This window comes from Pieris brassicae, chromosome 12, assembly GCF_905147105.1.
Source record: "Pieris brassicae chromosome 12, ilPieBrab1.1, whole genome shotgun sequence".
Taxonomy (NCBI): domain Eukaryota; kingdom Metazoa; phylum Arthropoda; class Insecta; order Lepidoptera; family Pieridae; genus Pieris; species Pieris brassicae.
The window spans coordinates 160,601-293,894 of record NC_059676.1 but is presented as its reverse complement, the minus strand read 5'-3'; the positions used below and the strand labels follow the sequence as shown (position 1 = coordinate 293,894).

Here is a 133,294-nt window from a genome sequence, read left to right as displayed (position 1 = left end):
CAAGGCGGATCCTCAACGGCGATTGCTTGTGTTTTTAATAGTAAAAACTACGGCAATACAGTATTAGAGAGGCTCGAGTGCACTGTAAAGGCAGAAGACCGTACTAAAAAACATTCGCGTAGTTATTGTTACACCCTCCCTCGCGAGGGGGGTGTTTTGTCTTGTTCGGGGCGTATGCCCCCTTCAAGTGGTGTTTCTGTTCGCGCCCTGCTGATACAGGGCGGTACGGGGGCGGGCATATAGCCCTTGGTGGGGGCTGCAGGCGCGCGGGGAGACTCAGTCTCTACCCGCTGCGCGCAGCCGATGGGGTCGTGTCCGGAGTGTCAAGTCCGGGTGATGAGGAGGGGGCCAAGGAGTAGTCTCGACTTGGCCCTGGTGTCATGATCGGTGGTATCGGGCAGCTAGCGCGGCTCGCGGTCAAGCACCGCCGGGTGAGACCCCCGGTTGACCCGGGGGAGGCCCAGCGAGGCGACCAGCGGTCGAAGCCGCGTTTGTTGCCCTGGTGTCGTCGGAGCCCGCGGAGAAGAGCTCACGCGGGTACTTGTATTGGTCGGGCGGCCTGGAGTGCCACGGCGCGATGTTGTGGAGGTGAGGATGTTGAGAGGCGTCTGCTCGATCAAACATCCTCATCGCGAGCCGTGCGACGAACTCGTCGATCGACTCCATCCGCAAGTCTCGCGCTATGGTGGCGTTCCTCACGTAGCGTGGTGCATGTACAGCGCACCGTAAGACGGTGTTTTGTACGGTGCGCAGTCTTCGGCGGTTGGTCTCCTTGGCATAGGAGAACCACGCCGGTGCCGCGTACGTGAGGTGAGGGCGCACATACAATTTATGTAGCGCGAGCTTGGTGCGGAGAGGTAGGTTGCCTGTGATCAGTGGGCGGAGCGTATGCGCCGCCCACTTGGCTCTCCCTACAGCCCTGGAGATGTGGGGCGTCATGGTCAGACCCCGGTCTATGGTGACCCCTAGATAGGTGACCGGCGTCTTCCACGGCACGTCTCGATCCAGGAAGCGTAGGGGTGGTGGCAACCTACCCCGGCCGAAGACAATGGCCTGAGTCTTGTCCGGGTTGGCGGCGAGTCTCCACTTGTCCAGCCACTCTGGCAGGAGGTCCAGAGCGCGTTGGAGTTTTTGGGCAGCGTGCGAGGCCCTCAGCGATGACGCCACGTACGCCGTGTCGTCGGCGTAGAGGGCGAGTGTGCACCCCTCGGGGCACGGAACGTCGTCGGTGTACGTGGTGTAGAGCAAGGGCGATAACACGCTACCTTGCGGGACGCCCGCCGTGATGGGTCGCGGTCTCGACGCGGCCTCTCCCGTCGCAACGAAGAACGTGCGCTCGGTGAGAAAGGCGCGGAGCACGGCGACCATTCGGCGGGGCAGTGGAGACTCGATGAGCTTCAGCACGAGGCCGTCGTGCCAGACACGGTCAAAGGCCTTCGCCATGTCCAGCATAACGGCGGCGGCCCCCTCCTTTTTGTTGAGGGCCGAGGCTGCAGTGAAGAGCACCCTCGTCAGCTGCAGCGTCGTGCTGTGCTCGCCGCGGAAGCCGAACTGTTCGGGCCTCGGCTGCAGGTATTGTTCGATCCTCTGCAGCAACAGCCACTCGAACAGTTTCGACTGCGTCGAGAGCAGGGTGATGGGTCGATAGCTCTCGGGTCGGGAAGAGTCCTTCCCGGGCTTCGATATTAGGATCACCTTGCCCTCTTTCCAAGATCTAGGGAAGTGCGTGTACCGGAGGATACCCGTGAAGAGGCGCGACAGCGCAACTATCCACCTCATGGGCAGATGGCGCAGCGCCTCGTGGGTGATGCCATCCGGTCCCGGCGCCTTCCTGGGTCGCAGTCTTGAGATCCTCTTCCGCACTTGCGACGGCGAGAAGAAGATCTGGGCTTCGTCGGTAGAGATCGGGCACGTCAACCACGCCTCGACAGCGTTCACCACCTCTGCCACGCGCGTAGGGGACGTCGCGGGGTTCGGCGAGAACTGACGCTGGAGGTGTTCGGCGAATATTTCGGCCCGATCTGTGTCATCGTAAGTGATGGCGCCGTTGCTGTCGCGAAGGGGACGCTTCGGCTCTGGAGTCCTGTAGAGACGGCGGCAAAGTTGGTAGAGGCGGGTAGGCTCTGTGGTGGCCTCTCCCAGTGTGCGCTCCCATGTGCGCCGTTCGTGTGAGACCAGCTCGGCCTTGACACGTTCGGCGAGGCGATTCAGCTGCGTTTTGAGCGCGGGGCAGCGGTTGCGCTGCCATTGCCTCCTGAGCGCGCGCTTGCGCTGAATCAGCCTTTTCACATAGGGTGCAAGGTCCTGGCAGGTGATCTCCGGCGTGCGCGTTGAGGTCGCTGCCGCCAGAGCTGCCTGGAGTTGCCGCGTCATGGACTCCGCCATGTCGTCAACGGCGCCTGTCGAATCCGGTGGGCCGGGCGCAGGGGTGTCTTCCATGATGGACTCAAAGGTGTTCCAGTCGGTGACCTTCCGGGTGCGTGCGGGCGGGGATGGAGCCCCCGCGATGAGGCACAGCACCGGCTGGTGGTCCGACTGGTATTCGTCCATCAGGACCTCCTGCGCTAGGTGGAGGTCAGGCCGGTTGTGCACCACCAGATCGATGGTGTCCGGCCTGTGGGCGGCTATCCTAGGAAAGTGGGTGGCGGAGTCAGGTCCGCACACCAGGTAGCCGCGCTCTTCGGCGTGGTGCAAGAGGCGACGACCTCGCGCGTTCGTGACTTGGGAATGCCAGTTGATGTGTTTGGCATTCCAGTCACCCGCGATGATCGTCGGCTTCGCGCTGAGAGCTGCCTCCAGCTCGGCTTCAATGAAATTTGCGCCGGGGGGAGCGTAGGCGGCCAACACGTCTGTGGGCTGACCGCCCAGTTCCAGCTCTACCCCCAGCGTCAGGATGCCAGTCAGGTTGACGGCCTGGATAGCGCGGTGAGGAATGCTCCTTCTAACCAGCACTGCCAGGCCGCGCATGGGCGCCCCGTTGATCGCCTGATGCTCTTCGCGGTAAACGAAGTAGCCCGCAGCACTCAGGCGGTCGGTGGGGCGCAGGTGTGTCTCTGAAATGAGCGCAACATCTACGTTGTGTGTACGTAGGATGTTGCGCAGGTAGGGACCTTTCCCCCTAAGGCCCTCGGCGTTCCAGTGTAGGAGGCGTAAGATCATTGTTGTTGGTACTAAAAAACATTTTTCGTCACTTCAGTATACTTCACTTTGAAAGTGTTCTTGCAACCGGTCCGGAGTTACATGGTATACGATTCGCGGCGGCCAATCGATCGCGTCGTTACCGTTAGAACGCCGCGTGATGGGACACGAGAGGGGGGGGGTTGGTGGGGGGGGGGGTGTGAACGGCGACGGCGAAGGGGGCGGGGCGTTATATTATATGTGTATCTGTCTCTATCTCCGTCTCCCTCTCCCTCTGACACGATTTATTTATGGTTATTTAAAGTAAAATTTACAACAACAACAAAAAAAAAATGTACATAACATAGTATGCATGTATTGTCTATTAAGTATTACTGATTGGATGATTGCGTAAGCGAGGAATTTCGAGCGTGTTATTATTATTAAGTATTGGTTATTGTCTATATTATATTGTAGTATAGGTAATTTAATACTAATTTGATAGAAACAAATAATCATCTACTAATATTACATTTAGTCTGATTACCGTTTTTATATATCACAGTAGTAGTAGTAGTAGTAGTAGTAGTATTAGTAGTATACTTATAATAGATAATAATATGTAGGTAGGTATAATCTCGGTGAGATCGAAGTACGTATTATGTCGTTGAAACATTTATCTAACAAAAAAATGGTGGTGGTACGGTTGCCACACCACCACCACCACCACCATCATTGCGTTTTAATGAATCATATTGCGGCCCTGAAAAGGGCCTTTTAGGTCGTTGCAATGACAACGATACGATTGTATTGTAATGTAATTTATGTCTTCTTCTCGGTCTTCTTGGGGAGAAGGACCGCCTGAATGTTAGGCAGTACACCGCCCTGTGCGATGGTCACGCCGGAGAGTAGCTTGTTGAGCTCCTCGTCGTTGCGTATGGCCAACTGGAGGTGACGCGGTATGATCCTGGTCTTTTTGTTGTCACGGGCCGCGTTACCGGCCAACTCGAGCACTTCGGCCGCCAGGTACTCCATAACGGCCGCAAGGTAGACCGGCGCACCGGCACCCACCCTCTCGGCGTAGTTGCCCTTCCTGAGCAGCCTGTGGATACGACCGACCGGGAACTGGAGACCTGCGCGGTTGGAACGCGACTTTGCCTTCCCCTTGACCTTGCCGCCCTTGCCACGTCCGGACATTTTGTATGATTGTTTGTTTGTACGTACACAACACGACACTACTCTACACAACTACTCGACAGCGAAACGGTAAGACTGGTGAGTGAGGTTTTTTTTTTCCATAGCGACGAATTTGTTAAATATAAATTCCAACGGTATTTAACCAACCGGCCGGGTATGACAAACGACGAGGTCTACTTCTCTACGCTACTAAACGCGATTGGATGCCGGCCGAGCGAGCGAGCGATATTCAGAGAGATAGAGAGCGAGCGAGATGGGGAGGGCTGACTGACGTCCAGTACCGTATCTACGTATACATAATATTATGTAAAGAAAAAAAGTAGTATGTTTCTTTATTGTATACTAGATGGCGGTAGCATCCATCCATCGCGGTTGGAAAAAGTAGTCGAATCTTGAGATTGAATTGAGTTTTAATGACGTTTCTCTATTTTTTTTAAGTTTAATGAAATTAAGCAACACAACACAACACAAATTGTTTATTTGAATTATCAATTCCAAATAAAATAACATATATAATCTTATACGTTGTATTCTTATATTCTTATACTGTTACGTTTAACCGTCCCTCCGCGACTTATTTATATAAAAAAAAAATAATAATAATAATAATTAATAAATAATAATGTGAAGTAGACACTACTAATGGGTAGAAGATAGATGATAACTTCTAATGAACCTATTGTCGATTTTTATATTTCAAGTTAGGGTTTCACAGACAGACAGACAGACAGACAGACAGACAGACAGACAGACAGCCCGGTATGTTTGCCTAATTACGTAATATATATACGTAGGTGTATAAAATATAAATCTCATATTTTTAGCACATTATTTTTTAAAGATATTGTAAAATGATGGCAATGATGTATAGTAGAAATATGAAATATGCGGGGGGGCGGGGGCGGGGGTAGTGCAATAGGTCTCTCTATTGTTTGCAACTTTTATTGCACCAACACACATCTGGCAAAGGTAATATTAATTTTAGAATATTGTTTTGTCGGGAGTCGGGCAGTCGGGCGGCGGAGGCGGAGGCGACGCTCCAGGCGGGCCCGTGCGATTAACACGTATTAATTATTGTTATAGCGATTGGTAGACGACGACGACGACGACGACGACGACGAAGAAGAAGTGATCGCGACGGTGGTGGTGGTTATGGTGGTGTCGTACGGTACGGTGATTGTGGCGAAGAACGGCGGTGCTATACAGGTGTGATATGAATATATATATTTATTTATTTATTTATTTATCGATTTATCTATTTGTCTATTTTTTGTATCTCTCGTGTGAAGTGCGCGCGTTCAACGAACTGATTGAGATGAGATGTGACGTGATGTGATGTGATGTGATGTACGATCAAGATGATCAGAGAGAATGTCTATCTATCTATATATCTCTAAGACTGAACTGTGAAGTGTTGTTTTCTAGGATCGCATTAATTAAGTGTCGCGACGGCTGTCGAGTTGCTAGCAAATAGGTAAGTTAATAATATGTATATCACTACTTTTTTTTTTTATATCTTTAACAACGTGCATTGCATACATACAGGCATTATACCAACACATGATACTAACAAAATGCACGTAAATACTATATATATATATATATACAATATATATATATATATATACAAATAGTTCAAAAACGTTTCCTTGGAAAGCTTTGCAATCGTCTACGCTTGCCTGGCGTGCCGCCGTGCCGCCGTGCCTACTATTGCACGTGTACAAACGTGTGCTTATAGCAAGCTTATTTCAAGTTTATTTATATAAAATATTTAACTTTTATAATATACATACATCTTTGCGTATATACCCCTAGCGTTGCTGTCTCGCTCTTACAACTTAATTACAAATATCTATTGATGTGTGGTTTAAGTTTTTATTTTGTTTATTACTGTTCTGTACTGTTTTTGATATTTTTAATATATAATCATATTTTTTAGGCATACACGTTGATTTAGAATATGTATATGTTTCGACAAAATAGGTAATCTCTTATTATTTATTTATTTATTTAATTATATATAAGTAATTTTATTATTACTACCTTTTCACGTTTATTTATCGATTGAAACTCTCAACTTCGGTTTCGCGAAACATATGTTAGCCCTGAAAAGGGCTTTTTGTGTGGCGTGTTTGTGCGTGTTGTTGTGTGTGTGTGTATACATACAACATCGACACAACCGACCAACTTGTGATGCGTTCGTCGCTCTTCCGTCCGGTGGCCGACCCTCCTCCTCCTCCTCCTCCTTCTTCTTCTTACCGGTGATCAGCGCACGCGAACACAGTGCGGCGGCTCGTGCGTATTGAACGTGGATTGTCGCGTTCACTTCTTGGAAGCGGCCGATGCCTTTTTAGCGGTGGCGGCCTTCGATTTGGGCGCGGCGGCTGCTGCCTTCTTCGGTTTGGGTGCTTTAGGTTTTTTGGTCGGTGGTTTCGCGCTCCTCTTCGCCTTGGAAGCGGCGGCGGTGGTCGACGCGCCCTTGCCGGACGCTGCGGCGGAGGGGGCCGCGGAGCCGCGACCTTTCTTCGGAGCGGCCGACGCGGCCGGCTTCCTCTTGGCCGCAGCGGCTGCCTTCTTGTCTTTGGCGGTGCCACCCCTTCCGCCCGCCTTGGCGGGGGACGCGGTCTCGGCGGCCGCGGCGGCGGCCTTCTTGCTCCTGGCGCCCGCACTCGCGGCGGTCTTCTTGGCGGCTTGTGCGGTCGGCTTCTTCACCGATTTGGCCGCGGAGGACGCCGCCGCGGCGGAGCCCCTGCCGCCGGAGGAAGCGGAGGCGGCCGTCGCCTTCTTCGCCGCGCCGCCGCCGGTTCCCGACTTGCTGTCTATCTTGAACGAGCCCGATGCGCCCTTGCCCTTCGTCTGAATCAGGGTGCCGGAGGCGACCGCGCGCTTGAGATACTTTCTTATGAACGGCGCCAACCTCTCGGCGTCTAGGCTATAATTCGAGGCGATGTATTTCTTGATCGCCTGCAGGGACGATCCGCTCCTCTCCTTGAGCTCTTTGATCGCGCTGTTGACCATGTCGGAAGTCTTGGGGTGCGTTGGTCTCGCCTTGGGTTTCTTCGCGGCCGCTGCCGCTTTTGGTGCCTTCTTGGCGGGCGTCGCCGGCGCGGGTGTCTCCGATGCTACTGCTGTGTCGGCCATTTTTTTTTTTATTAACAATTAATTAGACACTTAACGTTTACACGTAAATTAACGAGTTTTTAATATATTGTAAAATTGTAGTCAATGTACAACAATGCTAAGAGTGCGCGGCGCTAGTGAGCGCCTGCCAGACGAATCAGTATACCGCGACGAGAGCTTCGCCAACTATATGCGTTTTCTCGTATTCGGCGTGGAAACTTTTCACTAACACGTCTCAGTTTGATCGGATTTTTTCCAATATATAATCGAGAAATTGCACAAAATCTCTATTCTAATTAGACTTTATGATATCCGCGACCGGTCACGACTTCGAGTCGCCCTGCAGGCGTTGGCGTGCGTTAGGTATCGACTTTTAAAGTTTGTTATTGTCGACTCGCGCGCGTACCGTTAACTTTAAATTGACAATTAAACAATTAAATCAAACGGTATTCGCACGTGCGATGTCTCCCGTTGAACGTCAAGATTCCAAGGTTCAACGGGATCCGTTCGTTTAGACAATATATTAAGATTACGATTGATTTTATCGCATCGAATGCGGCATGTTGTAGAACAGCACCACTCTCCGAGACGAGGCCGTAGAGGCGCGCGTTCTCTTCGCTCCGTAACACACACTACACAAATGAAATGTATATATTATTTATTAATAAAATATATATATTGGTAAAAGGTTGATGATAATATAACAAAAGATGTAAATAAGAAAATTTCATTAGCCCAGGAGCGATTCGGTCGCGACCTGCGGCCGTTTAGGTTAGACGTATATCTATATTGTTAATTTTCATAATATATCATATGTATATTATTATCAAAATCTCTCAATTACGCTATATTACGACGTGATTGTTAAAGCCGTACCGTGTACCTACTTTACATACTAAGTACATACGAAGACTTTATATTATTATCATGCTACACGTAACGTGTATTTAGGTATGTAGATAGTTAGCTTTAGATATCTATAGGGAAATGTAGCGGTTTTGCATTCGATATTAATTTTCCATCTATTAAATATAAACATATATTGGTATATTAATTAATTTTAGGTGACGTTTAGTCGTTGTGATAACGTTTTATTTTTATTATCGAAACATATGCGGCCCTGAAAAGGGCCTTTTTATTGTTGTTGAAAAATACATATAGTTAGGTAGGTATAGGTATATATCAGTGGATATACGACCGAACCCAACTTAACCTCCGAAACCGTAGAGGGTGCGGCCCTGGCGCTTCAGAGCGTACACGACGTCCATTGCGGTGACGGTCTTCCTCTTGGCGTGCTCCGTGTAGGTTACCGCGTCGCGGATGACGTTCTCGAGGAAAACCTTGAGAACACCGCGGGTCTCCTCGTATATGAGACCGGAGATACGTTTCACGCCACCCCTGCGCGCCAGACGTCGAATCGCCGGCTTGGTGATACCCTGGATGTTATCACGGAGCACCTTCCTGTGCCGCTTCGCGCCACCTTTTCCCAATCCCTTTCCTCCCTTACCGCGACCGGTCATTGTGAACCAGCGAGTTTCGAATTGAAAACTGAGTGAATGTAAGAATCAACCAACACTGCGTACGTGCCTCACGTACTACGTTCACTGTTCGAATGCGCTTCGCGCCGATTAACACGCGGTTTATATAGAGAAAAATGCCCGAACCTCGAATATATATATAAGGCGGCAGTTGTCCGAGGGGCGCGGGGGGGGGAATCGGTCGGTCGGTTTGTAGAGATATTCGTCCTTTAATGTTATTTTCGTTGTCGGTTACGTATGTATAATATATAATAACTACATAAATAAGCAAAATGAACCCTCCAAATATGTCTATTATATTATGACAAACTACAAACGGTAAAGACGTAATACGCAAACAAAAAAATCAATAAAAACAATTAACAAAATTATTAAACTGAGTTGACAAGAGTCAACGCAACGCAACCTTAAGTGGTGCCATAAATATGTACTTAAATAATAAAAAAAATATTTATTATTGTGGGCGTGAGGTACTTATTGTTTTCTAAGAAACAATGTAACAATAGTGTAAAATATAGACGCATAATAGAAAATAATATATATATTTATTTTTTATTCTATTTCTTTTAAAACCTGTTTGTTACCGGACAGACGGTGCGATTGGTCTGTTTAGTCAAAATTTTGTAAATCAAGTGTAGTAAAACAAGTTGATTAATAATTTTCTATCAGTTCATTACTTTTTTTTTATTTTATTTTAAAAGTTTTACGTTTTAATCGTTCGACACGTGATGTCTGTCTGACTGTGGCACTACTGTTGAGTGTGCACAATTAGATGCATCATTTGAATCATATGCGGCCCTGAAAAGGGCCTTTTGTTGTAGTAATAATAATAATAATAATATGTTATGTTATGTATACATATTACGCAAAATTAAGCACGCTCGCCGCGAATGCGTCTCGCCAGTTGGATGTCCTTGGGCATGATCGTCACTCGCTTGGCGTGAATGGCGCACAGGTTGGTGTCCTCGAAGAGACCCACCAGATACGCCTCGCTCGCCTCCTGAAGCGCCATCACGGCGGAGCTCTGGAACCTGAGGTCGGTCTTGAAGTCCTGCGCAATCTCCCTCACCAGACGTTGGAACGGCAACTTGCGGATCAACAGCTCGGTACTCTTCTGGTAGCGACGGATCTCTCTCAGCGCGACGGTGCCGGGCCTGTAACGGTGAGGCTTCTTCACGCCGCCGGTGGCGGGAGCGCTCTTGCGGGCCGCCTTGGTGGCGAGCTGCTTTCGCGGCGCCTTACCGCCGGTGGACTTACGGGCTGTCTGCTTTGTACGTGCCATTACGACGACTGCTCGAACTCGCTCACTAACTAACTCAACTCTAAAATTATACGATCACGATCGACACGTCCGTCGCGTATCAACTGTGGTGATGATATAAACCGCGTTCACGCGCGGAGAGCGCCTTTATATATAAAATCGAAAAGAGCTCGGGGGTAAGGACGGGTTTGCCGTGCGTGAAAAAAAAAGGGAAGCGTACCTATGTGAATGAAATTGTTTATAACATAATAATAAATATATATTATTACTGGTCGGTCGGTCGGTCAGCGGATAACAGTTATGCATAATATATAATTATACTTGTATACATACAATGTATGTGTTTGTTTTGATTTTTCTTTATGTAGGTTAACTACTAAAGCAGACATATTATTTAATAATACATTTTCATGGTAGATTTTATGTCAAATGTTTACTAGATATGTGGTGTATTTAGAGAGTATTTATTTATAGTTTTTTACGCTTGTCGTTGATACTATGTGGTCTCTACGGACTCTTCGGATATATATTGTGGCCCTGAAAAGGGCCGTTTGGTTGGTTGGTTGGTACTTGATGGTACTATGATGATGATGATGATTATTATTGTCAATCGCTCTCATTATGATATAATATAATAAGAGAAATCGCCGGCGCTGAGACGACGCGGCGTCTGGATGACGTGTTCGTCTCCTACGTTGCGTACGTCACCGCCGTTGTCCCACCCCGCCGCGACGCTCACTTGGAGCTGGTGTACTTGGTGACGGCCTTGGTGCCCTCGCTGACGGCGTGCTTGGCGAGCTCGCCGGGCAGCAGGAGCCTCACGGAGGTCTGCACCTCGCGGGACGTGATCGTCGAACGCTTGTTGTAGTGAGCGAGACGAGACGCCTCAGCCGCGATCCTCTCGAAGATGTCGTTCACGAACGAGTTCATGATTGACATCGCCTTCGAAGAGATACCGGTGTCGGGATGCACCTGCTTGAGCACCTTGTAGATGTAAATGGCGTAGCTCTCCTTCCTCTTGTGCTTCTTTTTCTTTTTGTCCGATTTGGATATGTTCTTCTGTGCCTTGCCGGACTTCTTGGCCGCCTTGCCGCTGGTCTTTGGTGGCATAGTGAACGCGAGATGCGAGATGCGAGATGCGAGATGCGAGAGTTGAGAGAATGTATCGACTACTGCACACACCACACGAGAATAGCTTTTTTAAAAAACACATCGCGTAGTTATTGTTACACCCTCCCTCGCGAGGGGGGTGTTTTGTCTTGTTCGGGGCGTATGCCCCCTTCAAGTGGTGTTTCTGTTCGCGCCCTGCTGATACAGGGCGGTACGGGGGCGGGCATATAGCCCTTGGTGGGGGCTGCAGGCGCGCGGGGAGACTCAGTCTCTACCCGCTGCGCGCAGCCGATGGGGTCGTGTCCGGAGTGTCAAGTCCGGGTGATGAGGAGGGGGCCAAGGAGTAGTCTCGACTTGGCCCTGGTGTCATGATCGGTGGTATCGGGCAGCTAGCGCGGCTCGCGGTCAAGCACCGCCGGGTGAGACCCCCGGTTGACCCGGGGGAGGCCCAGCGAGGCGACCAGCGGTCGAAGCCGCGTTTGTTGCCCTGGTGTCGTCGGAACCCGCGGAGAAGAGCTCACGCGGGTACTTGTATTGGTCGGGCGGCCTGGAGTGCCACGGCGCGATGTTGTGGAGGTGAGGATGTTGAGAGGCGTCTGCTCGATCAAACATCCTCATCGCGAGCCGTGCGACGAACTCGTCGATCGACTCCATCCGCAAGTCTCGCGCTATGGTGGCGTTCCTCACGTAGCGTGGTGCATGTACAGCGCACCGTAAGACGGTGTTTTGTACGGTGCGCAGTCTTCGGCGGTTGGTCTCCTTGGCATAGGAGAACCACGCCGGTGCCGCGTACGTGAGGTGAGGGCGCACATACAATTTATGTAGCGCGAGCTTGGTGCGGAGAGGTAGGTTGCCTGTGATCAGTGGGCGAAGCGTATGCGCCGCCCACTTGGCTCTCCCTACAGCCCTGGAGATGTGGGGCGTCATGGTCAGACCCCGGTCTATGGTGACCCCTAGATAGGTGACCGGCGTCTTCCACGGCACGTCTCGATCCAGGAAGCGTAGGGGTGGTGGCAACCTACCCCGGCCGAAGACAATGGCCTGAGTCTTGTCCGGGTTGGCGGCGAGTCTCCACTTGTCCAGCCACTCTGGCAGGAGGTCCAGAGCGCGTTGGAGTTTTTGGGCAGCGTGCGAGGCCCTCAGCGATGACGCCACGTACGCCGTGTCGTCGGCGTAGAGGGCGAGTGTGCACCCCTCGGGGCACGGAACGTCGTCGGTGTACGTGGTGTAGAGCAAGGGCGATAACACGCTACCTTGCGGGACGCCCGCCGTGATGGGTCGCGGTCTCGACGCGGCCTCTCCCGTCGCAACGAAGAACGTGCGCTCGGTGAGAAAGGCGCGGAGCACGGCGACCATTCGGCGGGGCAGTGGAGACTCGATGAGCTTCAGCACGAGGCCGTCGTGCCAGACACGGTCAAAGGCCTTCGCCATGTCCAGCATAACGGCGGCGGCCCCCTCCTTTTTGTTGAGGGCCGAGGCTGCAGTGAAGAGCACCCTCGTCAGCTGCAGCGTCGTGCTGTGCTCGCCGCGGAAGCCGAACTGTTCGGGCCTCGGCTGCAGGTATTGTTCGATCCTCTGCAGCAACAGCCACTCGAACAGTTTCGACTGCGTCGAGAGCAGGGTGATGGGTCGATAGCTCTCGGGTCGGGAAGAGTCCTTCCCGGGCTTCGATATTAGGATCACCTTGCCCTCTTTCCAAGATCTAGGGAAGTGCGTGTACCGGAGGATACCCGTGAAGAGGCGCGACAGCGCAACTATCCACCTCATGGGCAGATGGCGCAGCGCCTCGTGGGTGATGCCATCCGGTCCCGGCGCCTTCCTGGGTCGCAGTCTTGAGATCCTCTTCCGCACTTGCGACGGCGAGAAGAAGATCTGGGCTTCGTCGGTAGAGATCGGGCACGTCAACCACGCCTCGACAGCGTTCACCACCTCTGCCACGCGCGTAGGGGACGTCGCGGGGTTCGGCGAGAACTGACGCTGGAGGTGTTCGGCGAATATTTCGGCCCGATCTGTGTCATCGTAAGTGATGGCGCCGTTGCTGTCGCGAAGGGGACGCTTCGGCTCTGGAGTCCTGTAGAGACGGCGGCAAAGTTGGTAGAGGCGGGTAGGCTCTGTGGTGGCCTCTCCCAGTGTGCGCTCCCATGTGCGCCGTTCGTGTGAGACCAGCTCGGCCTTGACACGTTCGGCGAGGCGATTCAGCTGCATTTTGAGCGCGGGGCAGCGGTTGCGCTGCCATTGCCTCCTGAGCGCGCGCTTGCGCTGAATCAGCCTTTGCACATAGGGTGCAAGGTCCTGGCAGGTGATCTCCGGCGTGCGCGTTGAGGTCGCTGCCGCCAGAGCTGCCTGGAGTTGCCGCGTCATGGACTCCGCCATGTCGTCAACGGCGCCTGTCGAATCCGGTGGGCCGGGCGCAGGGGTGTCTTCCATGATGGACTCAAAGGTGTTCCAGTCGGTGACCTTCCGGGTGCGTGCGGGCGGGGATGGAGCCCCCGCGATGAGGCACAGCACCGGCTGGTGGTCCGACTGGTATTCGTCCATCAGGACCTCCTGCGCTAGGTGGAGGTCAGGCCGGTTGTGCACCACCAGATCGATGGTGTCCGGCCTGTGGGCGGCTATCCTAGGAAAGTGGGTGGCGGAGTCAGGTCCGCACACCAGGTAGCCGCGCTCTTCGGCGTGGTGCAAGAGGCGACGACCTCGCGCGTTCGTGACTTGGGAATGCCAGTTGATGTGTTTGGCATTCCAGTCACCCGCGATGATCGTCGGCTTCGCGCTGAGAGCTGCCTCCAGCTCGGCTTCAATGAAATTTGCGCCGGGGGGAGCGTAGGCGGCCAACACGTCTGTGGGCTGACCGCCCAGTTCCAGCTCTACCCCCAGCGTCAGGATGCCAGTCAGGTTGACGGCCTGGATAGCGCGGTGAGGAATGCTCCTTCTAACCAGCACTGCCAGGCCGCGCATGGGCGCCCCGTTGATCGCCTGATGCTCTTCGCGGTAAACGAAGTAGCCCGCAGCACTCAGGCGGTCGGTGGGGCGCAGGTGTGTCTCTGAAATGAGCGCAACATCTACGTTATGTGTACGTAGGATGTTGCGCAGGTAGGGACCTTTCCCCCTAAGGCCCTCGGCGTTCCAATGTAAGAGGCGTAAGATCATTGTTGTTGTTGTTGGTGTGTGTGTCTTACGCCTCGACTGCGCGGCCGGCGACCTCCATGGGTCGGGGCAGGCGGAGTCGGGTAGAGGGCGCTCAACAATGAGTTGACCGCCCTGTCGACCGCCTCAGCAATCGCCGCCTCGCTGAGGAACATCTGGCCCCTCAGAGGGCCCCCGCTGCGGGGGCGTGCGGCGCGCTGTCCGGCGGTCCTGGAGGCTCCAGCGGCTGGAGCGGAGTCAGGAGCGGCCCTACTGGGGCCCTCCGCGAAGTGCGCGGAATTTTCCGCGCGCGGGGGGGCGGGGGGTTGTAACCCCCCCCGGCCTCTTCTACCTCGGGGGCGCCTGCGTTGACCTCTGGGAGGCTCCGCAGGGTACGAAATTAATTCCGCATCCTGCGGGTGTGCGGCGCGCTGCTCATGGGCGCGCCGTTCAGCCTGCGCATGCATGCGCGGCTCTCCTCCCTTTGAACGCGGCGCCGCGGGTCCCGCAGCGCGAGCGCCACGCGTACCGCGCGCACCGCGCGCATCATGCGCACCGCGCGCGTCCGCGGCACCCTTGCCCCCTGTGGTGTGCGCCACCGTGCCTGCGCGCTTATTGCGCGCCTCCTCCTTCAGCACCGGACACGTGCTGTGGTTAGCCGTATGCGCCCCCTTGCAGTTGGCGCATTTCGGCGTGGCCCCCTTTGGTAGGGGGCAGTCGGCGGAGTGGTGTTCCTCCCCGCACCGCACACAGGCTAAGGCCCGGTGGCATTGGTGCGAGGAGTGCCTAAATCCTTGGCAGCGGTGGCACTGAGCGGGGCCCCTTTTGCCCCGCCAAGATTCAATGGTGACCCCCGGTATACACAACAGCTCCTTTATGTTGTATATAGCGGGGGTGAGGTCGGGGGTGCGGCGCAGGATAATTAAAAATATGCACCCCGGCCTGCCCCTTCTGGCACGTATGGGCTGAGCGTGCTCCGGCTCGAACCCTAGGTCGCGCAGCTCCGACAAGATGGCCTCGGGCTCCGTGTCCGCCGGAATGCCTCGTAGCGCCACCTTCAGCTGCCGCTCCGCTGGTAGGGAGTATGAGAAGTAGACGACTTTTACGCCGCTACTCTCTAACTCCCCTAGGTACCGCTGCACCAAACGGTACTCCTCCTCGTCTTGAGGCAGGATTTTTAACCCCTGCCCGAATGCGCGCGCATTAATTGTGCGCCCAAGCCGCCGCTTCATCTCCCTGACGTGCGTTGTCCAGTCAGGGAGAGACTCAATGACAAACGGCGGATACTTGGGCTTTGGAGGCGCGGGGGGCAGGGGTGCAAGGGGGGGCCGGCGGGCTACTGCCGGCGAGGCGGTCGTTGCGGCGTAAGAGGCCGCTGTATTGTCCGTATTATTGCTCGCCGCATCTTGCGGCGTCGGAAGAGCCGTCGCAAGGGCCGCGCGGGGCGCGGGGGGGTGCGGGGGGCGCCGCGGGAGGCGCCGTGTCCGTGGGCATGTCCGTTAGGCGTCGGCGGCGCGGGTCTCGCTGCGAGAGCGGCGCCGGTTGCACTTGTGTAATTAGTGTAGCTGGTGTCATGAATTTGACACCAGGTGGCGTGGTCTGCGCACAGACACGCTTGGGTGCCGACCCGGCGGCGTCCTCATCGGCGTCGCGCGGCGGCGGGCGGCGTAATTGTACGCGTCTTGCCTCGGCAAGCGCGTCATGTTCGTCACTTGAAAGTGGCGAAGTCATTAGGCCTTCACTTAGAAGGCGCCTGCGGGTCTGCGCTAGGTACTCGCACATAGCGCGTGCGAGCCCGTCTGTGGCGAACCGGCCTATGATTGTTTGCGCAACAAAAAGCGCATCCAACTCATAGCCGGCGCGAGGTGAGACGGGCTGCAATGGCCGCAGGTCGCCTTCTAGGTAGGCCAACAGCTCTTCAGGGTCGTGCCCGTGAGCGTGGCTATGATCCTCGCCGTGATGAAAAACAACACCGGTACTCACATTTGTTGTTAGGTGCATTCCTGAGTCCGGTGGCGCCATCGATGTCGAGGGGTGAGGTCGGTGCGGGGTAGCCGTATAGGTACTCTCGTCGTCCGTATACCGCGACGAGAGCTGCGACTGTTCAACTGCACTTTTAATTAGAACACAAGCACTTTCACTGTCACTTTCACTGTGTACCGCGAGGGGGGCTCGAGCGCCAGCCGGGCGCGAGTCACCTGTGACCTCGGGGTCTGCGTGAGTTAGTGTGGAACTGTCTAAAAGGCCCGCTGTAGTAAACACTGCGGGGGAGGGGTTGTGGGGGGCCGGTTCGACAGGGTGTCGAACGGCAGTATACCGCGACGAGAGCTGTTCACTAAGAACGACTTTTTCGCCCGGTTTTTCGTCTCCGGGTCCCGGGGCTCGATCGCTACGCGAGCGAGAGCCACTCAAGGACCGGTTGCGCGACGAACTTGATTTCGGCGGCGACGACGACGGCGGCGGCGGTAACGCGGCTCGACCGCGAGAGCGGGAGCGTACGTTGGCACGCGGGCCGGACGCATCGCGACGCGGTTTTCGCTCCATAGCTGGAGCCGGAGTCTGCCAGGCACAGCCTGAACACCTCAGCTCGGTCCGCACATGCGCATCCTCCGGTGAGACCCGCTGGTGGGAGGCCGGACTAGGCGCAGCGCTTTCTTTGCTTCGGCGTCGGCGTAAGTGGGTGCAAGGCGGATCCTCAACGGCGATTGCTTGTGTTTTTAATAGTAAAAACTACGGCAATACAGTATTAGAGAGGCTCGAGTGCACTGTAAAGGCAGAAGACCGTACTCTTTAAAAAACATTTTTCGTCACTTCAGTATACTTCACTTTGAAAGTGTTCTTGCAACCGGTCCGGAGTTACATGGTATACGATTCGCGGCGGCCAATCGATCGCGTCGTTACCGTTAGAACGCCGCGTGATGGGACACGAGAGGGGGGGGGGTTGGTGGGGGGGGGGTGTGAACGGCGACGGCGAAGGGGGCGGGGCGTTATATTATATGTGTATCTGTCTCTATCTCCGTCTCCCTCTCCCTCTGACACGATTTATTTATGGTTATTTAAAGTAAAATTTACAACAACAACAAAAAAAAAATGTACATAACATAGTATGCATGTATTGTCTATTAAGTATTACTGATTGGATGATTGCGTAAGCGAGGAATTTCGAGCGTGTTATTATTATTAAGTATTGGTTATTGTCTATATTATATTGTAGTATAGGTAATTTAATACTAATTTGATAGAAACAAATAATCATCTACTAATATTACATTTAGTCTGATTACCGTTTTTATATATCACAGTAGTAGTAGTAGTAGTAGTAGTAGTATTAGTAGTATACTTATAATAGATAATAATATGTAGGTAGGTATAATCTCGGTGAGATCGAAGTACGTATTATGTCGTTGAAACATTTATCTAACAAAAAAATGGTGGTGGTACGGTTGCCACACCACCACCACCACCATCATTGCGTTTTAATGAATCATATTGCGGCCCTGAAAAGGGCCTTTTAGGTCGTTGCAATGACAACGATACGATTGTATTGTAATGTAATTTATGTCTTCTTCTCGGTCTTCTTGGGGAGAAGGACCGCCTGAATGTTAGGCAGTACACCGCCCTGTGCGATGGTCACGCCGGAGAGTAGCTTGTTGAGCTCCTCGTCGTTGCGTATGGCCAACTGGAGGTGACGCGGTATGATCCTGGTCTTTTTGTTGTCACGGGCCGCGTTACCGGCCAACTCGAGCACTTCGGCCGCCAGGTACTCCATAACGGCCGCAAGGTAGACCGGCGCACCGGCACCCACCCTCTCGGCGTAGTTGCCCTTCCTGAGCAGCCTGTGGATACGACCGACCGGGAACTGGAGACCTGCGCGGTTGGAACGCGACTTTGCCTTCCCCTTGACCTTGCCGCCCTTGCCACGTCCGGACATTTTGTATGATTGTTTGTTTGTACGTACACAACACGACACTACTCTACACAACTACTCGACAGCGAAACGGTAAGACTGGTGAGTGAGGTTTTTTTTTCCATAGCGACGAATTTGTTAAATATAAATTCCAACGGTATTTAACCAACCGGCCGGGTATGACAAACGACGAGGTCTACTTCTCTACGCTACTAAACGCGATTGGATGCCGGCCGAGCGAGCGAGCGATATTCAGAGAGATAGAGAGCGAGCGAGATGGGGAGGGCTGACTGACGTCCAGTACCGTATCTACGTATACATAATATTATGTAAAGAAAAAAAGTAGTATGTTTCTTTATTGTATACTAGATGGCGGTAGCATCCATCCATCGCGGTTGGAAAAAGTAGTCGAATCTTGAGATTGAATTGAGTTTTAATGACGTTTCTCTATTTTTTTTAAGTTTAATGAAATTAAGCAACACAACACAACACAAATTGTTTATTTGAATTATCAATTCCAAATAAAATAACATATATAATCTTATACGTTGTATTCTTATATTCTTATACTGTTACGTTTAACCGTCCCTCCGCGACTTATTTATATAAAAAAAAAATAATAATAATAATAATTAATAAATAATAATGTGAAGTAGACACTACTAATGGGTAGAAGATAGATGATAACTTCTAATGAACCTATTGTCGATTTTTATATTTCAAGTTAGGGTTTCACAGACAGACAGACAGACAGACAGACAGACAGACAGACAGACAGCCCGGTATGTTTGCCTAATTACGTAATATATATACGTAGGTGTATAAAATATAAATCTCATATTTTTAGCACATTATTTTTTAAAGATATTGTAAAATGATGGCAATGATGTATAGTAGAAATATGAAATATGCGGGGGGCGGGGGCGGGGGTAGTGCAATAGGTCTCTCTATTGTTTGCAACTTTTATTGCACCAACACACATCTGGCAAAGGTAATATTAATTTTAGAATATTGTTTTGTCGGGAGTCGGGCAGTCGGGCGGCGGAGGCGGAGGCGACGCTCCAGGCGGGCCCGTGCGATTAACACGTATTAATTATTGTTATAGCGATTGGTAGACGACGACGACGACGACGACGACGACGAAGAAGAAGTGATCGCGACGGTGGTGGTGGTTATGGTGGTGTCGTACGGTACGGTGATTGTGGCGAAGAACGGCGGTGCTATACAGGTGTGATATGAATATATATATTTATTTATTTATTTATTTATCGATTTATCTATTTGTCTATTTTTTGTATCTCTCGTGTGAAGTGCGCGCGTTCAACGAACTGATTGAGATGAGATGTGACGTGATGTGATGTGATGTGATGTACGATCAAGATGATCAGAGAGAATGTCTATCTATCTATATATCTCTAAGACTGAACTGTGAAGTGTTGTTTTCTAGGATCGCATTAATTAAGTGTCGCGACGGCTGTCGAGTTGCTAGCAAATAGGTAAGTTAATAATATGTATATCACTACTTTTTTTTTTTATATCTTTAACAACGTGCATTGCATACATACAGGCATTATACCAACACATGATACTAACAAAATGCACGTAAATACTATATATATATATATATACAATATATATATATATATATACAAATAGTTCAAAAACGTTTCCTTGGAAAGCTTTGCAATCGTCTACGCTTGCCTGGCGTGCCGCCGTGCCGCCGTGCCTACTATTGCACGTGTACAAACGTGTGCTTATAGCAAGCTTATTTCAAGTTTATTTATATAAAATATTTAACTTTTATAATATACATACATCTTTGCGTATATACCCCTAGCGTTGCTGTCTCGCTCTTACAACTTAATTACAAATATCTATTGATGTGTGGTTTAAGTTTTTATTTTGTTTATTACTGTTCTGTACTGTTTTTGATATTTTTAATATATAATCATATTTTTTAGGCATACACGTTGATTTAGAATATGTATATGTTTCGACAAAATAGGTAATCTCTTATTATTTATTTATTTATTTAATTATATATAAGTAATTTTATTATTACTACCTTTTCACGTTTATTTATCGATTGAAACTCTCAACTTCGGTTTCGCGAAACATATGTTAGCCCTGAAAAGGGCTTTTTGTGTGGCGTGTTTGTGCGTGTTGTTGTGTGTGTGTGTATACATACAACATCGACACAACCGACCAACTTGTGATGCGTTCGTCGCTCTTCCGTCCGGTGGCCGACCCTCCTCCTCCTCCTCCTCCTTCTTCTTCTTACCGGTGATCAGCGCACGCGAACACAGTGCGGCGGCTCGTGCGTATTGAACGTGGATTGTCGCGTTCACTTCTTGGAAGCGGCCGATGCCTTTTTAGCGGTGGCGGCCTTCGATTTGGGCGCGGCGGCTGCTGCCTTCTTCGGTTTGGGTGCTTTAGGTTTTTTGGTCGGTGGTTTCGCGCTCCTCTTCGCCTTTTTTTTTTTTTTTTTTTTTTTTTTGAATGGAATCTCGCTGTTGGCCTTAAGGGCCTTTACAGCTCAGCTCGGGCTGTTTTGGCGAGCGTAGCTCGACCAGAATGGCGTTTTATCCCGCGGCTAGCGCAAGGGCGTCTCCTGTGAGACTCGAACCTCGGCTTGGGCCGTCGCGGGGCGGTCAATCGCCTGAAGGGCAGGACGGAAGCTCACTGTAGTGAGCGAAGTGCGAAGTAAAGGTCCTCGCCTTCCCCGGTGAAGGCGGTTTTTTACCCTAATCTGAGATTGGCTATTTTTATTATTGGCCGCGCGGGCGGCATTTAATTTATTGTTTGCTACAGTAATTGGATCGTCCGGATCCGTTAGTATGTGTCGAGGCCTCCTGCGAGCCTTTTTTGTCGGGAAGGGGTAATAGTTGATGCTATTACGCACCAGCGGATTGGGATGGTGTTTAGCCTTGTCAAAGTGGCGTGTGGACGCCAACTTCATCCATTGGGCTATGGTAGGGAGCTCCAGGTCATGGTGGAGATCGACGTTTCTCACATAGAAGGGCGCACCGGTCGCGATTCTCATGAATCGCGACTGAAGCACCTGTAGTCGGTGTATATAGGAGGGGGCACAATGCGCAAAGACTACGCTAGCGTATGTCATGCACGGTCGGATGCAGGCCTTGTACAGGGTGACCTTGTGTCTTAGAGACATTTGACTCCTTTTATTTAGGAGGAAATGAAGGCGAGAGAGGACAAAATGTGCCTTCTTGCGAACGGCGGCTATGTGCTTTCGGAAAGACATGCCGCTATCGAGCGTGACTCCTAGATATTTAACGGACTTTTGCCATGGAATGGCTTGCCCGTATAGGGTTACCTCTGTCTTGAGGTGAAATTTATCCCTAGCGATAGCACCGGGGTTGCCCCTGGCAAAGAGAACTGCTACGCTTTTCTCGGGATTTATTTGGAAACCCCATTTCCGAAACCATTCGCCTAACGACGTGGTAGCGGTCTGGAGTCTGTCCACAATGACACCTCTATCTTTATGGGTGGTATAGAGAGCGGTGTCATCGGCATAGAGGGCTAGTTCCACATTGGGAGCCCTAGGGATGTCGCCGGTATACAGCGTGAACAGAAGGGGCGAGAGGACCGAGCCCTGAGGGACTCCGGCCATGATGGGGCGAGGAGACGATAACGTTCCTTCTACGCGATAGCGCATTGAGCGGTCGGACAAGAAGTCGTGTACGATACGCACGAGTCTTAGTGGCACATTAAGGTGGTAGAGCTTGTAAACCAAGCCGTTGTGCCAGACCTTGTCGAAAGCTTTCGCTATGTCGAAGAAGAGCGCACCCGTGGCTCTCGGTTTCAGGGAGCTATTCATCCCGGAGAGGATGTGCTCCGTGATTCGATGGACTTGATGAACGCACGAGTGGGCCGGCCTGAAGCCAAACTGCTCATCGGGAATGAGCCCCTTATCTAGGGCAAAGTCTAGGAGGCGCTTTTTAAGTACCTTCTCGTAAAGCTTGCTAAGCGTATTGAGAAGGCTGATAGGGCGGTAACTGGTGGGGTTGTTACGGGGTTTGCCTGGTTTGTGAATACCAATGACAATGGCCTCTTTCCACTGCGCCGGGAAGGTGCAGTTTTCAAGGAGGCAATTGAAAATGGACACTAGTAGGCATATCAGATGGGGCGGGAGGCACCGGAGGACCTTGTTCGAGATGGCGTCGAGACCTGGAGATTTACGAGGCAGTGAACTCTTTATTAGAGTTTTGACCTCGGCGATCGACGTAGGAGGGAGCGGCTCGGGAGGGAGGGGCAGTGCTACGATGCGTTCGACCTCGCGGTTCACGTGTTCGACGTGCGCCGGGTCGCTATGATCGAGATACGGGGTGCACTGCTCCACTAGGTTGACGGCTAAGCACTCGGCTTTTTCGTCGTCGTCGAATGCGTCAGGCAGATTTGGACGCTTGAGAGGGGGCATGGACGCCACCGTGTCGGTTTTTAGGGAACGCGCGAGAGACCAATAGGCCGTGTGCGAAGGTGACAATTCGCTGGTAAGACGGTCCCAGCGTTCGTTTCTAATTTCCCGCATGCGCTCTTTGACTCGGCGCTGCGAGGCGCGGAGTGCTCTGCGGTTTTCGTCGGTCGGTGCTCTGGCGAAGGCGCGAGTCGCCGCGTTCTTCTCGGTCAATAGACGCCTCGCGTCCGGGGGAAGCTCCCAGCGTTGAGCGAACTCATCTGGGACCTTCCGGGACGACTCGGCGACCTTGGTCTGAATGTGATTAGTGACCGAGGAGATCGCGTCTAACGCGTGAGCGGACGAGACTAAATTGTCGGGGACATTTGGGAGGGCAGAGGTGTCGGCGGGCTTGAGGGCCTCGTCTAACTTCTGCCAGTCGACAATGGACTTGAACCTCTTCTCTCGAGTGTTAGGAGGGCCGAATTCAAAGTGAACCGGGAAGTGATCCGAGTCTAACTCGTGTAACGTCTCTACGCTTCGCGGCTGTAGTGCCACGTTACGTAAAACCGCTACGTCTATGACGTCCGTTGAGAGAAGGCCGTTGCCTGTTATGCCACGGCGAGTCGGTTGTATGGGGGCAATGACGTTGAAATTGAGCACGTCTATAAGCCTATTGAGGGCTAACCCATTAGGGTTTTGTTTTGAACTATTCCAGTCCCCGTGTTTGCTATTGAGATCCCCGACTAATAAGACCGAGGGGCCCATCGCAAACAGGGTTCTGAGATCGCTCTCTAGTATGACCTTGGCGGGAGGGAGGTACACCGACGCGATAATAATCGGCTGATGGCCGGTCATGGCTACGCGCAACACAGAGCACTCTATGTTGGTAAGGGAGGGCGGGTCTAACGGCGAGCAGTGAAGCGCTCGTCTATAATAAATGAGCGTACCGCCTTTCGCCGTAGGTCGGTCGTTTCGCACTACGTTGTAATTTGCGAATCTGGGAGCGCGAACGCTGGGCTTGAGGAAAGATTCCTGTACTAGGAAAATATCTATTTGGTGGCGAACGAGGAAATCTCGAACCAAATCTGCCTGCGGCTTGAAACCGTTTGCATTGAAAGTCACCACGGACAGTGATCGGGCCTTGATCCTAGACGTGGTCGTAGCTATTGCGGTGTGGTGGAGTCTGCAAATTGTCGCACGGACTTAAGGAGCTGGACGTGCTCGATTACGAGTTGCTTCTTGTCTTCCGCGTTCTTGGCAGATTTGAAAGCCTCGGAGAAGGCGACAAGAGCGTCGATGTCTAGCGCGTCTACGATACTAAACGCGAGATTTAAGGCGTCGCGGACCTTTTCTGATTCCGCGGCGGCCTCAGCCGTGTGGCTGAGGGCTTTAGCCGGAGGGCTCACCTTGCGTGTGGGCCTCTCCGTTATGACGGGGGTCGGCGCCGGCGCCTGGGAAGGCTTTACGGCTGCCGATTTTGTTGGCAGAGGCGGGAAGGCCTCTGACGTGAGCTGGGGAGGGCCCTCCGTAACGGGGGGCTTGGTCCAGGCACTATTCCTAGGAGGTGGGGCCGGCACGTAAGTGGGCTTTGCTCCCGCGCCACGACGGACCGCATCGCGCCCCGCCGTGCGCCCAGACGCCGGCTTATGCGCCTTGGGGGCACGAGGGCACCCGCGATAATTCGCTGGGTGGCCCTGTTGCCCGCAAAGCACGCACGCCGGCGGCTCAGCGCACGGAAGCGTTCTTTTGCAGTCCGCCGTGCCGTGGTCGCCTAGGCACTTTACGCACCGTGCCCTAGCGAAACAGTTACGGGCCGCATGCCCGTAGAGTTGACAGCGGTACCTCTTCGCCTTGGAAGCGGCGGCGGTGGTCGACGCGCCCTTGCCGGACGCTGCGGCGGAGGGGGCCGCGGAGCCGCGACCTTTCTTCGGAGCGGCCGACGCGGCCGGCTTCCTCTTGGCCGCAGCGGCTGCCTTCTTGTCTTTGGCGGTGCCACCCCTTCCGCCCGCCTTGGCGGGGGACGCGGTCTCGGCGGCCGCGGCGGCGGCCTTCTTGCTCCTGGCGCCCGCACTCGCGGCGGTCTTCTTGGCGGCTTGTGCGGTCGGCTTCTTCACCGATTTGGCCGCGGAGGACGCCGCCGCGGCGGAGCCCCTGCCGCCGGAGGAAGCGGAGGCGGCCGTCGCCTTCTTCGCCGCGCCGCCGCCGGTTCCCGACTTGCTGTCTATCTTGAACGAGCCCGATGCGCCCTTGCCCTTCGTCTGAATCAGGGTGCCGGAGGCGACCGCGCGCTTGAGATACTTTCTTATGAACGGCGCCAACCTCTCGGCGTCTAGGCTATAATTCGAGGCGATGTATTTCTTGATCGCCTGCAGGGACGATCCGCTCCTCTCCTTGAGCTCTTTGATCGCGCTGTTGACCATGTCGGAAGTCTTGGGGTGCGTTGGTCTCGCCTTGGGTTTCTTCGCGGCCGCTGCCGCTTTTGGTGCCTTCTTGGCGGGCGTCGCCGGCGCGGGTGTCTCCGATGCTACTGCTGTGTCGGCCATTTTTTTTTTTATTAACAATTAATTAGACACTTAACGTTTACACGTAAATTAACGAGTTTTTAATATATTGTAAAATTGTAGTCAATGTACAACAATGCTAAGAGTGCGCGGCGCTAGTGAGCGCCTGCCAGACGAATCAGTATACCGCGACGAGAGCTTCGCCAACTATATGCGTTTTCTCGTATTCGGCGTGGAAACTTTTCACTAACACGTCTCAGTTTGATCGGATTTTTTCCAATATATAATCGAGAAATTGCACAAAATCTCTATTCTAATTAGACTTTATGATATCCGCGACCGGTCACGACTTCGAGTCGCCCTGCAGGCGTTGGCGTGCGTTAGGTATCGACTTTTAAAGTTTGTTATTGTCGACTCGCGCGCGTACCGTTAACTTTAAATTGACAATTAAACAATTAAATCAAACGGTATTCGCACGTGCGATGTCTCCCGTTGAACGTCAAGATTCCAAGGTTCAACGGGATCCGTTCGTTTAGACAATATATTAAGATTACGATTGATTTTATCGCATCGAATGCGGCATGTTGTAGAACAGCACCACTCTCCGAGACGAGGCCGTAGAGGCGCGCGTTCTCTTCGCTCCGTAACACACACTACACAAATGAAATGTATATATTATTTATTAATAAAATATATATATTGGTAAAAGGTTGATGATAATATAACAAAAGATGTAAATAAGAAAATTTCATTAGCCCAGGAGCGATTCGGTCGCGACCTGCGGCCGTTTAGGTTAGACGTATATCTATATTGTTAATTTTCATAATATATCATATGTATATTATTATCAAAATCTCTCAATTACGCTATATTACGACGTGATTGTTAAAGCCGTACCGTGTACCTACTTTACATACTAAGTACATACGAAGACTTTATATTATTATCATGCTACACGTAACGTGTATTTAGGTATGTAGATAGTTAGCTTTAGATATCTATAGGGAAATGTAGCGGTTTTGCATTCGATATTAATTTTCCATCTATTAAATATAAACATATATTGGTATATTAATTAATTTTAGGTGACGTTTAGTCGTTGTGATAACGTTTTATTTTTATTATCGAAACATATGCGGCCCTGAAAAGGGCCTTTTTATTGTTGTTGAAAAATACATATAGTTAGGTAGGTATAGGTATATATCAGTGGATATACGACCGAACCCAACTTAACCTCCGAAACCGTAGAGGGTGCGGCCCTGGCGCTTCAGAGCGTACACGACGTCCATTGCGGTGACGGTCTTCCTCTTGGCGTGCTCCGTGTAGGTTACCGCGTCGCGGATGACGTTCTCGAGGAAAACCTTGAGAACACCGCGGGTCTCCTCGTATATGAGACCGGAGATACGTTTCACGCCACCCCTGCGCGCCAGACGTCGAATCGCCGGCTTGGTGATACCCTGGATGTTATCACGGAGCACCTTCCTGTGCCGCTTCGCGCCACCTTTTCCCAATCCCTTTCCTCCCTTACCGCGACCGGTCATTGTGAACCAGCGAGTTTCGAATTGAAAACTGAGTGAATGTAAGAATCAACCAACACTGCGTACGTGCCTCACGTACTACGTTCACTGTTCGAATGCGCTTCGCGCCGATTAACACGCGGTTTATATAGAGAAAAATGCCCGAACCTCGAATATATATATAAGGCGGCAGTTGTCCGAGGGGCGCGGGGGGGGGAATCGGTCGGTCGGTTTGTAGAGATATTCGTCCTTTAATGTTATTTTCGTTGTCGGTTACGTATGTATAATATATAATAACTACATAAATAAGCAAAATGAACCCTCCAAATATGTCTATTATATTATGACAAACTACAAACGGTAAAGACGTAATACGCAAACAAAAAAATCAATAAAAACAATTAACAAAATTATTAAACTGAGTTGACAAGAGTCAACGCAACGCAACCTTAAGTGGTGCCATAAATATGTACTTAAATAATAAAAAAAATATTTATTATTGTGGGCGTGAGGTACTTATTGTTTTCTAAGAAACAATGTAACAATAGTGTAAAATATAGACGCATAATAGAAAATAATATATATATTTATTTTTTATTCTATTTCTTTTAAAACCTGTTTGTTACCGGACAGACGGTGCGATTGGTCTGTTTAGTCAAAATTTTGTAAATCAAGTGTAGTAAAACAAGTTGATTAATAATTTTCTATCAGTTCATTACTTTTTTTTTATTTTATTTTAAAAGTTTTACGTTTTAATCGTTCGACACGTGATGTCTGTCTGACTGTGGCACTACTGTTGAGTGTGCACAATTAGATGCATCATTTGAATCATATGCGGCCCTGAAAAGGGCCTTTTGTTGTAGTAATAATAATAATAATAATATGTTATGTTATGTATACATATTACGCAAAATTAAGCACGCTCGCCGCGAATGCGTCTCGCCAGTTGGATGTCCTTGGGCATGATCGTCACTCGCTTGGCGTGAATGGCGCACAGGTTGGTGTCCTCGAAGAGACCCACCAGATACGCCTCGCTCGCCTCCTGAAGCGCCATCACGGCGGAGCTCTGGAACCTGAGGTCGGTCTTGAAGTCCTGCGCAATCTCCCTCACCAGACGTTGGAACGGCAACTTGCGGATCAACAGCTCGGTACTCTTCTGGTAGCGACGGATCTCTCTCAGCGCGACGGTGCCGGGCCTGTAACGGTGAGGCTTCTTCACGCCGCCGGTGGCGGGAGCGCTCTTGCGGGCCGCCTTGGTGGCGAGCTGCTTTCGCGGCGCCTTACCGCCGGTGGACTTACGGGCTGTCTGCTTTGTACGTGCCATTACGACGACTGCTCGAACTCGCTCACTAACTAACTCAACTCTAAAATTATACGATCACGATCGACACGTCCGTCGCGTATCAACTGTGGTGATGATATAAACCGCGTTCACGCGCGGAGAGCGCCTTTATATATAAAATCGAAAAGAGCTCGGGGGTAAGGACGGGTTTGCCGTGCGTGAAAAAAAAAGGGAAGCGTACCTATGTGAATGAAATTGTTTATAACATAATAATAAATATATATTATTACTGGTCGGTCGGTCGGTCAGCGGATAACAGTTATGCATAATATATAATTATACTTGTATACATACAATGTATGTGTTTGTTTTGATTTTTCTTTATGTAGGTTAACTACTAAAGCAGACATATTATTTAATAATACATTTTCATGGTAGATTTTATGTCAAATGTTTACTAGATATGTGGTGTATTTAGAGAGTATTTATTTATAGTTTTTTACGCTTGTCGTTGATACTATGTGGTCTCTACGGACTCTTCGGATATATATTGTGGCCCTGAAAAGGGCCGTTTGGTTGGTTGGTTGGTACTTGATGGTACTATGATGATGATGATGATTATTATTGTCAATCGCTCTCATTATGATATAATATAATGAGAGAAATCGCCGGCGCTGAGACGACGCGGCGTCTGGATGACGTGTTCGTCTCCTACGTTGCGTACGTCACCGCCGTTGTCCCACCCCGCCGCGACGCTCACTTGGAGCTGGTGTACTTGGTGACGGCCTTGGTGCCCTCGCTGACGGCGTGCTTGGCGAGCTCGCCGGGCAGCAGGAGCCTCACGGAGGTCTGCACCTCGCGGGACGTGATCGTCGAACGCTTGTTGTAGTGAGCGAGACGAGACGCCTCAGCCGCGATCCTCTCGAAGATGTCGTTCACGAACGAGTTCATGATTGACATCGCCTTCGAAGAGATACCGGTGTCGGGGTGCACCTGCTTGAGCACCTTGTAGATGTAAATGGCGTAGCTCTCCTTCCTCTTGTGCTTCTTTTTCTTTTTGTCCGATTTGGATATGTTCTTCTGTGCCTTGCCGGACTTCTTGGCCGCCTTGCCGCTGGTCTTTGGTGGCATAGTGAACGCGAGATGCGAGATGCGAGATGCGAGATGCGAGAGTTGAGAGAATGTATCGACTACTGCACACACCACACGAGAATAGCTTTTTTAAAAAACACATCGCGTAGTTATTGTTACACCCTCCCTCGCGAGGGGGGTGTTTTGTCTTGTTCGGGGCGTATGCCCCCTTCAAGTGGTGTTTCTGTTCGCGCCCTGCTGATACAGGGCGGTACGGGGGCGGGCATATAGCCCTTGGTGGGGGCTGCAGGCGCGCGGGGAGACTCAGTCTCTACCCGCTGCGCGCAGCCGATGGGGTCGTGTCCGGAGTGTCAAGTCCGGGTGATGAGGAGGGGGCCAAGGAGTAGTCTCGACTTGGCCCTGGTGTCATGATCGGTGGTATCGGGCAGCTAGCGCGGCTCGCGGTCAAGCACCGCCGGGTGAGACCCCCGGTTGACCCGGGGGAGGCCCAGCGAGGCGACCAGCGGTCGAAGCCGCGTTTGTTGCCCTGGTGTCGTCGGAACCCGCGGAGAAGAGCTCACGCGGGTACTTGTATTGGTCGGGCGGCCTGGAGTGCCACGGCGCGATGTTGTGGAGGTGAGGATGTTGAGAGGCGTCTGCTCGATCAAACATCCTCATCGCGAGCCGTGCGACGAACTCGTCGATCGACTCCATCCGCAAGTCTCGCGCTATGGTGGCGTTCCTCACGTAGCGTGGTGCATGTACAGCGCACCGTAAGACGGTGTTTTGTACGGTGCGCAGTCTTCGGCGGTTGGTCTCCTTGGCATAGGAGAACCACGCCGGTGCCGCGTACGTGAGGTGAGGGCGCACATACAATTTATGTAGCGCGAGCTTGGTGCGGAGAGGTAGGTTGCCTGTGATCAGTGGGCGAAGCGTATGCGCCGCCCACTTGGCTCTCCCTACAGCCCTGGAGATGTGGGGCGTCATGGTCAGACCCCGGTCTATGGTGACCCCTAGATAGGTGACCGGCGTCTTCCACGGCACGTCTCGATCCAGGAAGCGTAGGGGTGGTGGCAACCTACCCCGGCCGAAGACAATGGCCTGAGTCTTGTCCGGGTTGGCGGCGAGTCTCCACTTGTCCAGCCACTCTGGCAGGAGGTCCAGAGCGCGTTGGAGTTTTTGGGCAGCGTGCGAGGCCCTCAGCGATGACGCCACGTACGCCGTGTCGTCGGCGTAGAGGGCGAGTGTGCACCCCTCGGGGCACGGAACGTCGTCGGTGTACGTGGTGTAGAGCAAGGGCGATAACACGCTACCTTGCGGGACGCCCGCCGTGATGGGTCGCGGTCTCGACGCGGCCTCTCCCGTCGCAACGAAGAACGTGCGCTCGGTGAGAAAGGCGCGGAGCACGGCGACCATTCGGCGGGGCAGTGGAGACTCGATGAGCTTCAGCACGAGGCCGTCGTGCCAGACACGGTCAAAGGCCTTCGCCATGTCCAGCATAACGGCGGCGGCCCCCTCCTTTTTGTTGAGGGCCGAGGCTGCAGTGAAGAGCACCCTCGTCAGCTGCAGCGTCGTGCTGTGCTCGCCGCGGAAGCCGAACTGTTCGGGCCTCGGCTGCAGGTATTGTTCGATCCTCTGCAGCAACAGCCACTCGAACAGTTTCGACTGCGTCGAGAGCAGGGTGATGGGTCGATAGCTCTCGGGTCGGGAAGAGTCCTTCCCGGGCTTCGATATTAGGATCACCTTGCCCTCTTTCCAAGATCTAGGGAAGTGCGTGTACCGGAGGATACCCGTGAAGAGGCGCGACAGCGCAACTATCCACCTCATGGGCAGATGGCGCAGCGCCTCGTGGGTGATGCCATCCGGTCCCGGCGCCTTCCTGGGTCGCAGTCTTGAGATCCTCTTCCGCACTTGCGACGGCGAGAAGAAGATCTGGGCTTCGTCGGTAGAGATCGGGCACGTCAACCACGCCTCGACAGCGTTCACCACCTCTGCCACGCGCGTAGGGGACGTCGCGGGGTTCGGCGAGAACTGACGCTGGAGGTGTTCGGCGAATATTTCGGCCCGATCTGTGTCATCGTAAGTGATGGCGCCGTTGCTGTCGCGAAGGGGACGCTTCGGCTCTGGAGTCCTGTAGAGACGGCGGCAAAGTTGGTAGAGGCGGGTAGGCTCTGTGGTGGCCTCTCCCAGTGTGCGCTCCCATGTGCGCCGTTCGTGTGAGACCAGCTCGGCCTTGACACGTTCGGCGAGGCGATTCAGCTGCGTTTTGAGCGCGGGGCAGCGGTTGCGCTGCCATTGCCTCCTGAGCGCGCGCTTGCGCTGAATCAGCCTTTGCACATAGGGTGCAAGGTCCTGGCAGGTGATCTCCGGCGTGCGCGTTGAGGTCGCTGCCGCCAGAGCTGCCTGGAGTTGCCGCGTCATGGACTCCGCCATGTCGTCAACGGCGCCTGTCGAATCCGGTGGGCCGGGCGCAGGGGTGTCTTCCATGATGGACTCAAAGGTGTTCCAGTCGGTGACCTTCCGGGTGCGTGCGGGCGGGGATGGAGCCCCCGCGATGAGGCACAGCACCGGCTGGTGGTCCGACTGGTATTCGTCCATCAGGACCTCCTGCGCTAGGTGGAGGTCAGGCCGGTTGTGCACCACCAGATCGATGGTGTCCGGCCTGTGGGCGGCTATCCTAGGAAAGTGGGTGGCGGAGTCAGGTCCGCACACCAGGTAGCCGCGCTCTTCGGCGTGGTGCAAGAGGCGACGACCTCGCGCGTTCGTGACTTGGGAATGCCAGTTGATGTGTTTGGCATTCCAGTCACCCGCGATGATCGTCGGCTTCGCGCTGAGAGCTGCCTCCAGCTCGGCTTCAATGAAATTTGCGCCGGGGGGAGCGTAGGCGGCCAACACGTCTGTGGGCTGACCGCCCAGTTCCAGCTCTACCCCCAGCGTCAGGATGCCAGTCAGGTTGACGGCCTGGATAGCGCGGTGAGGAATGCTCCTTCTAACCAGCACTGCCAGGCCGCGCATGGGCGCCCCGTTGATCGCCTGATGCTCTTCGCGGTAAACGAAGTAGCCCGCAGCACTCAGGCGGTCGGTGGGGCGCAGGTGTGTCTCTGAAATGAGCGCAACATCTACGTTGTGTGTACGTAGGATGTTGCGCAGGTAGGGACCTTTCCCCCTAAGGCCCTCGGCGTTCCAGTGTAGGAGGCGTAAGATCATTGTTGTTGGTGTGTGTGTCTTACGCCTCGACTGCGCGGCCGGCGTCCTCCATGGGTCGGGGCAGGCGGAGTCGGGTAGAGGGCGCTCAACAATGAGTTGACCGCCCTGTCGACCGCCTCAGCAATCGCCGCCTCGCTGAGGAACATCTGGCCCCTCAGAGGGCCCCCGCTGCGGGGGCGTGCGGCGCGCTGTCCGGCGGTCCTGGAGGCTCCAGCGGCTGGAGCGGAGTCAGGAGCGGCCCTACTGGGGCCCTCCGCGAAGTGCGCGGAATTTTCCGCGCGCGGGGGGGCGGGGGGTTGTACCCCCCCCCGGCCTCTTCTACCTCGGGGGCGCCTGCGTTGACCTCTGGGAGGCTCCGCAGGGTACGAAATTAATTCCGCATCCTGCGGGTGTGCGGCGCGCTGCTCATGGGCGCGTCGTTCAGCCTGCGCATGCGTGCGCGGCTCTCCTCCCTTTGAACGCGGCGCCGCGGGTCCCGCAGCGCGAGCGCCACGCGTACCGCGCGCACCGCGCGCATCATGCGCACCGCGCGCGTCCGCGGCACCCTTGCCCCCTGTGGTGTGCGCCACCGTGCCTGCGCGCTTATTGCGCGCCTCCTCCTTCAGCACCGGACACGTGCTGTGGTTAGCCGTATGCGCCCCCTTGCAGTTGGCGCATTTCGGCGTGGCCCCCTTTGGTAGGGGGCAGTCGGCGGAGTGGTGTTCCTCCCCGCACCGCACACAGGCTAAGGCCCGGTGGCATTGGTGCGAGGAGTGCCTAAATCCTTGGCAGCGGTGGCACTGAGCGGGGCCCCTTTTGCCCCGCCAAGATTCAATGGTGACCCCCGGTATACACAACAGCTCCTTTATGTTGTATATAGCGGGGGTGAGGTCGGGGGTGCGGCGCAGGATAATTAAAAATATGCACCCCGGCCTGCCCCTTCTGGCACGTATGGGCTGAGCGTGCTCCGGCTCGAACCCTAAGTCGCGCAGCTCCGACAAGATGGCCTCGGGCTCCGTGTCCGCCGGAATGCCTCGTAGCGCCACCTTCAGCTGCCGCTCCGCTGGTAGGGAGTATGAGAAGTAGACGACTTTTACGCCGCTATTCTCTAACTCCCCTAGGTACCGCTGCACCAAACGGTACTCCTCCTCGTCTTGGGGCAGGATTTTTAACCCCTGCCCGAATGCGCGCGCATTAATTGTGCGCCCAAGCCGCCGCTTCATCTCCCTGACGTGCGTTGTCCAGTCAGGGAGAGACTCGATGACAAACGGCGGATACTTGGGCTTTGGAGGCGCGGGGGGCAGGGGTGCAAGGGGGGGCCGGCGGGCTACTGCCGGCGAGGCGGTCGTTGCGGCGTAAGAGGCCGCTGCGTTATCGTTATTGTTCGCCGCATCTTGCGGCGTCGGAAGAGCCGTCGCAAGGGCCGCGCGGGGCGCGGGGGGTGCGGGGGGCGCCGCGGTAGGCGCCGTGTCCGTGGGCATGTCCGTTAGGCGTCGGCGGCGCGGGTCTCGCTGCGAGAGCGGCGCCGGTTGCACTTGTGTAATTAGTGTAGCTGGTGTCATGAATTTGACACCAGGTGGCGTGGTCTGCGCACAGACACGCTTGGGTGCCGACCCGGCGGCGTCCTCATCGGAGTCGCGCGGCGGCGGGCGGCGTAGTTGTACGCGTCTTGCCTCGGCAAGCGCGTCATGTTCGTCACTTGAGAGTGGCGAAGTCATTAGGCCTTCACTTAGAAGGCGCCTGCGGGTCTGCGCTAGGTACTCGCACATAGCGCGTGCGAGCCCGTCTGTAGCGAACCGGCCTATGATTGTTTGCGCAACAAAAAGCGCATCCAACTCATAGCCGGCGCGAGGTGAGACGGGCTGCGATGGCCGCAGGTCGCCTTCCAAATAGGCCAACAGCTCTTCAGGGTCATGCCCATGAGCGTGGCTATCGCCCTCGGCACGATGAAAATCAACACCGGTACTCACATTTGTTGTTAGGTGCATTCCTGAGTCCGGTGGCGCCATCGATGTCGAGGGGTGAGGTCGGTGCGGGGTAGCCGTATAGGTACTCTCGTCGTCCGTATACCGCGACGAGAGCTGCGACTGTTCACCACCACTTTGTTCGATGAAAACTGCACTTTCACTACCACTTTCACTATGTACCGCGAGGGGGGCTCGAGCGCCAGCCGGGCGCGAGTCACCTGTGACCTCGGGGTCTGCGTGAATCTGTGTGGAACTGTCTGAAAGGCCCGCTGTAGTAAACACTGCGGGGGCGGGGTTGTGGGGGGCCGGTTCGACAGGGTGTCGAACGGCAGTATACCGCGACGAGAGCTGTTTGCCAAAAACAGCTTTTTCGCCCGGTTTTTCGTCTCCGGGTCCCGGGGCTCGATCGCTACGCGAGCGAGAGCCACTCAAGGACCGGTTGCGCGACGAACTTGATTTCGGCGGCGACGACGACGGCGGCGGCGGTAACGCGGCTCGACCGCGAGAGCGGGAGCGTACGTTGGCACGCGGGCCGGACGCATCGCGACGCGGTTTTCGCTCCATAGCTGGAGCCGGAGTCTGCCAGGCACAGCCTGAACACCTCAGCTCGGTCCGCACATGCGCATCCTCCGGTGAGACCCGCTGGTGGGAGGCCGGACTAGGCGCAGCGCTTTCTTTGCTTCGGCGTCGGCGTAAGTGGGTGCAAGGCGGATCCTCAACGGCGATTGCTTGTGTTTTTAATAGTAAAAACCACGGCAATACAGTACTAAGAGAGGCTCGTGTGCACTGTAAAGGCAGAAGACCGTACTTTAAAAAACATTTTTCGTCACTTCAGTATACTTCACTTTGAAAGTGTTCTTGCAACCGGTCCGGAGTTACATGGTATACGATTCGCGGCGGCCAATCGATCGCGTCGTTACCGTTAGAACGCCGCGTGATGGGACACGAGAGGGGGGGGGGGGGGGGGGGGGGGGGGGGGGGGAACGGCGACGGCGAAGGGGGCGGGGCGTTATATTATATGTGTATCTGTCTCTATCTCCGTCTCCCTCTCCCTCTGACACGATTTATTTATGGTTATTTAAAGTAAAATTTACAACAACAACAAAAAAAAAATGTACATAACATAGTATGCATGTATTGTCTATTAAGTATTACTGATTGGATGATTGCGTAAGCGAGGAATTTCGAGCGTGTTATTATTATTAAGTATTGGTTATTGTCTATATTATATTGTAGTATAGGTAATTTAATACTAATTTGATAGAAACAAATAATCATCTACTAATATTACATTTAGTCTGATTACCGTTTTTATATATCACAGTAGTAGTAGTAGTAGTAGTAGTAGTATTAGTAGTATACTTATAATAGATAATAATATGTAGGTAGGTATAATCTCGGTGAGATCGAAGTACGTATTATGTCGTTGAAACATTTATCTAACAAAAAAATGGTGGTGGTACGGTTGCCACACCACCACCACCACCATCATTGCGTTTTAATGAATCATATTGCGGCCCTGAAAAGGGCCTTTTAGGTCGTTGCAATGACAACGATACGATTGTATTGTAATGTAATTTATGTCTTCTTCTCGGTCTTCTTGGGGAGAAGGACCGCCTGAATGTTAGGCAGTACACCGCCCTGTGCGATGGTCACGCCGGAGAGTAGCTTGTTGAGCTCCTCGTCGTTGCGTATGGCCAACTGGAGGTGACGCGGTATGATCCTGGTCTTTTTGTTGTCACGGGCCGCGTTACCGGCCAACTCGAGCACTTCGGCCGCCAGGTACTCCATAACGGCCGCAAGGTAGACCGGCGCACCGGCACCCACCCTCTCGGCGTAGTTGCCCTTCCTGAGCAGCCTGTGGATACGACCGACCGGGAACTGGAGACCTGCGCGGTTGGAACGCGACTTTGCCTTCCCCTTGACCTTGCCGCCCTTGCCACGTCCGGACATTTTGTATGATTGTTTGTTTGTACGTACACAACACGACACTACTCTACACAACTACTCGACAGCGAAACGGTAAGACTGGTGAGTGAGGTTTTTTTTTCCATAGCGACGAATTTGTTAAATATAAATTCCAACGGTATTTAACCAACCGGCCGGGTATGACAAACGACGAGGTCTACTTCTCTACGCTACTAAACGCGATTGGATGCCGGCCGAGCGAGCGAGCGATATTCAGAGAGATAGAGAGCGAGCGAGATGGGGAGGGCTGACTGACGTCCAGTACCGTATCTACGTATACATAATATTATGTAAAGAAAAAAAGTAGTATGTTTCTTTATTGTATACTAGATGGCGGTAGCATCCATCCATCGCGGTTGGAAAAAGTAGTCGAATCTTGAGATTGAATTGAGTTTTAATGACGTTTCTCTATTTTTTTTAAGTTTAATGAAATTAAGCAACACAACACAACACAAATTGTTTATTTGAATTATCAATTCCAAATAAAATAACATATATAATCTTATACGTTGTATTCTTATATTCTTATACTGTTACGTTTAACCGTCCCTCCGCGACTTATTTATATAAAAAAAAAAAAATAATAATAATAATTAATAAATAATAATGTGAAGTAGACACTACTAATGGGTAGAAGATAGATGATAACTTCTAATGAACCTATTGTCGATTTTTATATTTCAAGTTAGGGTTTCACAGACAGACAGACAGACAGACAGACAGACAGACAGACAGACAGCCCGGTATGTTTGCCTAATTACGTAATATATATACGTAGGTGTATAAAATATAAATCTCATATTTTTAGCACATTATTTTTTAAAGATATTGTAAAATGATGGCAATGATGTATAGTAGAAATATGAAATATGCGGGGGGGCGGGGGCGGGGGTAGTGCAATAGGTCTCTCTATTGTTTGCAACTTTTATTGCACCAACACACATCTGGCAAAGGTAATATTAATTTTAGAATATTGTTTTGTCGGGAGTCGGGCAGTCGGGCGGCGGAGGCGGAGGCGACGCTCCAGGCGGGCCCGTGCGATTAACACGTATTAATTATTGTTATAGCGATTGGTAGACGACGACGACGACGACGACGACGACGAAGAAGAAGTGATCGCGACGGTGGTGGTGGTTATGGTGGTGTCGTACGGTACGGTGATTGTGGCGAAGAACGGCGGTGCTATACAGGTGTGATATGAATATATATATTTATTTATTTATTTATTTATCGATTTATCTATTTGTCTATTTTTTGTATCTCTCGTGTGAAGTGCGCGCGTTCAACGAACTGATTGAGATGAGATGTGACGTGATGTGATGTGATGTGATGTACGATCAAGATGATCAGAGAGAATGTCTATCTATCTATATATCTCTAAGACTGAACTGTGAAGTGTTGTTTTCTAGGATCGCATTAATTAAGTGTCGCGACGGCTGTCGAGTTGCTAGCAAATAGGTAAGTTAATAATATGTATATCACTACTTTTTTTTTTTATATCTTTAACAACGTGCATTGCATACATACAGGCATTATACCAACACATGATACTAACAAAATGCACGTAAATACTATATATATATATATATACAATATATATATATATATATACAAATAGTTCAAAAACGTTTCCTTGGAAAGCTTTGCAATCGTCTACGCTTGCCTGGCGTGCCGCCGTGCCGCCGTGCCTACTATTGCACGTGTACAAACGTGTGCTTATAGCAAGCTTATTTCAAGTTTATTTATATAAAATATTTAACTTTTATAATATACATACATCTTTGCGTATATACCCCTAGCGTTGCTGTCTCGCTCTTACAACTTAATTACAAATATCTATTGATGTGTGGTTTAAGTTTTTATTTTGTTTATTACTGTTCTGTACTGTTTTTGATATTTTTAATATATAATCATATTTTTTAGGCATACACGTTGATTTAGAATATGTATATGTTTCGACAAAATAGGTAATCTCTTATTATTTATTTATTTATTTAATTATATATAAGTAATTTTATTATTACTACCTTTTCACGTTTATTTATCGATTGAAACTCTCAACTTCGGTTTCGCGAAACATATGTTAGCCCTGAAAAGGGCTTTTTGTGTGGCGTGTTTGTGCGTGTTGTTGTGTGTGTGTGTATACATACAACATCGACACAACCGACCAACTTGTGATGCGTTCGTCGCTCTTCCGTCCGGTGGCCGACCCTCCTCCTCCTCCTCCTCCTTCTTCTTCTTACCGGTGATCAGCGCACGCGAACACAGTGCGGCGGCTCGTGCGTATTGAACGTGGATTGTCGCGTTCACTTCTTGGAAGCGGCCGATGCCTTTTTAGCGGTGGCGGCCTTCGATTTGGGCGCGGCGGCTGCTGCCTTCTTCGGTTTGGGTGCTTTAGGTTTTTTGGTCGGTGGTTTCGCGCTCCTCTTCGCCTTGGAAGCGGCGGCGGTGGTCGACGCGCCCTTGCCGGACGCTGCGGCGGAGGGGGCCGCGGAGCCGCGACCTTTCTTCGGAGCGGCCGACGCGGCCGGCTTCCTCTTGGCCGCAGCGGCTGCCTTCTTGTCTTTGGCGGTGCCACCCCTTCCGCCCGCCTTGGCGGGGGACGCGGTCTCGGCGGCCGCGGCGGCGGCCTTCTTGCTCCTGGCGCCCGCACTCGCGGCGGTCTTCTTGGCGGCTTGTGCGGTCGGCTTCTTCACCGATTTGGCCGCGGAGGACGCCGCCGCGGCGGAGCCCCTGCCGCCGGAGGAAGCGGAGGCGGCCGTCGCCTTCTTCGCCGCGCCGCCGCCGGTTCCCGACTTGCTGTCTATCTTGAACGAGCCCGATGCGCCCTTGCCCTTCGTCTGAATCAGGGTGCCGGAGGCGACCGCGCGCTTGAGATACTTTCTTATGAACGGCGCCAACCTCTCGGCGTCTAGGCTATAATTCGAGGCGATGTATTTCTTGATCGCCTGCAGGGACGATCCGCTCCTCTCCTTGAGCTCTTTGATCGCGCTGTTGACCATGTCGGAAGTCTTGGGGTGCGTTGGTCTCGCCTTGGGTTTCTTCGCGGCCGCTGCCGCTTTTGGTGCCTTCTTGGCGGGCGTCGCCGGCGCGGGTGTCTCCGATGCTACTGCTGTGTCGGCCATTTTTTTTTTTATTAACAATTAATTAGACACTTAACGTTTACACGTAAATTAACGAGTTTTTAATATATTGTAAAATTGTAGTCAATGTACAACAATGCTAAGAGTGCGCGGCGCTAGTGAGCGCCTGCCAGACGAATCAGTATACCGCGACGAGAGCTTCGCCAACTATATGCGTTTTCTCGTATTCGGCGTGGAAACTTTTCACTAACACGTCTCAGTTTGATCGGATTTTTTCCAATATATAATCGAGAAATTGCACAAAATCTCTATTCTAATTAGACTTTATGATATCCGCGACCGGTCACGACTTCGAGTCGCCCTGCAGGCGTTGGCGTGCGTTAGGTATCGACTTTTAAAGTTTGTTATTGTCGACTCGCGCGCGTACCGTTAACTTTAAATTGACAATTAAACAATTAAATCAAACGGTATTCGCACGTGCGATGTCTCCCGTTGAACGTCAAGATTCCAAGGTTCAACGGGATCCGTTCGTTTAGACAATATATTAAGATTACGATTGATTTTATCGCATCGAATGCGGCATGTTGTAGAACAGCACCACTCTCCGAGACGAGGCCGTAGAGGCGCGCGTTCTCTTCGCTCCGTAACACACACTACACAAATGAAATGTATATATTATTTATTAATAAAATATATATATTGGTAAAAGGTTGATGATAATATAACAAAAGATGTAAATAAGAAAATTTCATTAGCCCAGGAGCGATTCGGTCGCGACCTGCGGCCGTTTAGGTTAGACGTATATCTATATTGTTAATTTTCATAATATATCATATGTATATTATTATCAAAATCTCTCAATTACGCTATATTACGACGTGATTGTTAAAGCCGTACCGTGTACCTACTTTACATACTAAGTACATACGAAGACTTTATATTATTATCATGCTACACGTAACGTGTATTTAGGTATGTAGATAGTTAGCTTTAGATATCTATAGGGAAATGTAGCGGTTTTGCATTCGATATTAATTTTCCATCTATTAAATATAAACATATATTGGTATATTAATTAATTTTAGGTGACGTTTAGTCGTTGTGATAACGTTTTATTTTTATTATCGAAACATATGCGGCCCTGAAAAGGGCCTTTTTATTGTTGTTGAAAAATACATATAGTTAGGTAGGTATAGGTATATATCAGTGGATATACGACCGAACCCAACTTAACCTCCGAAACCGTAGAGGGTGCGGCCCTGGCGCTTCAGAGCGTACACGACGTCCATTGCGGTGACGGTCTTCCTCTTGGCGTGCTCCGTGTAGGTTACCGCGTCGCGGATGACGTTCTCGAGGAAAACCTTGAGAACACCGCGGGTCTCCTCGTATATGAGACCGGAGATACGTTTCACGCCACCCCTGCGCGCCAGACGTCGAATCGCCGGCTTGGTGATACCCTGGATGTTATCACGGAGCACCTTCCTGTGCCGCTTCGCGCCACCTTTTCCCAATCCCTTTCCTCCCTTACCGCGACCGGTCATTGTGAACCAGCGAGTTTCGAATTGAAAACTGAGTGAATGTAAGAATCAACCAACACTGCGTACGTGCCTCACGTACTACGTTCACTGTTCGAATGCGCTTCGCGCCGATTAACACGCGGTTTATATAGAGAAAAATGCCCGAACCTCGAATATATATATAAGGCGGCAGTTGTCCGAGGGGCGCGGGGGGGGGAATCGGTCGGTCGGTTTGTAGAGATATTCGTCCTTTAATGTTATTTTCGTTGTCGGTTACGTATGTATAATATATAATAACTACATAAATAAGCAAAATGAACCCTCCAAATATGTCTATTATATTATGACAAACTACAAACGGTAAAGACGTAATACGCAAACAAAAAAATCAATAAAAACAATTAACAAAATTATTAAACTGAGTTGACAAGAGTCAACGCAACGCAACCTTAAGTGGTGCCATAAATATGTACTTAAATAATAAAAAAAATATTTATTATTGTGGGCGTGAGGTACTTATTGTTTTCTAAGAAACAATGTAACAATAGTGTAAAATATAGACGCATAATAGAAAATAATATATATATTTATTTTTTATTCTATTTCTTTTAAAACCTGTTTGTTACCGGACAGACGGTGCGATTGGTCTGTTTAGTCAAAATTTTGTAAATCAAGTGTAGTAAAACAAGTTGATTAATAATTTTCTATCAGTTCATTACTTTTTTTTTATTTTATTTTAAAAGTTTTACGTTTTAATCGTTCGACACGTGATGTCTGTCTGACTGTGGCACTACTGTTGAGTGTGCACAATTAGATGCATCATTTGAATCATATGCGGCCCTGAAAAGGGCCTTTTGTTGTAGTAATAATAATAATAATAATATGTTATGTTATGTATACATATTACGCAAAATTAAGCACGCTCGCCGCGAATGCGTCTCGCCAGTTGGATGTCCTTGGGCATGATCGTCACTCGCTTGGCGTGAATGGCGCACAGGTTGGTGTCCTCGAAGAGACCCACCAGATACGCCTCGCTCGCCTCCTGAAGCGCCATCACGGCGGAGCTCTGGAACCTGAGGTCGGTCTTGAAGTCCTGCGCAATCTCCCTCACCAGACGTTGGAACGGCAACTTGCGGATCAACAGCTCGGTACTCTTCTGGTAGCGACGGATCTCTCTCAGCGCGACGGTGCCGGGCCTGTAACGGTGAGGCTTCTTCACGCCGCCGGTGGCGGGAGCGCTCTTGCGGGCCGCCTTGGTGGCGAGCTGCTTTCGCGGCGCCTTACCGCCGGTGGACTTACGGGCTGTCTGCTTTGTACGTGCCATTACGACGACTGCTCGAACTCGCTCACTAACTAACTCAACTCTAAAATTATACGATCACGATCGACACGTCCGTCGCGTATCAACTGTGGTGATGATATAAACCGCGTTCACGCGCGGAGAGCGCCTTTATATATAAAATCGAAAAGAGCTCGGGGGTAAGGACGGGTTTGCCGTGCGTGAAAAAAAAAAGGGAAGCGTACCTATGTGAATGAAATTGTTTATAACATAATAATAAATATATATTATTACTGGTCGGTCGGTCGGTCAGCGGATAACAGTTATGCATAATATATAATTATACTTGTATACATACAATGTATGTGTTTGTTTTGATTTTTCTTTATGTAGGTTAACTACTAAAGCAGACATATTATTTAATAATACATTTTCATGGTAGATTTTATGTCAAATGTTTACTAGATATGTGGTGTATTTAGAGAGTATTTATTTATAGTTTTTTACGCTTGTCGTTGATACTATGTGGTCTCTACGGACTCTTCGGATATATATTGTGGCCCTGAAAAGGGCCGTTTGGTTGGTTGGTTGGTACTTGATGGTACTATGATGATGATGATGATTATTATTGTCAATCGCTCTCATTATGATATAATATAATAAGAGAAATCGCCGGCGCTGAGACGACGCGGCGTCTGGATGACGTGTTCGTCTCCTACGTTGCGTACGTCACCGCCGTTGTCCCACCCCGCCGCGACGCTCACTTGGAGCTGGTGTACTTGGTGACGGCCTTGGTGCCCTCGCTGACGGCGTGCTTGGCGAGCTCGCCGGGCAGCAGGAGCCTCACGGAGGTCTGCACCTCGCGGGACGTGATCGTCGAACGCTTGTTGTAGTGAGCGAGACGAGACGCCTCAGCCGCGATCCTCTCGAAGATGTCGTTCACGAACGAGTTCATGATTGACATCGCCTTCGAAGAGATACCGGTGTCGGGATGCACCTGCTTGAGCACCTTGTAGATGTAAATGGCGTAGCTCTCCTTCCTCTTGTGCTTCTTTTTCTTTTTGTCCGATTTGGATATGTTCTTCTGTGCCTTGCCGGACTTCTTGGCCGCCTTGCCGCTGGTCTTTGGTGGCATAGTGAACGCGAGATGCGAGATGCGAGATGCGAGAGTTGAGAGAATGTATCGACTACTGCACACACCACACGAGAATAGCTTTTTTAAAAAACACATCGCGTAGTTATTGTTACACCCTCCCTCGCGAGGGGGGTGTTTTGTCTTGTTCGGGGCGTATGCCCCCTTCAAGTGGTGTTTCTGTTCGCGCCCTGCTGATACAGGGCGGTACGGGGGCGGGCATATAGCCCTTGGTGGGGGCTGCAGGCGCGCGGGGAGACTCAGTCTCTACCCGCTGCGCGCAGCCGATGGGGTCGTGTCCGGAGTGTCAAGTCCGGGTGATGAGGAGGGGGCCAAGGAGTAGTCTCGACTTGGCCCTGGTGTCATGATCGGTGGTATCGGGCAGCTAGCGCGGCTCGCGGTCAAGCACCGCCGGGTGAGACCCCCGGTTGACCCGGGGGAGGCCCAGCGAGGCGACCAGCGGTCGAAGCCGCGTTTGTTGCCCTGGTGTCGTCGGAACCCGCGGAGAAGAGCTCACGCGGGTACTTGTATTGGTCGGGCGGCCTGGAGTGCCACGGCGCGATGTTGTGGAGGTGAGGATGTTGAGAGGCGTCTGCTCGATCAAACATCCTCATCGCGAGCCGTGCGACGAACTCGTCGATCGACTCCATCCGCAAGTCTCGCGCTATGGTGGCGTTCCTCACGTAGCGTGGTGCATGTACAGCGCACCGTAAGACGGTGTTTTGTACGGTGCGCAGTCTTCGGCGGTTGGTCTCCTTGGCATAGGAGAACCACGCCGGTGCCGCGTACGTGAGGTGAGGGCGCACATACAATTTATGTAGCGCGAGCTTGGTGCGGAGAGGTAGGTTGCCTGTGATCAGTGGGCGAAGCGTATGCGCCGCCCACTTGGCTCTCCCTACAGCCCTGGAGATGTGGGGCGTCATGGTCAGACCCCGGTCTATGGTGACCCCTAGATAGGTGACCGGCGTCTTCCACGGCACGTCTCGATCCAGGAAGCGTAGGGGTGGTGGCAACCTACCCCGGCCGAAGACAATGGCCTGAGTCTTGTCCGGGTTGGCGGCGAGTCTCCACTTGTCCAGCCACTCTGGCAGGAGGTCCAGAGCGCGTTGGAGTTTTTGGGCAGCGTGCGAGGCCCTCAGCGATGACGCCACGTACGCCGTGTCGTCGGCGTAGAGGGCGAGTGTGCACCCCTCGGGGCACGGAACGTCGTCGGTGTACGTGGTGTAGAGCAAGGGCGATAACACGCTACCTTGCGGGACGCCCGCCGTGATGGGTCGCGGTCTCGACGCGGCCTCTCCCGTCGCAACGAAGAACGTGCGCTCGGTGAGAAAGGCGCGGAGCACGGCGACCATTCGGCGGGGCAGTGGAGACTCGATGAGCTTCAGCACGAGGCCGTCGTGCCAGACACGGTCAAAGGCCTTCGCCATGTCCAGCATAACGGCGGCGGCCCCCTCCTTTTTGTTGAGGGCCGAGGCTGCAGTGAAGAGCACCCTCGTCAGCTGCAGCGTCGTGCTGTGCTCGCCGCGGAAGCCGAACTGTTCGGGCCTCGGCTGCAGGTATTGTTCGATCCTCTGCAGCAACAGCCACTCGAACAGTTTCGACTGCGTCGAGAGCAGGGTGATGGGTCGATAGCTCTCGGGTCGGGAAGAGTCCTTCCCGGGCTTCGATATTAGGATCACCTTGCCCTCTTTCCAAGATCTAGGGAAGTGCGTGTACCGGAGGATACCCGTGAAGAGGCGCGACAGCGCAACTATCCACCTCATGGGCAGATGGCGCAGCGCCTCGTGGGTGATGCCATCCGGTCCCGGCGCCTTCCTGGGTCGCAGTCTTGAGATCCTCTTCCGCACTTGCGACGGCGAGAAGAAGATCTGGGCTTCGTCGGTAGAGATCGGGCACGTCAACCACGCCTCGACAGCGTTCACCACCTCTGCCACGCGCGTAGGGGACGTCGCGGGGTTCGGCGAGAACTGACGCTGGAGGTGTTCGGCGAATATTTCGGCCCGATCTGTGTCATCGTAAGTGATGGCGCCGTTGCTGTCGCGAAGGGGACGCTTCGGCTCTGGAGTCCTGTAGAGACGGCGGCAAAGTTGGTAGAGGCGGGTAGGCTCTGTGGTGGCCTCTCCCAGTGTGCGCTCCCATGTGCGCCGTTCGTGTGAGACCAGCTCGGCCTTGACACGTTCGGCGAGGCGATTCAGCTGCATTTTGAGCGCGGGGCAGCGGTTGCGCTGCCATTGCCTCCTGAGCGCGCGCTTGCGCTGAATCAGCCTTTGCACATAGGGTGCAAGGTCCTGGCAGGTGATCTCCGGCGTGCGCGTTGAGGTCGCTGCCGCCAGAGCTGCCTGGAGTTGCCGCGTCATGGACTCCGCCATGTCGTCAACGGCGCCTGTCGAATCCGGTGGGCCGGGCGCAGGGGTGTCTTCCATGATGGACTCAAAGGTGTTCCAGTCGGTGACCTTCCGGGTGCGTGCGGGCGGGGATGGAGCCCCCGCGATGAGGCACAGCACCGGCTGGTGGTCCGACTGGTATTCGTCCATCAGGACCTCCTGCGCTAGGTGGAGGTCAGGCCGGTTGTGCACCACCAGATCGATGGTGTCCGGCCTGTGGGCGGCTATCCTAGGAAAGTGGGTGGCGGAGTCAGGTCCGCACACCAGGTAGCCGCGCTCTTCGGCGTGGTGCAAGAGGCGACGACCTCGCGCGTTCGTGACTTGGGAATGCCAGTTGATGTGTTTGGCATTCCAGTCACCCGCGATGATCGTCGGCTTCGCGCTGAGAGCTGCCTCCAGCTCGGCTTCAATGAAATTTGCGCCGGGGGGAGCGTAGGCGGCCAACACGTCTGTGGGCTGACCGCCCAGTTCCAGCTCTACCCCCAGCGTCAGGATGCCAGTCAGGTTGACGGCCTGGATAGCGCGGTGAGGAATGCTCCTTCTAACCAGCACTGCCAGGCCGCGCATGGGCGCCCCGTTGATCGCCTGATGCTCTTCGCGGTAAACGAAGTAGCCCGCAGCACTCAGGCGGTCGGTGGGGCGCAGGTGTGTCTCTGAAATGAGCGCAACATCTACGTTATGTGTACGTAGGATGTTGCGCAGGTAGGGACCTTTCCCCCTAAGGCCCTCGGCGTTCCAATGTAAGAGGCGTAAGATCATTGTTGTTGTTGTTGGTGTGTGTGTCTTACGCCTCGACTGCGCGGCCGGCGACCTCCATGGGTCGGGGCAGGCGGAGTCGGGTAGAGGGCGCTCAACAATGAGTTGACCGCCCTGTCGACCGCCTCAGCAATCGCCGCCTCGCTGAGGAACATCTGGCCCCTCAGAGGGCCCCCGCTGCGGGGGCGTGCGGCGCGCTGTCCGGCGGTCCTGGAGGCTCCAGCGGCTGGAGCGGAGTCAGGAGCGGCCCTACTGGGGCCCTCCGCAAAGTGCGCGGAATTTTCCGCGCGCGGGGGGGCGGGGGGTTGTAACCCCCCCCGGCCTCTTCTACCTCGGGGGCGCCTGCGTTGACCTCTGGGAGGCTCCGCAGGGTACGAAATTAATTCCGCATCCTGCGGGTGTGCGGCGCGCTGCTCATGGGCGCGCCGTTCAGCCTGCGCATGCATGCGCGGCTCTCCTCCCTTTGAACGCGGCGCCGCGGGTCCCGCAGCGCGAGCGCCACGCGTACCGCGCGCACCGCGCGCATCATGCGCACCGCGCGCGTCCGCGGCACCCTTGCCCCCTGTGGTGTGCGCCACCGTGCCTGCGCGCTTATTGCGCGCCTCCTCCTTCAGCACCGGACACGTGCTGTGGTTAGCCGTATGCGCCCCCTTGCAGTTGGCGCATTTCGGCGTGGCCCCCTTTGGTAGGGGGCAGTCGGCGGAGTGGTGTTCCTCCCCGCACCGCACACAGGCTAAGGCCCGGTGGCATTGGTGCGAGGAGTGCCTAAATCCTTGGCAGCGGTGGCACTGAGCGGGGCCCCTTTTGCCCCGCCAAGATTCAATGGTGACCCCCGGTATACACAACAGCTCCTTTATGTTGTATATAGCGGGGGTGAGGTCGGGGGTGCGGCGCAGGATAATTAAAAATATGCACCCCGGCCTGCCCCTTCTGGCACGTATGGGCTGAGCGTGCTCCGGCTCGAACCCTAGGTCGCGCAGCTCCGACAAGATGGCCTCGGGCTCCGTGTCCGCCGGAATGCCTCGTAGCGCCACCTTCAGCTGCCGCTCCGCTGGTAGGGAGTATGAGAAGTAGACGACTTTTACGCCGCTACTCTCTAACTCCCCTAGGTACCGCTGCACCAAACGGTACTCCTCCTCGTCTTGAGGCAGGATTTTTAACCCCTGCCCGAATGCGCGCGCATTAATTGTGCGCCCAAGCCGCCGCTTCATCTCCCTGACGTGCGTTGTCCAGTCAGGGAGAGACTCAATGACAAACGGCGGATACTTGGGCTTTGGAGGCGCGGGGGGCAGGGGTGCAAGGGGGGGCCGGCGGGCTACTGCCGGCGAGGCGGTCGTTGCGGCGTAAGAGGCCGCTGTATTGTCCGTATTATTGCTCGCCGCATCTTGCGGCGTCGGAAGAGCCGTCGCAAGGGCCGCGCGGGGCGCGGGGGGTGCGGGGGGCGCCGCGGTAGGCGCCGTGTCCGTGGGCATGTCCGTTAGGCGTCGGCGGCGCGGGTCTCGCTGCGAGAGCGGCGCCGGTTGCACTTGTGTAATTAGTGTAGCTGGTGTCATGAATTTGACACCAGGTGGCGTGGTCTGCGCACAGACACGCTTGGGTGCCGACCCGGCGGCGTCCTCATCGGCGTCGCGCGGCGGCGGGCGGCGTAATTGTACGCGTCTTGCCTCGGCAAGCGCGTCATGTTCGTCACTTGAAAGTGGCGAAGTCATTAGGCCTTCACTTAGAAGGCGCCTGCGGGTCTGCGCTAGGTACTCGCACATAGCGCGTGCGAGCCCGTCTGTAGCGAACCGGCCTATGATTGTTTGCGCAACAAAAAGCGCATCCAACTCATAGCCGGCGCGAGGTGAGACGGGCTGCAATGGCCGCAGGTCGCCTTCTAGGTAGGCCAACAGCTCTTCAGGGTCGTGCCCGTGAGCGTGGCTATGATCCTCGCCGTGATGAAAAACAACACCGGTACTCACATTTGTTGTTAGGTGCATTCCTGAGTCCGGTGGCGCCATCGATGTCGAGGGGTGAGGTCGGTGCGGGGTAGCCGTATAGGTACTCTCGTCGTCCGTATACCGCGACGAGAGCTGCGACTGTTCAACTGCACTTTTAATTAGAACACAAGCACTTTCACTGTCACTTTCACTGTGTACCGCGAGGGGGGCTCGAGCGCCAGCCGGGCGCGAGTCACCTGTGACCTCGGGGTCTGCGTGAGTTAGTGTGGAACTGTCTAAAAGGCCCGCTGTAGTAAACACTGCGGGGGAGGGGTTGTGGGGGGCCGGTTCGACAGGGTGTCGAACGGCAGTATACCGCGACGAGAGCTGTTCACTAAGAACGACTTTTTCGCCCGGTTTTTCGTCTCCGGGTCCCGGGGCTCGATCGCTGCGCGAGCGAGAGCCACTCAAGGACCGGTTGCGCGACGAACTTGATTTCGGCGGCGACGACGACGGCGGCGGCGGTAACGCGGCTCGACCGCGAGAGCGGGAGCGTACGTTGGCACGCGGGCCGGACGCATCGCGACGCGGTTTTCGCTCCATAGCTGGAGCCGGAGTCTGCCAGGCACAGCCTGAACACCTCAGCTCGGTCCGCACATGCGCATCCTCCGGTGAGACCCGCTGGTGGGAGGCCGGACTAGGCGCAGCGCTTTCTTTGCTTCGGCGTCGGCGTAAGTGGGTGCAAGGCGGATCCTCAACGGCGATTGCTTGTGTTTTTAATAGTAAAAACTACGGCAATACAGTATTAGAGAGGCTCGAGTGCACTGTAAAGGCAGAAGACCGTACTAAAAAACATTTTTCGTCACTTCAGTATACTTCACTTTGAAAGTGTTCTTGCAACCGGTCCGGAGTTACATGGTATACGATTCGCGGCGGCCAATCGATCGCGTCGTTACCGTTAGAACGCCGCGTGATGGGACACGAGAGGGGGGGGGGTTGGTGGGGGGGGGGTGTGAACGGCGACGGCGAAGGGGGCGGGGCGTTATATTATATGTGTATCTGTCTCTATCTCCGTCTCCCTCTCCCTCTGACACGATTTATTTATGGTTATTTAAAGTAAAATTTACAACAACAACAAAAAAACAGCATTGTTGTACTTCGCTTCCGACCGCCGACCCGTGCGGACGTCTGCTCCAGTGCTCTCTCCGTGTGAGTCATCAGTGCTGTAGTGCCATCTCGCTCGCTCCGAGTGAGTCATCGCCGCTTGCCGCTGTACAGTGCGCACGCGCTGTCCGACCGCTGCCTTGCTGCTTGCTGCCTGCTGCCCTCTCATTGGTCAGCCCGATCGCTGCCTTGCTGCCTGCCGCCCTCTCATTGGTCGCTTCGCGTCTTCGGTGTTTGGACATCGGGTTGAAGGCTGCATTTTATGAACGCGGGTTTACCTGCGGCCCTCAGATAGCCACCTAACGGTGCCAAACGGTTATCTGTGGGTTAACGCCTTGTGCGGGAGTGTTTTTGTCCGGGGTGCATACACCGTGCCTTTTTCAAGGCGCGTAACAGCCCCTCCGCTTCCTCCAAGTCCTGTGCACGGCCGGGCCTCCTAGTAGGCACGTATTGGGGAGTAGGTACGCCAACTACTCTCTAGCAACCGGCTAAACACAGGTCCACTGTTGGACGGGTCCTGTCACATCCGTAGGGGCTCTTATACCCAATCTCCTACGGGCTGGTTAGGTCGGTGACAAACCTCACCTCCGCTATCACCAGCGGAGACACACCACATACTAGGGCAAACCATTAGCTTAGGTACTCACCACACTTAGGCAACTAGGTACACACCCGCCGTCAAACTGTTGGCTTCCCGCCAACAGAATGGCGTCCGGGGATCCACCCCCTGACTTAAGAAAAATACTGCTCTTTCTCCAAGAGCGCTTCCCCGACGCTTTGCGGGCTTTTAATGAGTCTGAAACCGCGGATTCGCCGCGTTCCCCATCGCCGTCGCCGCGTAAGGCGAAGAAAAATGCCTCCGCGAAGGCATCGAAACTCGTTACCCGCCCTCGCTCGCGCTCGCGCTCACCACTCCCTGAAGTGGGAAGCGCCAGCGATGAGGAGACGGGTTTAAATTCACGCCCGTCATCGGTCATGTCGACCCAATCCACTCCGGCGTTAGCGGCCGACGAAGCCGCACAAAATTCATCTTCCGAGAGCGACGGCTTTCAAACCGTCGGCCGGAAGAAGAAGCGTTCGGCCAACGGCGGTCCCCCCGCCAAAAGGCCCACTCAAGCCGCCAACCCTCCGAAGCGGGATCTTAGTTCCCTCTTATCGGGAAAACCTGCGCCCCCCGCCCCCGCGGACCGCATTAAAACCCCCCCGCCCGTATACGTTAGGGACAAGGGCGCCTGGCCGGCCCTATCAAAAATTCTCGACACAAAGTCGATAAATTACAAGGCCCGAACGCTAAGGGATAACCTTTGCGTTCAGGTCTTTTCATCTGATCACCACCGCTTTCTAACTTCATACCTTCGCTCTGAAGGTATCGGTGGCCACACCTTCCCCCTACCCGAGGAGCGCGTCCTAAGGGTAGTCATTAAGGGCATCCCAAAGGAGATAGACTCCGGGATAGTCCAATCGGACCTCACTGAGCAGGGATACCCCGTAAGGGATGTATTCCGCATGCTCAAGAGAACAACCAAGGAAGAGTACGACATGGTACTCGTTGTCCTCGATCCCACCCCGAGTGGGAAAAAGATATTTAGCCTGAGAGAGTGTTGCAAGCTCTCGGGGCTGAGGGTTGAAACCCCCCTCAAACACTCCTTCACACGACAGTGTCACCGCTGTCAACTCTACGGGCATGCGGCCCGTAACTGTTTCGCTAGGGCACGGTGCGTAAAGTGCCTAGGCGACCACGGCACGGCGGACTGCAAAAGAACGCTTCCGTGCGCTGAGCCGCCGGCGTGCGTGCTTTGCGGGCAACAGGGCCACCCAGCGAATTATCGCGGGTGCCCTCGTGCCCCCAAGGCGCATAAGCCGGCGTCTGGGCGCACGGCGGGGCGCGATGCGGTCCGTCGTGGCGCGGGAGCTAAGCCCACGTACGTGCCGGCCCCACCTCCTAGGAATAGTGCCTGGACCAAGCCCCCCGTTACGGAGGGCCCTCCCCAGCTCACGTCAGAGGCCTTCCCGCCTCTGCCAACAAAATCGGCAGCCGTAAAGCCTTCCCAGGCGCCGGCGCCGACCCCCGTCATAACGGAGAGGCCCACACGCAAGGTGAGCCCTCCGGCTAAAGCCCTCAGCCACACGGCTGAGGCCGCCGCGGAATCAGAAAAGGTCCGCGACGCCTTAAATCTCGCGTTTAGTATCGTAGACGCGCTAGACATCGACGCTCTTGTCGCCTTCTCCGAGGCTTTCAAATCCGCCAACAACGCGGAAGACAAGAAGCAACTCGTAATCGAGCACGTCCAGCGCCTTAAGTCCGTGCGACAATTTGCAGACTCCACCACACCGCAATAGCTACGACCACGTCTAGGATCAAGGCCCGATCACTGTCCGTGGTGACTTTCAATGCAAACGGTTTCAAGCCGCAGGCAGATTTGGTTCGAGATTTCCTCGTTCGCCACCAAATAGATATTTTCCTAGTACAGGAATCTTTCCTCAAGCCCAGCGTTCGCGCTCCCAGATTCGCAAATTACAACGTAGTGCGAAACGACCGACCTACGGCGAAAGGCGGTACGCTCATTTATTATAGACGAGCGCTTCACTGCTCGCCGTTAGACCCGCCCTCCCTTACCAACATAGAGTGCTCTGTGTTGCGCGTAGCCATGACCGGCCATCAGCCGATTATTATCGCGTCGGTGTACCTCCCTCCCGCCAAGGTCATACTAGAGAGCGATCTCAGAACCCTGTTTGCGATGGGCCCCTCGGTCTTATTAGTCGGGGATCTCAATAGCAAACACGGGGACTGGAATAGTTCAAAACAAAACCCTAATGGGTTAGCCCTCAATAGGCTTATAGACGTGCTCAATTTCAACGTCATTGCCCCCATACAACCGACTCGCCGTGGCATAACAGGCAACGGCCTTCTCTCAACGGACGTCATAGACGTAGCGGTTTTACGTAACGTGGCACTACAGCCGCGAAGCGTAGAGACGTTACACGAGTTAGACTCGGACCACTTCCCGGTTCACTTTGAATTCGGCCCTCCTAACACTCGAGAGAAGAGGTTAAAGTCCATTGTCGACTGGCAGAAGTTAGACGAGGCCCTCAAGCCCGCCGACACCTCTGCCCTCCCAAATGTCCCCGACAATTTAGTCTCGTCCGCTCACGCGTTAGACGCGATCTCCTCGGTCACTAATCACATTCAGACCAAGGTCGCCGAGTCGTCCCGGAAGGTCCCAGATGAGTTCGCTCAACGCTGGGAGCTTCCCCCGGACGCGAGGCGTCTATTGACCGAGAAGAACGCGGCGACTCGCGCCTTCGCCAGAGCACCGACCGACGAAAACCGCAGAGCACTCCGCGCCTCGCAGCGCCGAGTCAAAGAGCGCATGCGGGAAATTAGAAACGAACGCTGGGACCGTCTTACCAGCGAATTGTCACCTTCGCACACGGCCTATTGGTCTCTCGCGCGTTCCCTAAAAACCGACACGGTGGCGTCCATGCCCCCTCTCAAGCGTCCAAATCTGCCTGACGCATTCGACGACGACGAAAAAGCCGAGTGCTTAGCCGTCAACCTAGTGGAGCAGTGCACCCCGTATCTCGATCATAGCGACCCGGCGCACGTCGAACACGTGAACCGCGAGGTCGAACGCATCGTAGCACTGCCCCTCCCTCCCGAGCCGCTCCCTCCTACGTCGATCGCCGAGGTCAAAACTCTAATAAAGAGTTCACTGCCTCGTAAATCTCCAGGTCTCGACGCCATCTCGAACAAGGTCCTCCGGTGCCTCCCGCCCCATCTGATATGCCTACTAGTGTCCATTTTCAATTGCCTCCTTGAAAACTGCACCTTCCCGGCGCAGTGGAAAGAGGCCATTGTCATTGGTATTCACAAACCAGGCAAACCCCGTAACAACCCCACCAGTTACCGCCCTATCAGCCTTCTCAATACGCTTAGCAAGCTTTACGAGAAGGTACTTAAAAAGCGCCTCCTAGACTTTGCCCTAGATAAGGGGCTCATTCCCGATGAGCAGTTTGGCTTCAGGCCGGCCCACTCGTGCGTTCATCAAGTCCATCGAATCACGGAGCACATCCTCTCCGGGATGAACAGCTCCCTGAAACCGAGAGCCACGGGTGCGCTCTTCTTCGACATAGCGAAAGCTTTCGACAAGGTCTGGCACAACGGCTTGGTTTACAAGCTCTACCACCTTAATGTGCCACTAAGACTCGTGCGTATCGTACACGACTTCTTGTCCGACCGCTCAATGCGCTATCGCGTAGAAGGAACGTTATCGTCTCCTCGCCCCATCATGGCCGGAGTCCCTCAGGGCTCGGTTCTCTCGCCCCTTCTGTTCACGCTGTATACCGGCGACATCCCTAGGGCTCCCAATGTGGAGCTAGCCCTCTATGCCGATGACACCGCTCTCTATACCACCCATAAAGATAGAGGTGTCATTGTGGACAGACTCCAGACCGCTACCACGTCGTTAGGCGAATGGTTTCGGAAATGGGGCTTCCAAATAAATCCCGAGAAAAGCGTAGCAGTTCTCTTTGCCAGGGGCAACCCCGGTGCTATCGCTAGGGATAAATTTCACCTCAAGACAGAGGTAACCCTATACGGGCAAGCCATTCCATGGCAAAAGTCCGTTAAATATCTAGGAGTCACGCTCGATAGCGGCATGTCTTTCCGAAAGCACATAGCCGCCGTTCGCAAGAAGGCCCATTTTGTCCTCTCTCGCCTTCATTTCCTCCTAAATAAAAGGAGTCAAATGTCTCTAAGACACAAGGTCACCCTGTACAAGGCCTGCATCCGACCGTGCATGACATACGCTAGCGTAGTCTTTGCGCATTGTGCCCCCTCCTATATACACCGACTACAGGTGCTTCAGTCGCGATTCATGAGAATCGCGACCGGTGCGCCCTTCTATGTGAGAAACGTCGATCTCCACCACGACCTGGAGCTCCCTACCATAGCCCAATGGATGAAGTTGGCGTCCACACGCCACTTTGACAAGGCTAAACACCATCCCAATCCGCTGGTGCGTAACAGCATCAACTATTACCCCTTCCCGACAAAAAAGGCTCGCAGGAGGCCTCGACACATACTAACGGATCCGGACGATCCAATTACTGTAGCAAACAATAAATTAAATGCCGCCCGCGCGGCCAATAATAAAAATAGCCAATCTCAGATTAGGGTAAAAAACCGCCTTCACCGGGGAAGGCGAGGTCCTTTACTTCGCACTTCGCTCACTACAGTGAGCTTCCGTCCTGCCCTTCAGGCGATTGACCGCCCCGCGACGGCCCAAGCCGAGGTTCGAGTCTCACAGGAGACGCCCTTGCGCTAGCCGCGGGATAAAACGCCATTCTGGCCGAGCTACGCTCGCCAAAACAGCCCGAGCTGAGCTGTAAAGGCCCTTAAGGCCAACAGCGAGATTCCATTCAAAAAAAAAAAAAAAAAAAAAAAAAAAAAACAACAAAAAAAAAATGTACATAACATAGTATGCATGTATTGTCTATTAAGTATTACTGATTGGATGATTGCGTAAGCGAGGAATTTCGAGCGTGTTATTATTATTAAGTATTGGTTATTGTCTATATTATATTGTAGTATAGGTAATTTAATACTAATTTGATAGAAACAAATAATCATCTACTAATATTACATTTAGTCTGATTACCGTTTTTATATATCACAGTAGTAGTAGTAGTAGTAGTAGTAGTATTAGTAGTATACTTATAATAGATAATAATATGTAGGTAGGTATAATCTCGGTGAGATCGAAGTACGTATTATGTCGTTGAAACATTTATCTAACAAAAAAATGGTGGTGGTACGGTTGCCACACCACCACCACCACCATCATTGCGTTTTAATGAATCATATTGCGGCCCTGAAAAGGGCCTTTTAGGTCGTTGCAATGACAACGATACGATTGTATTGTAATGTAATTTATGTCTTCTTCTCGGTCTTCTTGGGGAGAAGGACCGCCTGAATGTTAGGCAGTACACCGCCCTGTGCGATGGTCACGCCGGAGAGTAGCTTGTTGAGCTCCTCGTCGTTGCGTATGGCCAACTGGAGGTGACGCGGTATGATCCTGGTCTTTTTGTTGTCACGGGCCGCGTTACCGGCCAACTCGAGCACTTCGGCCGCCAGGTACTCCATAACGGCCGCAAGGTAGACCGGCGCACCGGCACCCACCCTCTCGGCGTAGTTGCCCTTCCTGAGCAGCCTGTGGATACGACCGACCGGGAACTGGAGACCTGCGCGGTTGGAACGCGACTTTGCCTTCCCCTTGACCTTGCCGCCCTTGCCACGTCCGGACATTTTGTATGATTGTTTGTTTGTACGTACACAACACGACACTACTCTACACAACTACTCGACAGCGAAACGGTAAGACTGGTGAGTGAGGTTTTTTTTTCCATAGCGACGAATTTGTTAAATATAAATTCCAACGGTATTTAACCAACCGGCCGGGTATGACAAACGACGAGGTCTACTTCTCTACGCTACTAAACGCGATTGGATGCCGGCCGAGCGAGCGAGCGATATTCAGAGAGATAGAGAGCGAGCGAGATGGGGAGGGCTGACTGACGTCCAGTACCGTATCTACGTATACATAATATTATGTAAAGAAAAAAAGTAGTATGTTTCTTTATTGTATACTAGATGGCGGTAGCATCCATCCATCGCGGTTGGAAAAAGTAGTCGAATCTTGAGATTGAATTGAGTTTTAATGACGTTTCTCTATTTTTTTTAAGTTTAATGAAATTAAGCAACACAACACAACACAAATTGTTTATTTGAATTATCAATTCCAAATAAAATAACATATATAATCTTATACGTTGTATTCTTATATTCTTATACTGTTACGTTTAACCGTCCCTCCGCGACTTATTTATATAAAAAAAAAAAAATAATAATAATAATTAATAAATAATAATGTGAAGTAGACACTACTAATGGGTAGAAGATAGATGATAACTTCTAATGAACCTATTGTCGATTTTTATATTTCAAGTTAGGGTTTCACAGACAGACAGACAGACAGACAGACAGACAGACAGACAGACAGCCCGGTATGTTTGCCTAATTACGTAATATATATACGTAGGTGTATAAAATATAAATCTCATATTTTTAGCACATTATTTTTTAAAGATATTGTAAAATGATGGCAATGATGTATAGTAGAAATATGAAATATGCGGGGGGGCGGGGGCGGGGGTAGTGCAATAGGTCTCTCTATTGTTTGCAACTTTTATTGCACCAACACACATCTGGCAAAGGTAATATTAATTTTAGAATATTGTTTTGTCGGGAGTCGGGCAGTCGGGCGGCGGAGGCGGAGGCGACGCTCCAGGCGGGCCCGTGCGATTAACACGTATTAATTATTGTTATAGCGATTGGTAGACGACGACGACGACGACGACGACGACGAAGAAGAAGTGATCGCGACGGTGGTGGTGGTTATGGTGGTGTCGTACGGTACGGTGATTGTGGCGAAGAACGGCGGTGCTATACAGGTGTGATATGAATATATATATTTATTTATTTATTTATTTATCGATTTATCTATTTGTCTATTTTTTGTATCTCTCGTGTGAAGTGCGCGCGTTCAACGAACTGATTGAGATGAGATGTGACGTGATGTGATGTGATGTGATGTACGATCAAGATGATCAGAGAGAATGTCTATCTATCTATATATCTCTAAGACTGAACTGTGAAGTGTTGTTTTCTAGGATCGCATTAATTAAGTGTCGCGACGGCTGTCGAGTTGCTAGCAAATAGGTAAGTTAATAATATGTATATCACTACTTTTTTTTTTTATATCTTTAACAACGTGCATTGCATACATACAGGCATTATACCAACACATGATACTAACAAAATGCACGTAAATACTATATATATATATATATACAATATATATATATATATATACAAATAGTTCAAAAACGTTTCCTTGGAAAGCTTTGCAATCGTCTACGCTTGCCTGGCGTGCCGCCGTGCCGCCGTGCCTACTATTGCACGTGTACAAACGTGTGCTTATAGCAAGCTTATTTCAAGTTTATTTATCTAAAATATTTAACTTTTATAATATACATACATCTTTGCGTATATACCCCTAGCGTTGCTGTCTCGCTCTTACAACTTAATTACAAATATCTATTGATGTGTGGTTTAAGTTTTTATTTTGTTTATTACTGTTCTGTACTGTTTTTGATATTTTTAATATATAATCATATTTTTTAGGCATACACGTTGATTTAGAATATGTATATGTTTCGACAAAATAGGTAATCTCTTATTATTTATTTATTTATTTAATTATATATAAGTAATTTTATTATTACTACCTTTTCACGTTTATTTATCGATTGAAACTCTCAACTTCGGTTTCGCGAAACATATGTTAGCCCTGAAAAGGGCTTTTTGTGTGGCGTGTTTGTGCGTGTTGTTGTGTGTGTGTGTATACATACAACATCGACACAACCGACCAACTTGTACTCGCGACTTCGCTTCCGACCGCCGACCCGTGCGGACGTCTGCTCCAGTGCTCTCTCCGTGTGAGTCATCAGTGCTGTAGTGCCATCTCGCTCGCTCCGAGTGAGTCATCGCCGCTTGCCGCTGTACAGTGCGCACGCGCTGTCCGACCGCTGCCTTGCTGCTTGCTGCCTGCTGCCCTCCCATTGGTCAGCCCGATCGCTGCCTTGCTGCCTGCCGCCCTCTCATTGGTCGCTTCGCGTCTTCGGTGTTTGGACATCGGGTTGAAGGCTGCATTTTATGAACGCGGGTTTACCTGCGGCCCTCAGATAGCCACCTAACGGTGCCAAACAGTTATCTGTGGGTTAACGCCTTGTGCGGGAGTGTTTTTGTCCGGGGTGCATACACCGTGCCTTTTTCAAGGCGCGTAACAGCCCCTCCGCTTCCTCCAAGTCCTGTGCACGGCCGGGCCTCCTAGTAGGCACGTATTGGGGAGTAGGTACGCCAACTACTCTCTAGCAACCGGCTAAACACAGGTCCACTGTTGGACGGGTCCTGTCACATCCGTAGGGGCTCTTATACCCAATCTCCTACGGGCTGGTTAGGTCGGTGACAAACCTCACCTCCGCTATCACCAGCGGAGACACACCACATATTAGGGCAAACCATTAGCTTAGGTACTCACCACACTTAGGCAACTAGGTACACACCCGCCGTCAAACTGTTGGCATCCCGCCAACAGAATGGCGTCCGGGGATCCACCCCCTGACTTAAGAAAAATATTGCTCTTTCTCCAAGAGCGCTTCCCCGACGCTTTGCGGGCTTTTAATGAGTCCGAAACCGCGGATTCGCCGCGTTCCCCATCGCCGTCGCCGCGTAAGGTGAAGAAAAATGCCTCCGCGAAGGCATCGAAATTCGTTACACTCCCTCGCTCGCGCTCGCGCTCACCACTCCCTGAAGTGGGAAGTGCCAGCGATGAGGAGACGGGTTTAAATTCACGCCCGTCATCGGTCATGTCGACCCAATCCACTCCGGCGTTAGCGGCCGACGAAGCCGCACAAAATTCATCTTCCGAGAGCGACGGCTTTCAAACCGTCGGCCGGAAGAAGAAGCGTTCGGCCAACGGCGGTCCCCCCGCCAAAAGGCCCACACAAGCCGCCAACCCTCCGAAGAGGGATCTTAGTTCCCTCTTATCGGGAAAACCTGCGCCCCCCGCCCCCGCGGACCGCATTAAAACCCCCCCGCCCGTATACGTTAGGGACAAGGGCGCCTGGCCGACCCTATCAAAAATTCTCGACACAAAGTCGATAAATTACAAGGCCCGAACGCTAAGGGATAACCTTTGCGTTCAGGTCTTTTCATCTGATCACCACCGCTTTTTAACTTCATACCTTCGCTCTGAAGGTATCGGTGGCCACACCTTCCCCCTACCCGAGGAGCGCGTCCTGAGGGTAGTCATCAAGGGCATCCCAAAGGAGATAGACTCCGGGATAGTCCAATCGGACCTCACTGAGCAGGGATACCCCGTAAGGGATGTATTCCGCATGCTCAAGAGAACAACCAAGGAAGAGTACGACATGGTACTCGTTGTCCTCGATCCCACCCCGAGTGGGAAAAAGATATTTAGCCTGAGAGAGTGTTGCAAGCTCTCGGGGCTGAGGGTTGAAACCCCCCTCAAACACTCCTTCACACGACAGTGTCACCGCTGTCAACTCTACGGGCATGCGGCCCGTAACTGTTTCGCTAGGGCACGGTGCGTAAAGTGCCTAGGCGACCACGGCACGGCGGACTGCAAAAGAACGCTTCCGTGCGCTGAGCCGCCGGCGTGCGTGCTTTGCGGGCAACAGGGCCACCCAGCGAATTATCGCGGGTGCCCTCGTGCCCCCAAGGCGCATAAGCCGGCGTCTGGGCGCACGGCGGGGCGCGATGCGGTCCGTCGTGGCGCGGGAGCAAAGCCCACGTACGTGCCGGCCCCACCTCCTAGGAATAGTGCCTGGACCAAGCCCCCCGTTACGGAGGGCCCTCCCCAGCTCACGTCAGAGGCCTTCCCGCCTCTGCCAACAAAATCGGCAGCCGTAAAGCCTTCCCAGGCGCCGGCGCCGACCCCCGTCATAACGGAGAGGCCCACACGCAAGGTGAGCCCTCCGGCTAAAGCCCTCAGACACACGGCTGAGGCCGCCGCGGAATCAGAAAAGGTCCGCGACGCCTTAAATCTCGCGTTTAGTATCGTAGACGCGCTAGACATCGACGCTCTTGTCGCCTTCTCCGAGGCTTTCAAATCCGCCAACAACGCGGAAGACAAGAAGGAACTCGTAATCGAGCACGTCCAGCTCCTTAAGTCCGTGCGACAATTTGCAGACTCCACCACACCGCAATAGCTACGACCACGTCTAGGATCAAGTCCCGATCACTGTCCGTGGTGACTTTCAATGCAAACGGTTTCAAGCCGCAGGCAGATTTGGTTCGAGATTTCCTCGTTCGCCACCAAATAGATATTTTCCTAGTACAGGAATCTTTCCTCAAGCCCAGCGTTCGCGCTCCCAGATTCGCAAATTACAACGTAGTGCGAAACGACCGACCTACGGCGAAAGGCGGTACGCTCATTTATTATAGACGAGCGCTTCACTGCTCGCCGCTAGACCCGCCCTCCCTTACCAACATAGAGTGCTCTGTGTTGCGCGTAGCCATGACCGGCCATCAGCCGATTATTATCGCGTCGGTGTACCTCCCTCCCGCCAAGATCATACTAGAGAGCGATCTCAGAACCCTGTTTGCGATGGGCCCCTCGGTCTTATTAGTCGGGGATCTCAATAGCAAACACGGGGACTGGAATAGTTCAAAACAAAACCCTAATGGGTTAGCCCTCAATAGGCTTATAGACGTGCTCAATTTCAACGTCATTGCCCCCATACAACCGACTCGCCGTGGCATAACAGGCAACGGCCTTCTCTCAACGGACGTCATAGACGTAGCGGTTTTACGTAACGTGGCACTACAGCCGCGAAGCGTAGAGACGTTACACGAGTTAGACTCGGACCACTTCCCGGTTCACTTTGAATTCGGCCCTCCTAACACTCGAGAGAAGAGGTTCAAGTCCATTGTCGACTGGCAGAAGTTAGACGAGGCCCTCAAGCCCGCCGACACCTCTGCCCTCCCAAATGTCCCCGACAATTTAGTCTCGTCCGCTCACGCGTTAGACGCGATCTCCTCGGTCACTAATCACATTCAGACCAAGGTCGCCGAGTCGTCCCGGAAGGTCCCAGATGAGTTCGCTCAACGCTGGGAGCTTCCCCCGGACGCGAGGCGTCTATTGACCGAGAAGAACGCGGCGACTCGCGCCTTCGCCAGAGCACCGACCGACGAAAACCGCAGAGCACTCCGCGCCTCGCAGCGCCGAGTCAAAGAGCGCATGCGGGAAATTAGAAACGAACGCTGGGACCGTCTTACCAGCGAATTGTCACCTTCGCACACGGCCTATTGGTCTCTCGCGCGTTCCCTAAAAACCGACACGGTGGCGTCCATGCCCCCTCTCAAGCGTCCAAATCTGCCTGACGCATTCGACGACGACGAAAAAGCCGAGTGCTTAGCCGTCAACCTAGTGGAGCAGTGCACCCCGTATCTCGATCATAGCGACCCGGCGCACGTCGAACACGTGAACCGCGAGGTCGAACGCATCGTAGCACTGCCCCTCCCTCCCGAGCCGCTCCCTCCTACGTCGATCGCCGAGGTCAAAACTCTAATAAAGAGTTCACTGCCTCGTAAATCTCCAGGTCTCGACGCCATCTCGAACAAGGTCCTCCGGTGCCTCCCGCCCCATCTGATATGCCTACTAGTGTCCATTTTCAATTGCCTCCTTGAAAACTGCACCTTCCCGGCGCAGTGGAAAGAGGCCATTGTCATTGGTATTCACAAACCAGGCAAACCCCGTAACAACCCCACCAGTTACCGCCCTATCAGCCTTCTCAATACGCTTAGCAAGCTTTACGAGAAGGTACTTAAAAAGCGCCTCCTAGACTTTGCCCTAGATAAGGGGCTCATTCCCGATGAGCAGTTTGGCTTCAGGCCGGCCCACTCGTGCGTTCATCAAGTCCATCGAATCACGGAGCACATCCTCTCCGGGATGAATAGCTCCCTGAAACCGAGAGCCACGGGTGCGCTCTTCTTCGACATAGCGAAAGCTTTCGACAAGGTCTGGCACAACGGCTTGGTTTACAAGCTCTACCACCTTAATGTGCCACTAAGACTCGTGCGTATCGTACACGACTTCTTGTCCGACCGCTCAATGCGCTATCGCGTAGAAGGAACGTTATCGTCTCCTCGCCCTATCATGGCCGGAGTCCCTCAGGGCTCGGTCCTCTCGCCCCTTCTGTTCACGCTGTATACCGGCGACATCCCTAGGGCTCCCAATGTGGAACTAGCCCTCTATGCCGATGACACCGCTCTCTATACCACCCATAAAGATAGAGGTGTCATTGTGGACAGACTCCAGACCGCTACCACGTCGTTAGGCGAATGGTTTCGGAAATGGGGCTTCCAAATAAATCCCGAGAAAAGCGTAGCAGTTCTCTTTGCCAGGGGCAACCCCGGTGCTATCGCTAGGGATAAATTTCACCTCAAGACAGAGGTAACCCTATACGGGCAAGCCATTCCATGGCAAAAGTCCGTTAAATATCTAGGAGTCACGCTCGATAGCGGCATGTCTTTCCGAAAGCACATAGCCGCCGTTCGCAAGAAGGCACATTTTGTCCTCTCTCGCCTTCATTTCCTCCTAAATAAAAGGAGTCAAATGTCTCTAAGACACAAGGTCACCCTGTACAAGGCCTGCATCCGACCGTGCATGACATACGCTAGCGTAGTCTTTGCGCATTGTGCCCCCTCCTATATACACCGACTACAGGTGCTTCAGTCGCGATTCATGAGAATCGCGACCGGTGCGCCCTTCTATGTGAGAAACGTCGATCTCCACCATGACCTGGAGCTCCCTACCATAGCCCAATGGATGAAGTTGGCGTCCACACGCCACTTTGACAAGGCTAAACACCATCCCAATCCGCTGGTGCGTAATAGCATCAACTATTACCCCTTCCCGACAAAAAAGGCTCGTAGGAGGCCCCGACACATACTAACGGATCCGGACGATCCAATTACTGTAGCAAACAATAAATTAAATGCCGCCCGCGCGGCCAATAATAAAAATAGCCAATCACAGTTTAGGGTAAAAAACCGCCTTCACCGGGGAAGGCGAGGACCTTTACTTCGCACTTCGCTCACTACAGTGAGCTTCCGTCCTGCCCTTCAGGCGATTGACCGCCCCGCGACGGCCCAAGCCGAGGTTCGAGTCTCACAGGAGACGCCCTTGCGCTAGCCGCGGGATAAAACGCCATTCTGGCCGAGCTACGCTCGCCAAAACAGCCCGAGCTGAGCTGTAAAGGCCCTTAAGGCCAACAGCGAGATTCCATTAAAAAAAAAAAAAAAAACGACCAACTTGTGATGCGTTCGTCGCTCTTCCGTCCGGTGGCCGACCCTCCTCCTCCTCCTCCTCCTTCTTCTTCTTACCGGTGATCAGCGCACGCGAACACAGTGCGGCGGCTCGTGCGTATTGAACGTGGATTGTCGCGTTCACTTCTTGGAAGCGGCCGATGCCTTTTTAGCGGTGGCGGCCTTCGATTTGGGCGCGGCGGCTGCTGCCTTCTTCGGTTTGGGTGCTTTAGGTTTTTTGGTCGGTGGTTTCGCGCTCCTCTTCGCCTTGGAAGCGGCGGCGGTGGTCGACGCGCCCTTGCCGGACGCTGCGGCGGAGGGGGCCGCGGAGCCGCGACCTTTCTTCGGAGCGGCCGACGCGGCCGGCTTCCTCTTGGCCGCAGCGGCTGCCTTCTTGTCTTTGGCGGTGCCACCCCTTCCGCCCGCCTTGGCGGGGGACGCGGTCTCGGCGGCCGCGGCGGCGGCCTTCTTGCTCCTGGCGCCCGCACTCGCGGCGGTCTTCTTGGCGGCTTGTGCGGTCGGCTTCTTCACCGATTTGGCCGCGGAGGACGCCGCCGCGGCGGAGCCCCTGCCGCCGGAGGAAGCGGAGGCGGCCGTCGCCTTCTTCGCCGCGCCGCCGCCGGTTCCCGACTTGCTGTCTATCTTGAACGAGCCCGATGCGCCCTTGCCCTTCGTCTGAATCAGGGTGCCGGAGGCGACCGCGCGCTTGAGATACTTTCTTATGAACGGCGCCAACCTCTCGGCGTCTAGGCTATAATTCGAGGCGATGTATTTCTTGATCGCCTGCAGGGACGATCCGCTCCTCTCCTTGAGCTCTTTGATCGCGCTGTTGACCATGTCGGAAGTCTTGGGGTGCGTTGGTCTCGCCTTGGGTTTCTTCGCGGCCGCTGCCGCTTTTGGTGCCTTCTTGGCGGGCGTCGCCGGCGCGGGTGTCTCCGATGCTACTGCTGTGTCGGCCATTTTTTTTTTTATTAACAATTAATTAGACACTTAACGTTTACACGTAAATTAACGAGTTTTTAATATATTGTAAAATTGTAGTCAATGTACAACAATGCTAAGAGTGCGCGGCGCTAGTGAGCGCCTGCCAGACGAATCAGTATACCGCGACGAGAGCTTCGCCAACTATATGCGTTTTCTCGTATTCGGCGTGGAAACTTTTCACTAACACGTCTCAGTTTGATCGGATTTTTTCCAATATATAATCGAGAAATTGCACAAAATCTCTATTCTAATTAGACTTTATGATATCCGCGACCGGTCACGACTTCGAGTCGCCCTGCAGGCGTTGGCGTGCGTTAGGTATCGACTTTTAAAGTTTGTTATTGTCGACTCGCGCGCGTACCGTTAACTTTAAATTGACAATTAAACAATTAAATCAAACGGTATTCGCACGTGCGATGTCTCCCGTTGAACGTCAAGATTCCAAGGTTCAACGGGATCCGTTCGTTTAGACAATATATTAAGATTACGATTGATTTTATCGCATCGAATGCGGCATGTTGTAGAACAGCACCACTCTCCGAGACGAGGCCGTAGAGGCGCGCGTTCTCTTCGCTCCGTAACACACACTACACAAATGAAATGTATATATTATTTATTAATAAAATATATATATTGGTAAAAGGTTGATGATAATATAACAAAAGATGTAAATAAGAAAATTTCATTAGCCCAGGAGCGATTCGGTCGCGACCTGCGGCCGTTTAGGTTAGACGTATATCTATATTGTTAATTTTCATAATATATCATATGTATATTATTATCAAAATCTCTCAATTACGCTATATTACGACGTGATTGTTAAAGCCGTACCGTGTACCTACTTTACATACTAAGTACATACGAAGACTTTATATTATTATCATGCTACACGTAACGTGTATTTAGGTATGTAGATAGTTAGCTTTAGATATCTATAGGGAAATGTAGCGGTTTTGCATTCGATATTAATTTTCCATCTATTAAATATAAACATATATTGGTATATTAATTAATTTTAGGTGACGTTTAGTCGTTGTGATAACGTTTTATTTTTATTATCGAAACATATGCGGCCCTGAAAAGGGCCTTTTTATTGTTGTTGAAAAATACATATAGTTAGGTAGGTATAGGTATATATCAGTGGATATACGACCGAACCCAACTTAACCTCCGAAACCGTAGAGGGTGCGGCCCTGGCGCTTCAGAGCGTACACGACGTCCATTGCGGTGACGGTCTTCCTCTTGGCGTGCTCCGTGTAGGTTACCGCGTCGCGGATGACGTTCTCGAGGAAAACCTTGAGAACACCGCGGGTCTCCTCGTATATGAGACCGGAGATACGTTTCACGCCACCCCTGCGCGCCAGACGTCGAATCGCCGGCTTGGTGATACCCTGGATGTTATCACGGAGCACCTTCCTGTGCCGCTTCGCGCCACCTTTTCCCAATCCCTTTCCTCCCTTACCGCGACCGGTCATTGTGAACCAGCGAGTTTCGAATTGAAAACTGAGTGAATGTAAGAATCAACCAACACTGCGTACGTGCCTCACGTACTACGTTCACTGTTCGAATGCGCTTCGCGCCGATTAACACGCGGTTTATATAGAGAAAAATGCCCGAACCTCGAATATATATATAAGGCGGCAGTTGTCCGAGGGGCGCGGGGGGGGGAATCGGTCGGTCGGTTTGTAGAGATATTCGTCCTTTAATGTTATTTTCGTTGTCGGTTACGTATGTATAATATATAATAACTACATAAATAAGCAAAATGAACCCTCCAAATATGTCTATTATATTATGACAAACTACAAACGGTAAAGACGTAATACGCAAACAAAAAAATCAATAAAAACAATTAACAAAATTATTAAACTGAGTTGACAAGAGTCAACGCAACGCAACCTTAAGTGGTGCCATAAATATGTACTTAAATAATAAAAAAAATATTTATTATTGTGGGCGTGAGGTACTTATTGTTTTCTAAGAAACAATGTAACAATAGTGTAAAATATAGACGCATAATAGAAAATAATATATATATTTATTTTTTATTCTATTTCTTTTAAAACCTGTTTGTTACCGGACAGACGGTGCGATTGGTCTGTTTAGTCAAAATTTTGTAAATCAAGTGTAGTAAAACAAGTTGATTAATAATTTTCTATCAGTTCATTACTTTTTTTTTATTTTATTTTAAAAGTTTTACGTTTTAATCGTTCGACACGTGATGTCTGTCTGACTGTGGCACTACTGTTGAGTGTGCACAATTAGATGCATCATTTGAATCATATGCGGCCCTGAAAAGGGCCTTTTGTTGTAGTAATAATAATAATAATAATATGTTATGTTATGTATACATATTACGCAAAATTAAGCACGCTCGCCGCGAATGCGTCTCGCCAGTTGGATGTCCTTGGGCATGATCGTCACTCGCTTGGCGTGAATGGCGCACAGGTTGGTGTCCTCGAAGAGACCCACCAGATACGCCTCGCTCGCCTCCTGAAGCGCCATCACGGCGGAGCTCTGGAACCTGAGGTCGGTCTTGAAGTCCTGCGCAATCTCCCTCACCAGACGTTGGAACGGCAACTTGCGGATCAACAGCTCGGTACTCTTCTGGTAGCGACGGATCTCTCTCAGCGCGACGGTGCCGGGCCTGTAACGGTGAGGCTTCTTCACGCCGCCGGTGGCGGGAGCGCTCTTGCGGGCCGCCTTGGTGGCGAGCTGCTTTCGCGGCGCCTTACCGCCGGTGGACTTACGGGCTGTCTGCTTTGTACGTGCCATTACGACGACTGCTCGAACTCGCTCACTAACTAACTCAACTCTAAAATTATACGATCACGATCGACACGTCCGTCGCGTATCAACTGTGGTGATGATATAAACCGCGTTCACGCGCGGAGAGCGCCTTTATATATAAAATCGAAAAGAGCTCGGGGGTAAGGACGGGTTTGCCGTGCGTGAAAAAAAAAGGGAAGCGTACCTATGTGAATGAAATTGTTTATAACATAATAATAAATATATATTATTACTGGTCGGTCGGTCGGTCAGCGGATAACAGTTATGCATAATATATAATTATACTTGTATACATACAATGTATGTGTTTGTTTTGATTTTTCTTTATGTAGGTTAACTACTAAAGCAGACATATTATTTAATAATACATTTTCATGGTAGATTTTATGTCAAATGTTTACTAGATATGTGGTGTATTTAGAGAGTATTTATTTATAGTTTTTTACGCTTGTCGTTGATACTATGTGGTCTCTACGGACTCTTCGGATATATATTGTGGCCCTGAAAAGGGCCGTTTGGTTGGTTGGTTGGTACTTGATGGTACTATGATGATGATGATGATTATTATTGTCAATCGCTCTCATTATGATATAATATAATAAGAGAAATCGCCGGCGCTGAGACGACGCGGCGTCTGGATGACGTGTTCGTCTCCTACGTTGCGTACGTCACCGCCGTTGTCCCACCCCGCCGCGACGCTCACTTGGAGCTGGTGTACTTGGTGACGGCCTTGGTGCCCTCGCTGACGGCGTGCTTGGCGAGCTCGCCGGGCAGCAGGAGCCTCACGGAGGTCTGCACCTCGCGGGACGTGATCGTCGAACGCTTGTTGTAGTGAGCGAGACGAGACGCCTCAGCCGCGATCCTCTCGAAGATGTCGTTCACGAACGAGTTCATGATTGACATCGCCTTCGAAGAGATACCGGTGTCGGGATGCACCTGCTTGAGCACCTTGTAGATGTAAATGGCGTAGCTCTCCTTCCTCTTGTGCTTCTTTTTCTTTTTGTCCGATTTGGATATGTTCTTCTGTGCCTTGCCGGACTTCTTGGCCGCCTTGCCGCTGGTCTTTGGTGGCATAGTGAACGCGAGATGCGAGATGCGAGATGCGAGAGTTGAGAGAATGTATCGACTACTGCACACACCACACGAGAATAGCTTTTTTAAAAAACATTTCGCGTAGTTATTGTTACACCCTCCCTCGCGAGGGGGGTGTTTTGTCTTGTTCGGGGCGTATGCCCCCTTCAAGTGGTGTTTCTGTTCGCGCCCTGCTGATACAGGGCGGTACGGGGGCGGGCATATAGCCCTTGGTGGGGGCTGCAGGCGCGCGGGGAGACTCAGTCTCTACCCGGTGCGCGCAGCCGATGGGGTCGTGTCCGGAGTGTCAAGTCCGGGTGATGAGGAGGGGGCCAAGGAGTAGTCTCGACTTGGCCCTGGTGTCATGATCGGTGGTATCGGGCAGCTAGCGCGGCTCGCGGTCAAGCACCGCCGGGTGAGACCCCCGGTTGACCCGGGGGAGGCCCAGCGAGGCGACCAGCGGTCGAAGCCGCGTTTGTTGCCCTGGTGTCGTCGGAGCCCGCGGAGAAGAGCTCACGCGGGTACTTGTATTGGTCGGGCGGCCTGGAGTGCCACGGCGCGATGTTGTGGAGGTGAGGATGTTGAGAGGCGTCTGCTCGATCAAACATCCTCATCGCGAGCCGTGCGACGAACTCGTCGATCGACTCCATCCGCAAGTCTCGCGCTATGGTGGCGTTCCTCACGTAGCGTGGTGCATGTACAGCGCACCGTAAGACGGTGTTTTGTACGGTGCGCAGTCTTCGGCGGTTGGTCTCCTTGGCATAGGAGAACCACGCCGGTGCCGCGTACGTGAGGTGAGGGCGCACATACAATTTATGTAGCGCGAGCTTGGTGCGGAGAGGTAGGTTGCCTGTGATCAGTGGGCGGAGCGTATGCGCTGCCCACTTGGCTCTCCCTACAGCCCTGGAGATGTGGGGCGTCATGGTCAGACCCCGGTCTATGGTGACCCCTAGATAGGTGACCGGCGTCTTCCACGGCACGTCTCGATCCAGGAAGCGTAGGGGTGGTGGCAACCTACCCCGGCCGAAGACAATGGCCTGAGTCTTGTCCGGGTTGGCGGCGAGTCTCCACTTGTCCAGCCACTCTGGCAGGAGGTCCAGAGCGCGTTGGAGTTTTTGGGCAGCGTGCGAGGCCCTCAGCGATGACGCCACGTACGCCGTGTCGTCGGCGTAGAGGGCGAGTGTGCACCCCTCGGGGCACGGAACGTCGTCGGTGTACGTGGTGTAGAGCAAGGGCGATAACACGCTACCTTGCGGGACGCCCGCCGTGATGGGTCGCGGTCTCGACGCGGCCTCTCCCGTCGCAACGAAGAACGTGCGCTCGGTGAGAAAGGCGCGGAGCACGGCGACCATTCGGCGGGGCAGTGGAGACTCGATGAGCTTCAGCACGAGGCCGTCGTGCCAGACACGGTCAAAGGCCTTCGCCATGTCCAGCATAACGGCGGCGGCCCCCTCCTTTTTGTTGAGGGCCGAGGCTGCAGTGAAGAGCACCCTCGTCAGCTGCAGCGTCGTGCTGTGCTCGCCGCGGAAGCCGAACTGTTCGGGCCTCGGCTGCAGGTATTGTTCGATCCTCTGCAGCAACAGCCACTCGAACAGTTTCGACTGCGTCGAGAGCAGGGTGATGGGTCGATAGCTCTCGGGTCGGGAAGAGTCCTTCCCGGGCTTCGATATTAGGATCACCTTGCCCTCTTTCCAAGATCTAGGGAAGTGCGTGTACCGGAGGATACCCGTGAAGAGGCGCGACAGCGCAACTATCCACCTCATGGGCAGATGGCGCAGCGCCTCGTGGGTGATGCCATCCGGTCCCGGCGCCTTCCTGGGTCGCAGTCTTGAGATCCTCTTCCGCACTTGTGACGGCGAGAAGAAGATCTGGGCTTCGTCGGTAGAGATCGGGCACGTCAACCACGCCTCGACAGCGTTCACCACCTCTGCCACGCGCGTAGGGGACGTCGCGGGGTTCGGCGAGAACTGACGCTGGAGGTGTTCGGCGAATATTTCGGCCCGATCTGTGTCATCGTAAGTGATGGCGCCGTTGCTGTCGCGAAGGGGACGCTTCGGCTCTGGAGTTCTGTAGAGACGGCGGCAAAGTTGGTAGAGGCGGGTAGGCTCTGTGGTGGCCTCTCCCAGTGTGCGCTCCCATGTGCGCCGTTCGTGTGAGACCAGCTCGGCCTTGACACGTTCGGCGAGGCGATTCAGCTGCGTTTTGAGCGCGGGGCAGCGGTTGCGCTGCCATTGCCTCCTGAGCGCGCGCTTGCGCTGAATCAGCCTTTGCACATAGGGTGCAAGGTCCTGGCAGGTGATCTCCGGCGTGCGCGTTGAGGTCGCTGCCGCCAGAGCTGCCTGGAGTTGCCGCGTCATGGACTCCGCCATGTCGTCAACGGCGCCTGTCGAATCCGGTGGGCCGGGCGCAGGGGTGTCTTCCATGATGGACTCAAAGATGTTCCAGTCGGTGACCTTCCGGGTGCGTGCGGGCGGGGATGGAGCCCCCGCGATGAGGCACAGCACCGGCTGGTGGTCCGACTGGTATTCGTCCATCAGGACCTCCTGCGCTAGGTGGAGGTCAGGCCGGTTGTGCACCACCAAATCGATGGTGTCCGGCCTGTGGGCGGCTATCCTAGGAAAGTGGGTGGCGGAGTCAGGTCCGCACACCAGGTAGCCGCGCTCTTCGGCGTGGTGCAAGAGGCGACGACCTCGCGCGTTCGTGACTTGGGAATGCCAGTTGATGTGTTTGGCATTCCAGTCACCCGCGATGATCGTCGGCTTCGCGCTGAGAGCTGCCTCCAGCTCGGCTTCAATGAAATTTGCGCCGGGGGGAGCGTAGGCGGCCAACACGTCTGTGGGCTGACCGCCCAGTTCCAGCTCTACCCCCAGCGTCAGGATGCCAGTCAGGTTGACGGCCTGGATAGCGCGGTGAGGAATGCTCCTTCTAACCAGCACTGCCAGGCCGCGCATGGGCGCCCCGTTGATCGCCTGATGCTCTTCGCGGTAAACGAAGTAGCCCGCAGCACTCAGGCGGTCGGTGGGGCGCAGGTGTGTCTCTGAAATGAGCGCAACATCTACGTTGTGTGTACGTAGGATGTTGCGCAGGTAGGGACCTTTCCCCCTAAGGCCCTCGGCGTTCCAGTGTAGGAGGCGTAAGATCATTGTTGTTGGTGTGTGTGTCTTACGCCTCGACTGCGCGGCCGGCGTCCTCCATGGGTCGGGGCAGGCGGAGTCGGGTAGAGGGCGCTCAACAATGAGTTGACCGCCCTGTCGACCGCCTCAGCAATCGCCGCCTCGCTGAGGAACATCTGGCCCCTCAGAGGGCCCCCGCTGCGGGGGCGTGCGGCGCGCTGTCCGGCGGTCCTGGAGGCTCCAGCGGCTGGAGCGGAGTCAGGAGCGGCCCTACTGGGGCCCTCCGCGAAGTGCGCGGAATTTTCCGCGCGCGGGGGGGCGGGGGGTTGTAACCCCCCCCGGCCTCTTCTGCCTCGGGGGCGCCTGCGTTGACCTCTGGGAGGCTCCGCAGGGTACGAAATTAATTCCGCATCCTGCGGGTGTGCGGCGCGCTGCTCATGGGCGCGCCGTTCAGCCTGCGCATGCATGCGCGGCTCTCCTCCCTTTGAACGCGGCGCCGCGGGTCCCGCAGCGCGAGCGCCACGCGTACCGCGCGCACCGCGCGCATCATGCGCACCGCGCGCGTCCGCGGCACCCTTGCCCCCTGTGGTGTGCGCCACCGTGCCTGCGCGCTTATTGCGCGCCTCCTCCTTCAGCACCGGACACGTGCTGTGGTTAGCCGTATGCGCCCCCTTGCAGTTGGCGCATTTCGGCGTGGCCCCCTTTGGTAGGGGGCAGTCGGCGGAGTGGTGTTCCTCCCCGCACCGCACACAGGCTAAGGCCCGGTGGCATTGGTGCGAGGAGTGCCTAAATCCTTGGCAGCGGTGGCACTGAGCGGGGCCCCTTTTGCCCCGCCAAGATTCAATGGTGACCCCCGGTATACACAACAGCTCCTTTATGTTGTATATAGCGGGGGTGAGGTCGGGGGTGCGGCGCAGGATAATTAAAAATATGCACCCCGGCCTGCCCCTTCTGGCACGTATGGGCTGAGCGTGCTCCGGCTCGAACCCTAGGTCGCGCAGCTCCGACAAGATGGCCTCGGGCTCCGTGTCCGCCGGAATGCCTCGTAGCGCCACCTTCAGCTGCCGCTCCGCTGGTAGGGAGTATGAGAAGTAGACGACTTTTACGCCGCTACTCTCTAACTCCCCTAGGTACCGCTGCACCAAACGGTACTCCTCCTCGTCTTGAGGCAGGATTTTTAACCCCTGCCCGAATGCGCGCGCATTAATTGTGCGCCCAAGCCGCCGCTTCATCTCCCTGACGTGCGTTGTCCAGTCAGGGAGAGACTCAATGACAAACGGCGGATACTTGGGCTTTGGAGGCGCGGGGGGCAGGGGTGCAAGGGGGGGCCGGCGGGCTACTGCCGGCGAGGCGGTCGTTGCGGCGTAAGAGGCCGCTGTATTGTCCGTATTATTGCTCGCCGCATCTTGCGGCGTCGGAAGAGCCGTCGCAAGGGCCGCGCGGGGCGCGGGGGGTGCGGGGGGCGCCGCGGTAGGCGCCGTGTCCGTGGGCATGTCCGTTAGGCGCCGGCGGCGCGGGTCTCGCTGCGAGAGCGGCGCCGGTTGTACTTGTGTTATAGGTGTCATAAATTTGACACCAGGTGGCGTCGTCTGCGCACAGACACGCTTGGGTGCCGACCCGGCGGCGTCCTCATCGGAGTCGCGCGGCGGCGGGCGGCGTAATTGTACGCGTCTTGCCTCGGCAAGCGCGTCATGTTCGTCACTTGAGAGTGGCGAAGTCATTAGGCCTTCACTTAGAAGGCGCCTGCGGGTCTGCGCCAGGTACTCGCACATAGCGCGTGCGAGCCCGTCTGTAGCGAACCGGCCTATGATTGTTTGCGCAACAAAAAGCGCATCCAACTCATAGCCGGCGCGAGGTGAGACGGGCTGCAATGGCCGCAGGTCGCCTTCTAGGTAGGCCAACAGCTCTTCAGGGTCGTGCCCGTGAGCGTGGCTATGATCCTCGCCGTGATGAAAAACAACACCGGTACTCACATTTGTTGTTAGGTGCATTCCTGAGTCCGGTGGCGCCATCGCTGTCGAGGGGTGAGGTCGGTGCGGGGTAGCCGTATAGGTACTCTCGTCGTCCGTATACCGCGACGAGAGCTGCGACTGTTCACCACCACTTTGTTCGATGAAAACTGCACTTTCACTACCACTTTCACTATGTACCGCGAGGGGGGCTCGAGCGCCAGCCGGGCGCGAGTCACCTGTGACCTCGGGGTCTGCGTGAGTTAGTGTGGAACTGTCTAAAAGGCCCGCTGTAGTAAACACTGCGGGGGAGGGGTTGTGGGGGGCCGGTTCGACAGGGTGTCGAACGGCAGTATACCGCGACGAGAGCTGTTCACTAAGAACGACTTTTTCGCCCGGTTTTTCGTCTCCGGGTCCCGGGGCTCGATCGCTACGCGAGCGAGAGCCACTCAAGGACCAGTTGCGCGACGAACTTGATTTCGGCGGCGACGACGACGGCGGCGGCGGTAACGCGGCTCGACCGCGAGAGCGGGAGCGTACGTTGGCACGCGGGCCGGACGCATCGCGACGCGGTTTTCGCTCCATAGCTGGAGCCGGAGTCTGCCAGGCACAGCCTGAACACCTCAGCTCGGTCCGCACATGCGCATCCTCCGGTGAGACCCGCTGGTGGGAGGCCGGACTAGGCGCAGCGCTTTCTTTGCTTCGGCGTCGGCGTAAGTGGGTGCAAGGCGGATCCTCAACGGCGATTGCTTGTGTTTTTAATAGTAAAAACTACGGCAATACAGTATTAGAGAGGCTCGAGTGCACTGTAAAGGCAGAAGACCGTACTAAAAAACATTTTTCGTCACTTCAGTATACTTCACTTTGAAAGTGTTCTTGCAACCGGTCCGGAGTTACATGGTATACGATTCGCGGCGGCCAATCGATCGCGTCGTTACCGTTAGAACGCCGCGTGATGGGACACGAGAGGGGGGGGGGGGTGGGGGGGGGGGGGTGTGAACGGCGACGGCGAAGGGGGCGGGGCGTTATATTATATGTGTATCTGTCTCTATCTCCGTCTCCCTCTCCCTCTGACACGATTTATTTATGGTTATTTAAAGTAAAATTTACAACAACAACAAAAAAAAAATGTACATAACATAGTATGCATGTATTGTCTATTAAGTATTACTGATTGGATGATTGCGTAAGCGAGGAATTTCGAGCGTGTTATTATTATTAAGTATTGGTTATTGTCTATATTATATTGTAGTATAGGTAATTTAATACTAATTTGATAGAAACAAATAATCATCTACTAATATTACATTTAGTCTGATTACCGTTTTTATATATCACAGTAGTAGTAGTAGTAGTAGTAGTAGTATTAGTAGTATACTTATAATAGATAATAATATGTAGGTAGGTATAATCTCGGTGAGATCGAAGTACGTATTATGTCGTTGAAACATTTATCTAACAAAAAAATGGTGGTGGTACGGTTGCCACACCACCACCACCACCATCATTGCGTTTTAATGAATCATATTGCGGCCCTGAAAAGGGCCTTTTAGGTCGTTGCAATGACAACGATACGATTGTATTGTAATGTAATTTATGTCTTCTTCTCGGTCTTCTTGGGGAGAAGGACCGCCTGAATGTTAGGCAGTACACCGCCCTGTGCGATGGTCACGCCGGAGAGTAGCTTGTTGAGCTCCTCGTCGTTGCGTATGGCCAACTGGAGGTGACGCGGTATGATCCTGGTCTTTTTGTTGTCACGGGCCGCGTTACCGGCCAACTCGAGCACTTCGGCCGCCAGGTACTCCATAACGGCCGCAAGGTAGACCGGCGCACCGGCACCCACCCTCTCGGCGTAGTTGCCCTTCCTGAGCAGCCTGTGGATACGACCGACCGGGAACTGGAGACCTGCGCGGTTGGAACGCGACTTTGCCTTCCCCTTGACCTTGCCGCCCTTGCCACGTCCGGACATTTTGTATGATTGTTTGTTTGTACGTACACAACACGACACTACTCTACACAACTACTCGACAGCGAAACGGTAAGACTGGTGAGTGAGGTTTTTTTTTCCATAGCGACGAATTTGTTAAATATAAATTCCAACGGTATTTAACCAACCGGCCGGGTATGACAAACGACGAGGTCTACTTCTCTACGCTACTAAACGCGATTGGATGCCGGCCGAGCGAGCGAGCGATATTCAGAGAGATAGAGAGCGAGCGAGATGGGGAGGGCTGACTGACGTCCAGTACCGTATCTACGTATACATAATATTATGTAAAGAAAAAAAGTAGTATGTTTCTTTATTGTATACTAGATGGCGGTAGCATCCATCCATCGCGGTTGGAAAAAGTAGTCGAATCTTGAGATTGAATTGAGTTTTAATGACGTTTCTCTATTTTTTTTAAGTTTAATGAAATTAAGCAACACAACACAACACAAATTGTTTATTTGAATTATCAATTCCAAATAAAATAACATATATAATCTTATACGTTGTATTCTTATATTCTTATACTGTTACGTTTAACCGTCCCTCCGCGACTTATTTATATAAAAAAAAAATAATAATAATAATAATTAATAAATAATAATGTGAAGTAGACACTACTAATGGGTAGAAGATAGATGATAACTTCTAATGAACCTATTGTCGATTTTTATATTTCAAGTTAGGGTTTCACAGACAGACAGACAGACAGACAGACAGACAGACAGACAGACAGCCCGGTATGTTTGCCTAATTACGTAATATATATACGTAGGTGTATAAAATATAAATCTCATATTTTTAGCACATTATTTTTTAAAGATATTGTAAAATGATGGCAATGATGTATAGTAGAAATATGAAATATGCGGGGGGGCGGGGGCGGGGGTAGTGCAATAGGTCTCTCTATTGTTTGCAACTTTTATTGCACCAACACACATCTGGCAAAGGTAATATTAATTTTAGAATATTGTTTTGTCGGGAGTCGGGCAGTCGGGCGGCGGAGGCGGAGGCGACGCTCCAGGCGGGCCCGTGCGATTAACACGTATTAATTATTGTTATAGCGATTGGTAGACGACGACGACGACGACGACGACGACGAAGAAGAAGTGATCGCGACGGTGGTGGTGGTTATGGTGGTGTCGTACGGTACGGTGATTGTGGCGAAGAACGGCGGTGCTATACAGGTGTGATATGAATATATATATTTATTTATTTATTTATTTATCGATTTATCTATTTGTCTATTTTTTGTATCTCTCGTGTGAAGTGCGCGCGTTCAACGAACTGATTGAGATGAGATGTGACGTGATGTGATGTGATGTGATGTACGATCAAGATGATCAGAGAGAATGTCTATCTATCTATATATCTCTAAGACTGAACTGTGAAGTGTTGTTTTCTAGGATCGCATTAATTAAGTGTCGCGACGGCTGTCGAGTTGCTAGCAAATAGGTAAGTTAATAATATGTATATCACTACTTTTTTTTTTATATCTTTAACAACGTGCATTGCATACATACAGGCATTATACCAACACATGATACTAACAAAATGCACGTAAATACTATATATATATATATATACAATATATATATATATATATACAAATAGTTCAAAAACGTTTCCTTGGAAAGCTTTGCAATCGTCTACGCTTGCCTGGCGTGCCGCCGTGCCGCCGTGCCTACTATTGCACGTGTACAAACGTGTGCTTATAGCAAGCTTATTTCAAGTTTATTTATATAAAATATTTAACTTTTATAATATACATACATCTTTGCGTATATACCCCTAGCGTTGCTGTCTCGCTCTTACAACTTAATTACAAATATCTATTGATGTGTGGTTTAAGTTTTTATTTTGTTTATTACTGTTCTGTACTGTTTTTGATATTTTTAATATATAATCATATTTTTTAGGCATACACGTTGATTTAGAATATGTATATGTTTCGACAAAATAGGTAATCTCTTATTATTTATTTATTTATTTAATTATATATAAGTAATTTTATTATTACTACCTTTTCACGTTTATTTATCGATTGAAACTCTCAACTTCGGTTTCGCGAAACATATGTTAGCCCTGAAAAGGGCTTTTTGTGTGGCGTGTTTGTGCGTGTTGTTGTGTGTGTGTGTATACATACAACATCGACACAACCGACCAACTTGTGATGCGTTCGTCGCTCTTCCGTCCGGTGGCCGACCCTCCTCCTCCTCCTCCTCCTTCTTCTTCTTACCGGTGATCAGCGCACGCGAACACAGTGCGGCGGCTCGTGCGTATTGAACGTGGATTGTCGCGTTCACTTCTTGGAAGCGGCCGATGCCTTTTTAGCGGTGGCGGCCTTCGATTTGGGCGCGGCGGCTGCTGCCTTCTTCGGTTTGGGTGCTTTAGGTTTTTTGGTCGGTGGTTTCGCGCTCCTCTTCGCCTTGGAAGCGGCGGCGGTGGTCGACGCGCCCTTGCCGGACGCTGCGGCGGAGGGGGCCGCGGAGCCGCGACCTTTCTTCGGAGCGGCCGACGCGGCCGGCTTCCTCTTGGCCGCAGCGGCTGCCTTCTTGTCTTTGGCGGTGCCACCCCTTCCGCCCGCCTTGGCGGGGGACGCGGTCTCGGCGGCCGCGGCGGCGGCCTTCTTGCTCCTGGCGCCCGCACTCGCGGCGGTCTTCTTGGCGGCTTGTGCGGTCGGCTTCTTCACCGATTTGGCCGCGGAGGACGCCGCCGCGGCGGAGCCCCTGCCGCCGGAGGAAGCGGAGGCGGCCGTCGCCTTCTTCGCCGCGCCGCCGCCGGTTCCCGACTTGCTGTCTATCTTGAACGAGCCCGATGCGCCCTTGCCCTTCGTCTGAATCAGGGTGCCGGAGGCGACCGCGCGCTTGAGATACTTTCTTATGAACGGCGCCAACCTCTCGGCGTCTAGGCTATAATTCGAGGCGATGTATTTCTTGATCGCCTGCAGGGACGATCCGCTCCTCTCCTTGAGCTCTTTGATCGCGCTGTTGACCATGTCGGAAGTCTTGGGGTGCGTTGGTCTCGCCTTGGGTTTCTTCGCGGCCGCTGCCGCTTTTGGTGCCTTCTTGGCGGGCGTCGCCGGCGCGGGTGTCTCCGATGCTACTGCTGTGTCGGCCATTTTTTTTTTTATTAACAATTAATTAGACACTTAACGTTTACACGTAAATTAACGAGTTTTTAATATATTGTAAAATTGTAGTCAATGTACAACAATGCTATTTTTTTTTTTTTTTTTTTTTTTTTTTTTTTTTTAGAATCTCGCTGTTGGCCTTAAGGGCCTTTACAGCTCAGCTCGGGCTGTTTTGGCGAGCGTAGCTCGGCCAGAATGGCGTTTTATCCCGCGGCTAGCGCAAGGGCGTCTCCTGTGAGACTCGAACCTCGGCTTGGGCCGTCGCGGGGCGGTCAATTGCCTGAAGGGCAGGACGGAAGCTCACTGTAGTGAGCGAAGTGCGAAGTAAAGGTCCTCGCCTTCCCCGGTGAAGGCGGTTTTTTACCCTAAACTGTGATTGGCTATTTTTATTATTGGCCGCGCGGGCGGCATTTAATTTATTGTTTGCTACAGTAATTGGATCGTCCGGATCCGTTAGTATGTGTCGGGGCCTCCTACGAGCCTTTTTTGTCGGGAAGGGGTAATAGTTGATGCTATTACGCACCAGCGGATTGGGATGGTGTTTAGCCTTGTCAAAGTGGCGTGTGGACGCCAACTTCATCCATTGGGCTATGGTAGGGAGCTCCAGGTCATGGTGGAGATCGACGTTTCTCACATAGAAGGGCGCACCGGTCGCGATTCTCATGAATCGCGACTGAAGCACCTGTAGTCGGTGTATATAGGAGGGGGCACAATGCGCAAAGACTACGCTAGCGTATGTCATGCACGGTCGGATGCAGGCCTTGTACAGGGTGACCTTGTGTCTTAGAGACATTTGACTCCTTTTATTTAGGAGGAAATGAAGGCGAGAGAGGACAAAATGTGCCTTCTTGCGAACGGCGGCTATGTGCTTTCGGAAAGACATGCCGCTATCGAGCGTGACTCCTAGATATTTAACGGACTTTTGCCATGGAATGGCTTGCCCGTATAGGGTTACCTCTGTCTTGAGGTGAAATTTATCCCTAGCGATAGCACCGGGGTTTCCCCTGGCAAAGAGAACTGCTACGCTTTTCTCGGGATTTATTTGGAAGCCCCATTTCCGAAACCATTCGCCTAACGACGTGGTAGCGGTCTGGAGTCTGTCCACAATGACACCTCTATCTTTATGGGTGGTATAGAGAGCGGTGTCATCGGCATAGAGGGCTAGCTCCACATTGGGAGCCCTAGGGATGTCGCCGGTATACAGCGTGAACAGAAGGGGCGAGAGGACTGAGCCCTGAGGGACTCCGGCCATGATGGGGCGAGGAGACGATAACGTTCCTTCTACGCGATAGCGCATTGAGCGGTCGGACAAGAAGTCGTGTACGATACGCACGAGTCTTAGTGGCACATTAAGGTGGTAGAGCTTGTAAACCAAGCCGTTGTGCCAGACCTTGTCGAAAGCTTTCGCTATGTCGAAGAAGAGCGCACCCGTGGCTCTCGGTTTCAGGGAGCTATTCATCCCGGAGAGGATGTGCTCCGTGATTCGATGGACTTGATGAACGCACGAGTGGGCCGGCCTGAAGCCAAATTGCTCATCGGGAATGAGCCCCTTATCTAGGGCAAAGTCTAGGAGGCGCTTTTTAAGTACCTTCTCGTAAAGCTTGCTAAGCGTATTGAGAAGGCTGATAGGGCGGTAACTGGTGGGGTTGTTACGGGGTTTGCCTGGTTTGTGAATACCAATGACAATGGCCTCTTTCCACTGCGCCGGGAAGGTGCAGTTTTCAAGGAGGCAATTGAAAATGGACACTAGTAGGCATATCAGATGGGGCGGGAGGCACCGGAGGACCTTGTTCGAGATGGCGTCGAGACCTGGAGATTTACGAGGCAGTGAACTCTTTATTAGAGTTTTGACCTCGGCGATCGACGTAGGAGGGAGCGGCTCGGGAGGGAGGGGCAGTGCTACGATGCGTTCGACCTCGCGGTTCACGTGTTCGACGTGCGCCGGGTCGCTATGATCGAGATACGGGGTGCACTGCTCCACTAGGTTGACGGCTAAGCACTCGGCTTTTTCGTCGTCGTCGAATGCGTCAGGCAGATTTGGACGCTTGAGAGGGGGCATGGACGCCACCGTGTCGGTTTTTAGGGAACGCGCGAGAGACCAATAGGCCGTGTGCGAAGGTGACAATTCGCTGGTAAGACGGTCCCAGCGTTCGTTTCTAATTTCCCGCATGCGCTCTTTGACTCGGCGCTGCGAGGCGCGGAGTGCTCTGCGGTTTTCGTCGGTCGGTGCTCTGGCGAAGGCGCGAGTCGCCGCGTTCTTCTCGGTCAACAGACGCCTCGCGTCCGGGGGAAGCTCCCAGCGTTGAGCGAACTCATCTGGGACCTTCCGGGACGACTCGGCGACCTTGGTCTGAATGTGATTAGTGACCGAGGAGATCGCGTCTAACGCGTGAGCGGACGAGACTAAATTGTCGGGGACATTTGGGAGGGCAGAGGTGTCGGCGGGCTTGAGGGCCTCGTCTAACTTCTGCCAGTCGACAATGGACTTGAACCTCTTCTCTCGAGTGTTAGGAGGGCCGAATTCAAAGTGAACCGGGAAGTGGTCCGAGTCTAGCTCGTGTAACGTCTCTACGCTTCGCGGCTGTAGTGCCACGTTACGTAAAACCGCTACGTCTATGACGTCCGTTGAGAGAAGGCCGTTGCCTGTTATGCCACGGCGAGTCGGTTGTATGGGGGCAATGACGTTGAAATTGAGCACGTCTATAAGCCTATTGAGGGCTAACCCATTAGGGTTTTGTTTTGAACTATTCCAGTCCCCGTGTTTGCTATTGAGATCCCCGACTAATAAGACCGAGGGGCCCATCGCAAACAGGGTTCTGAGATCGCTCTCTAGTATGACCTTGGCGGGAGGGAGGTACACCGACGCGATAATAATCGGCTGATGGCCGGTCATGGCTACGCGCAACACAGAGCACTCTATGTTGGTAAGGGAGGGCGGGTCTAACGGCGAGCAGTGAAGCGCTCGTCTATAATAAATGAGCGTACCGCCTTTCGCCGTAGGTCGGTCGTTTCGCACTACGTTGTAATTTGCGAATCTGGGAGCGCGAACGCTGGGCTTGAGGAAAGATTCCTGTACTAGGAAAATATCTATTTGGTGGCGAACGAGGAAATCTCGAACCAAATCTGCCTGCGGCTTGAAACCGTTTGCATTGAAAGTCACCACGGACAGTGATCGGGCCTTGATCCTAGACGTGGTCGTAGCTATTGCGGTGTGGTGGAGTCTGCAAATTGTCGCACGGACTTAAGGAGCTGGACGTGCTCGATTACGAGTTGCTTCTTGTCTTCCGCGTTGTTGGCGGATTTGAAAGCCTCGGAGAAGGCGACAAGAGCGTCGATGTCTAGCGCGTCTACGATACTAAACGCGAGATTTAAGGCGTCGCGGACCTTTTCTGATTCCGCGGCGGCCTCAGCCGTGTGGCTGAGGGCTTTAGCCGGAGGGCTCACCTTGCGTGTGGGCCTCTCCGTTATGACGGGGGTCGGCGCCGGCGCCTGGGAAGGCTTTACGGCTGCCGATTTTGTTGGCAGAGGCGGGAAGGCCTCTGACGTGAGCTGGGGAGGGCCCTCCGTAACGGGGGGCTTGGTCCAGGCACTATTCCTAGGAGGTGGGGCCGGCACGTACGTGGGCTTTGCTCCCGCGCCACGACGGACCGCATCGCGCCCCGCCGTGCGCCCAGACGCCGGCTTATGCGCCTTGGGGGCACGAGGGCACCCGCGATAATTCGCTGGGTGGCCCTGTTGCCCGCAAAGCACGCACGCCGGCGGCTCAGCGCACGGAAGCGTTCTTTTGCAGTCCGCCGTGCCGTGGTCGCCTAGGCACTTTACGCACCGTGCCCTAGCGAAACAGTTACGGGCCGCATGCCCGTAGAGTTGACAGCGGTGACACTGTCGTGTGAAGGAGTGTTTGAGGGGGGTTTCAACCCTCAGCCCCGAGAGCTTGCAACACTCTCTCAGGCTAAATATCTTTTTCCCACTCGGGGTGGGATCGAGGACAACGAGTACCATGTCGTACTCTTCCTTGGTTGTTCTCTTGAGCATGCGGAATACATCCCTTACGGGGTATCCCTGCTCAGTGAGGTCCGATTGGACTATCCCGGAGTCTATCTCCTTTGGGATGCCCTTAATTACTACCCTTAGGACGCGCTCCTCGGGTAGGGGGAAGGTGTGGCCACCGATACCTTCAGAGCGAAGGTATGAAGTTAAAAAGCGGTGGTGCTCAGATGAAAAGACCTGAACGCAAAGGTTATCCCTTAGCGTTCGGGCCTTGTAATTTATCGACTTTGTGTCGAGAATTTTTGATAGGGTCGGCCAGGCGCCCTTGTCCCTAACGTATACGGGCGGGGGGGTTTTAATGCGGTCCGCGGGGGCGGGGGGCGCAGGTTTTCCCGATAAGAGGGAACTAAGATCCCTCTTCGGAGGGTTGGCGGCTTGTGTGGGCCTTTTGGCGGGGGGACCGCCGTTGGCCGAACGCTTCTTCTTCCGGCCGACGGTTTGAAAGCCGTCGCTCTCGGAAGATGAATTTTGTGCGGCTTCGTCGGCCGCTAACGCCGGAGTGGATTGGGTCGACATGACCGATGACGGGCGTGAATTTAAACCCGTCTCCTCATCGCTGGCACTTCCCACTTCAGGGAGTGGTGAGCGCGAGCGCGAGCGAGGGAGTGTAACGAATTTCGATGCCTTCGCGGAGGCATTTTTCTTCACCTTACGCGGCGACGGCGATGGGGAACGCGGCGAATCCGCGGTTTCGGACTCGTTGAAAGCCCGCAAAGCGTCGGGGAAGCGCTCTTGGAGAAAGAGCAGTATTTTTCTCAAGTCAGGGGGTGGATCCCCGGACGCCATTCTGTTGGCGGGAAGCCAACAGTTTGACGGCGGGTGTGTACCTAGTTGCCTAAGTGTGGTGAGTACCTAAGCTAATGGTTTGCCCTAATATGTGGTGTGTCTCCGCTGGTGATAGCGGAGGTGAGGTTTGTCACCGACCTAACCAGCCCGTAGGAGATTGGGTATAAGAGCCCCTACGGATGTGACAGGACCCGTCCAACAGTGGACCTGTGTTTAGCCGGTTGCTAGAGAGTAGTTGGCGTACCTACTCCCCAATACGTGCCTACTAGGAGGCCCGGCCGTGCACAGGACTTGGAGGAAGCGGAGGGGCTGTTACGCGCCTTGAAAAAGGCACGGTGTATGCACCCCGGACAAAAACACTCCCGCACAAGGCGTTAACCCACAGATAACCGTTTGGCACCGTTAGGTGGCTATCTGAGGGCCGCAGGTAAACCCGCGTTCATAAAATGCAGCCTTCAACCCGATGTCCAAACACCGAAGACGCGAAGCGACCAATGAGAGGGCGGCAGGCAGCAAGGCAGCGATCGGGCTGACCAATGAGAGGGCAGCAGGCAGCAAGCAGCAAGGCAGCGGTCGGACAGCGCGTGCGCACTGTACAGCGGCAAGCGGCGATGACTCACTCGGAGCGAGCGAGATGGCACTACAGCACTGATGACTCACACGGAGAGAGCACTGGAGCAGACGTCCGCACGGGTCGGCGGTCGGAAGCGAAGTACAACAATGCTAAGAGTGCGCGGCGCTAGTGAGCGCCTGCCAGACGAATCAGTATACCGCGACGAGAGCTTCGCCAACTATATGCGTTTTCTCGTATTCGGCGTGGAAACTTTTCACTAACACGTCTCAGTTTGATCGGATTTTTTCCAATATATAATCGAGAAATTGCACAAAATCTCTATTCTAATTAGACTTTATGATATCCGCGACCGGTCACGACTTCGAGTCGCCCTGCAGGCGTTGGCGTGCGTTAGGTATCGACTTTTAAAGTTTGTTATTGTCGACTCGCGCGCGTACCGTTAACTTTAAATTGACAATTAAACAATTAAATCAAACGGTATTCGCACGTGCGATGTCTCCCGTTGAACGTCAAGATTCCAAGGTTCAACGGGATCCGTTCGTTTAGACAATATATTAAGATTACGATTGATTTTATCGCATCGAATGCGGCATGTTGTAGAACAGCACCACTCTCCGAGACGAGGCCGTAGAGGCGCGCGTTCTCTTCGCTCCGTAACACACACTACACAAATGAAATGTATATATTATTTATTAATAAAATATATATATTGGTAAAAGGTTGATGATAATATAACAAAAGATGTAAATAAGAAAATTTCATTAGCCCAGGAGCGATTCGGTCGCGACCTGCGGCCGTTTAGGTTAGACGTATATCTATATTGTTAATTTTCATAATATATCATATGTATATTATTATCAAAATCTCTCAATTACGCTATATTACGACGTGATTGTTAAAGCCGTACCGTGTACCTACTTTACATACTAAGTACATACGAAGACTTTATATTATTATCATGCTACACGTAACGTGTATTTAGGTATGTAGATAGTTAGCTTTAGATATCTATAGGGAAATGTAGCGGTTTTGCATTCGATATTAATTTTCCATCTATTAAATATAAACATATATTGGTATATTAATTAATTTTAGGTGACGTTTAGTCGTTGTGATAACGTTTTATTTTTATTATCGAAACATATGCGGCCCTGAAAAGGGCCTTTTTATTGTTGTTGAAAAATACATATAGTTAGGTAGGTATAGGTATATATCAGTGGATATACGACCGAACCCAACTTAACCTCCGAAACCGTAGAGGGTGCGGCCCTGGCGCTTCAGAGCGTACACGACGTCCATTGCGGTGACGGTCTTCCTCTTGGCGTGCTCCGTGTAGGTTACCGCGTCGCGGATGACGTTCTCGAGGAAAACCTTGAGAACACCGCGGGTCTCCTCGTATATGAGACCGGAGATACGTTTCACGCCACCCCTGCGCGCCAGACGTCGAATCGCCGGCTTGGTGATACCCTGGATGTTATCACGGAGCACCTTCCTGTGCCGCTTCGCGCCACCTTTTCCCAATCCCTTTCCTCCCTTACCGCGACCGGTCATTGTGAACCAGCGAGTTTCGAATTGAAAACTGAGTGAATTTAAGAATCAACCAACACTGCGTACGTGCCTCACGTACTACGTTCACTGTTCGAATGCGCTTCGCGCCGATTAACACGCGGTTTATATAGAGAAAAATGCCCGAACCTCGAATATATATATAAGGCGGCAGTTGTCCGAGGGGCGCGGGGGGGGGAATCGGTCGGTCGGTTTGTAGAGATATTCGTCCTTTAATGTTATTTTCGTTGTCGGTTACGTATGTATAATATATAATAACTACATAAATAAGCAAAATGAACCCTCCAAATATGTCTATTATATTATGACAAACTACAAACGGTAAAGACGTAATACGCAAACAAAAAAATCAATAAAAACAATTAACAAAATTATTAAACTGAGTTGACAAGAGTCAACGCAACGCAACCTTAAGTGGTGCCATAAATATGTACTTAAATAATAAAAAAAATATTTATTATTGTGGGCGTGAGGTACTTATTGTTTTCTAAGAAACAATGTAACAATAGTGTAAAATATAGACGCATAATAGAAAATAATATATATATTTATTTTTTATTCTATTTCTTTTAAAACCTGTTTGTTACCGGACAGACGGTGCGATTGGTCTGTTTAGTCAAAATTTTGTAAATCAAGTGTAGTAAAACAAGTTGATTAATAATTTTCTATCAGTTCATTACTTTTTTTTTATTTTATTTTAAAAGTTTTACGTTTTAATCGTTCGACACGTGATGTCTGTCTGACTGTGGCACTACTGTTGAGTGTGCACAATTAGATGCATCATTTGAATCATATGCGGCCCTGAAAAGGGCCTTTTGTTGTAGTAATAATAATAATAATAATATGTTATGTTATGTATACATATTACGCAAAATTAAGCACGCTCGCCGCGAATGCGTCTCGCCAGTTGGATGTCCTTGGGCATGATCGTCACTCGCTTGGCGTGAATGGCGCACAGGTTGGTGTCCTCGAAGAGACCCACCAGATACGCCTCGCTCGCCTCCTGAAGCGCCATCACGGCGGAGCTCTGGAACCTGAGGTCGGTCTTGAAGTCCTGCGCAATCTCCCTCACCAGACGTTGGAACGGCAACTTGCGGATCAACAGCTCGGTACTCTTCTGGTAGCGACGGATCTCTCTCAGCGCGACGGTGCCGGGCCTGTAACGGTGAGGCTTCTTCACGCCGCCGGTGGCGGGAGCGCTCTTGCGGGCCGCCTTGGTGGCGAGCTGCTTTCGCGGCGCCTTACCGCCGGTGGACTTACGGGCTGTCTGCTTTGTACGTGCCATTACGACGACTGCTCGAACTCGCTCACTAACTAACTCAACTCTAAAATTATACGATCACGATCGACACGTCCGTCGCGTATCAACTGTGGTGATGATATAAACCGCGTTCACGCGCGGAGAGCGCCTTTATATATAAAATCGAAAAGAGCTCGGGGGTAAGGACGGGTTTGCCGTGCGTGAAAAAAAAAGGGAAGCGTACCTATGTGAATGAAATTGTTTATAACATAATAATAAATATATATTATTACTGGTCGGTCGGTCGGTCAGCGGATAACAGTTATGCATAATATATAATTATACTTGTATACATACAATGTATGTGTTTGTTTTGATTTTTCTTTATGTAGGTTAACTACTAAAGCAGACATATTATTTAATAATACATTTTCATGGTAGATTTTATGTCAAATGTTTACTAGATATGTGGTGTATTTAGAGAGTATTTATTTATAGTTTTTTACGCTTGTCGTTGATACTATGTGGTCTCTACGGACTCTTCGGATATATATTGTGGCCCTGAAAAGGGCCGTTTGGTTGGTTGGTTGGTACTTGATGGTACTATGATGATGATGATGATTATTATTGTCAATCGCTCTCATTATGATATAATATAATAAGAGAAATCGCCGGCGCTGAGACGACGCGGCGTCTGGATGACGTGTTCGTCTCCTACGTTGCGTACGTCACCGCCGTTGTCCCACCCCGCCGCGACGCTCACTTGGAGCTGGTGTACTTGGTGACGGCCTTGGTGCCCTCGCTGACGGCGTGCTTGGCGAGCTCGCCGGGCAGCAGGAGCCTCACGGAGGTCTGCACCTCGCGGGACGTGATCGTCGAACGCTTGTTGTAGTGAGCGAGACGAGACGCCTCAGCCGCGATCCTCTCGAAGATGTCGTTCACGAACGAGTTCATGATTGACATCGCCTTCGAAGAGATACCGGTGTCGGGATGCACCTGCTTGAGCACCTTGTAGATGTAAATGGCGTAGCTCTCCTTCCTCTTGTGCTTCTTTTTCTTTTTGTCCGATTTGGATATGTTCTTCTGTGCCTTGCCGGACTTCTTGGCCGCCTTGCCGCTGGTCTTTGGTGGCATAGTGAACGCGAGATGCGAGATGCGAGATGCGAGAGTTGAGAGAATGTATCGACTACTGCACACACCACACGAGAATAGCTTTTTTAAAAAACATTCGCGTAGTTATTGTTACACCCTCCCTCGCGAGGGGGGTGTTTTGTCTTGTTCGGGGCGTATGCCCCCTTCAAGTGGTGTTTCTGTTCGCGCCCTGCTGATACAGGGCGGTACGGGGGCGGGCATATAGCCCTTGGTGGGGGCTGCAGGCGCGCGGGGAGACTCAGTCTCTACCCGCTGCGCGCAGCCGATGGGGTCGTGTCCGGAGTGTCAAGTCCGGGTGATGAGGAGGGGGCCAAGGAGTAGTCTCGACTTGGCCCTGGTGTCATGATCGGTGGTATCGGGCAGCTAGCGCGGCTCGCGGTCAAGCACCGCCGGGTGAGACCCCCGGTTGACCCGGGGGAGGCCCAGCGAGGCGACCAGCGGTCGAAGCCGCGTTTGTTGCCCTGGTGTCGTCGGAGCCCGCGGAGAAGAGCTCACGCGGGTACTTGTATTGGTCGGGCGGCCTGGAGTGCCACGGCGCGATGTTGTGGAGGTGAGGATGTTGAGAGGCGTCTGCTCGATCAAACATCCTCATCGCGAGCCGTGCGACGAACTCGTCGATCGACTCCATCCGCAAGTCTCGCGCTATGGTGGCGTTCCTCACGTAGCGTGGTGCATGTACAGCGCACCGTAAGACGGTGTTTTGTACGGTGCGCAGTCTTCGGCGGTTGGTCTCCTTGGCATAGGAGAACCACGCCGGTGCCGCGTACGTGAGGTGAGGGCGCACATACAATTTATGTAGCGCGAGCTTGGTGCGGAGAGGTAGGTTGCCTGTGATCAGTGGGCGGAGCGTATGCGCCGCCCACTTGGCTCTCCCTACAGCCCTGGAGATGTGGGGCGTCATGGTCAGACCCCGGTCTATGGTGACCCCTAGATAGGTGACCGGCGTCTTCCACGGCACGTCTCGATCCAGGAAGCGTAGGGGTGGTGGCAACCTACCCCGGCCGAAGACAATGGCCTGAGTCTTGTCCGGGTTGGCGGCGAGTCTCCACTTGTCCAGCCACTCTGGCAGGAGGTCCAGAGCGCGTTGGAGTTTTTGGGCAGCGTGCGAGGCCCTCAGCGATGACGCCACGTACGCCGTGTCGTCGGCGTAGAGGGCGAGTGTGCACCCCTCGGGGCACGGAACGTCGTCGGTGTACGTGGTGTAGAGCAAGGGCGATAACACGCTACCTTGCGGGACGCCCGCCGTGATGGGTCGCGGTCTCGACGCAGCCTCTCCCGTCGCAACGAAGAACGTGCGCTCGGTGAGAAAGGCGCGGAGCACGGCGACCATTCGGCGGGGCAGTGGAGACTCGATGAGCTTCAGCACGAGGCCGTCGTGCCAGACACGGTCAAAGGCCTTCGCCATGTCCAGCATAACGGCGGCGGCCCCCTCCTTTTTGTTGAGGGCCGAGGCTGCAGTGAAGAGCACCCTCGTCAGCTGCAGCGTCGTGCTGTGCTCGCCGCGGAAGCCGAACTGTTCGGGCCTCGGCTGCAGGTATTGTTCGATCCTCTGCAGCAACAGCCACTCGAACAGTTTCGACTGCGTCGAGAGCAGGGTGATGGGTCGATAGCTCTCGGGTCGGGAAGAGTCCTTCCCGGGCTTCGATATTAGGATCACCTTGCCCTCTTTCCAAGATCTAGGGAAGTGCGTGTACCGGAGGATACCCGTGAAGAGGCGCGACAGCGCAACTATCCACCTCATGGGCAGATGGCGCAGCGCCTCGTGGGTGATGCCATCCGGTCCCGGCGCCTTCCTGGGTCGCAGTCTTGAGATCCTCTTCCGCACTTGCGACGGCGAGAAGAAGATCTGGGCTTCGTCGGTAGAGATCGGGCACGTCAACCACGCCTCGACAGCGTTCACCACCTCTGCCACGCGCGTAGGGGACGTCGCGGGGTTCGGCGAGAACTGACGCTGGAGGTGTTCGGCGAATATTTCGGCCCGATCTGTGTCATCGTAAGTGATGGCGCCGTTGCTGTCGCGAAGGGGACGCTTCGGCTCTGGAGTCCTGTAGAGACGGCGGCAAAGTTGGTAGAGGCGGGTAGGCTCTGTGGTGGCCTCTCCCAGTGTGCGCTCCCATGTGCGCCGTTCGTGTGAGACCAGCTCGGCCTTGACACGTTCGGCGAGGCGATTCAGCTGCGTTTTGAGCGCGGGGCAGCGGTTGCGCTGCCATTGCCTCCTGAGCGCGCGCTTGCGCTGAATCAGCCTTTTCACATAGGGTGCAAGGTCCTGGCAGGTGATCTCCGGCGTGCGCGTTGAGGTCGCTGCCGCCAGAGCTGCCTGGAGTTGCCGCGTCATGGACTCCGCCATGTCGTCAACGGCGCCTGTCGAATCCGGTGGGCCGGGCGCAGGGGTGTCTTCCATGATGGACTCAAAGGTGTTCCAGTCGGTGACCTTCCGGGTGCGTGCGGGCGGGGATGGAGCCCCCGCGATGAGGCACAGCACCGGCTGGTGGTCCGACTGGTATTCGTCCATCAGGACCTCCTGCGCTAGGTGGAGGTCAGGCCGGTTGTGCACCACCAGATCGATGGTGTCCGGCCTGTGGGCGGCTATCCTAGGAAAGTGGGTGGCGGAGTCAGGTCCGCACACCAGGTAGCCGCGCTCTTCGGCGTGGTGCAAGAGGCGACGACCTCGCGCGTTCGTGACTTGGGAATGCCAGTTGATGTGTTTGGCATTCCAGTCACCCGCGATGATCGTCGGCTTCGCGCTGAGAGCTGCCTCCAGCTCGGCTTCAATGAAATTTGCGCCGGGGGGAGCGTAGGCGGCCAACACGTCTGTGGGCTGACCGCCCAGTTCCAGCTCTACCCCCAGCGTCAGGATGCCAGTCAGGTTGACGGCCTGGATAGCGCGGTGAGGAATGCTCCTTCTAACCAGCACTGCCAGGCCGCGCATGGGCGCCCCGTTGATCGCCTGATGCTCTTCGCGGTAAACGAAGTAGCCCGCAGCACTCAGGCGGTCGGTGGGGCGCAGGTGTGTCTCTGAAATGAGCGCAACATCTACGTTGTGTGTACGTAGGATGTTGCGCAGGTAGGGACCTTTCCCCCTAAGGCCCTCGGCGTTCCAGTGTAGGAGGCGTAAGATCATTGTTGTTGGTGTGTGTGTCTTACGCCTCGACTGCGCGGCCGGCGTCCTCCATGGGTCGGGGCAGGCGGAGTCGGGTAGAGGGCGCTCAACAATGAGTTGACCGCCCTGTCGACCGCCTCAGCAATCGCCGCCTCGCTGAGGAACATCTGGCCCCTCAGAGGGCCCCCGCTGCGGGGGCGTGCGGCGCGCTGTCCGGCGGTCCTGGAGGCTCCAGCGGCTGGAGCGGAGTCAGGAGCGGCCCTACTGGGGCCCTCCGCGAAGTGCGCGGAATTTTCCGCGCGCGGGGGGGCGGGGGGTTGTAACCCCCCCCGGCCTCTTCTACCTCGGGGGCGCCTGCGTTGACCTCTGGGAGGCTCCGCAGGGTACGAAATTAATTCCGCATCCTGCGGGTGTGCGGCGCGCTGCTCATGGGCGCGTCGTTCAGCCTGCGCATGCGTGCGCGGCTCTCCTCCCTTTGAACGCGGCGCCGCGGGTCCCGCAGCGCGAGCGCCACGCGTACCGCGCGCACCGCGCGCATCATGCGCACCGCGCGCGTCCGCGGCACCCTTGCCCCCTGTGGTGTGCGCCACCGTGCCTGCGCGCTTATTGCGCGCCTCCTCCTTCAGCACCGGACACGTGCTGTGGTTAGCCGTATGCGCCCCCTTGCAGTTGGCGCATTTCGGCGTGGCCCCCTTTGGTAGGGGGCAGTCGGCGGAGTGGTGTTCCTCCCCGCACCGCACACAGGCTAAGGCCCGGTGGCATTGGTGCGAGGAGTGCCTAAATCCTTGGCAGCGGTGGCACTGAGCGGGGCCCCTTTTGCCCCGCCAAGATTCAATGGTGACCCCCGGTATACACAACAGCTCCTTTATGTTGTATATAGCGGGGGTGAGGTCGGGGGTGCGGCGCAGGATAATTAAAAATATGCACCCCGGCCTGCCCCTTCTGGCACGTATGGGCTGAGCGTGCTCCGGCTCGAACCCTAGGTCGCGCAGCTCCGACAAGATGGCCTCGGGCTCCGTGTCCGCCGGAATGCCTCGTAGCGCCACCTTCAGCTGCCGCTCCGCTGGTAGGGAGTATGAGAAGTAGACGACTTTTACGCCGCTACTCTCTAACTCCCCTAGGTACCGCTGCACCAAACGGTGCTCCTCCTCGTCTTGAGGCAGGATTTTTAACCCCTGCCCGAATGCGCGCGCATTAATTGTGCGCCCAAGCCGCCGCTTCATCTCCCTGACGTGCGTTGTCCAGTCAGGGAGAGACTCAATGACAAACGGCGGATACTTGGGCTTTGGAGGCGCGGGGGGCAGGGGTGCAAGGGGGGGCCGGCGGGCTACTGCCGGCGAGGCGGTCGTTGCGGCGTAAGAGGCCGCTGTATTGTCCGTATTATTGCTCGCCGCATCTTGCGGCGTCGGAAGAGCCGTCGCAAGGGCCGCGCGGGGCGCGGGGGGTGCGGGGGGCGCCGCGGTAGGCGCCGTGTCCGTGGGCAATTTAAAAAACATTTTTCGTCACTTCAGTATACTTCACTTTGAAAGTGTTCTTGCAACCGGTCCGGAGTTACATGGTATACGATTCGCGGCGGCCAATCGATCGCGTCGTTACCGTTAGAACGCCGCGTGATGGGACACGAGAGGGGGGGGGGGGGGGGGGGGGGGGTGTGAACGGCGACGGCGAAGGGGGCGGGGCGTTATATTATATGTGTATCTGTCTCTATCTCCGTCTCCCTCTCCCTCTGACACGATTTATTTATGGTTATTTAAAGTAAAATTTACAACAACAACAAAAAAAAAATGTACATAACATAGTATGCATGTATTGTCTATTAAGTATTACTGATTGGATGATTGCGTAAGCGAGGAATTTCGAGCGTGTTATTATTATTAAGTATTGGTTATTGTCTATATTATATTGTAGTATAGGTAATTTAATACTAATTTGATAGAAACAAATAATCATCTACTAATATTACATTTAGTCTGATTACCGTTTTTATATATCACAGTAGTAGTAGTAGTAGTAGTAGTAGTATTAGTAGTATACTTATAATAGATAATAATATGTAGGTAGGTATAATCTCGGTGAGATCGAAGTACGTATTATGTCGTTGAAACATTTATCTAACAAAAAAATGGTGGTGGTACGGTTGCCACACCACCACCACCACCATCATTGCGTTTTAATGAATCATATTGCGGCCCTGAAAAGGGCCTTTTAGGTCGTTGCAATGACAACGATACGATTGTATTGTAATGTAATTTATGTCTTCTTCTCGGTCTTCTTGGGGAGAAGGACCGCCTGAATGTTAGGCAGTACACCGCCCTGTGCGATGGTCACGCCGGAGAGTAGCTTGTTGAGCTCCTCGTCGTTGCGTATGGCCAACTGGAGGTGACGCGGTATGATCCTGGTCTTTTTGTTGTCACGGGCCGCGTTACCGGCCAACTCGAGCACTTCGGCCGCCAGGTACTCCATAACGGCCGCAAGGTAGACCGGCGCACCGGCACCCACCCTCTCGGCGTAGTTGCCCTTCCTGAGCAGCCTGTGGATACGACCGACCGGGAACTGGAGACCTGCGCGGTTGGAACGCGACTTTGCCTTCCCCTTGACCTTGCCGCCCTTGCCACGTCCGGACATTTTGTATGATTGTTTGTTTGTACGTACACAACACGACACTACTCTACACAACTACTCGACAGCGAAACGGTAAGACTGGTGAGTGAGGTTTTTTTTTCCATAGCGACGAATTTGTTAAATATAAATTCCAACGGTATTTAACCAACCGGCCGGGTATGACAAACGACGAGGTCTACTTCTCTACGCTACTAAACGCGATTGGATGCCGGCCGAGCGAGCGAGCGATATTCAGAGAGATAGAGAGCGAGCGAGATGGGGAGGGCTGACTGACGTCCAGTACCGTATCTACGTATACATAATATTATGTAAAGAAAAAAAGTAGTATGTTTCTTTATTGTATACTAGATGGCGGTAGCATCCATCCATCGCGGTTGGAAAAAGTAGTCGAATCTTGAGATTGAATTGAGTTTTAATGACGTTTCTCTATTTTTTTTAAGTTTAATGAAATTAAGCAACACAACACAACACAAATTGTTTATTTGAATTATCAATTCCAAATAAAATAACATATATAATCTTATACGTTGTATTCTTATATTCTTATACTGTTACGTTTAACCGTCCCTCCGCGACTTATTTATATAAAAAAAAAAAAATAATAATAATAATTAATAAATAATAATGTGAAGTAGACACTACTAATGGGTAGAAGATAGATGATAACTTCTAATGAACCTATTGTCGATTTTTATATTTCAAGTTAGGGTTTCACAGACAGACAGACAGACAGACAGACAGACAGACAGACAGACAGCCCGGTATGTTTGCCTAATTACGTAATATATATACGTAGGTGTATAAAATATAAATCTCATATTTTTAGCACATTATTTTTTAAAGATATTGTAAAATGATGGCAATGATGTATAGTAGAAATATGAAATATGCGGGGGGGCGGGGGCGGGGGTAGTGCAATAGGTCTCTCTATTGTTTGCAACTTTTATTGCACCAACACACATCTGGCAAAGGTAATATTAATTTTAGAATATTGTTTTGTCGGGAGTCGGGCAGTCGGGCGGCGGAGGCGGAGGCGACGCTCCAGGCGGGCCCGTGCGATTAACACGTATTAATTATTGTTATAGCGATTGGTAGACGACGACGACGACGACGACGACGACGAAGAAGAAGTGATCGCGACGGTGGTGGTGGTTATGGTGGTGTCGTACGGTACGGTGATTGTGGCGAAGAACGGCGGTGCTATACAGGTGTGATATGAATATATATATTTATTTATTTATTTATTTATCGATTTATCTATTTGTCTATTTTTTGTATCTCTCGTGTGAAGTGCGCGCGTTCAACGAACTGATTGAGATGAGATGTGACGTGATGTGATGTGATGTGATGTACGATCAAGATGATCAGAGAGAATGTCTATCTATCTATATATCTCTAAGACTGAACTGTGAAGTGTTGTTTTCTAGGATCGCATTAATTAAGTGTCGCGACGGCTGTCGAGTTGCTAGCAAATAGGTAAGTTAATAATATGTATATCACTACTTTTTTTTTTTATATCTTTAACAACGTGCATTGCATACATACAGGCATTATACCAACACATGATACTAACAAAATGCACGTAAATACTATATATATATATATATACAATATATATATATATATATACAAATAGTTCAAAAACGTTTCCTTGGAAAGCTTTGCAATCGTCTACGCTTGCCTGGCGTGCCGCCGTGCCGCCGTGCCTACTATTGCACGTGTACAAACGTGTGCTTATAGCAAGCTTATTTCAAGTTTATTTATATAAAATATTTAACTTTTATAATATACATACATCTTTGCGTATATACCCCTAGCGTTGCTGTCTCGCTCTTACAACTTAATTACAAATATCTATTGATGTGTGGTTTAAGTTTTTATTTTGTTTATTACTGTTCTGTACTGTTTTTGATATTTTTAATATATAATCATATTTTTTAGGCATACACGTTGATTTAGAATATGTATATGTTTCGACAAAATAGGTAATCTCTTATTATTTATTTATTTATTTAATTATATATAAGTAATTTTATTATTACTACCTTTTCACGTTTATTTATCGATTGAAACTCTCAACTTCGGTTTCGCGAAACATATGTTAGCCCTGAAAAGGGCTTTTTGTGTGGCGTGTTTGTGCGTGTTGTTGTGTGTGTGTGTATACATACAACATCGACACAACCGACCAACTTGTGATGCGTTCGTCGCTCTTCCGTCCGGTGGCCGACCCTCCTCCTCCTCCTCCTCCTTCTTCTTCTTACCGGTGATCAGCGCACGCGAACACAGTGCGGCGGCTCGTGCGTATTGAACGTGGATTGTCGCGTTCACTTCTTGGAAGCGGCCGATGCCTTTTTAGCGGTGGCGGCCTTCGATTTGGGCGCGGCGGCTGCTGCCTTCTTCGGTTTGGGTGCTTTAGGTTTTTTGGTCGGTGGTTTCGCGCTCCTCTTCGCCTTGGAAGCGGCGGCGGTGGTCGACGCGCCCTTGCCGGACGCTGCGGCGGAGGGGGCCGCGGAGCCGCGACCTTTCTTCGGAGCGGCCGACGCGGCCGGCTTCCTCTTGGCCGCAGCGGCTGCCTTCTTGTCTTTGGCGGTGCCACCCCTTCCGCCCGCCTTGGCGGGGGACGCGGTCTCGGCGGCCGCGGCGGCGGCCTTCTTGCTCCTGGCGCCCGCACTCGCGGCGGTCTTCTTGGCGGCTTGTGCGGTCGGCTTCTTCACCGATTTGGCCGCGGAGGACGCCGCCGCGGCGGAGCCCCTGCCGCCGGAGGAAGCGGAGGCGGCCGTCGCCTTCTTCGCCGCGCCGCCGCCGGTTCCCGACTTGCTGTCTATCTTGAACGAGCCCGATGCGCCCTTGCCCTTCGTCTGAATCAGGGTGCCGGAGGCGACCGCGCGCTTGAGATACTTTCTTATGAACGGCGCCAACCTCTCGGCGTCTAGGCTATAATTCGAGGCGATGTATTTCTTGATCGCCTGCAGGGACGATCCGCTCCTCTCCTTGAGCTCTTTGATCGCGCTGTTGACCATGTCGGAAGTCTTGGGGTGCGTTGGTCTCGCCTTGGGTTTCTTCGCGGCCGCTGCCGCTTTTGGTGCCTTCTTGGCGGGCGTCGCCGGCGCGGGTGTCTCCGATGCTACTGCTGTGTCGGCCATTTTTTTTTTTATTAACAATTAATTAGACACTTAACGTTTACACGTAAATTAACGAGTTTTTAATATATTGTAAAATTGTAGTCAATGTACAACAATGCTAAGAGTGCGCGGCGCTAGTGAGCGCCTGCCAGACGAATCAGTATACCGCGACGAGAGCTTCGCCAACTATATGCGTTTTCTCGTATTCGGCGTGGAAACTTTTCACTAACACGTCTCAGTTTGATCGGATTTTTTCCAATATATAATCGAGAAATTGCACAAAATCTCTATTCTAATTAGACTTTATGATATCCGCGATCGGTCACGACTTCGAGTCGCCCTGCAGGCGTTGGCGTGCGTTAGGTATCGACTTTTAAAGTTTGTTATTGTCGACTCGCGCGCGTACCGTTAACTTTAAATTGACAATTAAACAATTAAATCAAACGGTATTCGCACGTGCGATGTCTCCCGTTGAACGTCAAGATTCCAAGGTTCAACGGGATCCGTTCGTTTAGACAATATATTAAGATTACGATTGATTTTATCGCATCGAATGCGGCATGTTGTAGAACAGCACCACTCTCCGAGACGAGGCCGTAGAGGCGCGCGTTCTCTTCGCTCCGTAACACACACTACACAAATGAAATGTATATATTATTTATTAATAAAATATATATATTGGTAAAAGGTTGATGATAATATAACAAAAGATGTAAATAAGAAAATTTCATTAGCCCAGGAGCGATTCGGTCGCGACCTGCGGCCGTTTAGGTTAGACGTATATCTATATTGTTAATTTTCATAATATATCATATGTATATTATTATCAAAATCTCTCAATTACGCTATATTACGACGTGATTGTTAAAGCCGTACCGTGTACCTACTTTACATACTAAGTACATACGAAGACTTTATATTATTATCATGCTACACGTAACGTGTATTTAGGTATGTAGATAGTTAGCTTTAGATATCTATAGGGAAATGTAGCGGTTTTGCATTCGATATTAATTTTCCATCTATTAAATATAAACATATATTGGTATATTAATTAATTTTAGGTGACGTTTAGTCGTTGTGATAACGTTTTATTTTTATTATCGAAACATATGCGGCCCTGAAAAGGGCCTTTTTATTGTTGTTGAAAAATACATATAGTTAGGTAGGTATAGGTATATATCAGTGGATATACGACCGAACCCAACTTAACCTCCGAAACCGTAGAGGGTGCGGCCCTGGCGCTTCAGAGCGTACACGACGTCCATTGCGGTGACGGTCTTCCTCTTGGCGTGCTCCGTGTAGGTTACCGCGTCGCGGATGACGTTCTCGAGGAAAACCTTGAGAACACCGCGGGTCTCCTCGTATATGAGACCGGAGATACGTTTCACGCCACCCCTGCGCGCCAGACGTCGAATCGCCGGCTTGGTGATACCCTGGATGTTATCACGGAGCACCTTCCTGTGCCGCTTCGCGCCACCTTTTCCCAATCCCTTTCCTCCCTTACCGCGACCGGTCATTGTGAACCAGCGAGTTTCGAATTGAAAACTGAGTGAATGTAAGAATCAACCAACACTGCGTACGTGCCTCACGTACTACGTTCACTGTTCGAATGCGCTTCGCGCCGATTAACACGCGGTTTATATAGAGAAAAATGCCCGAACCTCGAATATATATATAAGGCGGCAGTTGTCCGAGGGGCGCGGGGGGGGGAATCGGTCGGTCGGTTTGTAGAGATATTCGTCCTTTAATGTTATTTTCGTTGTCGGTTACGTATGTATAATATATAATAACTACATAAATAAGCAAAATGAACCCTCCAAATATGTCTATTATATTATGACAAACTACAAACGGTAAAGACGTAATACGCAAACAAAAAAATCAATAAAAACAATTAACAAAATTATTAAACTGAGTTGACAAGAGTCAACGCAACGCAACCTTAAGTGGTGCCATAAATATGTACTTAAATAATAAAAAAAATATTTATTATTGTGGGCGTGAGGTACTTATTGTTTTCTAAGAAACAATGTAACAATAGTGTAAAATATAGACGCATAATAGAAAATAATATATATATTTATTTTTTAATCTATTTCTTTTAAAACCTGTTTGTTACCGGACAGACGGTGCGATTGGTCTGTTTAGTCAAAATTTTGTAAATCAAGTGTAGTAAAACAAGTTGATTAATAATTTTCTATCAGTTCATTACTTTTTTTTTATTTTATTTTAAAAGTTTTACGTTTTAATCGTTCGACACGTGATGTCTGTCTGACTGTGGCACTACTGTTGAGTGTGCACAATTAGATGCATCATTTGAATCATATGCGGCCCTGAAAAGGGCCTTTTGTTGTAGTAATAATAATAATAATAATATGTTATGTTATGTATACATATTACGCAAAATTAAGCACGCTCGCCGCGAATGCGTCTCGCCAGTTGGATGTCCTTGGGCATGATCGTCACTCGCTTGGCGTGAATGGCGCACAGGTTGGTGTCCTCGAAGAGACCCACCAGATACGCCTCGCTCGCCTCCTGAAGCGCCATCACGGCGGAGCTCTGGAACCTGAGGTCGGTCTTGAAGTCCTGCGCAATCTCCCTCACCAGACGTTGGAACGGCAACTTGCGGATCAACAGCTCGGTACTCTTCTGGTAGCGACGGATCTCTCTCAGCGCGACGGTGCCGGGCCTGTAACGGTGAGGCTTCTTCACGCCGCCGGTGGCGGGAGCGCTCTTGCGGGCCGCCTTGGTGGCGAGCTGCTTTCGCGGCGCCTTACCGCCGGTGGACTTACGGGCTGTCTGCTTTGTACGTGCCATTACGACGACTGCTCGAACTCGCTCACTAACTAACTCAACTCTAAAATTATACGATCACGATCGACACGTCCGTCGCGTATCAACTGTGGTGATGATATAAACCGCGTTCACGCGCGGAGAGCGCCTTTATATATAAAATCGAAAAGAGCTCGGGGGTAAGGACGGGTTTGCCGTGCGTGAAAAAAAAAGGGAAGCGTACCTATGTGAATGAAATTGTTTATAACATAATAATAAATATATATTATTACTGGTCGGTCGGTCGGTCAGCGGATAACAGTTATGCATAATATATAATTATACTTGTATACATACAATGTATGTGTTTGTTTTGATTTTTCTTTATGTAGGTTAACTACTAAAGCAGACATATTATTTAATAATACATTTTCATGGTAGATTTTATGTCAAATGTTTACTAGATATGTGGTGTATTTAGAGAGTATTTATTTATAGTTTTTTACGCTTGTCGTTGATACTATGTGGTCTCTACGGACTCTTCGGATATATATTGTGGCCCTGAAAAGGGCCGTTTGGTTGGTTGGTTGGTACTTGATGGTACTATGATGATGATGATGATTATTATTGTCAATCGCTCTCATTATGATATAATATAATAAGAGAAATCGCCGGCGCTGAGACGACGCGGCGTCTGGATGACGTGTTCGTCTCCTACGTTGCGTACGTCACCGCCGTTGTCCCACCCCGCCGCGACGCTCACTTGGAGCTGGTGTACTTGGTGACGGCCTTGGTGCCCTCGCTGCCGGCGTGCTTGGCGAGCTCGCCGGGCAGCAGGAGCCTCACGGAGGTCTGCACCTCGCGGGACGTGATCGTCGAACGCTTGTTGTAGTGAGCGAGACGAGACGCCTCAGCCGCGATCCTCTCGAAGATGTCGTTCACGAACGAGTTCATGATTGACATCGCCTTCGAAGAGATACCGGTGTCGGGGTGCACCTGCTTGAGCACCTTGTAGATGTAAATGGCGTAGCTCTCCTTCCTCTTGTGCTTCTTTTTCTTTTTGTCCGATTTGGATATGTTCTTCTGTGCCTTGCCGGACTTCTTGGCCGCCTTGCCGCTGGTCTTTGGTGGCATAGTGAACGCGAGATGCGAGATGCGAGATGCGAGAGTTGAGAGAATGTATCGACTACTGCACACACCACACGAGAATAGCTTTTTTAAAAAACATTTTTCGTCACTTCAGTATACTTCACTTTGAAAGTGTTCTTGCAACCGGTCCGGAGTTACATGGTATACGATTCGCGGCGGCCAATCGATCGCGTCGTTACCGTTAGAACGCCGCGTGATGGGACACGAGAGGGGGGGGGGGTTGGTGGGGGGGGGGGGGTGAACGGCGACGGCGAAGGGGGCGGGGCGTTATATTATATGTGTATCTGTCTCTATCTCCGTCTCCCTCTCCCTCTGACACGATTTATTTATGGTTATTTAAAGTAAAATTTACAACAACAACAAAAAAAAAATGTACATAACATAGTATGCATGTATTGTCTATTAAGTATTACTGATTGGATGATTGCGTAAGCGAGGAATTTCGAGCGTGTTATTATTATTAAGTATTGGTTATTGTCTATATTATATTGTAGTATAGGTAATTTAATACTAATTTGATAGAAACAAATAATCATCTACTAATATTACATTTAGTCTGATTACCGTTTTTATATATCACAGTAGTAGTAGTAGTAGTAGTAGTAGTATTAGTAGTATACTTATAATAGATAATAATATGTAGGTAGGTATAATCTCGGTGAGATCGAAGTACGTATTATGTCGTTGAAACATTTATCTAACAAAAAAATGGTGGTGGTACGGTTGCCACACCACCACCACCACCATCATTGCGTTTTAATGAATCATATTGCGGCCCTGAAAAGGGCCTTTTAGGTCGTTGCAATGACAACGATACGATTGTATTGTAATGTAATTTATGTCTTCTTCTCGGTCTTCTTGGGGAGAAGGACCGCCTGAATGTTAGGCAGTACACCGCCCTGTGCGATGGTCACGCCGGAGAGTAGCTTGTTGAGCTCCTCGTCGTTGCGTATGGCCAACTGGAGGTGACGCGGTATGATCCTGGTCTTTTTGTTGTCACGGGCCGCGTTACCGGCCAACTCGAGCACTTCGGCCGCCAGGTACTCCATAACGGCCGCAAGGTAGACCGGCGCACCGGCACCCACCCTCTCGGCGTAGTTGCCCTTCCTGAGCAGCCTGTGGATACGACCGACCGGGAACTGGAGACCTGCGCGGTTGGAACGCGACTTTGCCTTCCCCTTGACCTTGCCGCCCTTGCCACGTCCGGACATTTTGTATGATTGTTTGTTTGTACGTACACAACACGACACTACTCTACACAACTACTCGACAGCGAAACGGTAAGACTGGTGAGTGAGGTTTTTTTTTCCATAGCGACGAATTTGTTAAATATAAATTCCAACGGTATTTAACCAACCGGCCGGGTATGACAAACGACGAGGTCTACTTCTCTACGCTACTAAACGCGATTGGATGCCGGCCGAGCGAGCGAGCGATATTCAGAGAGATAGAGAGCGAGCGAGATGGGGAGGGCTGACTGACGTCCAGTACCGTATCTACGTATACATAATATTATGTAAAGAAAAAAAGTAGTATGTTTCTTTATTGTATACTAGATGGCGGTAGCATCCATCCATCGCGGTTGGAAAAAGTAGTCGAATCTTGAGATTGAATTGAGTTTTAATGACGTTTCTCTATTTTTTTTAAGTTTAATGAAATTAAGCAACACAACACAACACAAATTGTTTATTTGAATTATCAATTCCAAATAAAATAACATATATAATCTTATACGTTGTATTCTTATATTCTTATACTGTTACGTTTAACCGTCCCTCCGCGACTTATTTATATAAAAAAAAAATAATAATAATAATAATTAATAAATAATAATGTGAAGTAGACACTACTAATGGGTAGAAGATAGATGATAACTTCTAATGAACCTATTGTCGATTTTTATATTTCAAGTTAGGGTTTCACAGACAGACAGACAGACAGACAGACAGACAGACAGACAGACAGCCCGGTATGTTTGCCTAATTACGTAATATATATACGTAGGTGTATAAAATATAAATCTCATATTTTTAGCACATTATTTTTTAAAGATATTGTAAAATGATGGCAATGATGTATAGTAGAAATATGAAATATGCGGGGGGGCGGGGGCGGGGGTAGTGCAATAGGTCTCTCTATTGTTTGCAACTTTTATTGCACCAACACACATCTGGCAAAGGTAATATTAATTTTAGAATATTGTTTTGTCGGGAGTCGGGCAGTCGGGCGGCGGAGGCGGAGGCGACGCTCCAGGCGGGCCCGTGCGATTAACACGTATTAATTATTGTTATAGCGATTGGTAGACGACGACGACGACGACGACGACGACGAAGAAGAAGTGATCGCGACGGTGGTGGTGGTTATGGTGGTGTCGTACGGTACGGTGATTGTGGCGAAGAACGGCGGTGCTATACAGGTGTGATATGAATATATATATTTATTTATTTATTTATTTATCGATTTATCTATTTGTCTATTTTTTGTATCTCTCGTGTGAAGTGCGCGCGTTCAACGAACTGATTGAGATGAGATGTGACGTGATGTGATGTGATGTGATGTACGATCAAGATGATCAGAGAGAATGTCTATCTATCTATATATCTCTAAGACTGAACTGTGAAGTGTTGTTTTCTAGGATCGCATTAATTAAGTGTCGCGACGGCTGTCGAGTTGCTAGCAAATAGGTAAGTTAATAATATGTATATCACTACTTTTTTTTTTTATATCTTTAACAACGTGCATTGCATACATACAGGCATTATACCAACACATGATACTAACAAAATGCACGTAAATACTATATATATATATATATACAATATATATATATATATATACAAATAGTTCAAAAACGTTTCCTTGGAAAGCTTTGCAATCGTCTACGCTTGCCTGGCGTGCCGCCGTGCCGCCGTGCCTACTATTGCACGTGTACAAACGTGTGCTTATAGCAAGCTTATTTCAAGTTTATTTATATAAAATATTTAACTTTTATAATATACATACATCTTTGCGTATATACCCCTAGCGTTGCTGTCTCGCTCTTACAACTTAATTACAAATATCTATTGATGTGTGGTTTAAGTTTTTATTTTGTTTATTACTGTTCTGTACTGTTTTTGATATTTTTAATATATAATCATATTTTTTAGGCATACACGTTGATTTAGAATATGTATATGTTTCGACAAAATAGGTAATCTCTTATTATTTATTTATTTATTTAATTATATATAAGTAATTTTATTATTACTACCTTTTCACGTTTATTTATCGATTGAAACTCTCAACTTCGGTTTCGCGAAACATATGTTAGCCCTGAAAAGGGCTTTTTGTGTGGCGTGTTTGTGCGTGTTGTTGTGTGTGTGTGTATACATACAACATCGACACAACCGACCAACTTGTGATGCGTTCGTCGCTCTTCCGTCCGGTGGCCGACCCTCCTCCTCCTCCTCCTCCTTCTTCTTCTTACCGGTGATCAGCGCACGCGAACACAGTGCGGCGGCTCGTGCGTATTGAACGTGGATTGTCGCGTTCACTTCTTGGAAGCGGCCGATGCCTTTTTAGCGGTGGCGGCCTTCGATTTGGGCGCGGCGGCTGCTGCCTTCTTCGGTTTGGGTGCTTTAGGTTTTTTGGTCGGTGGTTTCGCGCTCCTCTTCGCCTTGGAAGCGGCGGCGGTGGTCGACGCGCCCTTGCCGGACGCTGCGGCGGAGGGGGCCGCGGAGCCGCGACCTTTCTTCGGAGCGGCCGACGCGGCCGGCTTCCTCTTGGCCGCAGCGGCTGCCTTCTTGTCTTTGGCGGTGCCACCCCTTCCGCCCGCCTTGGCGGGGGACGCGGTCTCGGCGGCCGCGGCGGCGGCCTTCTTGCTCCTGGCGCCCGCACTCGCGGCGGTCTTCTTGGCGGCTTGTGCGGTCGGCTTCTTCACCGATTTGGCCGCGGAGGACGCCGCCGCGGCGGAGCCCCTGCCGCCGGAGGAAGCGGAGGCGGCCGTCGCCTTCTTCGCCGCGCCGCCGCCGGTTCCCGACTTGCTGTCTATCTTGAACGAGCCCGATGCGCCCTTGCCCTTCGTCTGAATCAGGGTGCCGGAGGCGACCGCGCGCTTGAGATACTTTCTTATGAACGGCGCCAACCTCTCGGCGTCTAGGCTATAATTCGAGGCGATGTATTTCTTGATCGCCTGCAGGGACGATCCGCTCCTCTCCTTGAGCTCTTTGATCGCGCTGTTGACCATGTCGGAAGTCTTGGGGTGCGTTGGTCTCGCCTTGGGTTTCTTCGCGGCGGCCGCCGCCGCTGCCGCTTTTGGTGCCTTCTTGGCGGGCGTCGCCGGCGCGGGTGTCTCCGATGCTACTGCTGTGTCGGCCATTTTTTTTTTTATTAACAATTAATTAGACACTTAACGTTTACACGTAAATTAACGAGTTTTTAATATATTGTAAAATTGTAGTCAATGTACAACAATGCTAAGAGTGCGCGGCGCTAGTGAGCGCCTGCCAGACGAATCAGTATACCGCGACGAGAGCTTCGCCAACTATATGCGTTTTCTCGTATTCGGCGTGGAAACTTTTCACTAACACGTCTCAGTTTGATCGGATTTTTTCCAATATATAATCGAGAAATTGCACAAAATCTCTATTCTAATTAGACTTTATGATATCCGCGACCGGTCACGACTTCGAGTCGCCCTGCAGGCGTTGGCGTGCGTTAGGTATCGACTTTTAAAGTTTGTTATTGTCGACTCGCGCGCGTACCGTTAACTTTAAATTGACAATTAAACAATTAAATCAAACGGTATTCGCACGTGCGATGTCTCCCGTTGAACGTCAAGATTCCAAGGTTCAACGGGATCCGTTCGTTTAGACAATATATTAAGATTACGATTGATTTTATCGCATCGAATGCGGCATGTTGTAGAACAGCACCACTCTCCGAGACGAGGCCGTAGAGGCGCGCGTTCTCTTCGCTCCGTAACACACACTACACAAATGAAATGTATATATTATTTATTAATAAAATATATATATTGGTAAAAGGTTGATGATAATATAACAAAAGATGTAAATAAGAAAATTTCATTAGCCCAGGAGCGATTCGGTCGCGACCTGCGGCCGTTTAGGTTAGACGTATATCTATATTGTTAATTTTCATAATATATCATATGTATATTATTATCAAAATCTCTCAATTACGCTATATTACGACGTGATTGTTAAAGCCGTACCGTGTACCTACTTTACATACTAAGTACATACGAAGACTTTATATTATTATCATGCTACACGTAACGTGTATTTAGGTATGTAGATAGTTAGCTTTAGATATCTATAGGGAAATGTAGCGGTTTTGCATTCGATATTAATTTTCCATCTATTAAATATAAACATATATTGGTATATTAATTAATTTTAGGTGACGTTTAGTCGTTGTGATAACGTTTTATTTTTATTATCGAAACATATGCGGCCCTGAAAAGGGCCTTTTTATTGTTGTTGAAAAATACATATAGTTAGGTAGGTATAGGTATATATCAGTGGATATACGACCGAACCCAACTTAACCTCCGAAACCGTAGAGGGTGCGGCCCTGGCGCTTCAGAGCGTACACGACGTCCATTGCGGTGACGGTCTTCCTCTTGGCGTGCTCCGTGTAGGTTACCGCGTCGCGGATGACGTTCTCGAGGAAAACCTTGAGAACACCGCGGGTCTCCTCGTATATGAGACCGGAGATACGTTTCACGCCACCCCTGCGCGCCAGACGTCGAATCGCCGGCTTGGTGATACCCTGGATGTTATCACGGAGCACCTTCCTGTGCCGCTTCGCGCCACCTTTTCCCAATCCCTTTCCTCCCTTACCGCGACCGGTCATTGTGAACCAGCGAGTTTCGAATTGAAAACTGAGTGAATGTAAGAATCAACCAACACTGCGTACGTGCCTCACGTACTACGTTCACTGTTCGAATGCGCTTCGCGCCGATTAACACGCGGTTTATATAGAGAAAAATGCCCGAACCTCGAATATATATATAAGGCGGCAGTTGTCCGAGGGGCGCGGGGGGGGGAATCGGTCGGTCGGTTTGTAGAGATATTCGTCCTTTAATGTTATTTTCGTTGTCGGTTACGTATGTATAATATATAATAACTACATAAATAAGCAAAATGAACCCTCCAAATATGTCTATTATATTATGACAAACTACAAACGGTAAAGACGTAATACGCAAACAAAAAAATCAATAAAAACAATTAACAAAATTATTAAACTGAGTTGACAAGAGTCAACGCAACGCAACCTTAAGTGGTGCCATAAATATGTACTTAAATAATAAAAAAAATATTTATTATTGTGGGCGTGAGGTACTTATTGTTTTCTAAGAAACAATGTAACAATAGTGTAAAATATAGACGCATAATAGAAAATAATATATATATTTATTTTTTATTCTATTTCTTTTAAAACCTGTTTGTTACCGGACAGACGGTGCGATTGGTCTGTTTAGTCAAAATTTTGTAAATCAAGTGTAGTAAAACAAGTTGATTAATAATTTTCTATCAGTTCATTACTTTTTTTTTATTTTATTTTAAAAGTTTTACGTTTTAATCGTTCGACACGTGATGTCTGTCTGACTGTGGCACTACTGTTGAGTGTGCACAATTAGATGCATCATTTGAATCATATGCGGCCCTGAAAAGGGCCTTTTGTTGTAGTAATAATAATAATAATAATATGTTATGTTATGTATACATATTACGCAAAATTAAGCACGCTCGCCGCGAATGCGTCTCGCCAGTTGGATGTCCTTGGGCATGATCGTCACTCGCTTGGCGTGAATGGCGCACAGGTTGGTGTCCTCGAAGAGACCCACCAGATACGCCTCGCTCGCCTCCTGAAGCGCCATCACGGCGGAGCTCTGGAACCTGAGGTCGGTCTTGAAGTCCTGCGCAATCTCCCTCACCAGACGTTGGAACGGCAACTTGCGGATCAACAGCTCGGTACTCTTCTGGTAGCGACGGATCTCTCTCAGCGCGACGGTGCCGGGCCTGTAACGGTGAGGCTTCTTCACGCCGCCGGTGGCGGGAGCGCTCTTGCGGGCCGCCTTGGTGGCGAGCTGCTTTCGCGGCGCCTTACCGCCGGTGGACTTACGGGCTGTCTGCTTTGTACGTGCCATTACGACGACTGCTCGAACTCGCTCACTAACTAACTCAACTCTAAAATTATACGATCACGATCGACACGTCCGTCGCGTATCAACTGTGGTGATGATATAAACCGCGTTCACCGTCGTGGTTATTGTTGCACCCTCCCTCGCGAGGGGGGTGTTTTTTCTTGTTCGGGGCGTATGCCCCCTTCAAGTGGTGTTTCTGTTCGCGCCCTGCTGATACAGGGCGGTACGGGGGCGGGCATATAGCCCTTGGTGGGGGCTGCAGGCGCGCGGGGAGACTCAGTCTCTACCCGCTGCGCGCAGCCTGTGGGGTCATGTCCGGGTTGTCAAATCCGGTGGTAATGAGGGGGCCAAGGAGTAGTCTCGACTTGGCCCTGGTGTCATGATAGGTGGTATCGGGCAGCTAGCGCGGCTCGCGGTCAAGCTCCGCCGGGTGAGACCCCCGGTGGCCCCGGGGGAGGCCCAGCGAGGCGACCAGCGGTCGAAGCCGCAGCTGCTGCCCTGGTGTCGTCGGGACCCGCGGAGAAGAGCTCACGCGGGTACTTGTATCGGTCGGGCGGCCTGGAGTGCCACGGCGCGATGTTTTGGAGGTGAGGATGTTGAGAGGCGTCCGCTCGATCAAACATCCTCATCGCGAGCCGTGCGACGAACTCGTCGATCGACTCCATCCGCAAGTCTCGCGCTATGGTGGCGTTCCTCACGTAGCGTGGTGCCTTTACTGCGCGTCGTAGGACAGTGTTTTGCACGATGCGCAGTCTTCGGCGGTTGGTCTCGCTGGCATAGGAGAACCACGCCGGTGCCGCGTACGTGAGGTGAGGGCGCACATACAATTTGTGTAGCGCGAGCTTGGTGCGGAGGGGTAGGTTGCCTGTGATCAGTGGGCGAAGCATGTGCGTCGCCCACTTGGCGCTCCTTACAGCCCTGGAGATGTGGTGCTTCATGGTAAGACTCCGGTCTATGGTGACCCCTAGATAGGTGACCGGCGACTTCCACGGCACGTCTCGATCCAGGAAGCGTAAGGGTGGTGGCAACCTACCCCGGCCGAAGGCAATTGCCTGTGTCTTGTCCGGGTTGGCGGCGAGTCTCCACTTGTCCAGCCACTCTGGCAGTAGGTCCAGAGCGCGTTGGAGTTTTCGGGCGGCGTGCGAGGCCCCCAGCGATGTCGCCACATACGCCGTGTCATCGGCGTAGAGGGCGAGTGTGCACCCCTCGGGGCACGGAACGTCATCGGTGTATGTGGTGTACAGCAGGGGCGATAACACGCTGCCTTGCGGGACTCCCGCCGTGATGGGTCGCGGTCTCGACGCTGCCTCTCCCGTCGCAACGAAAAACGTGCGCTCGGTGAGAAAGGCGCGGAGCACGGCGACCATTCGGCGGGGTAGTGGAGACTCGATGAGCTTCAGCACGAGGCCGTCGTGCCAGACACGGTCAAAGGCCTTCGCCATGTCCAGCATAACGGCGGCGGCCCCCTCCTTTTTGTTGAGGGCCGAGGCTGCAGTGTAGAGCACCTTCGTCAGCTGCAGCGTCGTGCTGTGCTCGCCGCGGAAGCCGAACTGTTCGGGCCTCGGCTGCAGGTACTGTTCGATCCTCTGCAGCAACAGCCACTCGAACAGTTTCGACTGCGTCGAGAGCAAGGTGATGGGTCGATAGCTCTCGGGTCGGGTAGAGTCCTTCCCGGGCTTCGATATTAAGATCACCTTGCCCTCTTTCCATGATCTGGGGAAGTGCGTATACCGGAGGATACCCGTGAAGAGGCGCGACAGCGCGACTATCCACCTCATGGGCAGATGGCGCAGCGCCTCGTGGGTGATGCCGTCCGGTCCCGGCGCCTTCCTGGGTCGCAGTCGTGAGATCCTCTTCCGCACTTGTGACGGCGAGAAGAAGATCTGGGCTTCATCGGTAGAGATCGGGCACGTCAGCCACGCCTCGACAGCGTTCACCACCTCTGCCACGCGCGTAGGGGACGTCGCGGGGTTCGGCGAGAACTGACGCTGGAGGTGTTCGGCGAATATTTCGGCCCGATCTGTGTCATCGTAAGTAATGGCGCCGTTGCTGTCGCGAAGGGGACGCTTCGGCTCTGGAGTCCTGTAGAGACGGCGGCAAAGTTGGTAGAGGCGGGTAGGCTCTGTGGTGGCCTCTCCCAGTGTGCACTCCCATGTGCGCCGTTCGTGTGAGGCCAGCTCGGCCTTGACACGTTCGGCGAGGCGATTCAGCTGCGTTTTGAGCGCGGGGCAGCGGTTGCGCTGCCATTGCCTCCTGAGCGCGCGCTTGCGCTGAATCAGCCTTTGCACATAGGGTGCAAGGTCCTGGCAGGTGATCTCCGGCGTGCGCATTGAGGTCGCTGCCGCCAGAGCTGCCTGGAGTTGCCGCGTCATGGACTCCGCCATGTCGTCAACGGCGCCTGTCGAATCCGGTGGGCCGGGCGCAGGGGTGTCTTCCATGATGGACTCAAAGGTGTTCCAGTCGGTGACCTTCCGGGTGCGTGCGGGCGGGGATGGAGCCCCCGCGATGAGGCACAGCACCGGCTGGTGGTCCGACTGGTATTCGTCCATCAGGACCTCCTGCGCTAGGTGGAGGTCAGGCCGGTTGTGCACCACCAGATCGATGGTGTCCGGCCTGTGGGCGGCTATCCTAGGAAAGTGGGTGGCGGAGTCAGGTCCGCACACCAGGTAGCCGCGCTCTTCGGCGTGGTGCAGGAGGCGACGACCTCGCGCATTCGTGACTTGGGAATGCCAGTTGATGTGTTTGGCATTCCAGTCACCCGCGATGATCGTCGGCTTCGCGCTGAGAGCTGCCTCCAGCTCGGCTTCAATGAAATTTGCGCCGGGGGGAGCGTAGGCGGCCAACACGTCTGTGGGCTGACCGCCCAGTTCCAGCTCTACCCCCAGCGTCAGGATGCCAGTCAGGTTGACGGCCTGGATAGCGCGGTGAGGAATACTCCTTCTAACCAGCACTGCCAGGCCGCGCATGGGCGCCCCGTTGATCGCCTGATGCTCTTCGCGGTAAACGAAGTAGCCCGCAGCACTCAGGCGGTCGGTGGGGCGCAGGTGTGTCTCTGAAATGAGCGCAACATCTACGTTGTGTGTACGTAGGATGTTGCGCAGGTAGGGACCTTTCCCCCTAAGGCCCTCGGCGTTCCAATGTAAGAGGCGTAAGATCATTGTTGTTGTTGTTGGTGTGTGTGTCTTACGCCTCGACTGCGCGGCCGGCGACCTCCATGGGTCGGGGCAGGCGGAGTCGGGTAGAGGGCGCTCAACAATGAGTTGACCGCCCTGTCGACCGCCTCAGCAATCGCCGCCTCGCTGAGGAACATCTGGCCCCTCAGAGGGCCCCCGCTGCGGGGGCGTGCGGCGTGCTGTCCGGCGGTCCTGGAGGCTCCAGCGGCTGGAGCGGAGTCAGGAGCGGCCCTACTGGGGCCCTCCGCGAAGTGCGCGGAATTTTCCGCGCGCGGGGGGGCGGGGGGTTGTAACCCCCCCCGGCCTCTTCTACCTCGGGGGCGCCTGCGTTGACCTCTGGGAGGCTCCGCAGGGTACGAAATTAATTCCGCATCCTGCGGGTGAGCGGCGCGCTGCTCATGGGCGCGCCGTTCAGCCTGCGCATGCGTGCGCGGCTCTCCTCCCTTTGAACGCGGCGCCGCGGGTCCCGCAGCGCGAGCGCCACGCGTACCGCGCGCACCGCGCGCATCATGCGCACCGCGCGCGTCCGCGGCACCCTTGCCCCCTGTGGCGCGCCACCGTTCAACTGCACTTTTAATTAGAACACAAGCACTTTCACTGTCACTTTCACTGTGTACCGCGAGGGGGGCTCGAGCGCCAGCCGGGCGCGAGTCACCTGTGACCTCGGGGTCTGCGTGAGTTAGTGTGGAACTGTCTAAAAGGCCCGCTGTAGTAAACACTGCGGGGGAGGGGTTGTGGGGGGCCGGTTCGACAGGGTGTCGAACGGCAGTATACCGCGACGAGAGCTGTTCACTAAGAACGACTTTTTCGCCCGGTTTTTCGTCTCCGGGTCCCGGGGCTCGATCGCTACGCGAGCGAGAGCCACTCAAGGACCGGTTGCGCGACGAACTTGATTTCGGCGGCGACGACGACGGCGGCGGCGGTAACGCGGCTCGACCGCGAGAGCGGGAGCGTACGTTGGCACGCGGGCCGGACGCATCGCGACGCGGTTTTCGCTCCATAGCTGGAGCCGGAGTCTGCCAGGCACAGCCTGAACACCTCAGCTCGGTCCGCACATGCGCATCCTCCGGTGAGACCCGCTGGTGGGAGGCCGGACTAGGCGCAGCGCTTTCTTTGCTTCGGCGTCGGCGTAAGTGGGTGCAAGGCGGATCCTCAACGGCGATTGCTTGAGTTTTTACTAATAAAAACTACGGCAATACAGTGCATGGAGAGGCTCGTGTGCACTGTAAAGGCAGAAGACCGTACGTTCACTGTTCGAATGCGCTTCGCGCCGATTAACTCGCGGTTTATATAGAAGAATGCCCGAACCTCGAATATATATAAGTCGGCAGTTGTCCGAGGGGCGCGGGGGGGAATCGGTCGGTTTGTAGAGATATTCGTCCTTTAATGTTATTTTCGTTGTCGGTTACGTATGTATAATATATAATAACTACATAAATAAGCAAAATGAACCCTCCAAATATGTCTATTATATTATGACAAACTACAAACGGTAAAGACGTAATACGCAAACAAAAAAATCAATAAAAACAATTAACAAAATTATTAAACTGAGTTGACAAGAGTCAACGCAACGCAACCTTAAGTGGTGCCATAAATATGTACTTAAATAATAAAAAAAATATTTATTATTGTGGGCGTGAGGTACTTATTGTTTTCTAAGAAACAATGTAACAATAGTGTAAAATATAGACGCATAATAGAAAATAATATATATATATATATATTTTTTATTCTATTTCTTTTAAAACCTGTTTGTTACCGGACAGACGGTGCGATTGGTCTGTTTAGTCAAAATTTTGTAAATCGTAAAACAATTGATTAATAATTTTCTATCAGTTCATTACTTTTTTTTTTATTTTATTTTAAAAGTTTTACGTTTTAATCGTTCGACACGTGATGTCTGTCTGACTGTGGCACTACTGTTGAGTGTGCACAATTAGATGCATCATTTGAATCATATGCGGCCCTGAAAAGGGCCTTTTGTTGTAGTAATAATAATAATAATAATATGTTATGTTATGTATACATATTACGCAAAATTAAGCACGCTCGCCGCGAATGCGTCTCGCCAGTTGGATGTCCTTGGGCATGATCGTCACTCGCTTGGCGTGAATGGCGCACAGGTTGGTGTCCTCGAAGAGACCCACCAGATACGCCTCGCTCGCCTCCTGAAGCGCCATCACGGCGGAGCTCTGGAACCTGAGGTCGGTCTTGAAGTCCTGCGCAATCTCCCTCACCAGACGTTGGAACGGCAACTTGCGGATCAACAGCTCGGTACTCTTCTGGTAGCGACGGATCTCTCTCAGCGCGACGGTGCCGGGCCTGTAACGGTGAGGCTTCTTCACGCCGCCGGTGGCGGGAGCGCTCTTGCGGGCCGCCTTTGTGGCGAGCTGCTTTCGCGGCGCCTTACCGCCGGTGGACTTACGGGCTGTCTGCTTTGTACGTGCCATTACGACGACTGCTCGAACTCGCTCACTAACTAACTCAACTCTAAAATTATACGATCACGATCGACACGTCCGTCGCGTATCAACTGTGGTGATGATATAAACCGCGTTCACGCGCGGAGAGCGCCTTTATATATAAAATCTAAAAGAGCTCGGGGGTAAGGACGGGTGTGCCGTGCGTGAAAAAAAAGGGAAGCGTACCTATGTGAATGAAATTGTTTATAAAATAATAATAAATATATATTATCACTGGTCGGTCGGTCAGCGGATAACATTTATGCATGCATAATATATAATTATACTTATATACATACAATGTATGTGTTTGTTTTGATTTTTCTTTATAGGTGATATATATATATGTGTGTGTAGGTTAACTACTAAAGCCGACATGTTATTTAATAATACATTTTCATGGTAGATTTTATGTCAAATGTTTACTAGATATGTGGTGTATTTAGAGAGTATTTATTTATTTATTTATAGTTTTTTACGCTTGTCGTTGATACTATGTGGTCTCTACAGACTCTTCGGATATATATTGTGGCCCTGAAAAGGGCCGTTTGGTTGGTTGGTTGGTTGGTACTTGATGGTACTATGATGATGATGATGATTATTGTCAATCGCTCTCATTATGATATAATATAAGAGAGAAATCGCCGGCGCTGAGACGACGCGGCGTCTGGATGACGTGTTCGTCTCCTACGTTGCGTACGTCACCGCCGTTGTCCCACCCCGCCGCGACGCTCACTTGGAGCTGGTGTACTTGGTGACGGCCTTGGTGCCCTCGCTGACGGCGTGCTTGGCGAGCTCGCCGGGCAGCAGGAGCCTCACGGAGGTCTGCACCTCGCGGGACGTGATCGTCGAACGCTTGTTGTAGTGAGCGAGACGAGACGCCTCAGCCGCGATCCTCTCGAAGATGTCGTTCACGAACGAGTTCATGATTGACATCGCCTTCGAAGAGATACCGGTGTCGGGGTGCACCTGCTTGAGCACCTTGTAGATGTAAATGGCGTAGCTCTCCTTCCTCTTGTGCTTCTTTTTCTTTTTGTCCGATTTGGATATGTTCTTCTGTGCCTTGCCGGACTTCTTGGCCGCCTTGCCGCTGGTCTTTGGTGGCATAGTGAACGCGAGATGCGAGATGCGAGATGCGAGAGTTGAGAGAATGTATCGACTACTGCACACACCACACGAGAATAGCTTTTTTAAAAAAAATTTCGTCACTTCAGTATACTTCACTTTGAAAGTGTTCTTGCAACCGGTCCGGCGTTACATGGTATACGATTCGCGGCGGCCAATCGATCGCGTCGTTACCGTTAGAACGCCGCGTGTCGGGACACGAGAGGAGTGGGGGGGGGGGGGGGGAACGGCGCCGTCGAAGGGGGCGGGGCGTTGTATTATATGTGTATCTGTCTCTATCTCCGTCTTCCTCTCCCTCTGACACGATTTATTTATGGTTATTTAAAGTAAAATTTACAACAACAACAAAAAAAAATGTACATAACATAACATAGTATGCATGTATTGTCTATTAAATATTACTGATTGGATGATTGCGTAAGCGAGGAATTTCGAGCGTGTTATTATTATTAAGTATTGGTTATTGTCTATATTATATTGTAGTATAGGTAATTTAATACTAATTTGATAGAAACAAATAATCATCTACTAATATTACATTTAGTCTGATTACCGTTTTTATATATCACAGTAGTAGTAGTAGTAGTAGTATTAGTAGTATACTTATAATAGATAATAATATGTAGGTAGGTATAATCTCGGTGAGATCAAAGTACGTATTATGTCGTTGAAACATTTATCTAACAAAAAAATGGTGGTGGTACGGTTGCCACACCACCACCACCACCACCATCATTGCGTTTTAATGAATCATATTGCGGCCCTGAAAAGGGCCTTTTAGGTCGTTGCAATGACAACGATACGATTGTATTGTAATGTAATTTATGTCTTCTTCTCGGTCTTCTTGGGGAGAAGGACCGCCTGAATGTTAGGCAGTACACCGCCCTGTGCGATGGTCACGCCGGAGAGTAGCTTGTTGAGCTCCTCGTCGTTGCGTATGGCCAACTGCAGGTGACGCGGTATGATCCTGGTCTTTTTGTTGTCACGGGCCGCGTTACCGGCCAACTCGAGCACTTCGGCCGCCAGGTACTCCATAACGGCCGCAAGGTAGACCGGCGCACCGGCACCCACCCTCTCGGCGTAGTTGCCCTTCCTGAGCAGCCTGTGGATACGACCGACCGGGAACTGGAGACCTGCGCGGTTGGAACGCGACTTTGCCTTCCCCTTGACCTTGCCGCCCTTGCCACGTCCGGACATTTTGTATGATTGTTTGTTTGTACGTACACAACACGACACTACTCTACACAACTACTCGACAGCGAAACGGTAAGACTGGTGAGTGAGGTTTTTTTTTCCGTCGTGGTTATTGTTGCACCCTCCCTCGCGAGGGGGGTGTTTTGTCTTGTTCGGGGCGTATGCCCCCTTCAAGTGGTGTTTCTGTTCGCGCCCTGCTGATACAGGGCGGTACGGGGGCGGGCATATAGCCCTTGGTGGGGGCTGCAGGCGCGCGGGGAGACTCAGTCTCTACCCGCTGCGCGCAGCCTGTGGGGTCATGTCCGGGTTGTCAAATCCGGTGGTAATGAGGGGGCCAAGGAGTAGTCTCGACTTGGCCCTGGTGTCATGATAGGTGGTATCGGGCAGCTAGCGCGGCTCGCGGTCAAGCTCCGCCGGGTGAGACCCCCGGTGGCCCCGGGGGAGGCCCAGCGAGGCGACCAGCGGTCGAAGCCGCAGCTGCTGCCCTGGTGTCGTCGGGACCCGCGGAGAAGAGCTCACGCGGGTACTTGTATCGGTCGGGCGGCCTGGAGTGCCACGGCGCGATATTTTGGAGGTGAGGATGTTGAGAGGCGTCCGCTCGATCAAACATCCTCATCGCGAGCCGTGCGACGAACTCGTCGATTGACTCCATCCGCAAGTCTCGCGCTATGGTGGCGTTCCTCACGTAGCGTGGTGCCTTTACTGCGCGTCGTAAGACGGTGTTTTGCACGATGCGCAGTCTTCGGCGGTTGGTCTCGCTGGCATAGGAGAACCACGCCGGTGCCGCGTACGTGAGGTGAGGGCGCACATACAGTTTGTGTAGCGCGAGCTTGGTGCGGAGGGGTAGGTTGCCTGTGATCAGTGGGCGAAGCATGTGCGTCGCCCACTTGGCGCTCCTTACAGCCCTGGAGATGTGGTGCTTCATGGTAAGACTCCGGTCTATGGTGACCCCTAAATAGGTGACCGGCGACTTCCACGGCACGTCTCGATCCAGGAAGCGTAAGGGTGGTGGCAACCTACCCCGGCCGAAGGCAATTGCCTGTGTCTTGTCCGGGTTGGCGGCGAGTCTCCACTTGTCCAGCCACTCTGGCAGGAGGTCCAGAGCGCGTTGGAGTTTTCGGGCAGCGTGCGAGGCCCCCAGCGATGTCGCCACATACGCCGTGTCATCGGCGTAGAGGGCGAGTGTGCACCCCTCGGGGCACGGAACGTCATCGGTGTATGCGGTGTACAGCAGGGGCGATAACACGCTGCCTTGCGGGACTCCCGCCGTGATGGGTCGCGGTCTCGACGCTGCCTCTCCCGTCGCAACGAAAAACGTGCGCTCGGTGAGAAAGGCGCGGAGCACGGCGACCATTCGGCGGGGTAGTGGAGACTCGATGAGCTTCAGCACGAGGCCGTCGTGCCAGACACGGTCAAAGGCCTTCGCCATGTCCAGCATAACGGCGGCGGCCCCCTCCTTTTTGTTGAGGGCCGAGGCTGCAGTGTAGAGCACCTTCGTCAGCTGCAGCGTCGTGCTGTGCTCGCCGCGGAAGCCGAACTGTTCGGGCCTCGGCTGCAGGTACTGTTCGATCCTCTGCAGCAACAGCCACTCGAACAGTTTCGACTGCGTCGAGAGCAAGGTGATGGGTCGATAGCTCTCGGGTCGGGTAGAGTCCTTCCCGGGCTTCGATATTAAGATCACCTTGCCCTCTTTTCATGATCTGGGGAAGTGCGTATACCGGAGGATACCCGTGAAGAGGCGCGACAGCGCGACTATCCACCTCATGGGCAGATGGCGCAGCGCCTCGTGGGTGATGCCGTCCGGTCCCGGCGCCTTCCTGGGTCGCAGTCGTGAGATCCTCTTCCGCACTTGTGACGGCGAGAAGAAGATCTGGGCTTCATCGGTAGAGATCGGGCACGTCAGCCACGCCTCGACAGCGTTCACCACCTCTGCCACGCGCGTAGGGGACGTCGCGGGGTTCGGCGAGAACTGACGCTGGAGGTGTTCGGCGAATATTTCGGCCCGATCTGTGTCATCGTAGGTAATGGCGCCGTTGCTGTCGCGAAGGGGACGCTTCGGCTCTGGAGTCCTGTAGAGACGGCGGCAAAGTTGGTAGAGGCGGGTAGGCTCTGTGGTGGCCTCTCCCAGTGTGCACTCCCATGTACGCCGTTCGTGTGAGGCCAGCTCGGCCTTGACACGTTCGGCGAGGCGATTCAGCTGCGTTTTGAGCGCGGGGCAGCGGTTGCGCTGCCATTGCCTCCTGAGCGCGCGCTTGCGCTGAATCAGCCTTTGCACATAGGGTGCAAGGTCCTGGCAGGTGATCTCCGGCGTGCGCATTGAGGTCGCTGCCGCCAGAGCTGCCTGGAGTTGCCGCGTCATGGACTCCGCCATGTCGTCAACGGCGCCTGTCGAATCCGGTGGGCCGGGCGCAGGGGTGTCTTCCATGATGGACTCAAAGGTGTTCCAGTCGGTGACCTTCCGGGTGCGTGCGGGCGGGGATGGAGCCCCCGCGATGAGGCACAGCACCGGCTGGTGGTCCGACTGGTATTCGTCCATCAGGACCTCCTGCGCTAGGTGGAGGTCAGGCCGGTTGTGCACCACCAGATCGATGGTGTCCGGCCTGTGGGCGGCTATCCTAGGAAAGTGGGTGGCGGAGTCAGGTCCGCACACCAGGTAGCCGCGCTCTTCGGCGTGATGCAGAAGGCGACGACCTCGCGCGTTCGTGACTTGGGAATGCCAGTTGATGTGTTTGGCATTCCAGTCACCCGCGATGATCGTCGGCTTCGCGCTGAGAGCTGCCTCCAGCTCGGCTTCAATGAAATTTGCGCCGGGGGGAGCGTAGGCGGCCAACACGTCTGTGGGCTGACCGCCCAGTTCCAGCTCTACCCCCAGCGTCAGGATGCCAGTCAGGTTGACGGCCTGGATAGCGCGGTGAGGAATACTCCTTCTAACCAGCACTGCCAGGCCGCGCATGGGCGCCCCGTTGATCGCCTGATGCTCTTCGCGGTAAACGAAGTAGCCCGCAGCACTCAGGCGGTCGGTGGGGCGCAGGTGTGTCTCTGAAATGAGCGCAACATCTACGTTATGTGTACGTAGGATGTTGCGCAGGTAGGGACCTTTCCCCCTAAGGCCCTCGGCGTTCCAGTGTAAGAGGCGTAAGATCATTGTTGTTGTTGGTGTGTGTGTCTTACGCCTCGACTGCGCGGCCGGCGTCCTCCATGGGTCGGGGCAGGCGGAGTCGGGTAAAGGGCGCTCAACAATGAGTTGACCGCCCTGTCGACCGCCTCAGCAATCGCCGCCTCGCTGAGGAATATCTGGCCCCTCAGAGGGCCCCCGCTGCGGGGGCGTGCGGCGCGCTGTCCGGCGGTCCTGGAGGCTCCAGCGGCTGGAGCGGAGTCAGGAGCGGCCCTACTGGGGCCCTCCGCGAAGTGCGCGGAATTTTCCGCGCGCGGGGGGGCGGGGGGTTGTAACCCCCCCCGGCCTCTTCTACCTCGGGGGCGCCTGCGTTGACCTCTGGGAGGCTCCGCAGGGTACGAAATTAATTCCGCATCCTGCGGGTGTGCGGCGCGCTGCTCATGGGCGCGCCGTTCAGCCTGCGCATGCATGCGCGGCTCTCCTCCCTTTGAACGCGGCGCCGCGGGTCCCGCAGCGCGAGCGCCACGCGTACCGCGCGCACCGCGCGCATCATGCGCACCGCGCGCGTCCGCGGCACCCTTGCCCCCTGTGGTGTGCGCCACCGTGCCTGCGCGCTTATTGCGCGCCTCCTCCTTCAGCACCGGACACGTGCTGTGGTTAGCCGTATGCGCCCCCTTGCAGTTGGCGCATTTCGGCGTGGCCCCCTTTGGTAGGGGGCAGTCGGCGGAGTGGTGTTCCTCCCCGCACCGCACACAGGCTAAGGCCCGGTGGCATTGGTGCGAGGAGTGCCTAAATCCTTGGCAGCGGTGGCACTGAGCGGGGCCCCTTTTGCCCCGCCAAGATTCAATGGTGACCCCCGGTATACACAACAGCTCCTTTATGTTGTATATAGCGGGGGTGAGGTCGGGGGTGCGGCGCAGGATAATTAAAAATATGCACCCCGGCCTGCCCCTTCTGGCACGTATGGGCTGAGCGTGCTCCGGCTCGAACCCTAGGTCGCGCAGCTCCGACAAGATGGCCTCGGGCTCCGTGTCCGCCGGAATGCCTCGTAGCGCCACCTTCAGCTGCCGCTCCGCTGGTAGGGAGTATGAGAAGTAGACGACTTTTACGCCGCTACTCTCTAACTCCCCTAGGTACCGCTGCACCAAACGGTACTCCTCCTCGTCTTGAGGCAGGATTTTTAACCCCTGCCCGAATGCGCGCGCATTAATTGTGCGCCCAAGCCGCCGCTTCATCTCCCTGACGTGCGTTGTCCAGTCAGGGAGAGACTCAATGACAAACGGCGGATACTTGGGCTTTGGAGGCGCGGGGGGCAGGGGTGCAAGGGGGGGCCGGCGGGCTACTGCCGGCGAGGCGGTCGTTGCGGCGTAAGAGGCCGCTGTATTGTCCGTATTATTGCTCGCCGCATCTTGCGGCGTCGGAAGAGCCGTCGCAAGGGCCGCGCGGGGCGCGGGGGGTGCGGGGGGCGCCGCGGTAGGCGCCGTGTCCGTGGGCATGTCCGTTAGGCGTCGGCGGCGCGGGTCTCGCTGCGAGAGCGGCGCCGGTTGCACTTGTGTAATTAGTGTAGCTGGTGTCATGAATTTGACACCAGGTGGCGTGGTCTGCGCACAGACACGCTTGGGTGCCGACCCGGCGGCGTCCTCATCGGCGTCGCGCGGCGGCGGGCGGCGTAATTGTACGCGTCTTGCCTCGGCAAGCGCGTCATGTTCGTCACTCGACAGTGGCGAGGTCATTAGGCCTTCACTTAGAAGGCGCCTGCGGGTCTGCGCCAGGTACTCGCACATAGCGCGTGCGAGCCCATCTGTAGCGAACCGGCCTATGATTGTTTGCGCAACAAAAAGCGCATCCAACTCATAGCCGGCGCGAGGTGAGACGGGCTGCAATGGCCGCAGGTCGCCTTCTAAGTAGGCCAACAGCTCTTCAGGGTCGTGCCCGTGAGCGTGGCTATGATCCTCGCCATGATGAAAAATAACACCGGTACTTACATGTGCTATTTGGTGCATAGCTAAGTCCGGTGGCGCCATCGATGTCGAGGGGTGAGGTCGGTGCGGGGTGGTCGCATAGGTACTCTCGTCGTCCGTATACCGCGACGAGAGCTGCGACTGTTCAACTGTACTTTTAATTAGAACACAGGCACTTTCACTGTCACTTTCACTGTGTACCGCGAGGGGGGCTCGAGCGCCAGCCGGGCGCGAGTCACCTGTGACCTCGGGGTCTGCGTGAGTTAGTGTGGAACTGTCTAAAAGGCCCGCTGTAGTAAACACTGCGGGGGAGGGGTTGTGGGGGGCCGGTTCGACAGGGTGTCGAACGGCAGTATACCGCGACGAGAGCTGTTCACTAAGAACGACTTTTTCGCCCGGTTTTTCGTCTCCGGGTCCCGGGGCTCGATCGCTACGCGAGCGAGAGCCACTCAAGGACCGGTTGCGCGACGAACTTGATTTCGGCGGCGACGACGACGGCGGCGGCGGTAACGCGGCTCGACCGCGAGAGCGGGAGCGTACGTTGGCACGCGGGCCGGACGCATCGCGACGCGGTTTTCGCTCCATAGCTGGAGCCGGAGTCTGCCAGGCACAGCCTGAACACCTCAGCTCGGTCCGCACATGCGCATCCTCCGGTGAGACCCGCTGGTGGGAGGCCGGTTTTTTTTTCCATAGCGACGAATTTGTTAAATATAAATTCCAACGGTATTTAACCAACCGGCCGGGTATGACAAACGACGAGGTCTACTTCTCTACGCTACTAAACGCGATTGGATGCCGGCCGAGCGAGCGAGCGATATTCAGAGAGATAGAGAGCGAGCGAGATGGGGAGGGCTGACTGACGTCCAGTACCGTATCTACGTATACATAATATTATGTAAAGAAAAAAAGTAGTATGTTTCTTTATTGTATACTAGATGGCGGTAGCATCCATCCATCGCGGTTGGAAAAAGTAGTCGAATCTTGAGATTGAATTGAGTTTTAATGACGTTTCTCTATTTTTTTTAAGTTTAATGAAATTAAGCAACACAACACAACACAAATTGTTTATTTGAATTATCAATTCCAAATAAAATAACATATATAATCTTATACGTTGTATTCTTATATTCTTATACTGTTACGTTTAACCGTCCCTCCGCGACTTATTTATATAAAAAAAAAAAATAATAATAATAATTAATAAATAATAATGTGAAGTAGACACTACTAATGGGTAGAAGATAGATGATAACTTCTAATGAACCTATTGTCGATTTTTATATTTCAAGTTAGGGTTTCACAGACAGACAGACAGACAGACAGACAGACAGACAGCCCGGTATGTTTGCCTAATTACGTAATATATATACGTAGGTGTATAAAATATAAATCTCATATTTTTAGCACATTATTTTTTAAAGATATTGTAAAATGATGGCAATGATGTACAGTAGAAATATGAAATATGCGGGGGGCGGGGGCGGGGGGTAGTGCAATAGGTCTCTCTATTGTTTGCAACTTTTATTGCACCAACACATCTGGCAAAGGTGTAATTATTTTAGAATATTGTTTTGTCGGGAGTCGGGCAGTCGGGCGGCGGAGGCGGAGGCGACGCTCCAGGCGGGCCCGTGCGATTAACACGTATTAATTATTGTTATAGCGATTGGTAGACGACGACGACGACGACGACGAAGAAGAAGTGATCGCGACGGTGGTGGTGGTTATGGTGGTGTCGTACGGTACGGTGATTGTGGCGAAGAACGGCGGTGCTATTTTTTTTTTTTTTTTTTTTTTTTTTGAATGGAATCTCGCTGTTGGCCTTAAGGGCCTTTACAGCTCAGCTCGGGCTGTTTTGGCGAGCGTAGCTCGGCCAGAATGGCGTTTTATCCCGCGGCTAGCGCAAGGGCGTCTCCTGTGAGACTCGAACCTCGGCTTGGGCCGTCGCGGGGCGGTCAATCGCCTGAAGGGCAGGACGGAAGCTCACTGTAGTGAGCGAAGTGCGAAGTAAAGGTCCTCGCCTTCCCCGGTGAAGGCGGTTTTTTACCCTAAACTGTGATTGGCTATTTTTATTATTGGCCGCGCGGGCGGCATTTAATTTATTGTTTGCTACTGTAATTGGATCGTCCGGATCCGTTAGTATGTGTCGGGGCCTCCTACGGGCCTTTTTTGTCGGGAAGGGGTAATAGTTGATGCTATTACGCACCAGCGGATTGGGATGGTGTTTAGCCTTGTCAAAGTGGCGTGTGGACGCCAACTTCATCCATTGGGCTATGGTAGGGAGCTCCAGGTCATGGTGGAGATCGACGTTTCTCACATAGAAGGGCGCACCGGTCGCGATTCTCATGAATCGCGACTGAAGCACCTGTAGTCGGTGTATATAGGAGGGGGCACAATGCGCAAAGACTACGCTAGCGTATGTCATGCACGGTCGGATGCAGGCCTTGTACAGGGTGACCTTGTGTCTTAGAGACATTTGACTCCTTTTATTTAGGAGGAAATGAAGGCGAGAGAGGACAAAATGTGCCTTCTTGCGAACGGCGGCTATGTGCTTTCGGAAAGACATGCCGCTATCGAGCGTGACTCCTAGATATTTAACGGACTTTTGCCATGGAATGGCTTGCCCGTATAGGGTTACCTCTATCTTGAGGTGAAATTTATCCCTAGCGATAGCACCGGGGTTACCCCTGGCAAAGAGAACTGCTACGCTTTTCTCGGGATTTATTTGGAAGCCCCATTTCCGAAACCATTCGCCTAACGACGTGGTAGCGGTCTGGAGTCTGTCCACAATGACACCTCTATCTTTATGGGTGGTATAGAGAGCGGTGTCATCGGCATAGAGGGCTAGCTCCACATTGGGAGCCCTAGGGATGTCGCCGGTATACAGCGTGAACAGAAGGGGCGAGAGGACCGAGCCCTGAGGGACTCCGGCCATGATGGGGCGAGGAGACGATAACGTTCCTTCTACGCGATAGCGCATTGAGCGGTCGGACAAGAAGTCGTGTACGATACGCACGAGTCTTAGTGGCACATTAAGGTGGTAGAGCTTGTAAACCAAGCCGTTGTGCCAGACCTTGTCGAAAGCTTTCGCTATGTCGAAGAAGAGCGCACCCGTGGCTCTCGGTTTCAGGGAGCTGTTCATCCCGGAGAGGATGTGCTCCGTGATTCGATGGACTTGATGAACGCACGAGTGGGCCGGCCTGAAGCCAAACTGCTCATCGGGAATGAGCCCCTTATCTAGGGCAAAGTCTAGGAGGCGCTTTTTAAGTACCTTCTCGTAAAGCTTGCTAAGCGTATTGAGAAGGCTGATAGGGCGGTAACTGGTGGGGTTGTTACGGGGTTTGCCTGGTTTGTGAATACCAATGACAATGGCCTCTTTCCACTGCGCCGGGAAGGTGCAGTTTTCAAGGAGGCAATTGAAAATGGACACTAGTAGGCATATGAGATGGGGCGGGAGGCACCGGAGGACCTTGTTCGAGATGGCGTCGAGACCTGGAGATTTACGAGGCAGTGAACTCTTTATTAGAGTTTTGACCTCGGCGATCGACGTAGGAGGGAGCGGCTCGGGAGGGAGGGGCAGTGCTACGATGCGTTCGACCTCGCGGTTCACGTGTTCGACGTGCGCCGGGTCGCTATGATCGAGATACGGGGTGCACTTCTCCACTAGGTTGACGGCTAAGCACTCGGCTTTTTCGTCGTCGTCGAATGCGTCAGGCAGATTTGGACGCTTGAGAGGGGGCATGGACGCCACCGTGTCGGTTTTAAGGGAACGCGCGAGAGACCAATAGGCCGTGTGCGAAGGTGACAATTCGCTGGTAAGACGGTCCCAGCGTTCGTTTCTAATTTCCCGCATGCGCTCTTTGACTCGGCGCTGCGAGGCGCGGAGTGCTCTGCGGTTTTCGTCGGTCGGTGCTCTGGCGAAGGCGCGAGTCGCCGCGTTCTTCTCGGTCAACAGACGCCTCGCGTCCGGGGGAAGCTCCCAATGTTGAGCGAACTCATCTGGGACCTTCCGGGACGACTCGGCGACCTTGGTCTGAATGTGATTAGTGACCGAGGAGATCGCGTCTAACGCGTGAGCGGACGAGACTAAATTGTCGGGGACATTTGGGAGGGCAGAGGTGTCGGCGGGCTTGAGGGCCTCGTCTAACTTCTGCCAGTCGACAATGGACTTGAACCTCTTCTCTCGAGTATTAGGAGGGCCGAATTCAAAGTGAACCGGGAAGTGGTCCGAGTCTAACTCGTGTAACGTCTCTACGCTTCGCGGCTGTAGTGCCACGTTACGTAAAACCGCTACGTCTATGACGTCCGTTGAGAGAAGGCCGTTGCCTGTTATGCCACGGCGAGTCGGTTGTATGGGGTCATTTATTATAGACGAGCGCTTCACTGCTCGCCGTTAGACCCGCCCTCCCTTACCAACATAGGCGGTGCTATACAGGTGTGATATGAATATATATATATTTATTTATTTATTTATCGATTTATCTATTTGTCTATTTTTTGTATCTCTCGTGTGAAGTGCGCGCGTTCAACGAACTGATTGAGATGAGATGTGACGTGACGTGACGTGACGTGACGTGACGTGATGTGATGTGATGTGATGTGATGTGATGTACGATCAAGATGATCAGAGAGAATGTCTATCTATCTATCTATCTATCTATATATCTCTAAGACTGAACTGTGAAGTGTTGTTTTCTAGGATCGCATTAATTAAGTGTCGCGACGGCTGTCGAGTTGCTAGCAAATAGGTAAGTTAATAATATGTATATCACTACTTTTTTTTTTTTATATCTTTAACAACGTGCATTGCATACATACAGGCATTATACCAACACACGATACTAACAAAATGCACGTAAATACTATATATATACAAATAGTTCAAAAACGTTTCCTTGGAAAGCTTTGCAATCGTCTACGCTTGCCTGGCGTGCCGCCGTGCCTACAATTGCACGTGTACAAACGTGTGCTTATAGCAAGCTTATTTCAAGTTTATTTATATAAAATATTTAACTTTTATAATATACATACATCTTTGCGTATATACCCCTAGCGTTGCTGTCTCGCTCTTACAACTTAATTACAAATATCTATTGATGTGTGGTTTAAATTTTTAATTTATTTTATTACTGTTCTGTACTGTTTTTGATATTTTTGATATATAATCAATATAATCATATTTTTTAGGCATACACGTTGATTTAGAATATGTATATGTTTCGACAAAATAGGTAATCTCTTATTATTTATTTATTTAATTATATATAAGTAATTTTATTATTACTACCACTATTTTCACGTTTATTTATCGATTGAAACTCTCAACTTCGGTTTCGCGAAACATATGTTAGCCCTGAAAAGGGCTTTTTGTGTGGCGTGTTTGTGCGTGTTGTGTGTGTGTATACCATCAATACAACATCGACACAACCGACCAACTTGTGATGCGTTCGTCGCTCTTCCGTCCGGTGGCCGACCCTCCTACTCCTCCTCCTCCTCCTTCTCCTCCTTCTTCTTCTTCTTCTTACCGGTGATCAGCGCACGCGAACACAGTGCGGCGGCTCGTGCGTATTGAACGTGGATTGTCGCGTTCACTTCTTGGAAGCGGCCGATGCCTTTTTAGCGGTGGCGGCCTTCGATTTGGGCGCGGCGGCTGCTGCCTTCTTCGGTTTGGGTGCTTTAGGTTTTTTGGTCGGTCGGTTCCCGACTTGCTGTCTATCTTGAACGAGCCCGATGCGCCCTTGCCCTTCGTCTGAATCAGGGTGCCGGAGGCGACCGCGCGCTTGAGATACTTTCTTATGAACGGCGCCAACCTCTCGGCGTCTAGGCTATAATTCGAGGCGATGTATTTCTTGATCGCCTGCAGGGACGATCCGCTCCTCTCCTTGAGCTCTTTGATCGCGCTGTTGACCATGTCGGAAGTCTTGGGGTGCGTTGGTCTCGCCTTGGGTTTCTTCGCGGCGGCCGCCGCCGCTGCCGCTTTTGGTGCCTTCTTGGCGGGCGTCGCCGGCGCGGGTGTCTCCGATGCTACTGCTGTGTCGGCCATTTTTTTTATTTTTTATTAACAATTAATTAGACACTTAACAACGTTAACACGTAAATTAACGAGTTTTTAATATATTGTAAAATTGTAGTCAATGTACAACAATGCTAAGAGTGCGCGGCGCTAGTGAGCGCCTGCCAGACGAATCAGTATACCGCGACGAGAGCTTCGTCAACTATATGCGTTTTCTCGTATTCGGCGTGGAAACTTTTCACTAACACGTCTCAGTTTGATCGGATTTTTTCCAATATATAATCGAGAAATTGCACAAAATCTCTATTCTAATTAGACTTTATGATATCCGCGACCGGTCACGACTTCGAGTCGCCCTGCAGGCGTTGGCGTGCGTTAGGTATCGACTTTTAAAGTTTGTTATTGTCGACTCGCGCGCGTACCGTTAACTTTAAATTGACAATTAAACAATTAAATCAAACGGTATTCGCACGTGCGATGTCTCCCGTTGAACGTCAAGATTCCAAGGTTCAACGGGATCCGTTCGTTTAGACAATATATTAAGATTACGATTGATTTTATCGCATCGAATGCGGCATGTTGTAGAACAGCACCACTCTCCGAGACGAGGCCGTAGAGGCGCGCGTTCTCTTCGCTCCGTAACACACACTACACAAATGAAATGTATATATTATTTATTAATAAAATATATATATTGGTAAAAGGTTGATGATAATATAACAAAAGATGTAAATAAGAAAATTTCATTAGCCCAGGAGCGATTCGGTCGCGACCTGCGGCCGTTTAGGTTAGACGTATATCTATATTGTTAATTTTCATAATATATCATATGTATATTATTATCAAAATCTCTCAATTACGCTATATTACGACGTGATTGTTAAAGCCGTACCGTACCGTGTACCTACTTTACATACTAAGTACATACGAAGACTTTATATTATTATCATGCTACACGTAACGTGTATTTAGGTATGTAGATAGTTAGCTTTAGATATCTTTAGGGAAATGTAGCGGTTTTGCATTCGATATTAATTTTCCATCTATTAAATATAAACATATATTGGTATATTAATTAATTTTAGGTGACGTTTAGTCGTTGTGATAACGTTTTATTTTTATTATCGAAACATATGCGGCCCTGAAAAGGGCCTTTTTTGTTGTTGTTGAAAAATACATATAGTTAGGTAGGTAGTTAGGTATATTATATATCAGTGGATATACGACCGAACCCAACTTAACCTCCGAAACCGTAGAGGGTGCGGCCCTGGCGCTTCAGAGCGTACACGACGTCCATTGCGGTGACGGTCTTCCTCTTGGCGTGCTCCGTGTAGGTTACCGCGTCGCGGATGACGTTCTCGAGGAAAACCTTGAGAACACCGCGGGTCTCCTCGTATATGAGACCGGAGATACGTTTCACGCCACCCCTGCGCGCCAGACGTCGAATCGCCGGCTTGGTGATACCCTGGATGTTATCACGGAGCACCTTCCTGTGCCGCTTCGCGCCACCTTTTCCCAATCCCTTTCCTCCCTTACCGCGACCGGTCATTGTGAACCAGCGAGTTTCGAATTGAAAACTGAGTGAATGAAAGAATCAACCAACACTGCGTACGTGCCTCACGTACTACGTTCACGCGTAGTTATTGTTACACCCTCCCTCGCGAGGGGGGTGTTTTGTCTTGTTCGGGGCGTATGCCCCCTTCAAGTGGTGTTTCTGTTCGCGCCCTGCTGATACAGGGCGGTACGGGGGCGGGCATATAGCCCTTGGTGGGGGCTGCAGGCGCGCGGGGAGACTCAGTCTCTACCCGCTGCGCGCAGCCGATGGGGTCGTGTCCGGAGTGTCAAGTCCGGGTGATGAGGAGGGGGCCAAGGAGTAGTCTCGACTTGGCCCTGGTGTCATGATCGGTGGTATCGGGCAGCTAGCGCGGCTCGCGGTCAAGCACCGCCGGGTGAGACCCCCGGTTGACCCGGGGGAGGCCCAGCGAGGCGACCAGCGGTCGAAGCCGCGTTTGTTGCCCTGGTGTCGTCGGAACCCGCGGAGAAGAGCTCACGCGGGTACTTGTATTGGTCGGGCGGCCTGGAGTGCCACGGCGCGATGTTGTGGAGGTGAGGATGTTGAGAGGCGTCTGCTCGATCAAACATCCTCATCGCGAGCCGTGCGACGAACTCGTCGATCGACTCCATCCGCAAGTCTCGCGCTATGGTGGCGTTCCTCCGGTGGCACCGTAAGACGGTGTTTTGTACGGTGCGCAGTCTTCGGCGGTTGGTCTCCTTGGCATAGGAGAACCACGCCGGTGCCGCGTACGTGAGGTGAGGGCGCACATACAATTTATGTAGCGCGAGCTTGGTGCGGAGAGGTAGGTTGCCTGTGATCAGTGGGCGGAGCGTATGCGCCGCCCACTTGGCTCTCCCTACAGCCCTGGAGATGTGGGGCGTCATGGTCAGACCCCGGTCTATGGTGACCCCTAGATAGGTGACCGGCGTCTTCCACGGCACGTCTCGATCCAGGAAGCGTAGGGGTGGTGGCAACCTACCCCGGCCGAAGACAATGGCCTGAGTCTTGTCCGGGTTGGCGGCGAGTCTCCACTTGTCCAGCCACTCTGGCAGGAGGTCCAGAGCGCGTTGGAGTTTTTGGGCAGCGTGCGAGGCCCTCAGCGATGACGCCACGTACGCCGTGTCGTCGGCGTAGAGGGCGAGTGTGCACCCCTCGGGGCACGGAACGTCGTCGGTGTACGTGGTGTAGAGCAAGGGCGATAACACGCTACCTTGCGGGACGCCCGCCGTGATGGGTCGCGGTCTCGACGCGGCCTCTCCCGTCGCAACGAAGAACGTGCGCTCGGTGAGAAAGGCGCGGAGCACGGCGACCATTCGGCGGGGCAGTGGAGACTCGATGAGCTTCAGCACGAGGCCGTCGTGCCAGACACGGTCAAAGGCCTTCGCCATGTCCAGCATAACGGCGGCGGCCCCCTCCTTTTTGTTGAGGGCCGAGGCTGCAGTGAAGAGCACCCTCGTCAGCTGCAGCGTCGTGCTGTGCTCGCCGCGGAAGCCGAACTGTTCGGGCCTCGGCTGCAGGTATTGTTCGATCCTCTGCAGCAACAGCCACTCGAACAGTTTCGACTGCGTCGAGAGCAGGGTGATGGGTCGATAGCTCTCGGGTCGGGAAGAGTCCTTCCCGGGCTTCGATATTAGGATCACCTTGCCCTCTTTCCAAGATCTAGGGAAGTGCGTGTACCGGAGGATACCCGTGAAGAGGCGCGACAGCGCAACTATCCACCTCATGGGCAGATGGCGCAGCGCCTCGTGGGTGATGCCATCCGGTCCCGGCGCCTTCCTGGGTCGCAGTCTTGAGATCCTCTTCCGCACTTGCGACGGCGAGAAGAAGATCTGGGCTTCGTCGGTAGAGATCGGGCACGTCAACCACGCCTCGACAGCGTTCACCACCTCTGCCACGCGCGTAGGGGACGTCGCGGGGTTCGGCGAGAACTGACGCTGGAGGTGTTCGGCGAATATTTCGGCCCGATCTGTGTCATCGTAAGTGATGGCGCCGTTGCTGTCGCGAAGGGGACGCTTCGGCTCTGGAGTCCTGTAGAGACGGCGGCAAAGTTGGTAGAGGCGGGTAGGCTCTGTGGTGGCCTCTCCCAGTGTGCACTCCCATGTGCGCCGTTCGTGTGAGGCCAGCTCGGCCTTGACACGTTCGGCGAGGCGATTCAGCTGCGTTTTGAGCGCGGGGCAGCGGTTGCGCTGCCATTGCCTCCTGAGCGCGCGCTTGCGCTGAATCAGCCTTTGCACATAGGGTGCAAGGTCCTGGCAGGTGATCTCCGGCGTGCGCGTTGAGGTCGCTGCCGCCAGAGCTGCCTGGAGTTGCCGCGTCATGGACTCCGCCATGTCGTCAACGGCGCCTGTCGAATCCGGTGGGCCGGGCGCAGGGGTGTCTTCCATGATGGACTCAAAGGTGTTCCAGTCGGTGACCTTCCGGGTGCGTGCGGGCGGGGATGGAGCCCCCGCGATGAGGCACAGCACCGGCTGGTGATCCGACTGGTATTCGTCCATCAGGACCTCCTGCGCTAGGTGGAGGTCAGGCCGGTTGTGCACCACCAGATCGATGGTGTCCGGCCTGTGGGCGGCTATCCTAGGAAAGTGGGTGGCGGAGTCAGGTCCGCACACCAGGTAGCCGCGCTCTTCGGCGTGATGCAGAAGGCGACGACCTCGCGCGTTCGTGACTTGGGAATGCCAGTTGATGTGTTTGGCATTCCAGTCACCCGCGATGATCGTCGGCTTCGCGCTGAGAGCTGCCTCCAGCTCGGCTTCAATGAAATTTGCGCCGGGGGGAGCGTAGGCGGCCAACACGTCTGTGGGCTGACCGCCCAGTTCCAGCTCTACCCCCAGCGTCAGGATGCCAGTCAGGTTGACGGCCTGGATAGCGCGGTGAGGAATACTCCTTCTAACCAGCACTGCCAGGCCGCGCATGGGCGCCCCGTTGATCGCCTGATGCTCTTCGCGGTAAACGAAGTAGCCCGCAGCACTCAGGCGGTCGGTGGGGCGCAGGTGTGTCTCTGAAATGAGCGCAACATCTACGTTATGTGTACGTAGGATGTTGCGCAGGTAGGGACCTTTCCCCCTAAGGCCCTCGGCGTTCCAGTGTAAGAGGCGTAAGATCATTGTTGTTGTTGTTGGTGTGTATGTCTCGACTGCGCGGCCGGCGTCCTCCATGGGTCGGGGCAGGCGGAGTCGGGTAGAGGGCGCTCAACAATGAGTTGACCGCCCTGTCGACCGCCTCAGCAATCGCCGCCTCGCTGAGGAATATCTGGCCCCTCAGAGGGCCCCCGCTGCGGGGGCGTGCGGCGCGCTGTCCGGCGGTCCTGGAGGCTCCAGCGGCTGGAGCGGAGTCAGGAGCGGCCCTACTGGGGCCCTCCGCGAAGTGCGCGGAATTTTCCGCGCGCGGGGGGGCGGGGGGTTGTAACCCCCCCCGGCCTCTTCTACCTCGGGGGCGCCTGCGTTGACCTCTGGGAGGCTCCGCAGGGTACGAAATTAATTCCGCATCCTGCGGGTGTGCGGCGCGCTGCTCATGGGCGCGCCGTTCAGCCTGCGCATGCATGCGCGGCTCTCCTCCCTTTGAACGCGGCGCCGCGGGTCCCGCAGCGCGAGCGCCACGCGCACCGCGCGCACCGCGCGCATCATGCGCACCGCGCGCGTCCGCGGCACCCTTGCCCCCTGTGGTGTGCGCCACCGTGCCTGCGCGCTTATTGCGCGCCTCCTCCTTCAGCACCGGACACGTGCTGTGGTTAGCCGTATGCGCCCCCTTGCAGTTGGCGCATTTCGGCGTGGCCCCCTTTGGTAGGGGGCAGTCGGCGGAGTGGTGTTCCTCCCCGCACCGCACACAGGCTAAGGCCCGGTGGCATTGGTGCGAGGAGTGCCTAAATCCTTGGCAGCGGTGGCACTGAGCGGGGCCCCTTTTGCCCCGCCAAGATTCAATGGTGACCCCCGGTATACACAACAGCTCCTTTATGTTGTATATAGCGGGGGTGAGGTCGGGGGTGCGGCGCAGGATAATTAAAAATATGCACCCCGGCCTGCCCCTTCTGGCACGTATGGGCTGAGCGTGCTCTGGCTCGAACCCCAAGTCGCGCAGCTCCGATAAGATGGCCTCGGGCTCCGTGTCCGCCGGAATGCCCCGTAGCGCCACCTTCAGCTGCCGCTCTGCTGGCAGGGAGTATGAGAAGTAGACGACTTTGACGCCGCTACTCTCTAACTCCCCTAGGTACCGCTGCACCAAACGGTACTCCTCCTCATCTTGGGGTAAGATTTTTAACCCCTGCCCGAATGCGCGCGCATTAATTGTGCGCCCAAGCCGCCGCTTCATCTCCCTGACGTGCGTTGTCCAGTCAGGGAGAGACTCAATGACAAACGGCGGATACTTGGGCTTTGGAGGCGCGGGGGGCAGGGGTGCAAGGGGGGGCCGGCGGGCTACTGCCGGCGAGGCGGTCGTTGCGGCGTAAGAGGCCGCTGCGTTATCGCTAATATTGTTCGCCGCATCCTGCGGCGTCGGAAGAGCCGTCGCAAGGGCCGCGCGGGGCGCGGGGGGTGCGGGGGGCGCCGCGGTAGGCGCCGTGTCCGTGGGCATGTCCGTTAGGCGCCGGCGGCGCGGGTCTCGCTGCGAGAGCGGCGCCGGTTGTACTTGTGTTATAGGTGTCATAAATTTGACACCAGGTGGCGTCGTCTGCGCACAGACACGCTTGGGTGCCGACCCGGCGGCGTCCTCATCAGAGTCGCGCGGCGGCGGGCGGCGTAATTGTACGCGTCTTGCCTCGGCAAGCGCGTCATGTTCGTCACTTGAGAGTGGCGAAGTCATTAGGCCTTCACTTAGAAGGCGCCTGCGGGTCTGCGCCAGGTACTCGCACATAGCGCGTGCGAGCCCGTCTGTAGCGAACCGGCCTATGATTGTTTGCGCAACAAAAAGCGCAT

The 133,294-nt window shown here is 52.6% G+C and overlaps 36 protein-coding genes across 36 annotated transcripts; all 36 read right to left on the bottom strand.

Annotated features, from left to right (window-relative positions):
* Positions 1-3,872: 3,872 nt before the first annotated feature.
* LOC123717435 (histone H2A) lies at positions 3,873-4,387 on the bottom strand. The gene has a single exon (XM_045673422.1). The coding sequence runs from the start codon at positions 4,312-4,314 to the stop codon at positions 3,940-3,942; it is 375 nt and encodes a 124-aa protein (XP_045529378.1). The 5' UTR covers positions 4,315-4,387; the 3' UTR covers positions 3,873-3,939.
* A 1,868-nt stretch (positions 4,388-6,255) lies between these two features.
* Positions 6,256-7,483, bottom strand: LOC123716989 (late histone H1-like). The gene has a single exon (XM_045672747.1). It carries the CDS (start codon positions 7,453-7,455, stop codon positions 6,637-6,639), a length of 819 nt encoding a protein of 272 aa, XP_045528703.1. The 5' UTR covers positions 7,456-7,483; the 3' UTR covers positions 6,256-6,636.
* A 1,103-nt stretch (positions 7,484-8,586) lies between these two features.
* LOC123717030 (histone H4) lies at positions 8,587-9,055 on the bottom strand. Its single transcript, XM_045672782.1, has one exon. It carries the CDS (start codon positions 8,952-8,954, stop codon positions 8,643-8,645), a length of 312 nt encoding a protein of 103 aa, XP_045528738.1. The 5' UTR covers positions 8,955-9,055; the 3' UTR covers positions 8,587-8,642.
* Positions 9,056-9,763: 708 nt separating this feature from the next.
* On the bottom strand, positions 9,764-10,391 carry LOC123716997 (histone H3). Its single transcript, XM_045672754.1, has one exon. It carries the CDS (start codon positions 10,252-10,254, stop codon positions 9,844-9,846), a length of 411 nt encoding a protein of 136 aa, XP_045528710.1. The 5' UTR covers positions 10,255-10,391; the 3' UTR covers positions 9,764-9,843.
* A 307-nt stretch (positions 10,392-10,698) lies between these two features.
* LOC123717006 (histone H2B) lies at positions 10,699-11,424 on the bottom strand. The gene has a single exon (XM_045672762.1). The coding sequence runs from the start codon at positions 11,341-11,343 to the stop codon at positions 10,969-10,971; it is 375 nt and encodes a 124-aa protein (XP_045528718.1). The 5' UTR covers positions 11,344-11,424; the 3' UTR covers positions 10,699-10,968.
* A 6,531-nt stretch (positions 11,425-17,955) lies between these two features.
* On the bottom strand, positions 17,956-18,470 carry LOC123717017 (histone H2A). The gene has a single exon (XM_045672771.1). The coding sequence runs from the start codon at positions 18,395-18,397 to the stop codon at positions 18,023-18,025; it is 375 nt and encodes a 124-aa protein (XP_045528727.1). The 5' UTR covers positions 18,398-18,470; the 3' UTR covers positions 17,956-18,022.
* Positions 18,471-20,336: 1,866 nt separating this feature from the next.
* LOC123716986 (late histone H1-like) lies at positions 20,337-25,361 on the bottom strand. The gene is made up of 2 exons (XM_045672744.1): positions 24,633-25,361; positions 20,337-20,835 (listed from the first exon to the last, which is right to left on the bottom strand). Exons 1-2 carry the CDS (start codon positions 25,331-25,333, stop codon positions 20,718-20,720), a joined length of 819 nt encoding a protein of 272 aa, XP_045528700.1. The 5' UTR covers positions 25,334-25,361; the 3' UTR covers positions 20,337-20,717.
* Positions 25,362-26,464: 1,103 nt separating this feature from the next.
* On the bottom strand, positions 26,465-26,933 carry LOC123717028 (histone H4). The gene has a single exon (XM_045672781.1). The coding sequence runs from the start codon at positions 26,830-26,832 to the stop codon at positions 26,521-26,523; it is 312 nt and encodes a 103-aa protein (XP_045528737.1). The 5' UTR covers positions 26,833-26,933; the 3' UTR covers positions 26,465-26,520.
* Positions 26,934-27,641: 708 nt separating this feature from the next.
* Positions 27,642-28,269, bottom strand: LOC123716996 (histone H3). Its single transcript, XM_045672753.1, has one exon. It carries the CDS (start codon positions 28,130-28,132, stop codon positions 27,722-27,724), a length of 411 nt encoding a protein of 136 aa, XP_045528709.1. The 5' UTR covers positions 28,133-28,269; the 3' UTR covers positions 27,642-27,721.
* A 484-nt stretch (positions 28,270-28,753) lies between these two features.
* On the bottom strand, positions 28,754-29,302 carry LOC123717008 (histone H2B). The gene has a single exon (XM_045672764.1). The coding sequence runs from the start codon at positions 29,219-29,221 to the stop codon at positions 28,847-28,849; it is 375 nt and encodes a 124-aa protein (XP_045528720.1). The 5' UTR covers positions 29,222-29,302; the 3' UTR covers positions 28,754-28,846.
* Positions 29,303-35,825: 6,523 nt separating this feature from the next.
* LOC123717016 (histone H2A) lies at positions 35,826-36,340 on the bottom strand. Its single transcript, XM_045672770.1, has one exon. The coding sequence runs from the start codon at positions 36,265-36,267 to the stop codon at positions 35,893-35,895; it is 375 nt and encodes a 124-aa protein (XP_045528726.1). The 5' UTR covers positions 36,268-36,340; the 3' UTR covers positions 35,826-35,892.
* A 1,867-nt stretch (positions 36,341-38,207) lies between these two features.
* LOC123716991 (late histone H1-like) lies at positions 38,208-39,435 on the bottom strand. Its single transcript, XM_045672748.1, has one exon. The coding sequence runs from the start codon at positions 39,405-39,407 to the stop codon at positions 38,589-38,591; it is 819 nt and encodes a 272-aa protein (XP_045528704.1). The 5' UTR covers positions 39,408-39,435; the 3' UTR covers positions 38,208-38,588.
* A 1,103-nt stretch (positions 39,436-40,538) lies between these two features.
* LOC123717027 (histone H4) lies at positions 40,539-41,007 on the bottom strand. The gene has a single exon (XM_045672780.1). It carries the CDS (start codon positions 40,904-40,906, stop codon positions 40,595-40,597), a length of 312 nt encoding a protein of 103 aa, XP_045528736.1. The 5' UTR covers positions 40,907-41,007; the 3' UTR covers positions 40,539-40,594.
* Positions 41,008-41,715: 708 nt separating this feature from the next.
* On the bottom strand, positions 41,716-42,333 carry LOC123716999 (histone H3). Its single transcript, XM_045672755.1, has one exon. The coding sequence runs from the start codon at positions 42,204-42,206 to the stop codon at positions 41,796-41,798; it is 411 nt and encodes a 136-aa protein (XP_045528711.1). The 5' UTR covers positions 42,207-42,333; the 3' UTR covers positions 41,716-41,795.
* A 318-nt stretch (positions 42,334-42,651) lies between these two features.
* On the bottom strand, positions 42,652-43,363 carry LOC123717004 (histone H2B). Its single transcript, XM_045672761.1, has one exon. The coding sequence runs from the start codon at positions 43,294-43,296 to the stop codon at positions 42,922-42,924; it is 375 nt and encodes a 124-aa protein (XP_045528717.1). The 5' UTR covers positions 43,297-43,363; the 3' UTR covers positions 42,652-42,921.
* A 12,018-nt stretch (positions 43,364-55,381) lies between these two features.
* LOC123717019 (histone H2A) lies at positions 55,382-55,896 on the bottom strand. The gene has a single exon (XM_045672773.1). It carries the CDS (start codon positions 55,821-55,823, stop codon positions 55,449-55,451), a length of 375 nt encoding a protein of 124 aa, XP_045528729.1. The 5' UTR covers positions 55,824-55,896; the 3' UTR covers positions 55,382-55,448.
* Positions 55,897-63,479: 7,583 nt separating this feature from the next.
* LOC123716992 (late histone H1-like) lies at positions 63,480-64,458 on the bottom strand. The gene has a single exon (XM_045672749.1). The coding sequence runs from the start codon at positions 64,428-64,430 to the stop codon at positions 63,612-63,614; it is 819 nt and encodes a 272-aa protein (XP_045528705.1). The 5' UTR covers positions 64,431-64,458; the 3' UTR covers positions 63,480-63,611.
* A 1,103-nt stretch (positions 64,459-65,561) lies between these two features.
* On the bottom strand, positions 65,562-66,030 carry LOC123717026 (histone H4). Its single transcript, XM_045672779.1, has one exon. It carries the CDS (start codon positions 65,927-65,929, stop codon positions 65,618-65,620), a length of 312 nt encoding a protein of 103 aa, XP_045528735.1. The 5' UTR covers positions 65,930-66,030; the 3' UTR covers positions 65,562-65,617.
* A 708-nt stretch (positions 66,031-66,738) lies between these two features.
* Positions 66,739-67,366, bottom strand: LOC123716995 (histone H3). Its single transcript, XM_045672752.1, has one exon. The coding sequence runs from the start codon at positions 67,227-67,229 to the stop codon at positions 66,819-66,821; it is 411 nt and encodes a 136-aa protein (XP_045528708.1). The 5' UTR covers positions 67,230-67,366; the 3' UTR covers positions 66,739-66,818.
* Positions 67,367-67,673: 307 nt separating this feature from the next.
* On the bottom strand, positions 67,674-68,385 carry LOC123717002 (histone H2B). Its single transcript, XM_045672759.1, has one exon. It carries the CDS (start codon positions 68,316-68,318, stop codon positions 67,944-67,946), a length of 375 nt encoding a protein of 124 aa, XP_045528715.1. The 5' UTR covers positions 68,319-68,385; the 3' UTR covers positions 67,674-67,943.
* A 6,519-nt stretch (positions 68,386-74,904) lies between these two features.
* On the bottom strand, positions 74,905-75,419 carry LOC123717015 (histone H2A). Its single transcript, XM_045672769.1, has one exon. The coding sequence runs from the start codon at positions 75,344-75,346 to the stop codon at positions 74,972-74,974; it is 375 nt and encodes a 124-aa protein (XP_045528725.1). The 5' UTR covers positions 75,347-75,419; the 3' UTR covers positions 74,905-74,971.
* Positions 75,420-77,285: 1,866 nt separating this feature from the next.
* LOC123716987 (late histone H1-like) lies at positions 77,286-78,513 on the bottom strand. The gene has a single exon (XM_045672745.1). It carries the CDS (start codon positions 78,483-78,485, stop codon positions 77,667-77,669), a length of 819 nt encoding a protein of 272 aa, XP_045528701.1. The 5' UTR covers positions 78,486-78,513; the 3' UTR covers positions 77,286-77,666.
* Positions 78,514-85,090: 6,577 nt separating this feature from the next.
* On the bottom strand, positions 85,091-85,536 carry LOC123717031 (histone H4). Its single transcript, XM_045672783.1, has one exon. It carries the CDS (start codon positions 85,456-85,458, stop codon positions 85,147-85,149), a length of 312 nt encoding a protein of 103 aa, XP_045528739.1. The 5' UTR covers positions 85,459-85,536; the 3' UTR covers positions 85,091-85,146.
* Positions 85,537-86,267: 731 nt separating this feature from the next.
* Positions 86,268-86,895, bottom strand: LOC123716994 (histone H3). Its single transcript, XM_045672751.1, has one exon. It carries the CDS (start codon positions 86,756-86,758, stop codon positions 86,348-86,350), a length of 411 nt encoding a protein of 136 aa, XP_045528707.1. The 5' UTR covers positions 86,759-86,895; the 3' UTR covers positions 86,268-86,347.
* Positions 86,896-87,202: 307 nt separating this feature from the next.
* LOC123717003 (histone H2B) lies at positions 87,203-87,914 on the bottom strand. Its single transcript, XM_045672760.1, has one exon. It carries the CDS (start codon positions 87,845-87,847, stop codon positions 87,473-87,475), a length of 375 nt encoding a protein of 124 aa, XP_045528716.1. The 5' UTR covers positions 87,848-87,914; the 3' UTR covers positions 87,203-87,472.
* A 5,234-nt stretch (positions 87,915-93,148) lies between these two features.
* LOC123717014 (histone H2A) lies at positions 93,149-93,663 on the bottom strand. Its single transcript, XM_045672768.1, has one exon. The coding sequence runs from the start codon at positions 93,588-93,590 to the stop codon at positions 93,216-93,218; it is 375 nt and encodes a 124-aa protein (XP_045528724.1). The 5' UTR covers positions 93,591-93,663; the 3' UTR covers positions 93,149-93,215.
* Positions 93,664-95,530: 1,867 nt separating this feature from the next.
* LOC123716988 (late histone H1-like) lies at positions 95,531-96,758 on the bottom strand. Its single transcript, XM_045672746.1, has one exon. The coding sequence runs from the start codon at positions 96,728-96,730 to the stop codon at positions 95,912-95,914; it is 819 nt and encodes a 272-aa protein (XP_045528702.1). The 5' UTR covers positions 96,731-96,758; the 3' UTR covers positions 95,531-95,911.
* Positions 96,759-97,861: 1,103 nt separating this feature from the next.
* On the bottom strand, positions 97,862-98,330 carry LOC123717025 (histone H4). The gene has a single exon (XM_045672778.1). It carries the CDS (start codon positions 98,227-98,229, stop codon positions 97,918-97,920), a length of 312 nt encoding a protein of 103 aa, XP_045528734.1. The 5' UTR covers positions 98,230-98,330; the 3' UTR covers positions 97,862-97,917.
* Positions 98,331-99,038: 708 nt separating this feature from the next.
* On the bottom strand, positions 99,039-99,666 carry LOC123716993 (histone H3). Its single transcript, XM_045672750.1, has one exon. The coding sequence runs from the start codon at positions 99,527-99,529 to the stop codon at positions 99,119-99,121; it is 411 nt and encodes a 136-aa protein (XP_045528706.1). The 5' UTR covers positions 99,530-99,666; the 3' UTR covers positions 99,039-99,118.
* Positions 99,667-99,973: 307 nt separating this feature from the next.
* Positions 99,974-100,685, bottom strand: LOC123717010 (histone H2B-like). The gene has a single exon (XM_045672765.1). The coding sequence runs from the start codon at positions 100,616-100,618 to the stop codon at positions 100,244-100,246; it is 375 nt and encodes a 124-aa protein (XP_045528721.1). The 5' UTR covers positions 100,619-100,685; the 3' UTR covers positions 99,974-100,243.
* Positions 100,686-101,402: 717 nt separating this feature from the next.
* LOC123717018 (histone H2A) lies at positions 101,403-101,917 on the bottom strand. Its single transcript, XM_045672772.1, has one exon. It carries the CDS (start codon positions 101,842-101,844, stop codon positions 101,470-101,472), a length of 375 nt encoding a protein of 124 aa, XP_045528728.1. The 5' UTR covers positions 101,845-101,917; the 3' UTR covers positions 101,403-101,469.
* A 1,867-nt stretch (positions 101,918-103,784) lies between these two features.
* Positions 103,785-105,021, bottom strand: LOC123716985 (late histone H1-like). Its single transcript, XM_045672743.1, has one exon. It carries the CDS (start codon positions 104,991-104,993, stop codon positions 104,166-104,168), a length of 828 nt encoding a protein of 275 aa, XP_045528699.1. The 5' UTR covers positions 104,994-105,021; the 3' UTR covers positions 103,785-104,165.
* Positions 105,022-106,124: 1,103 nt separating this feature from the next.
* LOC123717024 (histone H4) lies at positions 106,125-106,593 on the bottom strand. Its single transcript, XM_045672777.1, has one exon. It carries the CDS (start codon positions 106,490-106,492, stop codon positions 106,181-106,183), a length of 312 nt encoding a protein of 103 aa, XP_045528733.1. The 5' UTR covers positions 106,493-106,593; the 3' UTR covers positions 106,125-106,180.
* Positions 106,594-113,877: 7,284 nt separating this feature from the next.
* Positions 113,878-114,610, bottom strand: LOC123717007 (histone H2B). Its single transcript, XM_045672763.1, has one exon. The coding sequence runs from the start codon at positions 114,532-114,534 to the stop codon at positions 114,160-114,162; it is 375 nt and encodes a 124-aa protein (XP_045528719.1). The 5' UTR covers positions 114,535-114,610; the 3' UTR covers positions 113,878-114,159.
* A 697-nt stretch (positions 114,611-115,307) lies between these two features.
* On the bottom strand, positions 115,308-115,822 carry LOC123717011 (histone H2A). The gene has a single exon (XM_045672766.1). The coding sequence runs from the start codon at positions 115,747-115,749 to the stop codon at positions 115,375-115,377; it is 375 nt and encodes a 124-aa protein (XP_045528722.1). The 5' UTR covers positions 115,750-115,822; the 3' UTR covers positions 115,308-115,374.
* Positions 115,823-127,966: 12,144 nt separating this feature from the next.
* LOC123717023 (histone H4) lies at positions 127,967-128,460 on the bottom strand. Its single transcript, XM_045672776.1, has one exon. It carries the CDS (start codon positions 128,379-128,381, stop codon positions 128,070-128,072), a length of 312 nt encoding a protein of 103 aa, XP_045528732.1. The 5' UTR covers positions 128,382-128,460; the 3' UTR covers positions 127,967-128,069.
* Positions 128,461-133,294: the final 4,834 nt, after the last annotated feature.

Excerpts from the sequence above, each read along its gene's own strand:
- LOC123717015 (XM_045672769.1), bottom strand. The coding sequence starts at position 75,346 with ATGTCCGGACGTGGCAAGGGCGGCAAGGTCAAGGGGAAGGCAAAGTCG.
- LOC123716991 (XM_045672748.1), bottom strand. The coding sequence starts at position 39,407 with ATGGCCGACACAGCAGTAGCATCGGAGACACCCGCGCCGGCGACGCCC.
- LOC123717030 (XM_045672782.1), bottom strand. The coding sequence starts at position 8,954 with ATGACCGGTCGCGGTAAGGGAGGAAAGGGATTGGGAAAAGGTGGCGCG.
- LOC123717011 (XM_045672766.1), bottom strand. The coding sequence starts at position 115,749 with ATGTCCGGACGTGGCAAGGGCGGCAAGGTCAAGGGGAAGGCAAAGTCG.
- LOC123717003 (XM_045672760.1), bottom strand. The coding sequence starts at position 87,847 with ATGCCACCAAAGACCAGCGGCAAGGCGGCCAAGAAGTCCGGCAAGGCA.
- LOC123717023 (XM_045672776.1), bottom strand. The coding sequence starts at position 128,381 with ATGACCGGTCGCGGTAAGGGAGGAAAGGGATTGGGAAAAGGTGGCGCG.
- LOC123717004 (XM_045672761.1), bottom strand. The coding sequence starts at position 43,296 with ATGCCACCAAAGACCAGCGGCAAGGCGGCCAAGAAGTCCGGCAAGGCA.
- LOC123716987 (XM_045672745.1), bottom strand. The coding sequence starts at position 78,485 with ATGGCCGACACAGCAGTAGCATCGGAGACACCCGCGCCGGCGACGCCC.
- LOC123717007 (XM_045672763.1), bottom strand. The coding sequence starts at position 114,534 with ATGCCACCAAAGACCAGCGGCAAGGCGGCCAAGAAGTCCGGCAAGGCA.
- LOC123717017 (XM_045672771.1), bottom strand. The coding sequence starts at position 18,397 with ATGTCCGGACGTGGCAAGGGCGGCAAGGTCAAGGGGAAGGCAAAGTCG.
- LOC123717028 (XM_045672781.1), bottom strand. The coding sequence starts at position 26,832 with ATGACCGGTCGCGGTAAGGGAGGAAAGGGATTGGGAAAAGGTGGCGCG.
- LOC123717019 (XM_045672773.1), bottom strand. The coding sequence starts at position 55,823 with ATGTCCGGACGTGGCAAGGGCGGCAAGGTCAAGGGGAAGGCAAAGTCG.
- LOC123716995 (XM_045672752.1), bottom strand. The coding sequence starts at position 67,229 with ATGGCACGTACAAAGCAGACAGCCCGTAAGTCCACCGGCGGTAAGGCG.
- LOC123717016 (XM_045672770.1), bottom strand. The coding sequence starts at position 36,267 with ATGTCCGGACGTGGCAAGGGCGGCAAGGTCAAGGGGAAGGCAAAGTCG.
- LOC123717031 (XM_045672783.1), bottom strand. The coding sequence starts at position 85,458 with ATGACCGGTCGCGGTAAGGGAGGAAAGGGATTGGGAAAAGGTGGCGCG.
- LOC123717018 (XM_045672772.1), bottom strand. The coding sequence starts at position 101,844 with ATGTCCGGACGTGGCAAGGGCGGCAAGGTCAAGGGGAAGGCAAAGTCG.
- LOC123717002 (XM_045672759.1), bottom strand. The coding sequence starts at position 68,318 with ATGCCACCAAAGACCAGCGGCAAGGCGGCCAAGAAGTCCGGCAAGGCA.
- LOC123717025 (XM_045672778.1), bottom strand. The coding sequence starts at position 98,229 with ATGACCGGTCGCGGTAAGGGAGGAAAGGGATTGGGAAAAGGTGGCGCG.
- LOC123717435 (XM_045673422.1), bottom strand. The coding sequence starts at position 4,314 with ATGTCCGGACGTGGCAAGGGCGGCAAGGTCAAGGGGAAGGCAAAGTCG.
- LOC123716992 (XM_045672749.1), bottom strand. The coding sequence starts at position 64,430 with ATGGCCGACACAGCAGTAGCATCGGAGACACCCGCGCCGGCGACGCCC.
- LOC123716989 (XM_045672747.1), bottom strand. The coding sequence starts at position 7,455 with ATGGCCGACACAGCAGTAGCATCGGAGACACCCGCGCCGGCGACGCCC.
- LOC123717008 (XM_045672764.1), bottom strand. The coding sequence starts at position 29,221 with ATGCCACCAAAGACCAGCGGCAAGGCGGCCAAGAAGTCCGGCAAGGCA.
- LOC123716996 (XM_045672753.1), bottom strand. The coding sequence starts at position 28,132 with ATGGCACGTACAAAGCAGACAGCCCGTAAGTCCACCGGCGGTAAGGCG.
- LOC123716993 (XM_045672750.1), bottom strand. The coding sequence starts at position 99,529 with ATGGCACGTACAAAGCAGACAGCCCGTAAGTCCACCGGCGGTAAGGCG.
- LOC123716997 (XM_045672754.1), bottom strand. The coding sequence starts at position 10,254 with ATGGCACGTACAAAGCAGACAGCCCGTAAGTCCACCGGCGGTAAGGCG.
- LOC123716999 (XM_045672755.1), bottom strand. The coding sequence starts at position 42,206 with ATGGCACGTACAAAGCAGACAGCCCGTAAGTCCACCGGCGGTAAGGCG.
- LOC123717006 (XM_045672762.1), bottom strand. The coding sequence starts at position 11,343 with ATGCCACCAAAGACCAGCGGCAAGGCGGCCAAGAAGTCCGGCAAGGCA.
- LOC123717024 (XM_045672777.1), bottom strand. The coding sequence starts at position 106,492 with ATGACCGGTCGCGGTAAGGGAGGAAAGGGATTGGGAAAAGGTGGCGCG.
- LOC123716988 (XM_045672746.1), bottom strand. The coding sequence starts at position 96,730 with ATGGCCGACACAGCAGTAGCATCGGAGACACCCGCGCCGGCGACGCCC.
- LOC123716986 (XM_045672744.1), bottom strand. The coding sequence starts at position 25,333 with ATGGCCGACACAGCAGTAGCATCGGAGACACCCGCGCCGGCGACGCCC. Across the intron at positions 20,836-24,632 it reads GCCGCTTCCAAGGCGAAGAG|GAGCGCGAAACCACCGACCA; the intron begins GTACCGCTGTCA and ends AAAGGCGAAGAG.
- LOC123717010 (XM_045672765.1), bottom strand. The coding sequence starts at position 100,618 with ATGCCACCAAAGACCAGCGGCAAGGCGGCCAAGAAGTCCGGCAAGGCA.
- LOC123716985 (XM_045672743.1), bottom strand. The coding sequence starts at position 104,993 with ATGGCCGACACAGCAGTAGCATCGGAGACACCCGCGCCGGCGACGCCC.
- LOC123717027 (XM_045672780.1), bottom strand. The coding sequence starts at position 40,906 with ATGACCGGTCGCGGTAAGGGAGGAAAGGGATTGGGAAAAGGTGGCGCG.
- LOC123717014 (XM_045672768.1), bottom strand. The coding sequence starts at position 93,590 with ATGTCCGGACGTGGCAAGGGCGGCAAGGTCAAGGGGAAGGCAAAGTCG.
- LOC123716994 (XM_045672751.1), bottom strand. The coding sequence starts at position 86,758 with ATGGCACGTACAAAGCAGACAGCCCGTAAGTCCACCGGCGGTAAGGCG.
- LOC123717026 (XM_045672779.1), bottom strand. The coding sequence starts at position 65,929 with ATGACCGGTCGCGGTAAGGGAGGAAAGGGATTGGGAAAAGGTGGCGCG.